The 121,396-nt window shown below is 41.0% G+C and overlaps 9 protein-coding genes across 14 annotated transcripts; 4 read left to right on the forward strand and 5 right to left on the reverse strand.

The window, feature by feature from the left end:
* Positions 1–4,808: 4,808 nt before the first annotated feature.
* LOC115793619 (E3 ubiquitin-protein ligase TRIM8-like) lies at positions 4,809–16,649 on the reverse strand. Of its 2 annotated transcripts, XM_030748662.1 has the most exons (8): positions 16,317–16,649; positions 15,690–15,810; positions 15,222–15,629; positions 10,236–10,331; positions 9,684–9,917; positions 9,368–9,399; positions 7,222–7,337; positions 4,811–7,121 (listed from the first exon to the last, which is right to left on the reverse strand). In XM_030748662.1, the coding sequence occupies exons 2-8, from the start codon at positions 15,789–15,791 to the stop codon at positions 6,463–6,465; spliced, it is 1,647 nt and encodes a 548-aa protein (XP_030604522.1). In that variant the 5' UTR covers positions 15,792–15,810; positions 16,317–16,649; the 3' UTR covers positions 4,811–6,462. The 2 variants fall into 2 exon arrangements, with proteins under 2 accessions (XP_030604523.1, XP_030604522.1); XM_030748663.1 differs by having other exon boundaries at positions 4,809–7,121; positions 15,222–15,810; positions 16,317–16,337.
* A 2,487-nt stretch (positions 16,650–19,136) lies between these two features.
* Positions 19,137–27,135, reverse strand: sufu (suppressor of fused homolog (Drosophila)). 2 transcript variants are annotated; one of them, XM_030748823.1, is made up of 12 exons: positions 26,800–27,135; positions 26,296–26,430; positions 25,930–26,066; positions 23,143–23,285; positions 22,365–22,450; positions 21,966–22,038; positions 21,493–21,646; positions 21,279–21,381; positions 20,765–20,899; positions 19,545–19,683; positions 19,370–19,438; positions 19,137–19,258 (listed from the first exon to the last, which is right to left on the reverse strand). In XM_030748823.1, exons 1-12 carry the CDS (start codon positions 26,946–26,948, stop codon positions 19,169–19,171), a joined length of 1,413 nt encoding a protein of 470 aa, XP_030604683.1. In that variant the 5' UTR covers positions 26,949–27,135; the 3' UTR covers positions 19,137–19,168. The 2 variants fall into 2 exon arrangements, with proteins under 2 accessions (XP_030604683.1, XP_030604682.1); XM_030748822.1 differs by having other exon boundaries at positions 21,493–21,649.
* A 5,771-nt stretch (positions 27,136–32,906) lies between these two features.
* mettl18 (methyltransferase 18, RPL3 N3-histidine) lies at positions 32,907–37,677 on the reverse strand. Of its 2 annotated transcripts, none has more exons than XM_030748136.1 (2): positions 37,523–37,677; positions 32,907–34,080 (listed from the first exon to the last, which is right to left on the reverse strand). In XM_030748136.1, the coding sequence occupies exon 2, from the start codon at positions 33,997–33,999 to the stop codon at positions 33,130–33,132; it is 870 nt and encodes a 289-aa protein (XP_030603996.1). In that variant the 5' UTR covers positions 34,000–34,080; positions 37,523–37,677; the 3' UTR covers positions 32,907–33,129. The 2 variants fall into 2 exon arrangements, with proteins under 2 accessions (XP_030603996.1, XP_030603995.1); XM_030748135.1 differs by lacking the exon at positions 37,523–37,677 and adding an exon at positions 36,143–36,509.
* On the forward strand, positions 36,578–41,444 carry zdhhc16a (zDHHC palmitoyltransferase 16a). The gene is given in 13 exon segments (XM_030748134.1): positions 36,578–36,723; positions 37,118–37,281; positions 37,566–37,823; positions 38,547–38,741; positions 38,846–38,934; positions 39,273–39,301; positions 39,439–39,539; positions 39,541–39,573; positions 39,738–39,821; positions 39,932–40,017; positions 40,489–40,612; positions 40,767–40,837; positions 40,931–41,444. Coding segments are annotated over 12 exon segments (1,245 nt in total). The 5' UTR covers positions 36,578–36,723; positions 37,118–37,209; the 3' UTR covers positions 41,034–41,444.
* Positions 41,445–45,297: 3,853 nt separating this feature from the next.
* Positions 45,298–51,956, forward strand: ubtd1a (ubiquitin domain containing 1a). 2 transcript variants are annotated; one of them, XM_030747958.1, is made up of 5 exons: positions 45,298–45,594; positions 45,936–46,022; positions 50,078–50,305; positions 50,802–50,987; positions 51,107–51,956. In XM_030747958.1, the coding sequence occupies exons 1-5, from the start codon at positions 45,543–45,545 to the stop codon at positions 51,319–51,321; spliced, it is 768 nt and encodes a 255-aa protein (XP_030603818.1). In that variant the 5' UTR covers positions 45,298–45,542; the 3' UTR covers positions 51,322–51,956. The 2 variants fall into 2 exon arrangements, with proteins under 2 accessions (XP_030603818.1, XP_030603819.1); XM_030747959.1 differs by lacking the exons at positions 45,298–45,594; positions 45,936–46,022 and adding an exon at positions 46,995–47,435.
* A 1,423-nt stretch (positions 51,957–53,379) lies between these two features.
* rrp12 (ribosomal RNA processing 12 homolog) lies at positions 53,380–64,233 on the forward strand. The gene is made up of 34 exons (XM_030747920.1): positions 53,380–53,611; positions 54,474–54,697; positions 54,891–54,974; positions 55,896–55,972; positions 56,330–56,435; positions 56,518–56,634; positions 56,777–56,915; positions 56,999–57,126; positions 57,220–57,318; positions 57,414–57,505; positions 57,592–57,703; positions 57,802–57,902; positions 58,012–58,126; positions 58,206–58,348; positions 58,479–58,600; positions 58,690–58,754; positions 58,854–59,016; positions 59,176–59,330; positions 59,966–60,033; positions 60,669–60,762; positions 60,856–61,014; positions 61,122–61,202; positions 61,283–61,388; positions 61,494–61,601; positions 61,693–61,850; positions 61,936–62,027; positions 62,122–62,277; positions 62,389–62,561; positions 62,651–62,761; positions 62,840–62,886; positions 62,978–63,053; positions 63,147–63,214; positions 63,299–63,381; positions 63,477–64,233. The coding sequence occupies exons 1-34, from the start codon at positions 53,473–53,475 to the stop codon at positions 63,577–63,579; spliced, it is 3,864 nt and encodes a 1,287-aa protein (XP_030603780.1). The 5' UTR covers positions 53,380–53,472; the 3' UTR covers positions 63,580–64,233.
* Positions 64,234–66,641: 2,408 nt separating this feature from the next.
* Positions 66,642–88,387, reverse strand: antxr1d (ANTXR cell adhesion molecule 1d). The gene is made up of 18 exons (XM_030748489.1): positions 88,035–88,387; positions 83,789–83,860; positions 83,628–83,699; positions 83,171–83,252; positions 82,680–82,710; positions 82,529–82,602; positions 81,869–81,937; positions 81,699–81,779; positions 81,512–81,572; positions 77,690–77,788; positions 76,502–76,571; positions 73,714–73,792; positions 73,335–73,430; positions 73,155–73,193; positions 72,933–73,031; positions 72,684–72,848; positions 72,180–72,260; positions 66,642–67,810 (listed from the first exon to the last, which is right to left on the reverse strand). The coding sequence occupies exons 1-18, from the start codon at positions 88,187–88,189 to the stop codon at positions 67,517–67,519; spliced, it is 1,719 nt and encodes a 572-aa protein (XP_030604349.1). The 5' UTR covers positions 88,190–88,387; the 3' UTR covers positions 66,642–67,516.
* Positions 88,388–90,019: 1,632 nt separating this feature from the next.
* Positions 90,020–93,244, forward strand: znf488 (zinc finger protein 488). Of its 2 annotated transcripts, none has more exons than XM_030748447.1 (4): positions 90,020–90,133; positions 90,866–91,085; positions 91,448–91,676; positions 91,794–93,244. In XM_030748447.1, the coding sequence occupies exons 1-4, from the start codon at positions 90,123–90,125 to the stop codon at positions 92,870–92,872; spliced, it is 1,539 nt and encodes a 512-aa protein (XP_030604307.1). In that variant the 5' UTR covers positions 90,020–90,122; the 3' UTR covers positions 92,873–93,244. The 2 variants fall into 2 exon arrangements, with proteins under 2 accessions (XP_030604307.1, XP_030604308.1); XM_030748448.1 differs by having other exon boundaries at positions 90,026–90,129.
* Positions 93,245–96,439: 3,195 nt separating this feature from the next.
* Positions 96,440–100,705, reverse strand: gdf10a (growth differentiation factor 10a). The gene is made up of 3 exons (XM_030748257.1): positions 100,248–100,705; positions 97,589–98,742; positions 96,440–97,453 (listed from the first exon to the last, which is right to left on the reverse strand). The coding sequence occupies exons 1-3, from the start codon at positions 100,483–100,485 to the stop codon at positions 97,262–97,264; spliced, it is 1,584 nt and encodes a 527-aa protein (XP_030604117.1). The 5' UTR covers positions 100,486–100,705; the 3' UTR covers positions 96,440–97,261.
* Between the last annotated feature and the right edge of the window lie 20,691 nt (positions 100,706–121,396).

A 121,396-nucleotide genomic window follows, 5' to 3' on the forward strand; every position in this document is an offset into this window, starting at 1 on the left:
CATGGGGTCACCACAGCAGGTAGTTCTGCCTGTTCAATTTGGCAGATTTTTTAAATTTTTATGTCAGACACCCCTCCTGATGCAACCCCAAAGGGATTTGTGTCTCCTCACAAGGATCTTTTGCTTGTTAAATGACTACACTATGTCAAATATATTTTGAATACTTTCAAGACTGAGCAGAGTGTACATGACTGATTTGTAATTATATTCATCATCAGTCACCAGTGAGTGGAAAGTACCGTGAAGTACAGCGAGGATGGTAAGTAACTACAAAAGAATCCAGCTTGATCTTCGTCAAAGCTTAGCTCACCATAAAAATGGCTGATGCTGAGTCACTCATTTCTTTCATTAGTTCACTGAAAGCTAATGAAACAGAAAGCTGTTGTGGATGACATTGGTCCTCGCTGGCAGAACATAGAGCCACTGCAATGTGGTGGGAATGAACAGGTTGAATATGGATTTTGACTAAGTTGAATGAATATGACTTTTGTAGGGAAAATTTAAAAAAAAAAGAAGAATCTGCTGATGTTATTGTGCTGGCATTTACTTCACTAAAATTTGACCTGTATCCATTTTGTGTCACGAGTCAGGTGACGTAGCACTGGAGTTGGAACTGGTGAGCAATGTTCACTGTCAGAATGCCACTGGAGTTCTGTCCTAACGAGCAGCACCGTTTAAAACGCAACTATATGCCACAAGTGTGTAGTTTGGATCACAGCTCTAGACCCTGCTGAATTTGAAGGTCCTGCATGAACCATGAATGACATGCACTGACCGGGAGGGGGGTCATAGTTCAGCTGTGCTGGTGATGACAAAGTGTTGTTTGTCAGCCCACAGCTGTTCACCAGTTCTCTGACCTGATCCTGCACGGACTGGAGGATTGTTAACCCTGTGAAGGCTAATTCATCTTTGGTGATAACCCAGGCCTAATCTGAACCATTTGCTATCAGAAAATGTTATTTATATATATCTATATATATATATATATAGATATATATATAGATACACACACACACACACACAAACTACTTTTTAAACATCACATTACAGAGAAATAAGTAATCTTTCTGCAATGCCAACCTTGACACAAATACCTACTCAGGCTGGTCTGAGTATTGATGAGCTGCTGGGATTTTCCCACACAACCATCTCTAGGGTTTCCAGAGAATGGCCAAAGAGAAAAGAAAACAGTGACTGGCAGTTCTCTGGCTGAAAATACCTTGTTGATGTCAGAGGTCAGAGGAGAATAGCCAGACTGCTTTGAGTTGATAGGAATGAAACCAGCATGGACAGTAAAGTTTGTTTTGTAAGTACTTGGCTGAAAGTCAACATGAAATCCACACAGCTCACATGTAATGCCTCCATTCGCAACAAAAATGTTTATGTATAATCTCAGTACAGTACTTGTTTTAATCATTTCCAATCCACCCTTTAGAGAAAAAAAAGGTAGTTGAATATATCCATTTAAAATGTGCCAGAAAACTGAAATAATAAAAGTAATAATCACTCCAAATTCTTTCTTGTAAGTGTTGTGCATGAGTAAAGGCACTTGAATAGTTTCCACCTCTGACACTTGAATGCGTCACGAGTGTAGCACAAAATTACTATGGCAACAACTGACATCAATTTGTACTGTCTCTAATTAATCCAGCTTCTCTCCATGAAAGATCTCTGAAAGGTACTAAAACACTGATCTAAAATTCCTTCCATATCCACATATACAAACACTGGTTCAGTTTCCCGGCACTTATACATTCTGCTTTGCTCATTTTCACTTACATGCGCTGTATTAATGTTGTCTGTTCCCCGTCAGCTGAAACTTAACAGAGGGCTGGTTTTTGTTAGAATGATTTCCCTGAGCAAAAATAGACTTGCAGATCAATAACCATTGGCTACGGATTTTTGTCTTTGATGTGTGTGTGTGTGTGTGTGTGTGTGTGTGTGTGTGTGTGTGTGTGTGTGTGTGTGTGTCTGTGTGTGTGTGTGTGCTCGCGCACGTACTGCTATCCTGGATTAGAGTTTTGGCACAGATTTCAAAGGCCTTATCAGATGAAGGTTAAAATTCTGCTTGGCTGATGAATAGCTGCTCTGTATGCATTAAGCTGGGTGTGCTCATATTCCTGTCAGTGTTAATGGAAGGAGCGTTAAAGCTGTGTGACCAATACATTTTCCCCATTTTTAAAGGTTAGTACATTATGCATCCATGTCAGCCACCACCAGTATCCACCACTGAACTGGAACTGGCAGGACGGTTACACAAGCTGCAAGCTGTGCAAATGCATTTCTGACTATGTCAATAATATTCATCAAAGGCCTGAGTAACACAACAGAGGAAGTGAAAAACTATCCAGCTGCAAAATTTCACCTGATCAGTTCAGTTTTTGCACGCTTCATTGTGTTCATTGTGAATTTGGAGTTTTCCCTCCCATCAGTCTATTCCCAGTACCCCAGTGATGATAAAGTAAAAACATGCCAGAACATTCTGTAAATCAATTCAAAGCTTCCTACTGAAATCTCTCATTTACAAAAGTCATCAGGACCTTTCCAAATTGTGGTCAGGTGCATCCTGTTTACTTTAGCTGTCCTTGAGCCTGACTGGAGTCCACTCGTGGCAAACTGAAATGACTGGCCACACCTGTGTACATAAAGCTTCCACAATTCACACTGCATTTCAAAGCAAAAGTACACCAGCGTGACTAGAAACTGTCTCGAGGCACTGATTAGGGCAAGGTTCTAAATCAATTTCTAAAGGTTTGTAGGTTTTTTAGGAGATAGTCAGCCAGACAAAGTAGGAGTAAATATTTAATCGGTTTAGGATGTGACCAAGAACCCAGCACTCACTGCAACGAGACTTCAGAAGTTTTCAGCAGAGATGGGAGAACCTGTGTGGAGGCTGACCATCAGCAGACATGAACAAAAACACATGATAAGTCTGCTTGATGTGTGTCAAATCACATTTAAAGAATATTTGAAAAAAAACAAACAAAACTGAGCAAACATCTAGAATCATGTTTGTGGGACAGCAGGCACTGCTGGTGACACCATCGTACTGTGGACGGTTTTCTCAGCAGCAGTGGCAGGAAGGCTGGGCAGAACTGAGGAAAAGGACTGCAGCTAAACACAAGGAGGCCTTGCGAGATAACATCTCCAGAGTGCACACAACTCAAGAGTGGGATTCTTCTTTCAGGATGACCCAGGGTTCAAAAGGTCATCCAACCCCACCCCTCATCATGTACGCTGCCCGATCTTGATGAGGAATAGTCCAAAACAGTCTCCACCTGTGGAATACAATGCTGGACAGGGAAGTCTTAAGCCAGAGGCAGGAAGGTTAGCCATTTTGGAGGATGACTGAAATGCTGTGCCATTTCCTGCATTCAGGACAGTTATACTTTTGTTTCTGGATAACCTTCCTCCCCCGAAGTATCCAGAACTGTCTGTGAAGCTCAGCAAAGACTCTCTGGTCCTGGTTGCGTGAGCTGGCGGTCAAAGTCAGAAACCACAGACACACACACACCCCTATAAATATATACACGTTCAAGGAAGAGTGTCCCCCTTCAAATAAACGAGTGATCAACAGATACATTTTTTCTGAACTGGATTTATTTTTATCACAATCACCCTGTTCTTACCAGACAAACTATGGAGGTTGCAGATCTATAGAATCAGCACCTTAGATTTCATTCACTCATCACCACAGAGGTCACTTCAGTATCCTTTAAACTGACACCTCTATCATACTCAAAAGCAAAGTGGCTTCATAACAAGTCTCAGACTTTAACTTAGAGGAGCAGAATTAAACCCTTTAAAACATCTTTGGCAAGACCTGAACTTGGCAGTTTGTACATGCTTGTTAACCAATTTGACAGAGTTGCCACAGAGAACAAAAGAAACTACCATAACCCAGGTGTGCAAAGGTTGTACACTTATTCTAGAAGACACAAAGCTGTAATTACTGTCAGTGGAGGCTCTACAAAGAACTGAACACTACTTATATGAATGGGATCAGTTTTTTTTTTTTTAAATACACTCACTAACCATTCTGAAATGTTTGCTCTAGTGTAGATTGATGTCAATTTTAGAAGAGGGGTCTGAATACTTTCTAAATCACTGTCATGTACCCTCTTTCGGCTGGGACTGAGTTATTACTGGCATCAGAGGTTTGTCAGAGTATCACGATCACATCAAATATAAATATACTCCGAGGAACAGAATTAATAATAAATGTTAGGAGAGAAAAGGAGACAAACAGTTCCTTCCTTTACTCCAATATCTCTAGTCACTGGCAAAAGCATACAAATAACAGCTGCACAGTTTCCTGCACACTGATCACACGTACTGCAGGCTCATGCCCTGCTGCAGGCAGGGGCGTGTTGTTCTCATGCATATACAGCCCCGACACACCTGCCACAACAGAGCACAGCTGTCAGTGCATCAGCCTTTACCCTATACGTGACCTCACAGAGCTCACACATAAGCCTAATTATGCACACATACGACGCAATGCACTAACTGCCTGATTGTGTGGTGACACCTGAGCACACATTCGCTTAAAAAACAGGATTCGACTCGCCTGCACTCAAGGCAGCGCAAACCAAGCACAAGCATACCGTACACACTTCACTTCCAGCCCAGGGTTTGTACCTATACTTAGGAAAGCAGCAAGACAACACATGAGGAAGCCATTCAACAAAATTTCCAATTATTTTGTAAGAAGTAAAAAATGCAGACTACTTACTCTATAGAATGGAACATTGATATAAACACAGAGCTATAAATAAAATTATATGGATAAAATGCTCCTTTGGAACATCTGCTGTATGTTTTATTAATAACACACATACAGAGAAGGGACAGGGAGCAAGGGGAATGCTAATTGGCTTACACACAAACACATACACATTGTCAGATTGCCACACTGTAACTAATCTCAGGTCCTCCTGCTCCTCTCCCTTGTGTATTTGCTGCTAAAAGGGGACAAGTTATCATGGAAGTGAAAGAAATTTTATAGAAAAACTAAACTAAACTAAAAGCAGACTGGACTAGAGGAGGGAGCAGGAATTTACAACCCATAAATAAGTGATGTGCCTTACCGTTTATTCCATTCCCCTCTCCTCCCTCTCACCCCCTGACTTTGCCCCCCAGCTCATTCCTGCTATCTCACTATCTCTCTGAGGGGGAGGGGAACAATGAAAGGAGTATGAGTGACAGATAAGTAGATCCTCATTAAAACTCTGCGCTTATATCATTCTCTGCTCTAACCTTCCTCTCCTCCTCCTCTGCATCGAGCCCTGGAAAATGATAGAGGAAGGCAGAGAGGAGAGGGGAGAGGGGTGCTGCTCATCAGTTATTCCTGTTCTCTGACCTAACTTGACAACCAGCTCCAATAACGAGACAAAGAGGGATGGCACAGAGATTTTCGCCAGAGACCAGGATGTTGACAAGGAAGTGAACTGTCCTAAATTGGCAGATAATGGGTCTGCTGTGAGCCACTCTGTAACCTCCTCCGCTGTGCTCTGCTGTGAATGCAGTAGATCTCAAACATGTGGCCTTTGTGTCTTTTTTCTCTCTTTCCATTTTACAAGCCTTGCTGGTCAGTCGCACGGTCGGATGTACTGCCTTTTTTTTTTTTTTTTCATCTGTAACCCAGTGAGTCACCCTGTAAAACCTCTTTACCCAAACAAATCACACAATTTGCTTCTCAGTACAAACAGTCCTCAAACGATAATCAGGCACGATGTTTAAAATAACCAACGTGTCACCTGGTTTAAAGTGCACACCAGCATACCCAGAGGGTTACGTTAAAATCTGTAAACCAGTGCTGAAAATACAACGAAAAGTCATTTAATATGCTTGTTTATTTATTCCAAAGATTTTGGTTTATTCATAATCTTCTATAAAAGAAAAAAAACTGAATCTGAAAAAACAAACAAACAACCAAACCAAAAAAACATTTGCAGTCCAGTGTTTTTCTAAAGCCACATGGACTTTGGAGTGCATGGAGAGGCTCCCTGCATGCTTTCAGCTGCAAACAGGAAATAATCAAGAGTTAGGAAATTGCAAGTACAATAAGAGTGTGTTAACAGTCTCTTTAGGCACTGGAGTCTCTGGAGTCCCATGCCAGGACCCCTGAAGGATATGTCATTTCTTAAGTTTGAATGGATTTAAGACTACATTATTCACATTAGCACTTCCAGTTGAACTGAAACACAAAATAAATAATGCTTTCAAATGAGATCATTAGTACTGCCACCATGATTCAGCTACATGAGTTAACAGGGCATGTTCTCCCAAAAATGGTATCAAATAAACGTCAGAGTAATGAAGGTGTGCTGGAGATATAATCTGAGGTCATATCTCTGAATCAAAATGGAAAGGAGCAAAAAAAAAAAAAAAAAGCAAACACGGAACTTCTTGATGCCAAACGTGATCTAATAGAACAGAACGGATGCTGATTCAGGTTTATTATTTGGTCCCATAGTGCTTGGTTGAAGACTGGCCGTATAGCCCATAGAGTTCAGGATGTCTGGCTGTCTGTGACGTTTCCATCAGTCCCCTCATGGGAAAATGCTGCAGCGGTTGACTTGCAGATAGAGGGGCATGTGGGGGAAACTCCTGAGAGGTCATGGAGGGGAAGGAGTCCGACGCTGGGTACGGAGGCCGGGCACAAGCAGCCGGTGACCTGGAGCAGCAGCAATTATTCAAAGTACACATCAGTACTTTTCTCCCTTCATACACGGCTTGTTGTGATGCACTTCCACTTGAGAAGTGGGAGGATGGGAATATGGTTCCTGAGTGGTGGCTAGAGCTGGACCCTAGACCCACCATGTGATGGGCTGAAGTGTCAAGGAGGCGACTATGACCGGGGCCAGTGTGAGGATTCTGGGCAAGGACTTGCGAGGAATATACAGATGAAGCCCGGTGACCCTGGTCAGCCAGGAAGGGTTTTTTGCTGCTGTAGAGCAAAGGCGGAGGATGCTGAGAGTTGGAGGTGTCTGTGTTACTCTCCAGGAAAGCCATGCTGTATTTCCTCTTTTGTATTCCTGAACTAGTCCCCAGCTGGGAGCCAGCAGAGCTGCTGTGAGACTGCACAAGCTCCAGAAGAGGCGCCTCAATGAACGGTTCTGAGAATGACAAGTAGAGGTGGGACATAAGTGCTAATTCTAATGCTGTTATATCCCCAAAACCCTCATCTTTAGTTACTTAGCTATATTTCTATCCTACCTTCCAGCATTTTTCGCAAGTTCTTCTCTCTTGTTGACAGGTCAGCCAGCAAATGACGAGAGTTGAGCTGGCCCACTCTGACCGGAGGGATGATGCTACTCAGATGTGAGTTTGACCTAAGAAACGATACACACCAGTATGAGGTATGAGGACCATGTTTAAATTGTTAGACACACTCTGCACTTTAAAAGTTAAAGGACATAGAAGATATAAAAAGTACAGAAATGTAAGTACTCTGATGCCCATCCTTTTTTTTATGCTGTGACCAAATTTGTTGATAAAGTTATCAACTCCAGCACTACCTTAGCTAGCTCGGTTAGGAAGTTCCATTTGTAACTCACTGTGGTATTAAATAGGATTAAATAGGATGCAAAGTTTGCAACTGGTGAGGTACAGTTGCAAAATTTGCTAGACAAACAAAACTGGTTTTGCAGCAAACTGTAGACATTCTGGTGCAAAAGGCCGGGCATTTTAAAAAACAGCCTCGAGTGGCCATTGTGGGAACTGCAGTTTTTGGCAATATCCACTTAATGGCACTAAACTCAGTTCATTTTATGGACTCGGGTTAATCTGAGTCACTCAGTAATGTGAGCAGATTCATTTGAGTCACTTGAGTTGTCCACCACCATCACCCCACCCCCCCAACATTAGCCTAATTAGGTTACATATCTTTATTTTAATTTAAATAATGGCTGCCAGTGGCACCAAAACAGTCAATAAATTACCATGGGGGAAGGGCTATTATACTCCTTAAGTACTGTCCTAAAGTAGCCTGTAAGCATTTCAATAATAACTATAGTTGATGTTTTCCGTACAAGGAAATATGCTACATTACTAGTCTATACCACTACTACTACTAATACTATTACTACTACTGCTACTATAAAACTAATACATCTACTACTACTACTAATAATAATAATATTAATAATTATAATAATGACAATAGCATGTGCATAAAATCAGCCACATAATGAAAATCCAATATATTCAAGTACTTATTTATTGAAATATTTAACATATTATTTAATTCAATCACTGACTGGAGTGAAGTCAGTGACTCTGTTCATGTTCAGCTGAATCACCTGAGTCAGCAGTGTTTCCGGTAAGGCCGTCAGTCACCCTATTCAGCTGAGTCACTTGAGTCAGCTGTGTTTTCAGAAACTCCATTACTCCGCTGTCTGCTCTCACTCACTCATCTTTTGTACTTAGCAGCAGCAGCTAGTCAGAGGACTCATATGATCTGGGTTAATGGAGACCTTGGACTCGTGATTCATGATTCAGTAAGAAGATTCATCTCATTAAACCAGGTGATTCAGCAACCAACCAGCACTAATCCACTTGTTAAGTCTGAAGTAAAGCCACTTTCAGGTCCAAATGCTCCTTCAGTTCCCAAAGGCAAAGGAGCACTGAGGCACCAGTGAACGTGTTAAATGTTAACATGTTAAATGTTAACTGAAGTTAAAATAAGATAACTAGTGTGGATGTTCTCCCTGTTGCAAGGTCTACCTGAGTTAGAAGTTAATCTGCCTCGAAATGATTTGCAGTGATGTGTCAACCACAGAAAATTTGGCAACTTCAAGTGACTACAGGTGAAAATAACCTTACAGTATAAAGCACCTTGAGGCAACTGTTGTTGTGAATTATATAAATGAACCTGACATGTAATTACCATCTAATGACCTGCTATGGTTAGGCTCACATTAGCACATTAGCACAGGGAACATGTAAGATGAGGGTTAAATTGTTCTGAATAAAAGTATGCCGAGGGTCCCCTGATAGCCAGAGACAAATGTCATTATATGGCAGGAAGAAGACTCTGTAAATGGGCAAAACTTCAGCCAATAAAAAGTCAGAGATGAACCCATCCACAACACGAGATTAGTCATTATGTTGCTGCGTGGTTTGGATTATCTGCTATGCAAAACTCCTGATCCCAAGCTGAATCTCACATTAAAATCTCCAGGATAAGCCTACCTGTAAACACTGCAACAGATAATTTTATGTTCTAGAAGACAATATCTGATAGTTTGGTTGTTTATATCGCAATGACTGCAGATGATGATCAGTGCACCAAAAAAACTGGCATGAAAACATCACTGGGTTAGTCCAAAGAAATGAATAGCTTCTTGGAATAAACGCTTACCTGTCCATTAGCAGCTGATAAGGTTTTGTATTCTGAAATGAAAAAAAAACAACAAGGTGCACAAATCATTCACAAACACATCTGACTTCAAACGTCTCACTAACAGCTCTAATGAGATGAATTAAAGAATACACAAACAGCTTGCTGTAGTCTGTCTGTTACATGCATCAGTGCTTATTACATGTTTTAGTATCACAACTCCTTTTCCCATTCTTTAAAAGTATCATGTCGATGCCAGAACAGTGGAAAAAGGGGTCGTACAGATAAAACTTCATGTTAGATAAACAGAAATAAAGGAAGCGCAGATCTTTCGTACCTTCATGAAGTTCAAACTGCCTGCTTTTCGGAAAAACGTTTGCACTGAGCTCAGGAGTTTTTCTGCTTCCTGGCGCCTCTCGTTGAGCTGCAGCACCTGCTGGGAGTTCTTCCTCACATACGTGCTGTAGGTGCTCTCCAGCATCTGCATGGTTTCAGCCTGGTTTGCTTCTAGCAGCGCATGCATCCGCTGATACTGGACTCGTGCACGCTCCTTCAGTTCAGACACTGCATCCTGAGGAGAAAGGACACAAAAGCAGCTGAATTATTCACGTGCCAATGTTAACAAACCGATACTGCGTTTTTTTTTCATTAACACCACTCAGCAGAAAACAAGTCAAGACACCCAATTTTGTGGGTTCTGTGCTTTTCTTGTTCAATATTAAAGTAGGAAAGTCATTTGTTAAATGCATTTTCACTTCAGTGCACCTGCCAGTCATAGCTAGAGTTAAATTTACATTTTATTTCCAAGAGTGAGAAAAGGTAGAGTAATTTCATTACAGCAGGATAAATGATAGCACAACACCCCCCCCCCCCCCATTCAGAACTGTACCTTCATCAGTGTCTTGTCTGACTCCAGCTTGTTGAGCTGCTCATCGATGTTCTGAACACGACCTTCCAGTCTGTCTTGCTGCCTCATTAGCATGCCCTGTGGAGAAATGACAGATAGGATGGATTAGACAGGTGAACCACAACAAGATGCACTGAAAATTAAAAACAAAAAATACCCACACTCTGAAACTTTCTGAAAACTCGGGCCTCTGCTGTGACCTCAGCAAACTTAGCTGCTTTTCATGAGGCCCTAAGACAGCTTCCTCCGCAGTCAGCTGCCAGCAACATGAACATGTATTTATCCATTCAGAGAGCAACACCAAAGGCAAACAACTGCACAAATCATTCTCTGACGGCTCCAAAACTTTGACGCTGACCCTGCTGCGTCAAATGAGCTCCATTGTTGGGACCAGCTTACTTCCTCTGTGGGTTCATGAGAGCCAAGACCCAGTAAAAAAAAAAAACCACATAAACATAATCCTTCCCCATTTACCGCAGGGGATGGAAATCAATCTGCAGTCACCGGCTGACAACTAACTAGAAACAGGGAAGAGCAGGTACACTTTTTAATGAACTGCTTCTGCATGGGAAAGGCAGCATGTCCAAATAAGAGAAAACTTGCTGTCATGGCAACAAAGTCTTGTGTATGTACTCATATGTGAAATCTAATGTGTATGTAGGGAGCAAAAAAAAAAAAAAAGCGGGGCTGTCTCACTACCCCTTCTGCACGTTCTCGTTTTGCCACATGCATTGCTCCCATTGTTTGCATTAGCCTGTGTGTCAGTGACAGATTGTCATGTCTGTGTGCACAGTGTCGAGGTCTCCTCCCTCCCTCCAAATGAGCGTGCACCCAAGAAAGGGAGCAAGAGGAAAGGCGACGCTTGCACATGCCAAGAACGGATAGAAAGAGAGTGAGAAAGACATACAAAAAGAGAGGGAAACCAAAAAAGAAAGAGAGAAAAAAAAAGTTTCAACCCAAAGAGAGAGATAGGGAGAACGAGGACATTCCTGTGGTCTCGAGTGACCGAGTCTCAGGGTAGTCACACTGTGGTATCACAGCAACAGGCCTCTTCAGCTGCTTACAACACTCATGTTGTGTTGTCTAATGGACATCCACAGGCTGGCCACTATAGTTTACCACAGTCAACACTTTTAACAGCGCATATAGTTTTGACAAAATAACCCAAAAGACTCTAAATGACATAAAATAAGAGACAAAACTACTACAACAACTCACTTATGCTTGTTCTGAAAACAGTTCTTTTAAGTGAAGAAGACCACTGACAGGTTGTCCACCTGGGATATGTTTATCTCCCCTAACTCTCAAAGGAGACAGATTGGATTATGTGATGTGTTTTGGACTGCTGACAGTGAACAGACTGACATGGGAAAAACCCAAACGTGGTATTTGAACTGCTCAAGCATATTTCTGGACTGGCAACAAACGCTGATAAATTTCTATCTAGACACTCATAGTGGGATAGCATAGTAGCCCAGTGGTTAGTACTATTGCTTCACACCAAGAGGGTCCTGGATTTGAACCTGGGGTAGGGCCTTTGTGTGTGGAATTTGCATGTTTTTCCTGCGCTTGCACAACCTTTTCTCTGGAAACTCTAGCTCTGCACCCTAAGCTAATGCTGCTGGTCTTGGCCCAGGACACTCTTGCAAAACATTCTAACTCTCAAGAGTTCATTCTTGGTTAAATCAAAGCTTAAAAATATTACTGTCCACCAATATCTACTGCAGTTTTAGCTCTGTTTTAGTGTACTCCAGCCCCTATTTGTCTTCTAACTGCTCCTTACTGTTAGCTAGTCTCTACCTTTGAAAACTTTCATGTGACTGACTCTGCTAATTGATGCTTGGCAGATACTGCACAGCTGGTTTATAAAAGTTGTCTGATGGTTTCCTGCAGCTGGAAAAGTCATGGATGGGAGTGATCCAAATCAGTAAACTGAAAGATGCTCAAAACTGAAGAAACTGCCACTGACAGTTCTCTCTGGACTTGTTTCTACCAGTGACCCCTCTAACATTACAGTTTGTGATCCATCGTAGTTATAAAAATACTGATGAGGGCAGCTTTAAGTGCCTCGAAGGAAACACTGCATTTCCAGCAGCTTGTTCGTGAATTAACTGCTGCATCACCCAGGAGTGCTGACCATTTTTAAAAAAAAAAAATCGGTCCCACAAGTGAAATTAAGAACACATCGTTATGAGTACAGCTTAATGGGCTGTGATACTGATATGAATCGAGTGTGAGCATAAGAGCTGTGGTTTCTATATCATTCATGGAAAGAGCAACAATAAGCTCAACAAGCACTGCAGCAAACCCAGTACAACACACCTCGAACACTATTCTTTTTAATTCTCCTAATTTTGGGCCCATAAACTTAAGGTCAGTTTTTATTAAGGACTTAACAGTTTAAGCATTATTAGTGCACCGTGTTTGTTCGCGTTCTAAACGACTTGTCAAGGTTGTTATCTTAAGTTTTTGGTGGTTTCAGCATAACCTTATCAAGTTCTGCTTTGTGCACCAATAATGAGGTCACATATACAAACCACAAGCACACTGTGAGGAGTTCAGCTGGTGGATTTCATGAATTCATTAATGATAGAGCAAGAGAAGGAAGTCTTAGCGACGTTTTAATGGTTTTCCTAAGTTGCTTCTACTAGCAGCTAGCACTGCGTGCTAACATTTTTTGTGTAAGTGTAGGTGCTGGCCTGTTCATTTCACCTGAAATCAGCAGGGTAGCCTTTAATCCTGTTTCGCACAGTTGTAACACATCCCACACCTGCACTCCGACTCAACAACACATCTTGCTTACACAAGAAGCAGTTTAGCTAAACGCTCAGCTTCAAACAACCTGATCGTACCCGTAACAGCTGACACTACCCTGCAAACTCATGTAGATCTCAGTTAGCTGCCTGTGTTTCTTCCTTCCTTCACTTTTTCATGTGCCATGTGCGCAGTACCTTTAAACTTCAAAGAGTGCACTGGCATTATTCATCACTTTGGTAACACAGTGTATAAAAGCTGCATGAATGCTGCATTGACAAAACAGGAAAGACCACTTTGTTGGGTTATTAGAATCGTAAATGGTGCGTGAGCTGCTTTATGTGAGTTGGCTTCACATTATGGCAGCAGCTTTTCTGTGTCTTGATGCTTCTGCTCGACAACTGTGTCTTCCTCTTTTTGTCATGTTTCCTCCAATTGCTTTTTTTTTTTTTGTCTTGTGTGTTTGAAATAGCACAGGGGGGCTGGGGCAGCGTAGCAGCATGAAAGCCTACCTTTATCAAGCTTAATGATCACTTTCCCCACTGTCCTATTTAGGCATCCAGACACCCACAGGTTGCCAGGAAGCTCATGTTTAAATGAGGAGCCTCAGGCTCAATGAACAGAGAGCCTCTTTCACAATCAACTGACAACTATTCCCTACTTCTGATGTCAGTGGCCTGCCCTCAGCATTCTGGGGATCTGACTCACTCCAGCCCAGATACGCGAAGCTTCAAACAGTAGAGCTTCCATGAGCGACGGTTTCCTGCTGAGGTGCCTGAGAAAGCCAAGGTGAGGTTGTGTGGGAGGGCTCCTCCTCCGCTTGTCCCAGGGAGAACATTACTATTATATTACGCTTCGTTTCTCATCTTGAAATTACCAGCATGTCTGCGAAAGGTTAATGTAAAAGTCTCCTTTGAGAGTCAAAGATAACTAAAGATATGAACATTGCTAAGTCGGTTTTGCATCTGTGTTTATCCCAAAAGCAACGAGAGTGCTGCCAGGGGAATTTAAAACCAAAATAGAACACAGCTCTGTGAAGGAGAGCGACCTCTCAGCAAATAATGATGAGAAGACACTGTGGCCTCATATTACTTCAACAAATGACCCAGCATAAGAGGAGCCCAACTTTTCACCAATTAGCACCTTTTTGTTTGTTTTTTTTCAATAAATCAGAGTGCATTAAGGTCCAGGCATGGACAGTGTGACTCCACAATAACTCCATTTGCCCCATGAACATTCAGTTGTGAAAGAACAGAAAGATGGCTGGTTGTGTGTACATGTGAGTGTGTAGAGAGAGCAGCTGTGGAAAGGGCTGAACAGACATCTTTTGTCCCAATAATAGCTCTGAACTAGGGTCAACTGATTTAGAACTTACCCTGGAAAGAAATATGTTTAACTTTCCCCACGCGGAAAAACGCTTTCACTAAAAAGTATCAAAAACACGACAAGAGGGGAGATTGTAAAGCAAATCTGCTTCTCGTTGCCTCCAAAGATAGGTAGGAAAAGGGAAGGAATGTGTATAAGGCAGCGTGGGTGGCTGTTTTTACACCTTGCTACTTACATTAGATTCGTGAAAACAGAACAAACAGAAATAAAGCGAGGAAAGCACACAAGTGGTAGGTGCCATGGCAAGCTGGCCTTATTCCTTTATGCATCCTGAGGTCAACGCTGACAAGACAGGTCATTATTCACTTGGTGCCAATTTGTAGCCAAATTGAGATTTATTTTACTCTTGCACTCTTTTCTACCTCTTCCTCCCTGCAAAATAGCCCTAAAATAGCCCTCCAACCCGGCCCTGAAACTGATCAGCTAACATAAACAAACTCCATGCGTATCCGCCCCTCACCGCACAGAGGTCATCGTTTCCGGTGGATGCAGATTGCATCACAGCACTTATCCGAAGGGCACAGCTCTGCTAATGGGAAGGCGTGGCAGTATGGAGGGGGTGGTATGATCAAGGTTAAAAGCAGCGTGTGTGTGTGTGTGTGTGTGTGTGTGAGAAGCATGCATGCATATGTGTGTGTGTCTGTGTGCTATCCCTGTACCCAGAGGGGTGGCTTTCACCTGTCCGGTCCTTTAACGTCAGATTAAAGAGGAGGGAAAGAGAAAAAGGCTTTATAGACTAGTGAACTGAAAGAATGACCCATGAATTGTGTGCACCAAATTAAATCTTTTCATTGCCGTGTAGGAGAGTATGTGGGCACGTATTTGTACCTGCATTTGTATGCGTTGCGTATCAACATCGCGGACTGTGTGTCTTTGGTTAGTGCAGTGAGAGATGCAGCAGAACGGACACAGAGCCACCTGCTCTTCCTCACAGTGGAGCAGCCTGTACTCCTCGTGACTGGGACAGGTCCAAGCGCTCAGCTCCTCAGCATCAACTAACAGGTGTCCCGGCGCCGCACACGGCTGCTGTAGGTGCGTCTGGATATGAGTTTGGCAGCAGGGCTCCTTACAGCGCAGACAGACCTTCCGCACAGGCAGCGGGGGGCCTCGTCTGCAGAGGACACAGTGCAGCACAGTGGGGGCTTTCTCAGTGTTCAAAGCATTGAAGCGCTTCACTATGTTGGCAAGCTTGAAGTTCTTCTCCAGTGTGGGTTTCTGGTCGTAGTCATGGTTGCACTCTGGACAGCGGACCGCAGCGTTGTCTTTGGCCCAAGCCTCAGAGATGCAACCCTTGCAGAAGTTGTGCTTGCATGGCAGCTGGATGGGTTCGTCAAAAACATTCAGGCAGATGGGACACAGAAGCTCCTCTTCGAAGCAGTTTTTCCAGCTTGCTTCCATGACCTCAGCTGAATCCAAACTGATGGGATGCAAATAACATAGCAAAGCAAAGAATTAGTTTAAATGAGCTGCTGCTTTCTAAAATGAGCCTATTACAGTTTAATTTTTACGGCACTTATACGACTGAAATGGCACAGATGGACGTGCGCCAAGCAAGCACGCAGGCCACTGAGTTAAGGGCTTATTAGGAGTGTATTACAGTGACACAACAATTAACAAACGAAGCTTAAAGTAACTGGTAACAACCTGCTCTTGAAACTCGATGCTAAACTACTGTTATATTTAAAAAAAACAATCGCATTTCTTAATATTTCAGTATAATGTTGGGCTTCGCTGGGGAACAGGACGACACAAGCTGTGGCGTTTGAGAGCGAGTGGGAACTTGACACTGAACAACAAATGTGACTCTTGTCAAATAAAATGTTACACTGACATTTTAGTACACGGAGGCACTCCTCGGCTTCTGTCATAGCAATCTACTGAAATATACTAGGTGTATTCTTAAAAGAAAAAACGTAACGTTACCAACTATTTATCTTCCATGTCGTCGGCAGACTCCGGTGCACCTATAATACCGTGGAGCTTGTCATCCAGCCCGCGGTGAGATTCCGGTTCCTCTGCTTGAGATTACAGCCTTCTGTCGGTCGCAACGCTCAAAGCCGGGATTTTATAAGAGTCCCCGCTGGTTTTCTCGTCTGGTTTCGCTTTCCCGTCAACTCTTCTGAGTAATATTTTATGGTAAGTACAGGCAGGATAGTGACTCGTCGGAAGGGAGCGCACTGCTTCCACACCGACAGACTGCCGACCTCCAATAACGTGACCCGTCACGGAGTTGATACACAGGCGGGGAGGAGCCGGGAGTAGGAAGCCGAGGGAACGGCCACAGCAAACTCTACCGGACAGACTGTAAAAGACCAGGAGGCGTCTGTGTGGTTCGTCATGCTTTGAAGCAGAAGAGGAGTCCCTAAGCCTCCCGCCCCACGCCCACACACCAGGGGCCCATGATAGGGCTGGTGCACGTGGGAAGTAAAAGTGGAAAGTATGGTAGGGCCTTACGGAGTAGATTTCAAATTAGTCACACTTTTTAGGCTATTAAAAAATATTTTCAGGCATTTTTTCTTACAGTCTTACAGGATATAGTGATGAATGCTAAAACTATGCAATGACACAGACAGCCTGTAAAAGGGATTACATTGTTGATTATATTGTAGATTAGCGGTTCAAATTTCTACATTTCTAAAGTAATCAAAAAGCCAAACTATTCTATTTTGAATATGGGGCCCTGAGTCTACCAACAAGATTAGACTTCTTAAGATATGGGAGAAGTTTGCATACATTTTAACTATTTGAAACTTCATACGGTAAAGCTTATTTGGAAGTCATCACTACTACTTAAGAAAAGATCAGCTACACCAGGGGTGTCAACTCACCTTAGTTCATGGGCCACATGCAGCCTAATCTGTGCCAAACCAGAAACACCACTGCAATATAGCTCACCTTTCACTTAATATCGAGAAATACAGGTAAAAATTTAATTAACTATCCAATTACAAAACAGATGACAAGCAGCCCAAGGTGCATTTAAAGAATGAGCACAATTTTAACAATAAATCTTACTATATACTGAAATTCAGTGACTTTATGAAAGCACAAAGATGACAATGTTGAAATACTTTCTATAGTTTGTCTTGTGTAGTGATGCTGGCAGCACAACACCAGGAATAACCTTTTAATGAAAGACTAAAGACATGAATTGCTTCCACACTTGTAAAGCCATCCAGTGGGACAGACCGGACCCTTTTAAAGGCTGATTCTGGCCCACAAACCACGCGTTTGACAGCCCTGAATTACAGCACCAGAACTTTTTACTCTTCTTAGCTGCAACTGGAAACTCTAAAGGAGTTGAAAATCTAAACCTCTACAGAATTAATACGTGTTTTAGCTATTACTAACCCTTCAGAAAAAATTGCCTTGCATTTTACAGGAAATTACAATAGGTACACAGAAAATAACACAAAACTCATTAGGAAATAGTGTTCCAGCTTTATTTGCGTAAATACATACATACACTCTTTAATGCACTTGGGATTACAATCAGCCAGTTCAGTCAATAAGACAGTACTTTAAAAAAAAAAAAAATTCAGTATCAATCTCATTCAATGTCAATGTATCAATGTAATTCTGAATAAAAAAAAAGAAAATAACCATGTTTTATAGAGTACATTTTTGTAAGAAAATGCTGCTTTTTGGCATTAATATGGAATGAAATAACAGTATCAGAAAAAGGCAGTGAATGCAGCAGCCTTGATTTAAAATGATGTGTCCTAACAATAACAATCCAGGAGCTTCAGGCAGCACTGACAATCAACGGAAAATATGTTGGGATTTTTCTTCAGCTCAAGGCACTGTGGAATTTTACTCATTTTCAGCAGGTCCACTGATCCAAATCATATTTTACATTTATGTAGGCACTGGAGGCTGCACTTGAGGGGGCATGAACACAGATTCCTATTAACATCTACAACAGCCTTGATTCATTTCATCTTACAACAGTGACACTACACATGGATGTTGTGAGAGAAAACAGAAAACACATTCAACAAACCTACCTCATTACAGGAGTTCTATTCTTGGTGCAGAGGAGTGATTGAGGTGGTTACATCTGTAGCATTTACTAGGTACTTAAGAAGTGAAAGTTAATGATAGCCTATGAGATCATGATTAGTGTTACAGAGACAAACATATGAGACGCAAACAGTACTAACAGAAATGGTTAAAACTTTGGTGTGACCACAAACACATCAGAGAAAAATGTCCAGCATTTGTAAATACTATACACATTAGCTCAATTTAAATCAACACTGATAAAAATGTTTAAAATGTTTGTTTTTTTCTTCCCTTTCAAAAGGCCACTGGAATAAATAGAAGTGTTTTTGAGAACTGCAGCTCAGTTATTGCTTTAGACAGCATGTCAGGTGATCACAGGATGTATGCTCAACACCATTAGTGATGTATATTATGGACTATGGGGAGAACTGACAGCATCCAGTTTGCCCTACAGGATTGTTCTAACAGGTCAACCATCTGGACTGGCTGGTTTGAGGCTGATTTGATAGTCTCAAAAGTCTCATACAGATGTAAACAATGGTGACAGTCTGAGAATGCAGTAACAGTCAGCTATGTTTAGCTCATCCCTCAGATCATCTTCTGGAGTGAGACAGTTGAGGACAGCCACAGTGGGAACAACATATCTACAAGCTCTGCCAGCTCATTGTAGCCAAGAGTCTTGGGAGGTCTCCTGTTTATGATGGTCCACTCTGGAAGGGTGTTAACATGTCTTTTTTGTTGGCATTTTCGAAAGAGCAATTGTCTCAGTCTCACTGCAGCGGGTTATCAAACACAGAGTCTGGTAGAACAGAGATTTTCAGCTTCTTTTCTGGCCAACTGTACTCCTTTGGTAACTTTGTCTATAGAAAGAGAAAACAAATACAACAGGCATGAAGTCAAATAAAACTGAAAGTAAAAGGTAACCTGCAAGGTTTTTTTTTTTTTTGTTTTTTTTTTTTTTTTAAACTTGCCTCATCACGAGTGTTGAGTTCCTGTAAATCCCCAAGCATCTGTTCCACAAACTCTTCAGTCAACAAAATCTAAAGAAGAAGAGGAGAAGTTAGAAAATAAAGTCATTAAACAGGAAAGCACCAGCCAGAATTTAAGAGTTTCTGTGTGTGTGTGTGTGTGTGTGTGTGTACATACCTGAAGCCAGGGGCCATGGGCTGCATAGGGATGCTCTTCAGTAGCAAAAGCACCTTCAACTCCTGTAGACACAAATGTGATGGCCGTGTCGCCATTGATACTTTTATATGTGAAGTGTCTCCCATGGAGCAACCGCCCCCTGTAAAAGATCAAATACAATCCAGTATGAACTAACCGCTTAATTACACTTACAAGTTGTGCTTGTTTTCATTTATGTTTGCCATAACAGAAGATTTCTAATGCCAAAAAATGCCGGTATCGCATAACTGGGACATTACACTGTGTCCTCAACACATTTCTCCTCCTTTTACACAAAGCACTCTGTACAGTAACGCAGTGGTTGTTCTTTCCAAAATAGAGTTTAAAAATAAAGCAGGCTGGTACGGGTGCGAAGGAGCACTTATAACTCCAGAATTCCTATTGGACAGTCTGCTTAGATGGCATTTTGTTTGGTTATACACATTCCTATAAATGTCACCTGTACCAAAAAATGAAAACAAAACAAAAAACAAACAAGTCCAGATAGTAACCAGTCACAGGCATGTAAATTCCACAAGTAACAGTGTCAATCAGAGATCCTGCTGTGTGGAGGTAACTTTAACAGAGTTCATATCTGCCAATCAGTATCACGCATGATCTTTGTCCTAAATCCTCTTCCTGCTGTTTGACACACTTCTTGCTGTGTAGGCGAGCAGACATTGTACACGTGCTGAGTTGACTGCAGTGATTCAATTGCTCTATAAATGTACACTAATAACCTTTGCTGACTTTTCTGTTTAAGTAAAGCAAGGAACAAGATGTAAAAACACCAAGATATGCCAGACAAATACAGAGGATATCCAATAGTCCACTGGTAACAAATAATCAGTTCCTGGCTGTCACTTTTTTCATGTTACAAGTTACATTAATATCAAATTTACACCATTTCACATTTGGCTCACTTGCGAGAACACTGGACCCACTAAAAACTAGCTAACTTGTTATTTTTTTCAGACTTTGAAGTTGCATCAAAGAACATGTGGGAGGAAGTTCAACTGATGTTTGAGGGCACCTTGCAGAAAGCCTCCTCATTCACATCTGAGGAACTAGTGGGCTTATGTGCCACTGCATTCTGCCACACCCATTCAAGACAAATATTTGGGGTATCCTTTCTGTCTCACAAACATTCAAAAAGGGTTAATTTGGCGAGCGGGTGTAGGAGAGGGAGAATGGTGCAGTACCGTAAGCAGAGGGGCAACAGTGTGCCTGACTCTTGGTTGAATTTCAAATGAACACTCTCCAACTGTCGTGTTCGGACTAACTCATGAGGAACAATAGCTGCTGAGCTCTCACTCTCCAAACTGTCCTTCCGACTCCTAAGAAACACAAAAAGAAGGGAAAAAAAAAATCTTAGTGAGGAAGTCGAAAATGGCATCATCACAAATGAGTCTGTCAGAGAACAACTGAGAGGAAAAAGGTCTACAAAAGAAAACGTACACACAGATTTCGCAACGCCTTTCACGAAGCTGTTACCTGATACTGAAGAACACACAAAACTCCACAGAAAAAAAGCAGCAGAATAGCAACACACCAACATAATATCCTGGTAGTTAAGAAACAATGCTGATGATAGTTCAGATGTCACTGGGGTTTTGAGTCACTGCACAAGAGGGAGGGAGTTATCCTGGTGCAACCCTTGTGCTGAGCTGAACTCATGCTAGAGTGAGACTGTTGGAGTGTAGGAGGAACACTTACTGTGGTCTCTCGTGGTTCTGTTTCTGACTGCTGATGGGTGGTAGGGCTGCTTTGGTGTTAAACTCCAATCCTTTTCTCAGGGTCTCCCTGATCTGCTCTGTGTCTGTCAACCCAGACAAAGATGCAAACAAAGCATTATTTCACTTGCTCTGGAATTTTTGAATCTGCTTAGTTTGAGTATCTATCGTGTGTGCTGCTTTGGGAGCTGGCAAACCTTTGTCTGAGAGCCTGCGTGGCTGTGATCCAATGCAGATCGATCGACTGTCCTCCTCATCCTCTGGCGGCCGACTCAGATCATCCCACACACACTTGGCGCTGACCCCACTCAGGTTAGAGCCTTCTGTCTCAATGCCCTGGTCCACTCTCTCCTGCTTAGATAAGCAAGAAATATACACAAATCATCAACACTAGCTCACATAAAACTCCATCAACTTCCAGAAAAGAAGATTCTACATGACAAAAAAAAAAAAAAGCCCTTCGTCTTACCCATAAAGGGTTCCCTTTAAAGTGCTTTGTACAAGTAAAAAACCATTTGCAGTATAAAACAGTAGATTTTGATCATGCTTATATTTCTATGACATTTGCAAAAACAGAACACAAGATAAATGAAGTGATTAAAGATCATAAAACTTCCCTTTATATCATATTGTATAAAAGCAACATAATGCAAAATTCCGTTAAGCTTACTTGTAGTTGTGGATCAATTTCAAAAATAGTCTCTCCTCTCCTCATGTCAGTGATTAGCCAGGGGCCACCAGCCCTGTGCACGGGACAATCATCACCATTAGTTCAGGTGAGCATTAACTTCAAGTTAAACACACCAAGTTAATAAATTAACAAGTCCGCTCTTCACTTGTTGCTCACAATGTATTTTTCAAACTGGACAAGTTCAATGACTGGCCATTTACAGGGAACAGTAAAAACTATCATGTCTGAACAGGTAAGTCATTGGGATTTTATCTGGGGGGAAAAAAAAAATCACGCATAAGTTTGACTATGTACAAATCAAGCTAAGCAAAAAAAAAAAAAAAAAAAACCATGAAGGAAAACTAGCTCTGACCAGATCACCTGCTACGCTCTACTCACACTCTGACTCCACGCATCAGCTCCAGGATACCCTGTCCATTCCACTGTTGGGCCGCCTGCAGTTCCTCTGTACAAACTCCCACAATCTATAAAAGACAGAGTGCTTCCTGCTCATCTCCAAAAATTTATTGGTTTTATACCAACTGTTGTAAAACACATGTCTGTTTTATTATTATTGGCCAACATTACATTATGTTGGATAAATGTCAAAATATGTTCTGTGACAACTCAAGGTGGATTTTCTATATTATGTTCTTCTCCTTATTTGCTACTGCAGACCATCGCCTACATGTTGTAGCTTTTTATTGTCACCAAGGGGCAGTGTCACATTCTGTGGGCTACTCTTCCTTGTAGTGTTGTTGGTCCTTCAGCCGCAGAGAAAAGCAAAGTTATATCAGCTCTTGTAACACAAGAGCTGAAGTGAAACCAAGCACTAAAAATAAAGAAAAGCGTCCACTGTTCCCACTGTCTGCTTCTTTGTTTTTCTGCGCTTCTCCTGTTCGTGCTGAACTCTGCTGCCACTTTTCAATCAATAAGCATTTGACCCAAGCACAGCCTCATCCACGCTGAGCAATGTGCTGTTGGGTTTTCGGAGGACTGCACATGCATGTCTGAAAAGGTTGCACACACCCCCCCGCGTGGGCTCTGCATAGGCAAAAACCTACTTGAACAAACACAAATGCAGTACAATAAAGCCTGCATTATTTGGTTTGACAGATTTGTATGAGCTTACTGCTAAGTTTTTTACATTAGTGTCTAGCATACATTTAAAACTTACCTGGAGAAAGCTCACTGAGCCAAACGGTGTCTGAACTGGTTGCATCTGTGGGTCTTCTGTAAGCAACATATGCTGGATACGAGATTCGCTGTTGTCTAGTGGACTGTGCCACGATACATGGTCACCGCTACAAAATGTGTTTTCTGCATGAGAGAAGGGGGGAAAAAAAGGAACTGTTTTTACATTTTGCATAAGTTGTCTAGCATACACCCTGTCAAGACTGCTCAACCAGTCTTACTTTCCTACATTTCATTATCCGGCTGTACAGAAATTCTAAAGGAAAGTTGCAGTAACAGGAAAAGAGGGGAGGCAGATCAGGAAAAAAGTGAGCATGAGTAAGAGAAAAGCAGTCAAAATTAGACCCAAATATAGAAAGAAAAGCATAAAAACTACATTTCCATCTGACTGCTTGGGAGGTAACATGCGCCCACGCCAGATTTACTTCAGGAGAAAATAGAGGGGGGTAGATGGCCAGGAATCAGCATTCATTTAGCTTAGGGGCCCTAGCCCACCCACACACAAATTGACCCCAGCTGGAAAGCAGAGAAGGGCTGAGATGTGATGAGAGGTGAGTCTGGATTAAAAAGTCTTTTTCTCTTTCTGCATGCCCCCTTATCTATAACATATACATTAAATAAACCAATGACAGATATAAGGAGCTTAACAACAGTGTAGACACCCATTACATGCAGAGTATATATATATATATATATATATATATATATATTCACACTGCAACAACTGTCTTTTTATAACTTTTGTGAAAACAATCCTACTAAAACAGCAAAGATAACAAAAGTGAAATTACATTTCCCTTCAATACCCACAGCTACAACACATGCTAATGATGCCCAGAGCAGGCTCTTCTACTTAAGCTTGTTTATATGCATCATTGGGATTACAAGCCACCTTTACAAAGAGCACATTCTTTGGCATACCACCACGTCTTTGCTTTTGCCAAAAGAGAGCTGTCACATTAAAACTTTGCAGACAAAACATTTGCTAGACTGCTAACAAACTGTGACAAATAAGTACACCAGGTTACAAATTTTTAAGTGAGGCACAACAAATATAGATAGCTGCAAAATGAAAGAAAAAAACAAACAAAAAAAACAACAACATAGAGTGTGCTGGTAAAGTTTGGGGCCACCATGTGCCACCCAACAGCTATTAATGCACCTTGGCATTGATCCTTCAAGTCTCTGGAACTCTACTACAGGGAGGAGATACCTTTCTTTTGAAAAGATAGTCCCTCTTTTGGTGTTTTCATGATAATGATGATAGTGAAGAACACTGACTAAAGCTCTTTTCAATCATGGCATATGTAACATTGTTGGGGTCATCAATTTGTGATGGCATTTTGTTTTTGTGACACAGGAAACCTTTACCGTTCTGTTTTTATAGGTACCGCATCACCAAGGGGAGCCCACCCCCCTTTCTGAGCTGACAGCTGCAAGCACAGAAGTTACTGAGGTATTGTTTAAGAACCATTGCACTAAGTGTGTGAGTGACACTTGGTGCTCTATGGATGGAGAAGACATCCCAAAAGAGAACACCTACATCAGGACAGAAAAATACCATCACAGTACAACTATCCATTGATTTGCAGTGGCCCCTCTCTCTAAAGAAAAACGTTAGTCCCAACCATGCCCCAGACAGACCAACAGAGGCACATGATTCTGTTACTGTAAGAGCCAAGGGTCCTTGTCTTTCCTTTCATTTATCAATCATCTGTATAGTTACAGTTTTGTTTGCCACTTTTTGTTTGGGCTTTTTAAGAAGGTCCTGGGTTCGAATCCAGTCAGAGGCCTTTCTGTGTAGAGTTTGCATGCTCTTCCTGTTCAATCCAGATACTCTACCTTCCTCCCACAGTCCAAAGACATGCATAGGGTTAAGTTAACTGGTGATTCCAAACTGGCTGTAGGTGTGAATGTGAATGGTTGTCTCTTTCTATTAGCTCTGCAGTAGACTGGCAACCTGTCCTCTCACCCTATGATAGCTGGGATAGGCTCCAGTACCCTCACAACCCTGAACTCGATAAGTGGAAGAAAATGGATGGTTGAGCTTTTTAATAAAATGCACAAATTACTAGAGTATTACAAATATACAGTAATCCCTTGCTACTTCGCGGGTTTTCAATCAATATTAGTGTAAAATATTTATTGCAGTATTTTCGCTGTTTTGCAGGTTTTTGCAGTATTCGTTCTGCACATGCGTAGTACGTGTTGTACAGTAATGTATATATTTGGTGTATAAGTGTGTGGGGAGGGTTTATAAAAACTTAAAATAACTTAAAATAGTGTATAGCTACTAAAATAATGTATAAGTGTAAAATAAATATAGCGTCCCTATTTCACGGATTTTCACTTATCCAGGTGGTCCTGGAACGTAACACCCGCGATAAGTGAGGGATTACTGTACTGCAAAACTAGACAACTTGCCTTGACCAATTCCAAATCTGTTGTTTGATGGTGTTTTAATGTGACCTTTATCCGTGCAACATCCATTCAACTTTTTTAAAATTGCAAAACAATACACACACAGTACCAGTTAAAAGTGTGTCCAAACTTTTAACTTTTAAACTTTTAACAGACATAAGACTAGTACACTAAAAAAAGAACACAAAACAAGAAAAAGTTCTATGTCAGTGTGTATGTGATTGTGTGCATAAATATGTACATTTGAATTAAGCAAGTGTGTATTTGTGTGTGCAGATATAGAAGGCCTTATGTAACCTTTCTCCATGCAAGTGTTTCAAAGGTTTCAACCATTGCTTTTCACTCTTACCTGACTGGAAGACATAGCGAGCCAAACCTTGCATGAGCTCAGCTGGCCATGTTGGAGGTGCTGTCTCCCCCACCTCTCGTTTGAGTCTAAAAGTGAGCTCAAAGCCAAACCCACTTGGTCCATCTGGCCCTGTAAATCTGACACACAAACTTAGTGAAAATGTGGACAAATAAAATATAAGCACTTATGGTTATGTGAAAATCCAAATACTTCTTGAGATGAATAAACCAGTCAGGGTTAGTCAGTAGGGGGGTGGGGCGATTGTTAAAGGGCTTTTGATACTGGCAAATATTTTAAATACTGTACATATATCCAATAAGTGGTCGCATAGAAGGTCTTGTATAAACAAAGTCTTGCTTTACTTACTCATGAACACGGTTATCCCCATACAGATCACTCAGTCCAAAGCTGACATAGTGCCAATGCTCCTGGACGTCCTGAGCTGGACAGCCTATATTCCTATACATACTGATGTAGTCTAACGGGTCTGGTCCACCCAGCCTGTGGGAAGCATGAAATGAGAACCATCAGCTCTGTAAAGTTTTGTTATTGTTGTCAGTATATGATATCGCTCTTTAGGACACCTATGTAAAGACAACTGGCTTATAATGGGCGCCATTTCTGCGTATAAACTAGGTGAGATACATTTCAAAAGCTGTATTTAAGCCAGTAGAGTTTAGCAGAGAAATTCTCAAACTCCCCAAACAACAGCAACTCCAGTACGGCTTCTGGATGTTAGGCTGGCTACAATTTTAGCTTGGAAGCTAAGCTAGCACTAGGCTAACGTTTAGCCATCACTACATAAATATAGTCTACAAACTCAATGCCCCCACGTATGTCAGACGAGCAACAGCAGTATGCGTTACTTACCAGTATTTTACAATGGCTGTTACTTGAAGCGGGTTGGCCTGGTCGGGATAAAGTCGCCGACATTCCCCATAAATAGCCTGCAGCCCAGGAGGAAACAGCGGCACCAGCCCGTGGGCTTGTGCACCACTGGTAGGCCGTACCTCATCCATGCCACGACCTCGAATAAACCACGTTATTCTATAGAAACAACGTATATAAAGTTACCTTTGGCAAGTACCACTTGTTCAAAAACAGACTACACTAAACCATAAAGGCTTCACACAAGTACTGCTGTCTAACAGTAAATGGTGAACTCTGTTCTGTTGTGCTACTCTCTGATCGCCTGTTGCTCATCCTTTACAAAGAAACTAGCTTACCATTGGTTGGAGAAAAGCTATTACGTCACTGACTGACGGCATATAGTAGCCAATAAAAATAAAGACAAGGTTTGTGTGAATTTGTGGATGAATATAATTGGCTGAAATACTGCCAATCAAATAGTAGGGGGGATGCATTTTCAGGGTTGGAGCTTCAAAGTTTTTCGTGGCCAAATTATTATGGCTGTGTAGATTAAAAAGGTCCTGTGTGATGAAGTGTATCTACAGAAGTATTACCAGCAAAGCATCCTTCAGTCAGTGTATATATTGTCTGTTTAATGTTATATTGCTTTTTTGTAAAACCTGATGCATTCGTTTTAGGATTTTTTTAAGTTGCAGTTAAATGTGATGGAAATAATTCTAACAGCTTTTTTTTTTTTTTTCACTAAAATGCTAATCTCCAAAGTAATTAGCTTTGTGTGAGCTGAAGTAAGGTAAAACTAACTAAACTAAACTAACTAAGGAACCACTCAAGTTCCTTTAAAATAAACTTACTTATTTAAAGCAGTTACTTCACTTACTTTCCATAACTATCCACCCACTGTTCAGGCAAGATGTATACCTCATCAGTTAGAGTCAAAGATTTCAATCAAAATCAGCCTGAAAAATATCATTATTTTGACGCTGTCTGGCATGAAAGTGCATATCTGTGGTGAATAGTCATTAAAAATTATTCAGTTTTCTTGTATTTTAGCTGCTTGGATTAAGTTATATTTGAACTTCACTGCAGAAGCCTTATTTTATCCCAAATGAGCGAGAACAAGGAGGGAGGACCAAGATTATTTGTTTTCGAAAAAAGAATGACTCATTACATTTCTACTAAGACATTGAACTTACAACATTGCCATCTCTTTCATAATACTGAATATGTGAATGATAACGTGTAGCATTATAGTTTAGTAATACTGCATAAAATCATGATAAACTAAACAATCTAAACTTGCCTCACCAACAAGGGAGTGTTTATCCTGTTTTACACATAATTTTTTTTTTTTTGTGCCTTATCACTTATTTTTGTCTACACATGCAGTGGTACACTAGCGGCCATCTTTTCTGCAGATAGCAACCATATTTTATGCATCAGACTCAACCATAATACAACCTAAAGGACTGTATCCTGTGATGCTGTTTAATCCAAGTGAGATTTGGCACAAATTCAACATGTTCTCTATGATTTCAGTCCCACTCTGACCACTGTGGCACAAGTCCCAGAAAGGAGTATAGCCTGAAGGCTCCACACATTTACACACCCTTCATGGAAGCGTTCTTAGGTGAGGTTGGAAATAATGTATTGTCCTGTCATGGCGCTTCCAGAAATGATCAAATGACTTTGTGTAGTGCGTATGGATTTTTTCCAGAATGAGTTTGAGACACACATCTGGGAGCTGTTTTGAGAGAACGCCTCCATAGCAAATGGCACAAATTAAAACTAAAAGGACACCGCATTAACAAAAGGGGGCATGTTTTATGCGGGGCGCAGATAAGAACAGGAAAAGATAGTTAATAAACTTTCATTATGAATGTTGCTCAGATGTAATGATGTGTCAGCCCTGTGAGCGCTATGATTCACTTGGTATTTATGAGTATCAAACGGATTTTTACAGTTTCAGAGCTCGTTACAAAGACCCACACAATATGTTTTTTAGTAAAAACGGTATTATAGAAATTGCATACTTTTCTCACTCTCCTTCTAAGTTTTACACAGCACTACATTATTTATCTTGAGCTACTGTGTAACGAGTTCTAATGTTCATAACAAAAACGAGTTGTTTTAAACCCGTTCTGGTGTGCTACAACTACAGTACATATAAGTGAGTCTCCGCTTCTGACCATCTGTACAAAAATGTGGTGTTTTGTATTTTATACTTCACATTTTTTGCACTCAAGTCAAAACTTTCATTACTCATTTACAAAGTGTACACTGCCCTTAGTTGACTTGTGTTAAAAAAAAGTTAAAGGTTAAAAGACTTTTTAGTCTTTTAACCTTTTTACGTAAAAAAAGAAGAAGGAAGAAAGCAACCAGGGCTCATTTAGGATGTCTGTGCTTCAGTAACTGAAAATGCAACAATACAACTGAAGATTCCCCTAAATTAAAAAAATATCTAGAAATAAATAATATTGCATAATCTTATAAGAATTATATTGTTTAAACTTGTGTCTTATTGAGGCCCTTTGGTACATCTATAGATTCCGTAGAAATAACACAGAAACACTGCGAGACCTGGAAAAAAACAAGGTCAGCGTTAAAGACGTAGCAGGGCGGCTCTTGAACGCTCTGATTTACATTTCACAATATTTTATGCCTCAAATAAAATCCTATTAATCAATAAAATATACACAAAATTATCCACTTTAGATTGAGTTTATTAACAATATATAATGACACTTCATGACAACGATAAAAACTACATTCGTCATTTCAAAATGTATATTTATTCATAGCAATAAAATGAACTCCTCATTCATAGAAATCATCAACATACATGAACAATTAAAAAAACAAACAAAAGATTTATTTCACATGGTAATAACTTCTGCTCTCTAGTGCTGTGCAGTGTGGTTGACAAACTAGTACCATGCCAGAAGAACTGAGCCCATAGATGACACCTGAAGATGTCACCATCTATGGAATTCAGTTCTCATAGTAGAGTACATTCAAATCTGTTCCCAGGGTGCCTCCGGATCCTCGAACAGCTGAACTGATTGACACAACTCATACTTCATTACTAACTCTTTTTTACATCTCGGGTTACTACCTTATTAAAATAATGACAAAATAAACAAAGCCAACAATAAGCATAATATGAAAAATAAAATAATTTAACTCTAAAAACTTAACTTCAGCCCACTTTTTTTGTTAAGTGACACATGCTGAGCAGCTTGTCGGGGTTAGGTCACCCATCCCAGTTTCTCAAGAAAGGCTGGGTAATGATGAGATGATAACGTCAGCTGTACTTCCAGTGTAATATTGAGCAAGAGGTCATTACTGTGGCAACTAAAGGGATTAGTCATATTTTACACTTGCTTTACACAGTAGCTCATGTAGTCATTCACGAAATGATCATTTGCAACAGTTAAGAGGGTTTTTTTTTTCACATAAGTTAAAAGTTAAAGCAAAGTGGAAGGGAAAAACATTCAAATTCTAAAAGAATTGAAGCAGTTCTGTAGTTAGACACAACATATGGAGAGTTTCAGGATCATTTGAGGAATCCAACTTTTTTTTTTTTTTTTTTTAAGTGTTCCTGGAAATGCTTCAGAACTACTGAAATGAAAGTCTGTCCACTGGAAGCACTGAATCAGATCGTGGTGATAGCACTCTGGTCAAGGCATGAAATGACTCATCAGTTACAGCAGTACACCCCCAGGAAAAGCCCTTTAGGACTGTGTGACTAGTGACATACAGTTAGTCAATGTATCTTTGAACCTTGCAAAGTAAGTTTAATATTAACTGAACTGTGCTGTGGTACATTCTTGTCTTTCATTAAAACAAACAAAAAACCCCGCCTCATTCAAGGTCTGGTGTCAGTATTGACAGTGAGGGTACAGTGAAGAGAATCCCTCAATGTTATCTCAATCACTGCAGTTTATTCATTCTGATGGTGCATTATTTTAAGGTGCAGTACAGCACAATGAACTTTCGAAGGAAGGCCACACCTGACTATGTTCAGGAAACTCATATCTTTCCGGCAGTTGGACTGGGAAACAACCGGTTCTACGGCCTATTACCAGACAGGGCCAATCCCCTATGAGATCATTAACTTTTTCTTAAAATTATCCATCATAAAATCTTCATAGTGTGGCGGCTTTAACAGCCTTCATCTGCTTTTGCTCGTGGAAGTTAGCATTTCTTTAACCTAATTAAAAAAGGTCACAAAACATGCCAGACGTTTGCATTCTGTAATTTTTGCATACACTTTGTGTACACTACAATGTGTTGCATTTGAAAAACGTACACACACAATTTGACCATACTGAGCTTTTTCTTTCAATATGCTTACCTTAGTATTTCAGTGATTTTTCTTTCCTGATCCTGGTTATATAATAAATGAACCTCCTCATAAAGCCCCCCCCCCCCCCCGGACTCTTCCACAGTCAAGCTTTAAAACACACTTCAGCAGTCCCATCTCACCAGACAGAAAGCAGCAAGCTTCTTCAAATTCAGCAAACACACATTCTTCACCAAATCACCTGGACGTTCTGCTCGCTCCCCCCATGTCCTCCAGGTCCCAAGGATGGATCCAGCATACTGTCTGACATTCAGAGCAAGAAGCACTTAATATATGGCCACCTTTCACATCACCCATCAGCCTCCCTCCTCTCTGTTTTTCATACACTCCCTCTGTACGGTAAGCCTGACAGTCACTTCCCAGTAAGAAGGAAGCAGTGGGAGTGTAAAACACGCCCCCTCACAGTGAATCAACACATAATAGTTTCTGAGGAAAACCATCTGACTTACCCTGCCCCCTTGTTCCCATAAAGTAAGCAGGGGAAAGGCTGTCTACTGGAGGGGCCAGGAATTCCCCCACAGGCCCTGAACAGCTGTCGAGATGTGAGACGATGACGAAGCGGACACACTGGAAGTTTGCTGGCCGGTCATATGCAAACAGAAACCAGTGTTTGGTGTATTTTATTTTTCTCTGAGTGAAATAGTGTTTAACACTATGGTATATTTACATAATAAGTAAGACATTGGAAATTCTGTCCACACACTGTGGGTGTTGAAATGCACAGTCATGTTTGAGCGAGTGACATTATGTTTCCTAGAAGTATTTTATCTTTGCTAAATAGTATTCATCAGCAGGGTTCTCTATAGAACTTACATCATGGGTATATTTTGGATGAGATTGATTCTTGAGAATATTTGTGTAGCTTGAGTCATTTATTCAGGTGGGTCTGATAGGAGTGTATTCAAAAACACAGCCTGTTTGCTCTCAGTCATAGTCAAACATGACACACATACAGGTTGTGTTTAGTCACGTGGATGAGACTGGACAGGGTTGGCAGGTTAAAACCACATTTTTTTTTAAATGAAACATCAGACAGTGCTATTCAGTTTCATCGCTGAGTGACCTTGTACAAACCCCGATTTCCTCATCCTCTTACATAGTCACCTCAAATGTGAGAAACTGGTTTGGACTTGAAGCATAATTCCTCAGAAAAAAAGCCCTATTAGAAAAATTAGCTTGATTTCCTTGAGCTGGACAAAAAGGGGATTCCACATGGTGATGGAAAACTTACAGCAAAATTCCCTTTCTTTAACTTGGATGAATATTTGTCCATATTTCCTGTATACATGCATGTCTAGACTTTTTTTTTTTTTTTGTTGCACTGACACCAGATTATGTATTGAACTTAACTAAAAGGAAACCCATAGAATAAGAGATACAGAGATCCCATAGAGTCTCACCACTGATGTTCAGTGACTCCAGAATCCACTTTCAAACTACATCCTTGGGCCGGTGGGATAAGTTGCAATTGACATTTTGCGCTGGACTTCAGAAACAAGCCTGGCTTTCATGCTGGTGTTTGAACACTGGGGAAATCACTCGCAAAGGTCACTGAGCCCATTTCCTTTCTTTCCTCTCCACGCATCTAAAGACCTGTAACAGCCCCTTTCAACTGCACTTCTGTTACTGGCAGACATATTCAAATTTCTATATAGGAAGTGAAAGAATGAGTAGGTAACAAAAGAGCAAATAAGAGCCGAGACAGTATTTTTATTGCAGCTTTTCCTGGTTTTACCAACGCTGTTTCGACATGCCAAAATAAAGACGAAAGTCATACAAATACAGTTGGCCGATACTGAAGGGGGAATATCAGCTGACATAGCAATCTTTTGCTTCCTAAAAATATAAATCAGGACTGGCCACAAAAATCAAGTAACATTCTGTCTCTATTTTTTATTTACTTTAATTCAATTCTCCAGTAATATATCCACTACCAACAGAGGACAGGAGTTTCTCACAGTCCTTATTCAAGTGTCCTTTGGCTTTTTAAAACGCAGTACTACTACATGTCTCTGCAGTCCTTCTTCTCCGTCCCACAGGCGATCCAGAGCGAAAACATGCCTCTGCTCCACAAATGCTTCAAAAAGATGTAATCCACCACCTACACCAAAGTAGTGGGATTTGGTGGCGAGGTAAACCAGACCATCTGGTGCCAGCAGTTTGTGGAGGGTCTCGTGTAGAGCAGGGTAGTACGCAGTGTTGTAGATAGTCTCTGATGTGAATATAATGTCATATTTGGGTGGTGGCTCTGTCTTTAGAACCAAAGCAAGAAATGTGCTCCAGTCACCAGAGAAAAAACGACACCTGGTTAGTAATGGGTGCTGGGCTAAGTCTATGGCTTGTTTCTTAGGAGGCGGGCTCTCCTTCTCCCCTTTTACCTTCTTTTTACAACTGTCTTCCTCCTTCATTTCCCCCTTCCCTTCTTTGTCATCTTCACTGTCTACGTCGTCATCCTCTTGGCAGTTTACCATTACATTTGGCACTGTGAGCTGTTCAATGACTGTACTGTTATAATCTTGGAAGTGGACCTGCCTGGCTCCCCTCTTCAGAGCCAGTATTCCCAACAGCCCTGCGCCACACCCCAAATCCAAAACCGCCTTTCCCCGAAAGGTCTCTCCATCTTTCTCAATCAGTTGCAGAAGGTCATAAGTGCACTCCCACACCTTCAGCCCTCCCTCGTATACACCAGAGATGAGATCATACTTCTGCTCCGCCATGCGTGAAAGAATTTTTTCCTCGTCCTCTCTCTCCGAGGCGGTCTTCTCAAAAACGGTCTCATTGAGGAAGTGCAGAGGAGGAAGAGCTCCAACTGTAACTGTTTCAAAGACAGCATCCATAAGGAGGAACTGTGGATCAGATGGCGGAAAGTGCTCGTTGGCCTCTTTTACTGGTTCTGCTGGTTTGGCACTATCCTCTGTCTGCAAAACATAAAGGAGTATGTATGGTTGATAAATAATAGCACTCCCTCAGCTCCGTATGTGTGTGATGGCTGTATGTGAAAACATGATATCAGACAATAAAGGAACTACATACATAACGTGCTTCACGTTGATAATATCAACACTTTAAATACAATTAAAGTTAGCCATAAAATCTGTCATTTGAGGCAACTACTGGTAGCATTGTTAGATTTAAATGATCATGACACCCTCGGACATTTTACAACTGCATGACTAATAACTATCAGTCTAAAGGGGGTTAAAATAGTCTAAATTAATAAGAATTATGTAGAGAAAATAAGCAAGAGTTTTCTGATGCTGACATTTACATGAGAAAAATTTAACATACTTATATATGGGTTGTCCTATTATAGTTACTGAGTAATACATATTATGGAATGCGGCGCATTAACGGTTTTTGTTTTCTGAAGTGGAACATGGGGGCACAGTGGTGCAGTGGTTAACCTTCTTCCTCTTGCCTCACAGAAAGAAGGTCATGAGTTTGAAACCACCAGCCATCTTTGTGGAGTTGCTTGTTCTCTGTGTGCTCGTGTGGGTTCTCTCTGCATCCTGCGGCATGTATGTTAGGTTAACTGGCAATTCTAAATTGGCCGTAGGTGTGAATGTGTGAATCCCTGTGAAAGCTGGAGTAGGCTCCAGCTCCTCCGCGACCCAGAACTGAGCAGAAGTAAATGGATGGATGAAGTAGGGCATGCATTAAAAAAAGATGCAGACACATCATAAATACTGGTGTTGCAAACACTTTGATAATGACACTGACACTGGATGTTACAGTATAAACCACTAAGATCTGTACATACAATAAATGTTGCAGAATGTGAAAACACCTTCAAAATGCAACAATGTCAGTTTATAAAATAGATCAGTCTGTTATTTAGTTTAATGTTAGTCTAAAATGCAGTGACAACGATCTACCTAATTCTGTATGTATATACTAGTTATATTGTGCTTTTACATCTGTGATTTATTTCCTAGTAATAACGATGTAAAGGTCAACTGACTGATAACTCAAACATGAGACTGTTATGTATCAGCCATGTGAGTCACTGTGACTGAAACAATGTTTGCAGCTCTGAATTGGTAGGTGAAAATGTTCATGTAGTCAGACCCACGGAGGAACAACAGTTTACATAAAAATGTCAGTGCAGTTTGTTGCCTCAAACGTCTGGTGTCAGCCATAACAATAACATCAGTAAGAGTTTGGATGTTTGCCACTTGGACGTGCCTCGTCCTGTAATGTGAAGGCTCACAAGCAGGAAGATTAAGAGCCTACGCTCTCTAGTGGATGCACAGGCAATATAAGATTTTTTTTCTGCTCACTTTGAACTCACACACAGTATGATTTAAACTGAACAGTATGACTATTAGTGAGGTGTATCCCTGAACTTTTTTTGGTGCTCCTGTCATTTTTTTTTTCCCCTTTGGCAGCTTTGGGTCTGGAGGTGAATGGACTGTTTCTTATGTGGTGCTTTTCTACTCTACCTGAACACCCAAAGTGCTTTATACAACATGCCTTCATTCACCCATTCACACAAGCAGTCTATTTACCTCTAACATTCACACTGAACACGCTGGAGAGCAACTTGGGACTCAGTATCTTGCCCAAGCATACTGGAGCAGGGAGGGATTGAACCAGGGTCGCGGGGAGGCTGGAGCCTATCCCAGCTGTCATCGGGCGAGGGGCAGGGTACACCCTGGATAGGTCGCCAGCCTGTCCAGTGACTTTATTACTTTGCTCTCTTTCAATGTTGTCCTCGGTTTATTTGTGATCCTTGGATCTTAAACTGGAATGCAGTGCGGCTGTTAATAAGGTATTCATTACAGACTGGTGCATTTCAGAGGGTTTAAACGTTCACTGCCTCCAGCCATGATTAATGTAATTTCCATATTAAGTCTAAACTTGCTTTACATCAATGTACCTGCAAGCATGCAGGTCGGATCTGCTATTGCTATTACCTGACAGTACTTTAGTAACTTGAGCTGTGGCGCATCATATTTAACTTAAACTAATGTTACTCACACACACAACAGCATGGTCTTTCTTTCCGTGTTGTAGTTCATTTCCATCCACGTCTTCGGGGTTCGTTGTTTGTGCTGGAAGGTCGAAGTTAAAACAAAACGACATGCTGACTGACAACACTGACCACCAAGCTTGAGGCGGCAAAGTTTGTAGGTTTTGCAGTTTCGCACAGCTTCTACCAAAGACTAGCGCCACATGGTATGCGTAGCTAGCATCGCCGCTACTAAAAACTACATATCCCACAATTCTGAAAACTATCGGCGACGACCCCCTCTATTTTAATTATAATGTAGCCAAATCGTTACAAGTCTGTGTAGGTGTAAAAACGCAAAATACAGAAAATTCGTACACACAAATGTCATATTCTGAAGACAAATAAAATGTTGAACTCAATTCCTGACTCAGTCTACCACAATGCCGTTCGGTGGGGTTCTGACGCATGCGCACTAACTCGAGGACTGTCACAGGTCCGTGATCCTGCTCCTCTTCGCTAATATGTGGCTATAATCCTGTTTTTGTCTTCCTTTTGAAAATGTCGACCGGAGGGGTGGTCTTGGTGGGTTTCTCGTCTTCATAAACCAGTGAGTAAACGCTAATGAATACGAAATGTTTTAAAATATCGGTAGAACACGATGCACGGCGCGAGGCCAGTATTTGAATAGGAGCGCAGTGTGTGTCATCCAAACATAAGGGATTTGGGAACGCTGGGACTCAGTGAGACTGTTTACAGCAGTCCTTTTATAAATGTGACAGCTATGGTTGATGGTGGTCTTTGGATGGCCTATCATTACCTGCAGCTGACCTAAGTCAACTCCACAACAAAATTTTCATTATCCGAGTCTCACTTTATCTAGCTTCCAAAAGCCTCCACCTAGACTCCACCCTGTCTGGAATGCAGCACAGCAAGATTGGTAAACGTTAGAAACAGATGTTCGTCTGATTACCTGTGCATTTTATCTTATATGTACCTGCAAGGGCTTTGGCGCTTTCATTCTAGCCTTTAAATTGTAGTCGTATCCAATGAAGACGGACAGACTCTGTTTAAGTGTCAGCGCTCTCAAAATGATATGACGAGTTACCAAAACAACTTAACTGGAAAAAAAAAATCCAAGTTGATTTGCGCTGAAATTCACCTTTTGGTAAGTTTAATGTTGCTCAGCCGAGCTGCTTAAGGCAGACTTTCTTTCAGCTTCTGTTTCTTGAATTGTTATTAACAAACTTATTATTTTCCCAAATTCAATTGACTTCCTTTTTATTATCCCCGTTGTTGCAGATGAAATAAGTGTTAGACATAACAACATACACATTGCTTACTTTTCTTAAGGCTTGCACATGTAAGGTCGGAATAGGCATGGAAGTGAGAGTTTGTGGTTGTCTTACCAGAGCCCATCCTTCATTGTAAATTTGTTTTTGTCCCTTGTAGGTGCTTGCATTTTACAAATGCAGGATGCGATGGTGTTCCAGCTCTGTGTTCCACCTGCTGCGCTGTGTGCGGCTGCGGTCATGTAGCAGGCGGGGACGAAGCAGGCTTCCTTTGTGGATTAGGGAAATAGGGGCTTACATGAGACTGCTGGTGAAATCACTTTACTTTAACTCGCTCACAGACTCAGATGTGGTTTTTGACTCAATCTTTGAACCAGTTTTTCTGACTGTGGATTACATCACCCGCTGGTTTGGACTGGTGAGTGTGCTCGTTTAAACTCTTACAAGAAAGTTATTTTTTTTTTTTCTGTAGACCACTGCAGTGGCAAGAAATAAGAACGCTAGCCTTTTTGGACTTGGCCAAAATATGATCTTCCATATACAGGTCACAACTGTAGATAAACATTATGTATTTACATTTGATTAAAAAAAAAAAAAAAAAAAAACCCTTGGTTTTAATAACTACCTGCCCCCCTAACTTCAAACAAGCATTGGTAGCCGTGTTTGTTTCAGATCAAACCTGCACAACACTCAGGACCAACCTTATTTTCATGAGCCCATAAAATATTTTCCAAGGGTGTTGGCAATGCTCTTTCTTATTGAGATGCAAATTAAGCCTTTAGCCATTACTTTAGGGCTTTTCTGAGGATGCTGCGTTGTGGCCACTTCTATGGAGTGTAGCTACAGACCTAAATATTCTCATTATACATGTATAGAACTACCAGGCATTCATTAAAAAATTTGAGAACATTAATCTGGCGTGTAGACACTCCTGACCTAAATACATGAGGGGGTGGGCACACATAATCTCTTTGATATAAGCCTACACTACAACCTAAACAGAATGCTTTGACAATAATGATAAAACCAAAATGAACTGTTTGCTCTTGAGTTTAACTTTAAATGTAGATCTGATCTGAGTTTCTAGATAAATGCAGATTGTTCCGCTTTCCTTCCCTCATTACATTCTTTTGTCTTTAAGGTGTTTGTTTGTCTCGTGGTGATACTGACCAGCTCCATCGTGGCGATAGCCTATGTGGTCTTGCTGCCTCTGATCTTCAACACCTACTCCCCTGCATGGATTGCTTGGCATGTTTGTTATGGACACTGGAACCTCATCATGATTGCTTTCCATTACTACAAAGCTGCCAACACCTCTCCTGGATATCTCCCTACAGTAAGATATCAGCTTTCTTTCCTGTGTCACAACATTTTGTTTTTCTAATTTGGTAAACTGACAAGTTCTGTAATGGAAAACAAACCCTTTTTCTTTCCTCTTAGAAAAAACACGACGGTCCAGTTGTGTCAGTCTGCAAAAAGTGCATTATTCCTAAACCAGCAAGAACACACCACTGTGGAATCTGTAACAGGTGAGTCTGTTTTCATTGGTTTTATTATATGTTTATGAGTATCAGGTGTTTGAACATCAATGCTACTATATGTTGGTAGATAAAAAGGTCTTTAATTGGCTATCATAAATCTCAACATTCAAAACTCTGCCTTTAAGATATTTTCATTGACACTTCATTTCTTGAATCTTCAGTATATTACTGTCTTCATACCATAAAATCTTGTCATTCTTAAAGTCTTCCCAGAATTTTATGTTGCAGTTAGAGATATGATTACAATACAATTCCCTTTAAAAATAAACAATAAAAAAAATATCAGTAATGACAATCAGACTAATAGTTTTCTTTTTCTTTTGCAGATGCATTTTGAAAATGGACCATCACTGTCGTATCCTTTGTGCTGAACTTATTCCAGCTGATTATTTTAGAAGCATGTCAGAAAAGTTGCATATATTTACTCTACAAAGAGAGTAAATACTTTACAAGCAGACTTGGACATAGTTTTCCTTAATGTCAGCATCTCAGCCTGGTTGAATAACTGCGTGGGGCATTTTAACCACCGTTACTTCTTTTCCTTTTGTCTCTTCATGACCTTGGGCTGTGTCTACTGTAGCATCAGTGGAAGAAAACCTGTTCCTGGATGCATACAATGCACTCGAGGTTAGATAGTTGGGCTGTTGCTGCGTGTAGGTCTGTGTGGTGATTAGCTGTAGTTTGATTTTGTCTTTTAATTCTCCATGTCTGGTATCTTCTCTGTGGGGCTTCACATTTCCTTATTGACCCTGCTTTCTTCCTGTCTTTGGGTTTGTGGGCTCTTCCATTAGCGCTTTAAACATTTGGAACTGGAAAAGCCTGGGATACCAGTAACAGGGATGGGACTGCTTATAGGGCTTCTTCCTTCTGGCCAGGTAGAGCTTCAAGCTTCAAAAAAAAAAAAACACACAACATGATAAAGTGTATATTTTTTTTTTTTTTGGTCAGTTACTTATGTAATATACTCTCTTTTATTTATGTAAAGACCAACTATCAGACCCCTGCACCTCCCTACACATTTAAGGATAAGATGATCCATAAGAGCATCATCTACATGTGGGTCCTCACCAGGTAAAACATCCACTTTATGTTGCTTTCCAGCCAAACACCTGCAGAATTCTTTAAAACTTGTTAAACTGCTCACTGGAAGTAAAACACAGAATAAGAATGGTGTTAATAAACAAACACCATGAGGGGAGTCATTGTTCTGAATACATCATTTTAATAATCCAGTCAAAAATCCTGGTAATTCCAAAGGGCTCACAAACTTTTTGAGCATTAAGTTAATGGATATTCAAAGAAAAATATAAAACATTTCAGAAAGTCTAACTGTCGCCTCAGGGAAAAAGAGAAAGTATTTTTTTTATTTTCAGAAGCAAAAGTGTTATTGCTGGAAGGATTCCAGGTTTGTATTCTGACAACTCTTTTACTTCTCACTAATAGTTCAGAGCTGTAGAGTATTAGGTAGTGTTATAATGGGACAGGATTGCGGTCTGTATCATCCTTGCAGTGGGTAAATTGAATTGTGCTTTGTTGCTACAGCACAGTGGGAGTGGCACTGGGAGCTTTAACCATCTGGCATGCAGTTCTCATCTCCAGAGGAGAGACGAGCATTGAAAGACATATCAACGGCAAAGAAACAAAGCGACTGGCCAAATGGGGAAAGGTAGCCATGATCAATGAAATGGGAAAGCTCTTCACGTTGTGATTGTATATTGTTAGATGTGGGTTTTTTTTTTTGATGAACTCCTTGGTTAAAGCGACTGCTCATTTGTAAAATGTTCCTCCTCTTTTTATCTTTTTGTTTCTTTGTTATACAGGTATACAGAAACCCCTTTAACTATGGCAGGTTGAATAACTGGAAAATCTTCTTAGGTGTGGAGAAGAGAAGGTTTGTTTGTTTTCTGAGAAACAGAAATCTGTTTTGTGACTAATGTTACTTTGTGCTTCCTGTAATTTGTGTTTTTTTTTTTTTTTTTTTTAGTCACTGGGTGACGCGTGTCCTCCTCCCCTCTGCGCACCCCCCGCATGGTGACGGCTTGACGTGGGATGCCTTCCCAGTTAAAAAGAATTTCATACCTGTATGACAGACTCTGCTTAGGCACACTCTATTGTCTAATTTGTCAGTGTTTTCTCTGTCAACCTACGTAATCGGGTTTGCTTTGAGGATTCCTGCTCAGTGGCTCCACTTAAGTGAAGTCATGAATTTATGTCAACCTCCAATACCTCAAAAAAACAAAAACCTGCTGCTGGTGAGACTCTTGCCTCTCCAGCCTGCATTGCTCAGCAAGGCAGTGTGTCATGGTTTGTTCTGTACTGGGTTTTACTTAGTCTTACAAACTGGCTTTACTTGACTCTGAGCATGAGTTGGATATTTTTATAAGCCAAATATACTGACTTTATCTGTTAAATAATTCTTTTTTTTTTTTTTTAATCAACTCATCTCAGCTTCGACCCAAGCTGATTTTTATAAAAAAAAAAAAAAAAAAAAAAAAAAAGAAGTAAAACACTAAAGGTCGAGGTCGGGTTCATCTCAACACCTCCATCACTCATTTGCACACTCCAGTCCAATATTTTCATTTGATTTGAACATTCACAGGGAAACAATTATGTTATTTATCTGAATTTTGTACACATTAAGTTAATAAATCTTTAAAAAAAAAAAAAAAAAAGCTTGCTTTATTAAATAAGTTGTTTTAATCTATTTTATGGGTCACATTACTGTTAAAAACACTATACAAACTTAATTTTATTATAAAATACATTTTCACTGGAAAGTCTAAGCTAGATGCATCTCATTGCAGCAATATGTTTAGAGGGTTTTTTTGTTTTGTTTTTTTTGCTTTAGGGTGACTTCATAACTGCAGCTCCAGGGTTATGTCACAGTGTTATGCAGAGACATGCAGTTTGAAGGGGAGGATTAACTGAGATGCCGACCAGATTTGAGCTGCAGATTCATATGAATATATTACATCACAAATAAGCGCACACTGCAGCTGAGATGCATCAAGATCTGAGCAAATTTAAATTATGAAATATTTTGTGATGGATGTATTTCCTTGGTAAACTGGAAATAGTGCTGTGTTGTCTGTTATGGGGTGGGGGTGGGGTGTGCGTAAAAGAAAGGTTGTCAGATAAAGAGGGGAGAGATTAAGGGATGATAGCAGATTTCATCCTGATTGTAACCCTCTTTGACCCTGCCACTGCGCATCTCACCCACTCACTCTGAAACCGTCTACACACACACACACACACTCCTGTCAATGCTCTCCCAGCAGATGTCAGTGTTTAACATGTCATATATGGTCAGAAGCTGTTCAGGAGATCAGGATAATTGATAGTAAAAAAAAAAGGGGGGGGGGGGGGGGGGGGATTAAAATGATTATTAAAATTTTTATTAATTTCTGTTACATTTGCTAATGTGACTTGCTGTGATGAATTACTGACTGAGAGTTATGATGGCTGTATTTCAGGCTAAGCATTACATGTGTGGTACAAATAAGTTGTGGGCAGTTTTGACAGCCCTATACTGGGGAGTTGGTGAGGTGAGTGACTTACATAATCTTTTAGCTCCCAGAGAACTGGATGTTTAATTTCAGGATCTCACACTTTGGACTTTATTGTTGGGACACTTCTTTTAAAGAAAGCCCCACAATGGTCACGGAAATAACTTGAAACTGATGAGTAATAAATAAAAATTTACTAAATTCTCCAGACTGCGTCTTTCAGCTCCTTCCACAGATGTTTAATAGGAGTTAGATCAGGGTTCCTAGAAGGCCACTTCTTACCCATTCCTGGATGTTTTTAGCTGTGTGTTGTGGGTCATTATCCTGTTGAAGGACCCATGACTTGCAATAGAGACAAAGTTTACTGACACTGGGCAGCACATTTTGCTCCAGAATCCCTCGATAATCTTGAGATTTCATTGTAACTCGCACAGATTCAAGATACTCAGATGCAGCAAAGCAGCCCCAGAACATAACCAAGCCTCCTCCATGTTTCACAATAGATAAAGTGTATAGATGCAATAGATACACTGAGCAGGTGTAATGTGTGAAAGAGCTCCAGTTTTGTCTCATCTGTCCAAAGGACATTTTCCCAGAAGCTTTGTAGCTTGTCAATGTACATTTTGGCAAATTCCAGTCTTGCTTTTTTATGTTATCCTTTCAACAGCGGTGTCCTCCTGAGAATTATGGTGTTGAACCATAATTCAAAAGCAATGTCTGATTTTCATTAGTTAATATTCAGTGAACTTGTATTTATTATCACTTTTGCCAGTTTCAGTGACAATTGTGGGCTTTTCTTTCTTTAACAGAAGGTTACCAACAGTTTTTTTCCACATGTGTAAATGTCATAGCAGAATAGAAGTCTGACCCTTTTCCAACACAAAACACCAATGCGCCTCACCTCATCAGGCACCCGAGGTTATTTATAGTAGGCATTTCTGTATTTACTTTTCCTTGTATAGACTCTAAACGAACCAATGAATAAGCTGTGCTTATTATGTCAAGACTAAACTTGAGAGGATTACCATGTCCCTAGACAAGGATACAGCATAATCAGGGCTGGTTTTTGATATAGGCACACAAGACAGCCGCCTATGGTGCCACCAGCTGGTGAGGGGCCAAAATGGAGTAAAAGCTATTTTTAATTTACTCCTCATCTACTTTTAAAAGCCTACCAATGAAGTCCCAAGAGCCATGTGGCTTATTAAGATCACCACTCACCATGAAATAAACCAATGATGGGAGACTACAAACTGTAGGAACTCCACAGCAGGCGGACATTTTTAAAGCTCCCATGATTTGTTTGGTCACACTGCTGATTAAGAAAAACTGGTTATGGATGTTTCCTGCAAATGTTAGTCCACAACACAATAACTTATAATAAAAATACTCTTCTTTTTTTTTTTTCTTTCAAAAATCTGTTTATTGCTTTTTCATGTTATAAGCCGGGTACAAGAAAAGAAATTCACGGATAACAGTATCAAGCAGGAACTACAATCCAAAAAAGAAAAAGAAAAAAATAAGTAAATAAAACACACAAGAACTTCATAAACCTTCAAGGTGGCAGAAAATGTGTGAACAGTATTGAGACAGGGTATTTTAAATTTGTTATATCAGGGCTGTATGGTAGGCATTAGTCCAAGAGTGTTGGGCATAGTCCATTGAGAATAAAGACAAAAGAAATAAAGACAAAAATCAAAATTAGCCTAATTACATTCCTTCAATCATTATAGTAAAGATACTCTTATACAATTTGTGAGTCTGTTAGTTTAAGCTTGTAAAGAAGAATAATGATCACACCCCAAAACTGAGATAGTGTCACAGGTGCCATTGCATAGCAAATCTAGATATTTTTGACTCTCAGTCTAATTGCTGTAGTCTAAGTCTAGTCAAAATGTAAAATGAATATGCGTAAGTTGCACACACAGACCTGTAAGTGTTTGTTAATTGTCTAAGTTTGACAACATAACAGGAGTTGAAGTTGTGTTTGTTGCTTGCAACAATTCCTCCTTTATCTGAGTGCATTAAAAAATATCGGGCTGCCCATGAGAATCCCCAAAGCTAGAAAGTTACACAGATTTATGCATTAATTAATTAATTATCATTCATTAATTATTCAGAACTACTAATTATACTCAACACAAACACAGAATTAGTCAGGACTTAACATGTTCACAGTTTGTCTGCACCTCGTTCAGATGAGCTGTCTCACACTAATTTAGTGTTTCACACTTCGTCAGGCAGCATCTCTGCTCAGATTAATGCTGAGGAGGGGAGCAAATCCTAATCTTACCTATAGGGCACCAAAATAGCTGGCGCTGTCTGTGCATTTCAGAATCTTTTTTTTTTTTTTAACTTCTGAAATTATCATCTCGAAATGGTACAGATTGTGCACACTGTTGCTTAGTTGAAACTGTAGATGGGCAAGTAAGAAATGCCCAGTGTTTTTCTTTGTGGTGTTTTTTTTATTTTTTTATTTCTTTAGTAAATAGAACTCCAATTGTTTTTAATTGAAATGTCCTATTTTATGAAGACCTCGGCTCTAACGATCATCAATTTAACACAAGCATCGAAATACAGCTTCCGGCTTTCATTTCAGAATAAAACTCCCGTTGCAAAAATATATTGCACAATAACCCACTACCTTCATTTTAAAGTTTTTCTTTTTAGCATGACTTGCTTTTAAAGACATTTTGTTTATTCCAAAATTCTACGTGCCTTTTAAATGACTGGTTAATTACTTCCAAGGAGAAGTAATTAACTCGAAGGAGAGGTTTATCAGTTTCCTGTCTTGTTCTGACGCAAATGCTCTAAGTTACGCATGCGTGCAGACTGATAAAGCTTTAATTCTGGATCAGTGTGGATGGATTGTGCTGGTGGGTTGTGTGCGTTATGATTTGGAGGAAATGTGGATAGTGATCGGATTTTTTTTGGAGAAGCGGCTGAGATCTACTAAAGACTCTGCAAAGCCAACCTAGACACACCACCCCTGCACAGACACACTGCTCCCAGCCTGTGCCTGTCATCCCACTTGGCTTTCACGTCTTCTCCCAGTCGTCGCGTGAGGCTCTAACTTCACCTGGAGTTCGGATGTGGCAGGCGAACTGCAGACGAATGCATAATTTAGCAGACTGGATTTCCGTAGTAAAGCTAATATGTTTTGATTACATTCATTAAAAAAAAAAAAAATGTAATAGTGCTGAAACACATTTCTGACGCGTGCGTGGAAAATCAGCTGGCATTAGGTTCAGGCGCGTGTCGCCGTCAGCTGGCAGTACACGTGACGTAAACAGCAGCTCGCCTGACCTCATAAGAACAAGGAGTGCTGAGCTGTCATTCCCTGATGGTGCTTTTCACATAAGGAACTTAATTTCACATCATTATTAGCAGTTTATTTGCCAGACATTATCGCACTTTCATTTCAAAGCATTTCTATCGAAAATCTGTAAAATATGACAGATTTCTCTTTGATCTGAAATGTAGGGACTGTAATGGGAGGCTGTGTGGGGAGGAGTAGGATGGATGGACAAGGGAGTGCCCGAAGCTCGACAAGGAGCAAAAAACGCGGAGGTAAGAAGCTGAACACTGGCTTCTCAGACGCTGAAATAAGTGCAGCTTCATACTTAGTACATCATGTCCACAAAGCATAAACCAGCAATGAGTTTCTCTACATCTTTGCTGACTTGCAGTTTGTCGTGATACAGCTCTTGAACTTGAGAGAACCTTCCTCCTGGACCAGTACTGGTATATTAAAATATTATTATTTTTAATATTTTCATTTGGTAGGCTTTTTCACTGCTGCTGTGTGGTGATGCTTTAAGCACATCTGTTATACAGTAACATCCATATTGTCATTCAGTTCAACAGTACAGTTTGGCACTTTCTACATACATGTATCCATGCAGCACCTGCTGGATGGGCTGTAAGATAAAGCCTTAGGGTTTTAGGTATTGCATCTTAGCTACAACCTTATTGCACAGGACATAGTCTGAGTCTCAGAGCTTATACTTTCAGGTGTTAAATGTCTCGTGGCTCAGTCATGTGTCTGATCTGGGTTTGAGGACCTGATCTGATAGGATAGATTATATAAACATCGTTCAATCCATTCACAGAGGCTGTGTGCTGTGTGCGGAGCTAGACTTCCATTTATTATGCATTGAACAGCAGCAGGAGCCTCCACAGAGTTTTTCAATCAGAGACTGACCTACTTGGTACATGATGTACTTTATGTGCAAAACACATTTACATGCAGATACTTTACCTGCAAGACAGGCATGACCTCTTAGACCATCTTCGTAAACTCAGACCGGTATGGGGAAATTCAATGAATTTCCTCGCTGTTGCTTGTGAGAACGTAGCCTCTTATTCCTATATTTATCAGAGCATTATTCAAGAAAACAAAACCCCTTTTGGGGACATTTCCTCGAAGCAGACGTAGGCTTCTCTTCCAAACAGACTGTAATTGCCTGACAACGGTTTATTGTGTGTTAATAGGTTTAACACTTTGCCTCTGAGTATTTTTTTATCCTGTCTCTAAATAGAGCTGATAGGATTAGGCCTCTTGTGTAAAGAAGCTACCTTCTGCCAAGGACACTCGACTTACTCTCCTCGTATATTCCACTTGTTTCCATGAATTGATTCTAAGTTATTTTGAAGCTGTGTGTTGTTTGTTAGTAGAAGAGATAAAAGTGGTGGGAGTGCAGTCATTTTTAAGCAACTGGGGAAGTGTAACAATGATTAACAGAGCAGCGAATATTAGTCTGCGCAGCGTGGTGAACTAGATCGGGTGTTTGTTTCTTCAAGCTGGTCGGACCGAGCAGAGACTTCTCTTCCTCAGGGTCCTTCTCTGTATTATGGGCTTTTGATGTACGGAAGTTTGACACACATCAAACCTTAGAGACAGAAGAGCAATGGGAGTACCTAACTCAAGGGAATACAATTACTATCAGGTCCCAAATTCCCCTTTGAAGATTTTGCTTAAAAGTAAGTATAGATTTTTTTTTTTTTTTTGTCTGGGTGGGAAAAAAAAAATGCTTTCATGTTTCCTGCTTTGATGCTTGTGCAACTCACTGTGAGTGCAATAAAATGCCCCAGAGGGTTATGTGTTATTGTCTTTACTAATGTTTGTACTGTTCTTGTGCTATTATGCACTGTTAGTTGATTAATAATTTGCTTTTGTAGTACAGCTACAAAACATTGACATACAATAACAAATTGTATCTTCAATGCTGCCTTTGACTTAAATACTTCCATGATGATTCATTAAATCCTGCTTTAATAGATATATATATATATTTTTTAAGTTTAAGGGCCAAAAGCTGCAAAGCTATCACTTCATTGATAAATCTTTGTGTATTGTCTATTACTAAAGTTATTATGAACTGACTATTACATGCACAATTTACAGTAGTGAAACTACTCTGCACTACTACACTGACCACAACTCCTGCTTGTAGTGGTTGCTTAAAATGATATATAAAATTATGCAGTAATAGGAGTAGGTCCAAATCAGCTGTGTTCCTGTTTTTATTTTACTTCCACCTGCACATTTTTTTTTGCTCAAGAATCTCAAACATGTTTACTGACTTCAAGTTAAAGTGCTAATCTTTCCAGGTAGCTAGGCTTACAGCCAAAGGACACGCTGTCAAATCTGATCTCCCGGTATGCAACCACTAAGATGCACTGATTTACTACAGAAATGAGGTGGCTTGAAAGATTTTTATATACTGCTGTTGCTGTTGTCATCACTAAGTACCGATTGCATCCACCTCATTCTAGGAAGCACAACCAAAGTGAAAATGATATGTTATGTAACAGTATGTACAACCAGGAAAAAAAATTTGGCATATTTTGTCTAGTGAGCTTGTTGCTTGTTCATTCCTAAAGTTTTAGATCTGCACAATCGGGAAACTATCTCTGCGTCCTTTCCCATGTCTGCCGGGGAGGCCACTTGTTAGGATTCCACACAAACAATCTAATTTGCATTTGTTTGGCTGGCAAGTTAATTCAGTTTTGCATGTGTGCCTTGCTGCATGAACAAGATTAGACATGCAGACTAAAAATATGTGTTTTTATAAGAGAAGCAAAAACAAAGAATATTTTTTATAATAATAAAGTTGCAGACACTGGAACAGGGTAGCATCATTTTATATAGCGGGCTCCAGATTTTTGCTGCATTGTGTTCATGGTTTTATAAGTGTGGAGCTACTCCTTTGAACTTTATTACTAATGCATAAAGTGTAAATTATAAATCATGCAAATTTCATACTTCTGTGTGGAAGCTCGACCTGAAAGTCAGGTCATTACCTCATGTCCAGAAGTTTGTTAAATTAAATTTAACATAACCGTGCATGCTCACTTTCTTATTTGTCTTTAGGATTAAGGCATCAGTGTACAAGTTTAATTCAACTAGACAATTTGTGGGAGAATTCATCGACTACAAGTACCATATTTTTCATATAACGCAAAAGCATAATTTTACATTTGAATTTAGTGACACTGCATTTAGGCTTTGTTGCTATATACTGTAATGCTCACTGTTATAAGATTCCAGCTGGATTCTAATTCAGAGCCACGGAAGATGTCTTTAGTATCAATGGCAATGAGTTTGTGTTACATAGCTAAATGTTATGCAAGATTTTATCTTTCCCAGATCTTGTTGGAAAATCAGACTTGAAGGGGGCCTAACTCTGCTTTGCAGCAGTTTTTATGTTTGTAAACACTCTGTAATTCAATAAGGTGACGTTGTAATTGAATTGTAGTGGATTTGTGCTTGTATGTGCTTGCTGTGGTAGACCTGTGTCTGGTCGCTGCCTTTCATTGGCTAAAGGGTTGTCATCTTTCCATCCAATGCCTTAAGGGATAGACACAGATAAATCCTATTATGTGGGACCTGCTTACTGCCGATAATCCACTGCTGTTTGCTTGTGAGTGAGTGCCTGTCAGTGCGCATGTATGTATTACTAGCCGCTGCAGTAATCCACAGCACTATAAATAATCACTTTGATTTTCCTCCCTCTGTGAAACAAATTGACTTTTTGGTAGACCGACACAGCAGCTATACCCCAAAGGCTAGCGCAGAAACACCTGCAGTAGGTGTATGAAATAATGCTGCTGGAGTTCTGATTTAAAAAAAAACAAACAAATAAAAAAACAAAACATGCATATTAGTTACTGGATTTAGTCGGCCTCTGTTCAATATCACAGATAGTGATTGTGATGATAGATGTCACAAAGAAGTGTGTCTGTGCAGATATACTTCAGTATCAGTGATTTAAGATGTTTTTGTAAAAGAAATATATTTCCTGACCTTTACTGCCTGATGTAATATTACAGAGATTATGCATTTTTGGAGCAGTCATGACCTTGGCCAGTGTGACAAACATCTGCATACTAAGCAGTTTACTACCAGATACCTGGATTTATACCATCTGATCCCTTTATTATGTAATTACAATAAATTAACAACAAAATTTACATTTTTAACCTTTTAGAAACTAAATGTATTTTTTTCTAAAGTGTAGTCCTGATTATTTCTAAATTACACTCTTAGTAATTTCTTTAATCTCTCTTTGAATCAGATTAAACACCTCTTCCACCCCCCCACCCCCACCCCTTTTTTTTAGGACGTAATGAGCCTCTGAAGAAAGAGCGTCCAAAATGGAAGAGTGAGTACCCGATGACGGAGGGCCAGCTGAGGAGTAAGAGGGATGAATTTTGGGATACAGCACCGGCCTTTGATGGACGCAAGGAAATCTGGGATGCGCTCAGAGCAGCAGCCCTGGCAGCAGAGTGCAATGACCTGGAGCTGGCACAGGCTATAGTTGATGGTGCCTGCATTACACTTCCACATGGTATGGAAACCCACACATGCACGCACGCGCATTCACAAGATCCCCCTTGAGATATGAAAACTTTATTTGGCTATAAATTATAAGCTGTAAATATACTGGCCCTCCCAGTGAGAATGCAGAACTCCCTGCAATCATTTCTAAAATGTCAAAGAACAGTTCGCAGAATCCCATCCATCAACTGTGCAGAGATTATCGCTGTAGTAGTTACATAATAGTCGCAGTACTGCGTGACCGCTATGAGTGGTCTGATGCACTGAAAGCCCCGATGGCTTTAGCTGGCAAAAAACACAGTCCTCTCATAGTAATCTTCTCACATGAAGGATTCTGCTTTTACCTGCTACTATTCAAAGGACATGGATGCTCAGACTCTTGTTTATTAACAATGGTAATGAGTGGGCATGTGTAGATCAAGGTTAAAGTGGATTGTGGAGAGTGATAATAAGATTTCTTTTTTTTTGGAAAATGGTTGTTTATCTGGGTTATTTCTCATCCGCAGGCTCTCTCACAGAATGCTATGACGAACTGGGCAACCGCTACCAGCTCCCAGCGTACACTTTAGCCCCGCCTGTCAACCTCATCACTGAAACATCCAGTGAGAGCAAAGTTTCTGAATTGATGCAAAAACAGTCTCAGCCCTCTCCAAGCAGAGAAGAATTCCAGCTGCGGGTGCGATTATCAACAGGTAACACAATTATATATCTGTATATCTAAAAAAAAAAACACATTACGCATGGATGTGACATTATCTTCTCATGTTCAGAGATCTGTGCCAACTCTACTTGTGCCTTGTTGCTCTCTTAGGAAAGGATGTGCGTCTCACAGCCAGCATGGCGGACACCATCGCTGAGCTAAAGAAATTATTAGAAGAAGAGGAAGAAATTGATGTGTCCCGCCAGAGGTGGTTCTTTTCCGGGAAGCTTCTGACTGACAAGACTCGTCTGCAAGATACTAAAATCCAAAAGGACTTCGTTGTCCAAGTGATTGTCAATGTGAATCCCTCAGTCATAACTAACTGACGAGCGAGGCAAAGGGGATGAGGTGAAGATAAGATCATGAATGTGCCAGAGGTGGGCTGCTGGAACAGGAGAAATTCTTGACATTACTGTCCAGTTGATTCTGCAGTGAAATTTTGTGTACATTTTTATATAAGAATTTATTGCTTTTTGTATTGCTCCTTTTTCTATTTTTCCTTTTTCCAAATAAGAAAGCACTGAAACACTTTAGGTCAAAAGTAGAGCCCTAACATGCACATCCCAGTGTCTATTTGTAAAGCCATGAACTCACAGCTTTGTTGTTTACATGGGTTTCCCTCCTTGTCATGTCTGTTTGTTCTGGTGCTTATGAATAAATTAAATATGGTTCACCTCAGAATCTAAAAAAATTCTTTCTTTCTTTCTTACAATCATGCGTTTTAGTAGAAACATTCACTGTATGTTGTTTGCTCATGTGCGCACTGTTTTCATTTCACTACTGTATATTCATGGTAAAGACAGGGAATGTAGTGAAGGCACCTTTCTAAAAGGGAATAATAAGAGATGACCAGATTTACTTTCTTTTTTTATTTTTATCACTCTGAACAAGATACTGTAGTTTGATGTACAATGTGATGCTCACTGTACTTGAATAACTTAATAAATATTATAAATTTAAACTTGTTCTTTTTATTTATTTATTGGCACCAAGATCCTAAATTTTAACGTGATGTTCCCAATAAGGAAATCTCAGTATACAGTTATTAGTGACTCTCATATTAAAATGATAAAATACCAATACTGCTTTAATTCTCAGTGGCACAGATTCAGCAAAGTGCTGGAAAACAGTCCTCAGAGATTTTGATCCGTACTGACATGACAGCATCACACAGTTGCTGCAGATCTATTGGCTGCGCATCCATGATGTGAATCTCGTGTTCCACCACATCCTAATGGTGCTCTGTTGGATTGAGATCTGGTGACTGTGGAAGCCATGTGAATACAGTGAACTCACTGTCACGTTCAAGAAGCCAGTCTGAGATGATTTGAGCTTTGTGATATGGCAGATTGTCACGCTGGAAGCAGCCATCAGAAGATGGGTACGTCATAAAGGGATGGACATGATCAGCAACAATATTCAGGTTGGCTGTGATGCTTGAACGATGCTCAGTTGGTACTAAGCAGCCTGAACCACTGATACAAGGCAAGATTGATCAATGCTTTCATGTTATTTATGGCAAACTCTGACCCTACCATCTGAATGCTGCAGCAGAAATTGAGACTCATCAAACCAGAGAACATTTTTCCAATCTTCTATTGTCCAATTTTGGAGAGCCAGTGTGAATTGTAGCCTCAGTCTCCTGTTCTTAGCTGAAAGGCGTGGCACCCAGTGCGGTCTTCTGGTGCTTTAGCTCATCTGCTTTAAGCTTTGATGTGTCGTGCCTTCAGAGATGCTGTTCTGTACACCTTGTTTGTTACTGTTCCTTTCTTATAAGCTTGAAGTAGTCTGGCAATTCTCCTCGTACATCAACAAGGCATTTTCACCTAAAGAACTTCTGGTTACTTAGATCAAGATCAGCAGAACAGCCTGTCTCACAACAACAACCACATTCAAAGACTCTGAAATCACCTTTCTTCTCCATTCTGCACCTGTTTGAACATTAGCAGGTCATCTTGACCATGTCTACATGCCTAAATGCACTGAAATGCTGGCATATGATTGGCTGATTAGTTATTTGCTAAAGCAGTTGAACAGGTGAATTTTGGTGGCATTGTTTAGCTTTGTACAGTTATATTATATTATCTTTCCTCTCACTAATTCAATTGTCAAACTGACAAAGCAATACTCAAATTAAAGTCATGGGCTTTCTACTGTGCTAGGGTCTTCACTTTCACTTTGCTTAGTTTTACTGCGTCTATCTGTTGTTGACGCTGCTTTTTTATATTATGTACCCAGCAGTCCCAGTATAAGGTCCATTATCTGCAGAAAAGGTCATAGTCCTCTTTAGATAATGGCAGTCACAGTAGCTGTATCCATGCTAGTGTTATTTATGCTGCCTGTGGTGGACAGCGCCATCTTCGGGCAACATAACTTCAAGGCCGGGTCAGACACGTGAGCAAACCTGTGACGTAGTTTGGTAGGCGACAGAGTCAAAGATAGTTGGTGGTGTGACTTGATTATTTTCTCTCCCGAAAATGGTTAAATCGGGGAAACTTCGCTCTGGGACGGGGTCGAAGCTCAAGCGGTGGAAGAAGGGACACAGCAGCGACTCAAACCCGCAGTCGAGTCGTTTTCGGCAGGCTGCTAAGAGCCGCTTCTTCAGCCGACCCACTGGTAAGCTTTCCTTCTACACGTGGGTCTCAGGCTAGTGTTAGCCATTTAATCCTTTTATTTTGTGCCATAGTCAGCAGACGCATTAAATTCACAACATTCATTTCATATTTCCCTGTGTGTATCGTTGTGTCAGGTTAAATAACTCGTTTGTCATTTTAATTTTAGCTTATGAGCAACAACTGCTGTGTATTTGGAGCTCAAGGACTCAAAGACACCATGTTTTAACTGTGTAAAAGTAACTGGCCTGCAACTACTAACCCTGAAAACGATATACTTTACAATAAGAGTGCAAAGAGTGTAAATAATTAGACACAAAGGTGGTTATTTTGGCTCTGCAGCCAGCTGATTGTACGTGGAGTGTGCTCATGATTAACAGCATGTGTAACAACATTGAGGGGATTTACATCCTGCACATCGGGTGAACAGAGCGCAAGTTACGGTCCTTTACATGTCTGGTCTGCAAAGTTATGATGACCCAAAATAACTGAAGAATAATGTAATAAAAGTAAGGCTGGCTGGTGGTAAGATTTTATCAGTGGTGTTATTGATTTGCTTAGCTCAGACTCTGCCAATTCCCTTATTGATTCCTGATCGATCTTTTGCTAAGTCAAAAAGGTAGGCCTGTTCAGGGAGCTCATAGTTTTTTTTTTTTTTTTTTTCCAAGTAAAATCTTTTGCAAGTCAAGCGCATGCTTAGTCAGATGATGTTAGTGTTTAGTGTAGTAAAGTTCTGAAATTCACAGAACAAAATAACACAATGGTGATCATAATACTGAAGGGGAAACTGATGTCCTAGAAACTTCCAGGAAAGTCAGATTTGTGTGTGTTTGTGTTTTATTTTATCTTTTTCTTTCCCTGAACAGGAAAAAGTGATCTAACAGTTGATGCTCTCAAGCTTCATAATGAGCTGCAGGCCGGTCCGCTGGAGCTCAACAGCCGTAAAGATGCTGCAATGGAAGAGGAGCCAGAAGAGACTGTATCACAAAGGAGCTCCGGCACCTTCCTCAGTGGCCTGTCGGACTGCTCTAACCTCACCTTTAGAAAGGTGCAGCGCTTCTGGGAGTCTAATTCAGCTGCACACAAAGAGGTAAGTGTTACGTTTATAGTGGTTATGTGTGGTATGTTTATAGCTGTATGTCTGCAGTTTAAGCAAAGCTGGAAAATTTAGGGTAGCGCTGAAAAGTTGAACATGACCTAGGATAATGATATAGGCCATAATATAAATATATTGTAAATCCAAGATAGTACTTGTACAGTAGCTCGAACATTGTATTTTACAGATCTGTGCAGTGTTGGCAGCTGTTACTGAAGTGATCCGTAGTCAAGGAGGGAAGGAGACTGAAACAGAGTACTTCGCTGCCTTGGTGAGTTTATTGTTTTATTTTTAAGTGGGAGGATATTGTCATCATACTGTTCATCTCTCTGTGGGGTTTTACCTTTCCGGTCTTGACTCCAAAACCACAAGGAGTTGTGCCATGAAATTTGGCGCATGTGTTCTTTACTCTTCAAAGATGTGCAGCACGATATTCAAATTCCTGGATGTTTAGTACTCTTTGTACACTTTAGCTGTATTTATCCAGGGTTCTAGCCAGGAAAAAAAAAAAAAAAAACATCCTTGTGGTTTCCGGGGAACGAACGATAGCGAACCGGTAACATTTTCAGCCCGGCGCAACGATGCCTCAGTTGGGCGATCAACCACTGCTAGAACCCTGTTATCTGAAGTGGAGAGTAAACATGGAGGATTTTAGGCTGCTTATGCTGTGATAATATATGCTAATGATATACTGCCTCTATTGCTCAGAAATATTGCTCATCTGTAAACAACATGGTTGCCTTATGATTATAGTGATATGTATAATGCTTTGATATCAACAGATTATGGTGTATGGGGGCATTATGTAGTCATTTTTGTACACACATGGATGTAATGTGATGTGATATACGTTGTAATTCTTTTTTGTTCTCGGATGTGGATACCAAAAGGTGTTTATAGAAATGTTAAAGAATATCAATCTCTTCCAAATTAGGGCAGAATGTGATCAGATGCCTGCTGGAGGGTATTCTGTTATCAAATGGGGCTGTAATGTTATCCTGACTTCTAAATTAATTTTAGATTTTCATTAATCGTAGGAGGATAACCCCATCAGTGATTGGTCTTGTTCTGATATTCTTTTAGATCTTATCAAACAGCTTGTGGTTTTTTTTTAAAGTCAAAGTAAATCATGGTTTTGCTTCTGAAAATGCATTGTATCTGTCTTTTGTTTGTTTGTTTTTTTTTTCCTTAGATGACCACGCTGGAGGTTGTGGATACAGCAGAATCCCAGGCTGCAGTGGCATACCTCCTCAACCTTGTCATGAAACGGTACGGCTTACACACGTAAATAATACTAAATAGCTTTGTGGCCTCACTGCAAGAAGGCTCCTGGTTAGAACCCCAGCTTGAGACTTTCTTTGCGGAGTTTGCGTGCTCTTGCACATTCTTTGTGCCAGCGTGAGTTTTCTTTGTGCCAGCTTGGATTTACTCCAGCTTCCTCCCGCTTTCCAGAGACATGCATGTTGGGTTAACAGGTGATTCTGAACTGGCCATAAATGAGAGTCCTTAAAGTGTTTAGAATAAAGCACTGAATGAATGTTTTGGTAAATGTGGCTTGTAGTCCTCACATTAAATTCCACAAGTGTGTTGCATTTTTCCATCTGCTTGATGTGTTGCATTCCTTAGGGTTCCTGCTCCGGTGCTCAGGTCGAAGTTTTCCGACACCACCAAGGCTCTGATGGATGTCATGTCCAAGCAGGCCACGTCTGATGCCACCTCAGCACTCAGATGGGTAGGTGGATTTGTCTCTCCTTCTGTTTGGGTCTTGTTTTGAAAATTACAGCTATAATTAGTTTTATTTATTTCATTTGCAGATACTGTCATGTCTGGCCACTCTGTTGAGGAAGCAGGATGCATCTGTGTGGACTTACCCATCTACTCTTCAGGCTTACCATGGCCTTCTCAGCTTCACAGTGCACAGCAAGCCTAAGGCAAGTCCCACTTGCTAAGAACTCCTCAGCCAGACTGAACAGATGCTTTGAGTCTCTTTTAGATTTACTACTTGCATGGCATTAAAACTTTAGTGAGATACTAAAAGTGAGAACATTTGCACCATTACATTTTTCCTTTCAGGTCCGTAAAGCGGCACAGCAAGGTGTGTGCTCCATTCTTAGAGGCAGTGACTTCCTGTTTACAGATGATGCTCCAGCCAATCATCCTGCTGCAGTGACCACAGCCAAGTTCTGCATAAAAGAAATGGAACAAGCAGGAGGTAAGACGTCACATTTGTTAGGAAGGTTTGTATGACTCTGGTTGTCCACCAGGTTGTGGTAATGTTTGTGTTTTTCCCCATAGGCAGCAAAGAGGACACAACCACACTCCATGTGCTTGGCCTTTTGAAGGAGTTGATGGGGACATTTCCTCTGGGAGCTGTCAAGTCCTGTTGTGAGACTCTGCTGCGAGTGATGACACTCAGCCATGTGGTGAGAACACAAAAATATTCATAGGTGCAGCCAGATCCCCCTCATTCACAAACACGGACACTCAGATGTAGTTGTTAATGTCTTTAACTACAGCTGGTGACAGCCAGCGCCATGCAGGCCTTTCATATGCTGTTCAGTGGGAAGCCAAATGCTTCAGCGCTTTCACCAGAGCTCAACGCACAGATCATCACAGTGAGTGAATACAAATCAAGCGAGTGTGATTTTTTTTTTTTTAGTTATAATGCAAAGCTTGGTGTAAAAACTCAGTTCTCATGTCTAATCTCCAGGCTCTGTATGATTACCTGCCCAGTGAGAATGATTTACAGCCTCTGCTGGCTTGGCTTGCTGTCATGGAGAAGGCGCACATTCACCTGGCCAGGTATTACATTTAAAAAAGTACAAGAGATGTTTGTAATTGTGCATTTTCCAGTCCGATTGTTGGTCCACAGCCTCTGTGTCCTCTAGTTTGCAGAGTTCTCTGAGTTTGGGTCACCTCCCTCGGCTCTTCTCTGCTGCCATGTCCTGCCTGTTGTCACCTCACACTCAGGTGGTTTCTGCAGCCACCAACACACTAAAGGTAAGGGCCACTGAAGATGGGTAACGTGAACATGTGAAGGTGTTGAATTCTTGAGTGCAGGCTCCCAATGAATATTTATTTCTGATTATCTCTTCCAGACTTTGTTGACTGAATGTGTTGCCCCTCATATGGAGGAAATGGGCACGGTCACCGGGACAGCATCTTCAGGGAACCCCTCCTACATCTGCAAAATGTTTCGGTAAGACCCCTATGTGTTAAGCCCTGTAGTCTCTTTTTTTCCCTTTTCTTCTCAGAAACTACTTGTAAATGCTCAACATCACAATTGTGTCTGTGCATGTGTGTTCCAGTATTGTAGAAGAAGGATTGTCCTATCGCTTTCATGCCTCCTGGCCGTTTGTGCTGCAGATCCTTGGTTGCTTCTATCGAGTTGCAGGCAAACAGTCTCACCCCATCATGATCAAGGTATTAACACCAAACAATGATCGCTAAGTAACTGAAGTAAGATAAGTTTGCTTAATTCTGTGTTTTGTGTCCTGGGCAGTCTCTGCAATCTCTGGCAGACCTGCGCTCCACTCCTCACTTCACCTTCAGTGGTGAGTTGGACCTGGCTGTAGGAGGAGCTGTAGAGAGTATGGGGCCTGAAGTGGTGCTGGGTGCTGTGCCTCTCAACATCACTGGTTATGAGTAAGGACACAAACACTGTGGAGCAGCGTTCTTGTTTTTTTTTTTTTTTTTTTTGTTTTTTTTGTTTTTTTTGGTTGCTTAGCAAATTAACAAATTGTACATGATGTGTTTTGTTTTTTGTTTTTTTCAGTGACGACTTGGAGTTCCCACGCAGCTGGCTGGTCCCGGTCATACGGGATCATGTTAAGAACACTCATCTTAGTTTTTTCACTTCTTATTTTCTCCCATTGGCCTCTACACTTAAACAAAGAGGTAAACCAAGTGTGAGATGCTCCTCTTAAGGGTTTGGGACATTTTCTGGATTGTGTGTAGTGATTGCTGGATCTTTGATTGTGTTGCAGCTGTAGAGTTGGAGCAGGCAGGGCAAAAACTGGAGGCCAAAGTGTACGACACCTTGCAGCTTCAGGTACCTTTACTGACTCCATTTAAATAAGTAAGCAGAAACACTTAATGAATCATTAATATTCTTCTACATATGCTTTTTTTTTTTTATATATATATTAAGATTTGGACCATGCTTCCTGGCTTCTGTACATGTCCTGTGGACCTGCTGACATCTTTTAAAGGCATCGCCCGCACTCTTGGTATGGCTATTAATGAACGGCCAGACCTGAGACTCACAGTGTGCCAGGCACTACGCACCATCATCAACAAGAGCTGCTCAACAGGTAGGAAGACTCATGTTCGCAGAGTAAGAAAACAGTAGAATGTTTAGTGTATTGGTGGGGAAGAAAAAAAAAACATATTACTCAGCACTTGAATTTCCTAAATCAGTTTATTTTTTATTTATTTAATTTTTAAATGTTTTGTCTGCTCTATCTCTGCAGAGGAAGAAAAGGCTGAAGTGGGCCGCTTCTCTAAGAATTTCCTGCCAATCCTTTTCAATGTGTATAGCCAGCAGCCTGCAGATGGAGAATCTGGAACCTACAGGATGGCTGTGCTGGACACCATCAAAGTCTATTTAAGTACCACTGAAATGCAGGTAAGCACTTTTTTTTCTTCTTCTTGTATTGTGTTGCACAGTGTTTTCATGAAGTTACATGCCATTGCTGCCATACCGAACACTTTGAAGTTCTTCAGCCACTGAGAGCTCAACATGCACTATATGGACAGAAGTACTGGACCACCTACACATTATACCTGCAGGATCTGCTTGGCCATGGAAATCCATGTCATGAAGCTCCTGGCATACAGTTTTTATGCTGATGTTAATGTCAGAGGCAGTTTGGAACCCTGCAATTATTGAGGCAGCACAGCATTGGCAACCTCTGTGCACTATATGCCTCAGCACTCAGCGAACCCCCCCCGCCCATGCAACTTTACATGATCTTCCATGACTGACTTGCTTTGGTTCCTAAACTCTTCCACTTTGCATTAATGCCACTTACAGCTGCTCGTCAAATATCTAGGAGAGAATAAATTTAATGAATTGACTTGTTGCAGTGTTGCTTATTTGAATTCATTGAGCTCCTTCTAACAACCCATTCTTTCACAAATGTTTGTAAAGGCAGACTGCACTTGATTTTTATGCACCTGTGGCTATGAGACTGAAAACTCCTAAATTAAAAGATTAAAGTCTTATGCTTGTATATCACTAATAAAAATTTGAATCCTCAGATGATCTGCACGTTCCTGCAAAAAGCCACCGAGAGGCTGACCAGCACAGAATCCAATGAGTTCACACGGTAGGTCATAAATAGGGATATATTGCTATAACATCCTATCTTTTCTTAATCAGTGACTTAAATACACTAATGAGCCACAGTATTAAAAAGTGGGTGACATTGCACATCTTCTGAAAATGTGCAATCATCTGTTTGGGGAAACCTTGGGTCTTGCCATTCATGTGGATATCATGCAACACGCACGTAAACAGGGTTGAAAAATACCCAGTGCACCCCTGATTTCACCCCCTAAAATTTCAGCAGGTTCCTCCAGCATAAAAGTGCACCCTGCCTTACACAGAAACTGCTCATGAACAGCTTGAAGAATATGCCTGAGACCTAGCCTCCCAACACTCCCATCTCCCATGGAATACTCCATGGCACGCACCAGTAAAAAGTCCAATTCCACTCCCTGAAGGCCCCATCCTGCAACCCACACCCACTGTCATCCCCCGTGACACCCCCAGAATTCCTGTGTCCATGCCCAAATGATCGCATTTATTTGGTCTTACAAGGGTGACCTTAACAGAATTTGAGGCTCATTTTTAGTGTTGTGGTCAATCAGTATACTTTACAAAAGGGCAAATATATCAGTATGCTTACTTTCCCAGTCTAATAGCTTTTTTTGTTTTGTTTTGGCTTCATTTATGTCTTAGGCTGTCTGTGATGGACCTTGTCGTTGCTATGGCTCCGTTTGTCGACGAGGTCACCATGACTAAAACCTTTGAGCTGATTAGGCCATATTTGGAGGTGAGGGCACTTGTAGTTTCAAATTTAAACCCATTAAACTTAAGTATATTTCTTGTTAACTGTGTCTGTTGCATTTTTTTTTTTTTTCTTCAGACAAAAGAGCCAAGCATGCAGAAGAAGGCATACCGTGTGCTAGAAGAGATGTGCGGAGGAGAGAGAGATGCATGTAAATTGTTTGTCGTGTCTAATCTGGAAACACTCAAAGTTGTGCTGCTTGAGACTCTGAAAAATGCCTCTTCACCAGCAAAAAGGGTGAGTGTGCTGTTTAAAGAGAAACAAAGTAAACAAGACATCCAATGGGACTGTATATCTTAGTATAAAGTGCTGTCTGATTTTTATCTTCCTGTTTGTTTCCTCAGCCAAGACTTAAGTGTTTGAGCCACATCGTAAGAAGGTTAAATGAAGAACACAAAGACTTTATCACTGCCCTGCTGCCAGAGGTACCAACACAAATAAGTGCTGGCAAAAGCACACACAGATGGAGAGAGAGAGAGATATATAAGGATGTTCTGTCTTTCAGGTGATCATATGTACGAAGGAGGTGTCCGTTGGGGCTCGTAAGAGTGCCTACAATCTGCTGGTGGAAATGGGACAGGCTTTTGTCCGCTTCTGTGGAAATAGTAAAGGTAACACACGTATTATTTCTGTTAAATTTGCATGTTCACAAATTTCTCTTTAGACAGGGTGATTGTAAAAGTTTAGTATTAATTGAGGATCTATCTGTGATGCAGATGCCATGGAGCAGTATTTGGTGTTGGTGTATGCAGGACTCACAGGCTCAGTCACCATGATCACTTGCACAGTGTTGGCACTCACACGCTTAGTGTTTGAGTACAAAGGTAGGCCTACTGACGATCTGCAAGTTACTGGTGTTGATTTCAAAGATTTGAGTTTTGGACTGGATTTAGTGCACTGCCTTTTCTTTCCCAGACTCTATAGAGGTGACCACCATGGAGCAGCTGCTGCACAACATTTGTCTGCTGCTGACATCTCATACCAGAGAGGTAGTCAAGGCTGCTTTAGGCTTCATCAAGGTCATCCTCTTCATCATGGACCCCAAGACACTGGCCTCGCATGTCACTGTCATGGTACGCACTGTACATAGTAGTTAATGGGAGCTGCATTTTGAAGTGATTTGTGCTTTGATTTAAAGATTTTGCTCTTTACCTTCAGATGGAAGGCATTGGAAACATCAGGGATGATTTGAGAAGACACTTCAGAACAAAACTGAAGAACATCTTCACTAAATTCATCAGAAAATTTGGGTAAGGGTGCCACATTCTTAGCGATATCACCTGGGCACTGGCAGCTAGCTCGAGGCTCTAATTGTGTGATTGTTTTTTCTTTCTATGTTCTCAGTTTTGAGCTGGTGAAGAGCATGCTGCCCGCAGAGCACCACAAGGTGCTGACAAACATCCGCAAGGCTGAGGCTCGCAACAAAAGGCGGAAACAGGCCACAGAGGAGCAGGGCGACTCTGAAAGCGAGCAGGAGGCACCTAAAGCAAAAAGCGAAAGGTAGGCCACTGTTTCCAAAATAAAACCCTGCCTTTCATTACACATTTACCCACGTCCTCCTTTTAAAAAAAAAAAACAAAAAACAAAAACCTTCTGCCCTCTCTTTTTAAGCATCGAGGACATTCTTGCTGAGTCTGACAGTGATTTGTCAGAGGATGAAGGAAAACCTCATGCTGCTCAGAAGAAAGCAGGCAAACAGCGGAAAGGACGGGCATGGCTCAAAGAGGGAGAGGAAGATGACCCACTTAACTTCCTTGATCCCAAGGTTTCCCAGAGGGTGCTAGGTAAGACCATCTGTGTGTTGTTTTTGATGGGTGCTTTCTGCCTGCGGTTAAATTTCTGAACAAAAGTATACTGTTTTGTTGTTTTTCAGCCACAAACCCGGAGCTGAAAAAGAGTGCCAAGGCTGACCACGGCTTTAAAGTGACCTCAGACGGACGGCTGATCATTAGAGAAGATGACGAGGAGGATGCAAAGGACAAAGGTAAGTGGGATCTGGTACTGTTTCATACATTGCTTAATGTATGACCAGACAGCGACGATAACTGTACACTCCTCCCAGATGGAGGCGAGATGGAAGATATCCTTGAAGAGGCTGGAGTCAAAAGTGTGAGTACTTAAAGTTTAACCTACCAAGTTTGTCTTTTTTGGGACATTTCAGCACTGTTTTATTTACTCTGTCCTTTCAAAACACCCTCAGAAAAAGTCACAGAAGAGGAAGTTTGAAGATGACAACTTTGATCACATGGACATTGAACCCCAGTTAAAATATAAAGGTCACCTAAATTGAATTTTTTTTAAAAAAGGCAACAGTTTAAGCAACTTAAAACATGTCATACTGATTATACTTATCTTCTGTTGTTACTCAGCTGGAGGCTCAGGTATCCACAGAGCCCTGGGACATGACCAAAAATTTGGAGCTGATTACAAATCAAAGGTGAGCTTGACAGCAGTAACTGGACTGTGATGTGGTCCTAGTTGGAAACTGTAGATCTGAGTGGTTTTATCTTAAATTCCTCAGAAAGGAAAAGGAGATGTAAAGAAAAAAGGGAAGCTTGATCCCTACGCGTATATCCCTCTGAAGAAAGCCCAGCTGAATCGCAGGTATGAGCATCACTTTTTACTGTGTAGACCCATAAACCTCTAAAAATTTGGTTGCTCACTTTTTTTTGGGGGGGGGATTTATTCTCTGTTCAAAGGAAACGTGCCAAACTGCAGGGCCAGTTCAAGGGCATGATGAGAGGAGCCCAGAAGGGGGCGCTGTCTGGAAAGAAAATGCAGAAGAAAAAGAGGAAAGCCTGAAAAAAAACATCAAATATATTTCTCACTGGACTCTAAATGCATTGTGTGCAATGGTGTGTTCATAAACATACCAAAAGGTTGACTTAAACTTTGGATGTGTGTGTATGTTTGTGTGTGTTTCTGACAGTGAAAGGTGAAAGCAGTTTATTTTTAAACTGTGACATCTTTGTGTTCCCAAACAGCTTTCACAACAGCAGATGCATTAAAGGCTCTGCCTTTGTGGATTTTGTTATCATTTGGCTGTACATCAGATAAATATTTCTCAACATAAATGTATTTGTGTTGAAATATACAAACATTACAGCTGTAAATGGAAGACTGATGTGTGCCCTGTTTTGTTTTTTTTTTATTTTATTTTATTTTTTTTGGTCCCTTGAGGGTGCTGAAATATAGTTGAAAAGCAGTATTCGTGGAGCTTTTACATAAAATGTACCATTAAGGTTGTTGCACTGAAACATAAAATACATATTTTACCACTTTGGGTTATGAAAAATGTTACTTCCAGCATGACACTGAAAAGATGTAGGTGGCTTGTGCTGTGGGGGATTAACATACAGTTCCACTCATATGATTCATTTCCCCTGATGAGTTGCGTCAGAATGAGTCAGATAATAGCAGACTGATGTTGATCGTCTTGTCTAAACTCTGTGTCATTGTTTCTGAGGTGTTGAGCTGAACTTGTGGACTGATTCAAGACATTCTCAGACCAATCATCATCTACATCTGTGGGCAGTCTTTGTCCATTAGGCTAGGGTTCCTTGCCAGAGGCCTGCAAGCTTGAGGGTTCTGCACAGTATCTTAGCTGTTCCTATGAGTGTGCTCTTCTGGACACAGATCTTGGCTGTTGTTCCACAGGGACCACTGTTGCCTTCACCTTCCACATCCTCTCTAGCTCTTTTCTCACCCCTTGGCATTTCTCAAGCTTATTGTGTTCCGTCTTGATGTTACTGTTGCTTGGTATTGCTACATGTATGACTGTGGCTTTCTTCCTCTGCTTGTCCGCCACTACTATGGTTAGCCATCACCAGTTTTTCTGTCTTTATCTGGAAGTCTCACAGGATTTTAGCTCGGTCACGCTCAGCCACCCTTGGGGGCGTATCCCATTCTGACCTTTGGACCTCTAGGCCATACTTGACACAGATCTTCCTGTATACTGTGCCAACCACTTGGTTACGGTGTTCCATGTATTCCCTGCCTGTTAGCATCTTGCACCCTGCTGTTCTGTGCTGAATTGTTTCAGGGGCATCTCTGCACACCCTGCACCTGGGGCCTTACCGGATGTGGTAGACCCCAGCCTCTATTGACCTTGTTCTTAGAGCTTGTTCCTGTGCTGCTATGATTAGTACCTCTGTGCCTCTGTCAGTCCAGCTTTGTCCAGCCATTGGTAGGATTTCTCTATCAGGCACTTCTTCTGTCTGCTGGTGGCACATTCCAAGGTACTTGAAGCTGTCCTCAGTGTTTGCAATGTTGCCTTTTGGTAATGCAGTCCCCTCAGTTCTGACTACCTTTCCCTCTCTGTTACCATACGAATACACTTCTTGAGTCCAAATGAGATTCCGATGTTGCTGTAGATTGTAGTGGTGTGGATCAGTGAATCTGTCTCATGTACTCCTGGCATAAAGCTCGATGTCATCCATGTCCGTAGTCAGTCTTGTTAATGATCTGGCTGAGGGGGTTCAGGCCTATGCAGAACAGCAGTGGGGACAGAGCATCTCCTTGGTAAAGCTCACACTTGATAGTGACTTGGCAATTGGCTTGAAATTGGCCTCTAGTGTTGTTCTCCATATCCCCAATGAGGGGCAGCATAGTGCTGCATTCACATCATCTTCTAGTAGACTTTCAGAAGGTATTTTGTGTAGGTCTTGGTAAGCGGCCACGGAGGATCCAGATGTCCAGCTTAGGTCTTCTCTTTCAGGTCAGCTGCTCTGGCATTCAGTGGTTCTTGGGGCTTGGCACCCAATCTCCGTGTATGGGGATGATATCTCGCCCCTGACCTGATGTCCTGGCAAGGTCCCACATCCTCTTCATGTGTAGTAGCATTCTCTCTACCACTTCTGCCAACTAAGAACAGGAAACTGAGGCTACAGTTTGCACATACTCACCAAAATTGGACAGTAGCAAACTGGAAAAACGTTGCCTTGTTTGATAAATTTTGATTTCTACTGCAACATTCAGATGGTAGGGTCAGAATTTGGTGTAAACATGAAAGCATGGATCCATCCTGCCTTGTATCATTGATTCAGGCTGCTGGTGGTATAATGATGTGGGGGGATCCTTTAATAATACTCAGGAAGGCCATAGTGCTTAATGACCATCCCTTTATACACTGGGGTGTGTATTGTATTGTATTGTTATCCAGGTGGAAGCAGCTATGTCACAAAGCTCAAATCATCTCAAACTTGGTTCTTGAACATGAAAATTAGTTCACTGTACTCAAATGGTCTCCACAGTCACCAGATCTCAATCTAATAGAGCACCTTTTGGGATGTGGTGGATCAGGAGATTCTCATCATGGATGTGCTGCGTCACACAGTTGCAGATTTATCTTGTCAATATGGGCCAAACTCTCTGAGGAAAGTTTCCAGAACCTTGAGTCTATGCCATGAAGAATTAATGCAGTTCTGAGGGTCCAACCTGGTAATAGCATGGTGTACCTTTATACAAAGCACCCATATGAGTCCGAGTGCTTTGTATCAGGTGATCTAACATACATTTCAAAAAAGTTTTTGTTAGCACCTTTAAGAAGAATTAAGGCAGAAGGGTGTTAACCTGGTAGTTGCAGGGTATACCTAATAAAGTGACCACTGAGTGTATGTCATGGACAGCTTATTAATGTCTGGAGAGCAGCACAAGTGTAATTAGTTTAAGAGCTGCTTAAAGAGAAATGCATTACATCACCAAATATTGCAGCAGGCAATAATCCAATTAACTAATAAATATGTCATAAGGTCTGTGTTGCGCTGATCCCGACGAGTTTGTAAGCTGATTTATAATACGAGTGCAGAAACTTTCTTGAAATATACCATACTTTTAATTACTATGAAAGAATTTGCTGCCAGGAAGGAGCTAAAAAAACATTTTTATTAAAGACAGACATTCAATTTGTTAATAATGAAATAATGCAAATGATCATTTCAGTCCATAAATGCAGTATACAAGAGAACCCTGAAGATACAAGTTTTCAGTGGTGCTGATAAGACAAATACATCAGATGCTATGCCACAATACTTCCTCATGTCCCCTCCCTCAAAGATTTGAAAACCCAGAAAGCTATCTGATACTAAAGAGAGCGTATGCAGACAGGGCCTGTATTCTAATAAATAAAATGCGGTGTAACTGCGCTGCAGTTTCAAAAAGATTACTGAACTTTAACACTAAATTTTATGAAAGAGCTTCTTTGGTTGAAAAGGTAAAATTAGACACTGAAATTAAAAAAAAAAAAAAATAGCCAACATAACTGACATCACTGATCTTTTACTACATGCTAGTTTTCAGACCACTTCCTCAGCATTAATTCCCTCTACTAAAATCAGACAGTTGTATTTATTGCCACATTTTCATACACAAACTGTCACAAACTATCTTTCAACCACGCACAAAAACATTTTTGTTAGATTGCACTTACTCTAACCATTTAGTTAAACATTACATCTAACACTGCACCTACAGACTTAATCTTTAACTACATGCTTTTTTTTTCTATCTTTTTTTTTTTTTTAAATAAAAAAACAAACTTGAAACTCAGTAGCTGAATTTGAAATCAGATAAATACTTTTTGCTGTCCAGCAACAAAGCACAGAGCTTCAAGTTTGAGCTCCTGGCCTGTAAGATTTTAAGCCTTTCTGCTGCCTATGAATCACCGGGGTGAGAAGAGGACATGTTTTTCTGTGGAATTGGTTGACCTATCAGCTGTTTATTGTAGGATCTCTATTTATCATTAGAGCCTGGGTGGGGGTCGAGATGGCGGGGGTCCTGGGGGCCCCGGGGGTGTACGAGTTGGGGGAGGACATGGAGGTGGTCGTACCATGGAAGGGGGTGCCCGCGGAGGTGGCGTGGTGCGAGGCCCTCTTGATGGAGGCTTTGTACGGGGAACAGAGTAGGAGACCAGAGGTTGCTGTTCAACAGGCGGAGGAGCAGGTGGGGCCGAGGGAGAGGGATGTGTGCGAGGAGGAGCCCGATTGTTTGGGGTGGACTCTCCATCTTTGACCCGCTGAAAGCGAATACAGCGACCCTGCATGACAAACAGAGAGAGATGATGGTTAATAAAACAACTGTGCATTATAATTTCAAAGCCGAATGCAGATTAAAATACAGTGCGGCTTTGTGCACAGGCGTTAAGCCACCAGCCAAAATGGGTTGCGTGAGACTTCTCTGAGCCTTACTAACACAAGGATGTGTGTTTGAGGGCCTGGAGGGCACACAGAGCTGCTTCTGTCTTCTGTCCACACCTGCACTACAATAGCTGTGATTTTTAGCAAAGACGCCAAGTTATCACACAGGCAAGTACACACACACACACACACACACACACACACACACACACACACACACACACACACACACACACACACACACACACACACACACACACACACACACACACACGGCTTTTGCAGTCTGCAGCTTTTTCTGTTTCCCCTCCTCTTCTCTTGGAGCCTCTGCAGTGACTAGTCCTTTCTTGGTGTAGAACAGAAAGTGGTTTATGCCTCTTATGTGCTCGACTTGAAGGAATGTAAAGGAGGGATTTCAATATCACCACAATAGTTAACAGAAACCATTTAGCATTTAACATAATTTACAAGTCAGGAAGAATGGAACGCTTCTCTTATTGTCCTCATTGATGGTTTTCCTCTCTGTTCCCTGCATAGCATCCCTCTGTAGACACACACGCATGCTTGTCTTGCTCAGTCAGTGTGTGAAGGATGGAGAGTAGGTCTCTGTGTCACAGACCCTTGGTGGTCTGATTATAACACCTTATTAAACAGAGAGGCCCTAAAGTCACACAGGGGCCATTAAGAGGGCCCCAGCAGCAGTAGCTTTGTAACTGCGGGGGCCATTGTGTAGTTATATGTGTGTGTATGAAGGGTGCGTAATTGATTGGGGGCAGCCTGCTCGGGGGAGTGGGGGGGGTGACTGCTTTGGTCTTGTCGCCGGGCTGCTGTGAAAAGGCCAGTTTGGGAGCAGCAGAGCAGCAGCACAACACCAGAGAGAGCATATGGACACAATGAGAGCACAAGCTCATGAATATATGTGTGTGTGTGTGTGTGTGTGTGTGACTGTAAGCATGCCTCCACCAGAACATATGGCCTGAATGAAACCTCTGGTTCATGAATAACAGAGGGAGGGGAACAAAGGTTAAGGGGCTGGCTGCAAGAGTGCAACCAAAAAAAAAAAAAAAAAGCATAAGCTGAGTGCTAAAGAGAACATTTTTCCACCTAAAAGAAGATAATATGGACATATATGAGTTGTATAAAAGGTCAACAATAAGTCACTTGTGATGGTCAGTCTCCCTGTCTGCCCCTGTGGCTGTAATATCTGTCACTGCTTTATTTCCCCTCATGGCATTTGTTTACTTCTGAGCTTGAACTCCTTTTCAGGAGAAAAACAAAACCCTGAAACACCTCCAGCATCCCTGTTTGCACCGCTCTTCTGTCTAGTCTCTGTTTCCCCTTCTAAGCCCCAAGAGTGTGCCCTGCCATCACAAACACACGCACACATAAAGCAGATTGTTTTGTATGCTTAGAGGGAACCCTCACTCTCTCTCACACTCACACACACACACACACACACACACACACACACACACACACACACACACTGGCCACCATTATAGTAAAGAAAATAGGAAAAAGAAGAGCGTAGACACACATCTGACCTGACAGCTCTGCCTGTCACCTCGCATGACATTACAGCAATTCACTCACATGAGGAAAATGCTTTATGTGTACTCACAAGAGTTACATGAAAGCATTTTATAGAGAGTTTAGGGTTGATACTGTGCATTTTTTTAAATGTCAGATTTTGAGATTTCTTCTTCCATATAAATGAAGGTACAAGGTGACAGTGCATTTAAATTACACCTACAAAATATATTTTTGAAGAATCAATGGCTTGGTTTGTTTTGAATTAGTATTTCCCAACAGCCCTATCATTTAATTTCAGGTACCCTTCCTCTGAGGGACTACTTTCTCTGGAAGAAGTAGTTCCTACGCAAACAGCTGACAGCCTTTTCTGTTGATTACTGAGAATACCATCTATCCTCTTCAGCTTATCCATGACAAAATGGTTTGTTCACCTTCACTCTTCTATGTGGTGGAAGAAACTTAAGACATGCACAGATGGGTGACAAATTAATGAAGAACCCAAAACTCTTGACCTTCACACTGAGGGATGGAGTGGCTTTATTATGCATTGGGAAGCATTTCACTCAGACTGTTTCTGTCCACTTGTCCCTTTGGAGGAAAGGATCACTGCAAAGTGACTGAGTGATCACCTTTGTTTTAAGAGGGAACATTTTTATCCTGATGGGAGCGGCCTCTTACTGGATGATTTGTGATTAGGATGAAAATTATGCGCATCGTGCAATATGGCCTTCGTCAACATAGCTGAATGCCTATGGGAGATTTGTAGTGATGTGTTAGATTCTCCACCACCTTCATCAAAACATCAAATATGAAAATATCTTTTGGAAGAAAGGCGTTCCATGCTGGAGATGTAGAGAACCAATGCCAAGGCACAATGAAGTTGCTCTGGCAGCATATAGAGGCCTGCAATTCTTACTAAGATGCTTTATATTGGAGATTCATTTAATCCATCGCCTGCAATCATCTCAAAATACAGAAAATATTAAAACATTTCAAATTTGGAATGAAACGATACTTTTAACAAAGTGACGGGAGGTAAAGGAGAAAGGGGTAGAAGTGGAAGTGTTCATTTGTGCAGTCTGTGCATGAGGACGGAGAGCTGGTGACCGCCCTCTGGTCTGGCCTGTACTGTGTGACAAGAGCCATCAGCGCCATCAGCTCCGGGGACAAAAGAAGGGAATCTCGTCTGTCACAATATGGCTCGTGGCCTTTCAACTCCCCATCTGTTTGTGTGACGCTTGCTCAGGAGAACTGACACGCACATTACAGTGACACACACACACACACACACACACACACGGGAATGCACACACCCATGGCAGAAAAAGAGATGAAATGCAAACTGGGAGCGTGGCAGAAACTGGCAGGCTGCTGATGGCTGTTTGCAGAGGCAGTGAGGTAGGAGTAACGCGGGGAGAAAGCAGGGCAAGCTCCTCCCGAGCTGCTGGTTAACAAGCTGGACTGGGAGGAGTGATCATTGCTAGTTAGTGCTGTACTTTTTGCCACCATGCTGGGCTCCTTGATATTCAACTGCACTGAGGTTTCTTGCTTTTGCAGAGATGTTTCTCATCATTACTGTGTGGAATGGCCTCAGATTCAAGCCTGGTGAGCAGGATGAGCAATCATTGTCGTCTTATGTGTTTGATATGGCTATCAGCTCTCATTCGCTCTCCCTTGCAACAAAAGTGGAGTTTTTTTTTTCTCCCCCTCATTTTTTTTTTTACCAGGAGAGAAGTAGCGTTTTTATTTTTCTCAGTTAATGGCGCGTGAAGGGAGCTGTGGGGGTCATTGTTGGGTGTCTGTGAACCACAGCCCCACAGAAAGTGTCTAACAAAGACCCTAGAAACTTCTGCCACGACAGAGATTAACTGTTCTGCATAGCGGAAAAAAGTGCAAGATGGAAAGAACCAGCGATGGTGACCACTTTTACAGACTTCAGACGCTGCAGACACACACAATCACACTGTTGCACAGTAAAGATGAATCGTGTCATTCAAGAGCACAAATCAATAAATTTTACAGTGATGAGGCATGAGAAGCGACAATGACACCATTTACAACGGAGCAGATGTTTCACCATGACAACCACTGTGATGATGAAAACATGTCTTTGGAGTTATGAGATGCCAGACGCGGAGTCAAGGTTAGATAAGAGGAACCGCTCTGCTCTCTCTTGTTCTCTAGTGATGTCATGATTTAGGACTTTTCAGCAGTGGCAGTAATGACCCGTAATAGTACATTTTTTTTTTTTTGTAGTTTTTCTCATAAAACATTGCACTTGAAACAAAGTATGACACATTTTATATATATGTTTTACTATAATCATGACTTAACAGTAGAGGGTGAGGGTGCAACATGCTATTTGAAAACAGAAACCTAGTCATTTCCTGGGAAAAACACAGAACAGCACAGTGCGTCTTGTGGGTGAACAATTGCAGCTTTGACAAAGAGAGTCCTATCAGCACCTCACTGACTCGCTGTGTATGTTTGTCAGTGTGTGTGTTGAGAACTGTGGTGCTGTATTAAAGATTTTCATATGTCTTTGTGCTGCATGACAGAAGAAAGATGCAGATGCTCAGCAGAAAGACAGAAAACCTGCCGTTTAAAGGCAATCCGCCGAATTACGCATAAACAGCAAATTATAGCTTTCTGTCAGCCATTAAGCATCTTTGTGGTGTCTTAAATTGTAGCAACATATGACAACGAAAGGTTACTGCAGTTAAGAAGCAGCCTCACCTCATCTCCAGGCTGCGGTCTCATCAGAGATACCTGGTCATAGCCTCGCCTGAACAGAGCCCAAAGAGCATCCAGTTTCCCCTGGACAGCCAGGAAAGAAGACGTGAATTAAAAATGGAAGATTTCCAACAGAAAAAATTCATATCTATACAGAATGATCAAAAAAAAGTAAATGTAGGTCTTTAAAAAGACCTTAACATAGCAGTTTCTACAATATTTTAAAGATCGAATATCCTTCTTTTTTTTTTTACTAGATACTGAAATATATATTCAACTGTCCATATGTTTTTATTTTTTTTGTAACACAATCAAACTTTTTTGGGGGGGTTCGGTTCTGTAGGGAGTCTTAAAGTTTTGTTGTTGTTGTGCATATAAAGGCATTTAGGGATGACTCCCACTAAGTCATTTTAGCCATTCTTCCTCTCCTGCATTGTAGTCTCCATTATGCATTCAACCTCAAACATAGACTGAACATTTAAAGAACATTTCTATGAAAAAAATTACCTGAATAGGGGTGTACCACCTCCTCTGCTGTGGGGGGCGACGGGGAGGCTTTCGGGGCTTGGGCTCGTAGGGTTCAAATTCCTGCTCCGGCATCTTCACAACGGCATTTTTAGGTTTGTCCAGCTTCGCACCTTCCTCAGTGGATCCTTTCTCCCCCCATCGTACCTTATAAAGTAAGAAAAAAAACTTGAAGATTCTTTCTCTTTTTATGTTTTGCAAATGCTGAGAGCCAAGAGTGTGTGAGTGTACCTCCATGCGTTTGATGCCACCTACTCCTCTTCCTCCATAATATGAAGCATCCACTGTGGGCCACTTCTTCTTGGGCAAACCATCATCATCATCAGACTCCTGTGAGCAAGTCTTCCATTAGAATGCAGCTCATATTCTTAAACACACTATTATTACTATTGCTTGTGCAAACAGAATGAACGACGGGGGAAAAAAAATCAGGTTCATGCAGCAGTGACTTACTGGCTCTGGAGGAGGAGGTGGCGGCGGTTCTTTGATCACCTGAAGAAGAGAAAAATGGATTAAAAATACGGTGTAAATGATTTTTTAAAAATAATTTACAAGCTGAATAATTCAGTGTAGTTGCTTTCCTGAAACAAATGAGTCATTCAGTCTCTCAGGCTGAAACACTGATACACTTACCACAGTGCAGCAGAGAGGCCAGAACCACCACATCAGCAGCAGAGCCAACAGCAGGAACACCACGAGCAAGGATATCAACACGATGGTGCCGTCAAACTGTATGCATGCAGAACGGCAGGATAAAGGTTAAACGGGAATAAAACACGATAGATGTGAAAACAATGGGAAAATGAAAAGCAGAAGTACTCACAGCCTCCTCTGATGACAGACACAACAGAGGAGAACTCAGAAGGAAGGAAGAGACAAAGATAAAAGAACCAAGAGAGAAATAAGACAGTTGGAAGAAAGTTTATTTAAAAAAAAAAAAAAAGGCAGCATGCCAGAGAGAAATATTATCATCTAATGTTGTGACAGTGTAGGCTACACCAGATGCACTTACACATTCAGTAGTAGTGATGTGAACAGAGCTGGTGATGTAGGAAAGGCCTTCATTCATGCTCACCTGCAGGTAGATCACCCTGAAAAAAACACACACACACACACCCACTGCTTGTGATTTGACACAGAAATGCTGACACATAACATCTGCTTGCATAAACACACTGCAGTGTCAGCTACTGTAAAAGCTTGCCCAGGTGCCAAATACATTCCTGCTTTGTCCGTACTTGCTGCATTATAAGCACACAAAATATGCTGACAAAGGCACGGAGCTAAAGTGTTCGAAGAGGTCAGCGAGGTCTCCCACCCACAGGAGGAATCTCTTCTGCTTGGATTAGACACAGATCTCTAATGTGGAAACCACAGACATCTAATTTTACAGCATTCAGTCCCGATATGTGTAGCTATAGTGAAACAAATGCAGGAAGGCCGGACACAAAGGTGGGAAATTTTAGCTGGGAAGATGACAGGATGGAAATGTTGACGGAAATAAAGCTGTAAATAAAATGAACAAAAACCAAGACATTTTAGCCACACAGGCTGGCAGGCGAGTAAACAGCAGACTGCTGGAGTGTAGTTATAGGTTAGAAGAAGAATGGAAAATGACTTCTTGTGCTGTTCTAATGGTTTAGGGCGATGGAGACAAGGGGGTATTGAGCTTTGGGTTAAGTTTGAGGAGGGGGCGGGAAGGCGGAGCTCACTGCAGGGTGGTGGGATGGCTGAGAAGAGGAAACAGAGGTGGGGGGATGGGAGAAGGAAAGCCTTTCCTGTTCCACATCCCTTCAGCACTCCATGCCACCGTAGCTCGTCTCATAACTCATGCTGACACTGACTTGGGAACAGGAAATTGGTGGTGCAGGTGCCACTAATCTTTTCTTCTGCATCTTCCCTCCCTTTTTTTTTCTGTCTCCCCTTCCCCATCCTGTGGTCAGCCCTCCTTTCAGGCAGGGGACAGGGTGCTATCAGCTCCACGCTGACAGAGAGATCTCAGCCCCTATCAATCATCAATCTGCCCACTATATATGTCTTTGCCCTGTGTGTGTATATGTGTGTGCGTGCTCAGGAGGGGGAGCTGCATCCGGAAGGTTCCCAGTCAACACAGATTTGTGTGACAGGACCACCAGTGACTTCATTATAACCGACAATGCGACTTGGGTGAAACAGGAGGAGAGTGAGGGTCTTTGGGGTTTGGGTGAAGAGGTGATGCTGGGAGCTGGAGTCCTTAAGATCTCATGTATAGAATTAAGAACCCCTCAACGGCAGACAGTTCACATATAACATGATCTGACATGTAAAGGTGATTTTAGGGATGCAACTAATAATTACTTTCATCACTGATTCTGTCTGCTCTGAGTGGAAATGCATCTTTGTCTTCTGTTTTAAGAGGCACTTTATATATTTTAGTGTAAATCCACTGACCTCAAGAAGTGTGGAGCTTTTTTTTCATGCTACACAGTTTGTTGTATGTCCGTGAATACAAATCTGAAGATCATTTAATTTATTTGACCACTGAATGACATAATGTAACTATTTTTGTTACTAACTGAAACGTGGAGGATACTAAAAACAGTACAATACAGGAGAAGAAACTAGTGCATAAAAAAGTGTGTAACACCTGTCCAACCTGAATAGTGTCACACTTGCCTCATTCTATATTTCCACTTCTATTGCATTGTACCCCAGAGCTCATCAGCCAGCTGTTGGCCTTCTCCTTGGGCCCGTCAGCCACCCACAGCTGACTTGCTCTTTAGTATCACTCAGGGTTTTAGGCAGTGCTGACTCTGTTCTAATGGGCCTCCGTTACATGGAAGGACGCTTCCTTCAGGCATCACTGCAGAGTGTAACGATGTTGCCTGTTTTGCTCTGCTCTCAGGAGGCGCAGCTCCACCTGCTACAACAGCACGCTGGCAACAAAGATCAGACAATAAAGCAGATAGAAGGACCGAGTATTTGCTGGACTTTACAACTTGAGCCACGTGTCTCTTATATTCTGTCATGTCAAACTCTAAACAGTTATATGCCAGTTATGCGCTACTTTTGTTATTCAGTGTAAAATATGGTGTGTCAGGTTCTTTAGTTCTCTGGAGAAAAAAGATTTCTTCCTAATCTCTGAGCAGTGGTTCCCCACCAAAGCAATACTTTTCACTGGCGGACAAGAAAAGCTCAAATCATGCTAAAAATCTGAGTGACAGAAACAAGACAGATGATGACTGGGAGGTGTCTGAGGCCACAGGCCTGAGTGTATAATTATGCACAAGACTGTAGGCAGAGGGGATGGAAGGGCTACTGGGCCTTTATCCTCTCCAAGCTCAGCCCAGAGCATCGCTCTGTCTTACCTGCAAGGAAATTCTGCTTTGAATTACCAAGGGCAGAGCTGGAAGCCCTCAGAGGAAACTTTACACTGCCCTGCTGACTCCACTCACACTTTCTCTCTGCCAAACTGCCCGACAGAGATTGGGAACATCACACACAAACACATAGGCAGTTGTGAGGTCCTCTCAAGCAGGCTCTCATTAAGTCATGTTCCTGGGCTCTACTCCTGTTGTCCCCTTGTGATTGGTGTCTGGCTTCGTTAGCTGTGACAAACATTGATTGATCACAGACACACAATGACTTTGGCCCTAATTTGTTCAAGGACAGCAGTCTTCTGTGTCCACACCAAACTTGAGAGCAGCTGGCAAATGTCCGCATTACAGCTGTATGAGGATAGTTCAGAGACTGGAGTCACAGCTGAGAAACGATCTGAGGTAAATAACGATGGAAAACGAGACAAGAGATCTGCTACCTACCTCCCCACTTCCTCTACGACAGGAGCAGGGCACAGCAGAAAGGTATCCTCTATTCCAGCTGGTCTCTCGTCTACATGGGAAAAAACAAAAGTCACTTTATGTAGTAAAATTTTAAAATACACAAATGCAAAGACCAAACCACAATCCCGTGATGCATGCACTGAGGATAAATTTCAGTTTGAAAGTATAATAATCTCTGAATATGAGCACTAATATGATATGAACAAAATATGAACCTAACCAGGCTCTCTTGTTCTATTAGGATAAGCCTCCTTATTTAGTATTGTTCCAAGACTTTTTTTCCAAATAAATGCATAACATTTATTGTAAGCATGGTTAATTTAACAGGAAAAAATGTAAAAATAAGAGATGACCACAATATAGAATATTTGGGATTTAAGCATTTTTGCCTCCTTAGAATCCAACCATCAGAAAGTTATAAAAAGGCCATTTCAGAGCCCACTGGATGGATTATAGCTGAAACCATTAGGATGGAAATAGAGTTTTCAGTAGAATTTGGTTGTTAGCATACTTAGAAGGTGAAAAGGTTCTGAATACAATCCTCAGGGAAGATTCTGGGTGGAGCCATTATATAATTGAAGGGTTCTCTGGAGATCCTCTTGCAGGGGTTCTTGCTGGAATCTTTCACAAATGGCTCCAAGTATAACCTTTATGTTTGGTTTGAGATAGAATCCCCTTAAAGGGTATGTGAGGTATTTCTATTAAAATATCCTGAGAACTCTGGGGGAGAACATTTGGTGGAAACAACCTTGAACTGCCATTGTGTGCCAGCATACGGCAAATTGAAAATGCTTTTTTTTTTTTTTTGACCAATGCAATCTTCGGTAACCACCTAACCCCACTTGCCAGATTTGGCTTCTTACAACTTTTCCCCCTTTTCCCCAGAAATTAAATTCAGGTTGAATAAATAACCATTGTGTGTGCATAAGTGTAAGTGGTCAAAATGGGTCTTCCAGTGATCTGAAAATAGCAGCAGCACTGGGAGTGCCTCAGAGCAACCCAGGAAGAAAGATAGACGATGAAAGATCTGCTTTGTGATCATACTAATAAAAGGTTCTACCTGGAGACAGGCAGTATTCTTCTCGGTAACAAACCAGAGAACCCTATAAACTTCTGTTCAGCACATGCATTTATTACAGTGTGCTTGTGTACATTTGCAGAACTTACCTACAGTATGTGTATCATTTAATTTGAAGCTGCAGAGGACCTGGTCGATGTTTCTTGCATGGAGAAAGCCATTACCTCTCACAACCACCTGGAAACTCTCTGAGACAAAAGAAAAAGGGTGCAGGCACCATCATAAGTGATTAGTAATATAACCACAATGGTAATACATATATTTTGAGCTGCACAAGAGTCATAAAAGCTCAAATTAATTTTGATGGACTGCAGAAGTAGATTTCTGGTATACAATCACAGTGAGTCCCGACAGCCGGTCCCTTTCTCTGTTGTGTTCAACTTGAGCATGCCTCATTACTGCTTGTTTATATGTGTGTGCTTGTGCGTGTATGTGCGGAAAGGCCATAATATGCTCCAGTGGTGCTAATGCTAAAAGTGTTGCTATTCAGAAATAGCTCAAGACTATGCAATAGCCAGAAGGTGTGTGCGAATGTGTGTTTGTGTGTGTGTGTCTTTGACCTTTAATTTCCCCTGGGCACTGTTAAAGTGCACTGACAGAGGCTTGCCAGCATATGCTGGAGTGTCTATGTGGCTGCTTCCCAGCATATGTTAAAGAGCGGGGAAAAAAACACTTGCTTAAAAACATGCCTGCTGGGCTGACAACAGCACAGTACTGTCAAAGTAGGTCTGACCTTACCTATGGCACCATCGCGCGGTGTTAGCACTTGTGGGTGCCTGTATGCAGATGTGTGTATGTGTGTGAGGATAGTGCGTGTGTGCACAGTAATTCTGCTTCTCTGTGGAATGTGCAGGCATTTGCATGTGTTCAGTATGTGCATGAATGAAAGCGTGCAGGCAAGTGAACTGAGGTTTCCTTTAGCATTATCCTGGCTAACAGAACATTTGCCAGCCACATCTTTAACATTTAAAGCTCCAGCGTGAAGATCACTGGATAAAAACATCACAGGTTGCGGGGTGTATATGTGACAGTATTTCTTTAAAGGTCAGACAAGCTGCTATGAAAGCCACGAATACAGATACAAACACAGAGAAAGAGCTGAGAAGAGAAAACAAACACCAATTTAGGCAGATGTTTATATATTTACAGCTGCTGGAAAAATGCTGAGTGCAGATTTGAGTTTGGAGGCAATCCAGTGGTGTTTTACATCACTAAAGTACATCAAAATTAAACTCTCAGTTGTACATATAGCACATGTGATGCAGGTATAAAAAATGTATGTCACTATACACACAGCACCTAGGTTTGTATAGATGGTGCAGCTGTTCAGTTTCATTTAGATAAAACCTTCCATGAGTTTGATTTCTAGTATCCTACAGTTACGTAAACAACTGACCTCATACAGCCATGTCTGTGGTCATTTAGAGATTCAATTAATCTTTATTTATATAGCACCAAATCACAACAGACACTTTACATAGCAGGGCAAAGACCCTAAAACTCAGTCATCAACCAATCATATATAAGCAAGGATTTGCCTACAGTGGTGACATAATAAAATGTAATATAATATAATATAATATAATATAATATAATATAATATAATATAATATAATATAATATAATATAATATAATATAATATAATATAATATAATATAATATAATATAATATAATATAATATAATAAGTTGTGGTCTATGTGGTTTGTAGTCACAACATGCAATTTAACAGTGATATGTCCCAGTGCTCAATGCTTTTTCTGTTTTTGCATTTATTCTTTTTATGCATAATCTTACAATGAAAAAGCTGCACCGTGGTATAGCTCACACACAAAAACCCACAACCTATGGCACTGTATATTGGAGAATTACTACAATGGCATGGACAGCTTTTGTCTTACTCTCGGAAAAGTGAACAATAACAATAAATTTTACATTTATTATTTATGTTTTTTTGTCAAAAAAAAGGTAAATATGTGAAGTCTATAATATTTCCAAACCACAGATATTTAGAAATAAGCATTTTCAATTGTCCTTGTTTGACTGATCTCCAAAAACCATAAAAAAAACCCAATAGTGGCAAAATAGTGGCATTTCCTTAACTAAAATGATCTCAATCACAAAATCTATTATATACACAACACTCGGCTTGATGTGCTAAAAGGTCATTCTTGTCAGACACATGGTGGGCAAGGACTGGTGGTGCCCTGCAAACACGTCCGACACTTATGCTGCTGCCCTCTCCTGTCTGCTTTCTGACCTTCCTGCGTGGCAACGTGTCCATTTACATCTACACCTGAATGGCTGACAGGGATTTCATTTGTATGAATGTATGACCATACACATGAACATACATGTGCACTGTGTGTTTGTGCATATGTGTAGTGAAAAGGGGGTACAGCTTGTCCCAACAGTAGGTCTTCAATCACGTTAGTGCGAAAGGACAGTGAAGGACAGGGAGGGGCAAAGGAGGAAGGGACGACAGGGAGAAAAGGGTCAGACGTTAATGAAAGCAGCAATCTCTCCTGTCATGTTAGATCTAAGGCCGCACTCTCACTGTCCTCAATGTGTGCTTGTGTGTACGTGCGCTGGGAATCAGTGCTGTCATGTCTTATAGTGCGGCCCAATGTTCACTGTCCAGTCTGATGGCCTGTTTGCAGGCAGCTCGATCTGGTCACTTCACATCAATGTGAGGGACGTGTGTACATGTGTGCGTGAAGATGTGTGTGCGCTAGCTGACTAAAGACCATTTAAATGTGTGTGTTGGAGTAAAGCATGTACGATATGTTATGTGACCACATGTGGGCTGAGAAAAATAACAGTGAAAGAGACTGTCACTATATAAATGCAGGGTGTCAGCATGTATTCACACTTAAATGCATGGTCTTGCTGTTCAAATTAAAACAAATTCTAGCTAAATGATAACAAGTGCTTGGCAAATGAATTATTTTCTCCACAAAGCAAAGCCTTTCCTGGCATAATAACGAAGCACCGGGGAAGTCTAAGATAAGGCTTTCATTGTTTTCATGCACATTGAGTCACAACAAAGGCAGACAAAGTGCACCATAAGCATGAGAGCATATTACAACTTCATTAATTAGGCCTCGGTTAAAGTGGGTCCTTGTTTTCTTAGTTCACTGACCATTAGGCTGCTCATCAATCGAATAATAAATGAGGCTGTTGAAGGATATTTGGGCACACGTCGAGTGACACAAAGTCTCTTGCAGGGCAACAGAAACTGTAATTATCATGTGAGTACAACTTCTCCTTTTGTCCTTTTACGGCAACATTATGAATCTTCTCTCATCTCCTCTCTCCACATCCTCTCCTGTCCTTCATATCTCGTAATGGATGTTAATCTCCATTGGTTGTCCTGGTAGCAGGGCTGCAAATGCACTCCCTTAAGTGAGTCCTAATAAGGTCATGTCAAAGCTCATCCATCCTGCTGGCTACCCATAAAAGCTCTCTCTTAATGCCTCTTCTCCTGCCTCTTACTTGCTCAAACTGCTGTCTAGGAGCAAGAAGTGCTGGGCAGGGGAAGTGAGGGAGAGGACGGGTTTAAGCAAACCCAAATGGCCATTTAGCATATTCGATGTGGCAAACTAGGCCAGAGATGCAGCCATGCTTGAAGATTCACGGCTAATTCCTCTAACCAACACCCGTACCCCCCCACCCTCTGTTTTTTTTTTTTTTTTGCACACATGCTGTGCTGAAGCGGCTATGCTAATTTCCCCCGGCCGTGAATGACAATACGCTCTCTGTCACTCTGCGGTCATAAGCGTCCATGCGATTACTCAACCTCATGTTTCACTCCAGAGGCTTTGGATGACTGTCATCTGACACAATCACACACCGTGACTGCCCACTCGGTTAACAAGAAAGGGAAAACCCCGGCTCCTCACGCCTCTTACCTCCTGCACACACGCTGGACGGCTCTGCTGCTAGAATCTCAATGCAAGACTTTTTGATGATCTGAGAGAGAGGGAATGGATAAAAAAAATGTTATGCGATACATCAGTAATGTAATATGATGTAATATGATTTTTTGTGTGTGTGTGAGTGTTTATATGGTATATGTGTGGTATTTGTGTCCCTTACTGAGTCAATGATTCCCCTGAGGGCTTGGAAACCTCCCCATACAGGAAACACATGTTCCACAGTGTCTGCAATAGTTGCAAGCTAGAAAAACATGGAGACACAGAAAGAAAATAAGCCATTTGCAATTTTATGTATTTGCAATATTGTTGATATCTGTCAGTGGATCCTACCTGGGTCTGGTTGAATTCTTTGACTCCTACGCAATAAACAATAGCTCCCATAGATCTGGCCCTCTGTGCCTGCAAAGAAAAATAAGAACAATTGCAAAGAGATTCTTGTGGTCGCATGAAGCCACTGAAATGTCCCAAAAACCACTTTCTCAGATTTTCTCAGTCCACACAGTAAAAAGTTTTTGACTGGAGGTGCACAGCATGATGCATTCTCCAGAAAAAATGGGCCTTAGCTTCAACACAGCCTGATTATTAATCACTTCTAAATACTTTTATGTATTTATCATCTGTATTCAGGACAAATGTAACAATAACCACTTAAAAAAAAAGTCCCAGAAACTGGTGAGCTTTCAGTTAACTCGCCAAAGTGAACAATGAAGTATTGAATGTGAAATCTTTAAGTAATCCATGGAGCACCCAAGAGGGCAGGACTTTTGCATCCAAATTACAGATGCACTAATCAAAGCTGGGTAAATATTAAAGCGGTTTAAAACATGAAAACCATAATGAGGGCCACCAAAGGAGAACAGCAGTAATAATGTAACAGGCATACAGACTACAGTAACAATGCCCAGCCTTTACTGGAATGCTTTCTCAAATGTTTGTAATATTTTTCTCTACTTCTCCCTCCAAAGATTTCTACATTATAACGTGTCTTACCTCTCTCTGTGCTGTGTCAAACTGCCACTCATTCAGCTCTCCATCAGTCAAGGCGATGATGACGCTGGCAGTCCCTGCAGAACACACAACTTTCACATTTCACGTTTTAACAATGTACTGGAATGTATGAAGCATGTGACATGAAGCTTACCGTGTTTCTCTTGATAGATCTGTGCATTAGCCTACAATTAAAAAGAAGGAATTATTCTGAGTTCCACAATAACTGGCACAGTTTCAGATCGTGTAAGTGGCACCGCAGATGATCATAAATTCTAACATCTTGATATTGATGCAAAGCCAAACCGCAAATCCCACTTTGAACAGCATGGTCTGGCAAAGATGGGGGACTATGTTTTGCATGTTTTGCTATTAAAGCATATTCCTGTTTTCATAAAAACAGAAAGACAAATGGAAGAGTAAATATTTTAGAATTCCTCGCTTAAATACTTAGCTCTGCACTTTCAGGAAGCAGCAAGTAATTCATGATTTGAGCCGCACCTCATACTTATCTAATTGCTCCTGGTTCCAGCTGCCAGGCAAAATTAATGCTCAGTGGCTATTTTCTGGAAATTTTATGAAGACCCAGCTAGCATGATTTAGGCTGACTTTATCAATGTACTGTGCGCTTAAACCCAGCCTTACCATCTCCAGGCCTAAGTTCATATATGTGTCTCCACCAGGGATAACCTTCCTCAGAGCCATTAAGCCTCCAGTGATCTCCTCCCTGTGGAATAAACAAGCAACCTTATAAAACATCCTAAAAGAAAGTTGCTTCTAAGAAAAGAGATTGAATAAAAGGGAAAGTAAAGATTCATTTGAGTCGGAAAGTAACTTTTTGGCTCAAGTTTTACCCGAGGTTAGTGCACAGCCAAAACTGCATTCAGTACACTGAAGTTCCTAGTTGTATTTGTAAGGTTGCATGAAGCTGGATGAAATCAGTTTGTGATTATACAGTATCTGTTCAGATGATCTGGATTTTCGAAAGGTTACAGAATTAGTTTTACAGATAAACACAAGAAGAGAGAGCAACCCTGAATGGTACTGACACACAAACATACAGACATGAGGGATAAATCAGTTACTGATATTTGGACTTTACCTGTTCTCAGTCAGTTTCATGATGATTTTTCCTTGTGTGGAGAAGACTATGAAGGACATTCTCAACATGGGGCTGTAAACACAAAGTGCTTTTATGTTAACACTGAGGAAAGAAGAACACAAAACATCCAAAACACATCAGTGACTGAATCCTGCTGGTACCTAATAAACTTTTCTGCCAGCTGCTCCACGAAGGAGTAGATCTCTATCCAGTGATGCTTCACACTCCCAGACCTGAAAAATAGCACAAACACAACCTTGTGTGATGTGATGTTGTAACAGATTACTCCAGCTAAAAAACAACACATTTTTTTTCCCCAATTCTTGTTGAAAATTCAAACCCATATCTGAATAATAGGGCTTTATTGTCATGCTGTGATTCAAAGGTAGTGTGCGTATGAAAACTTAGGATTTAATGGCCGTGGCATGTTTTTTTTTAAGGAAACAGTTTATTTATTACACAGCAAGGACCTTCTTCTGGTCATCTAGTCACATTCCCTTGCTTTGGACTGTAACCTGTCGGCTGTGAGCTGCTGGTTAGCCTGCTTCATGTTGCTGTGTACATGACAGTCTCCTTAATGAAATCGAGTCCCATGGGGCTGCTAATGGGGGCTAATTGCTGCTGGGCCAGAGGGTTGAGGTTAGACAGGGACAGATGTAGCAGTCTGCCTCTAGCAGAGACCATGAAGCAGGCAGCTGGCCTTGTGTGTGTATAGTGGATGTGTATGTGTATGCGTGAGAGTGCAAGTGTGTGTGTTTGACTGTGAGGGGGAACAGATGGTCCCACTGAGTGCAGCCAGCCCAACAACAGGTTGGGGATGCACGGAGTAAAAAGGCTGTGACATGAACAACAGAGGGACCCAGAAGTAACACTCAGCAGGGGGTAAACGTGCGAGTGTGTGTGAAGGATGCAACATCAACTAAACCAAACTCTGCAAAGGGCCAAACTCTGTGTGTATGTATAGCAGGGTCATGAGCAAAGTGAAAGTCTGAGCTGGTTAAATTTATCATGGTGTGTTTTATTTAACCCCTAACTTGCTCAGTGTTGGCATAATAAAGATGCTGGTTCAGGAGTTTAGTGGGAAAAAAACCCGTCTTAATCTTTTCTTAACCTCCTGAGACCAGAACTCCTATTTGGGAGCTATTTGGGTTTACTTGAAGCTGACTAAGTATAAAAACTAAGCTTCATCTTTGAAGAGGAAGTCATTACTTCATTACAGAGTTACATACTTTTTTTTTTTTAAGTGTGTCCTCATATGGAGTCAGTGGGTTTATTTTACAGCCTAATGCAATAAAGTCAGCAACGTTTAACAAATTATAAAATACTTTATTGAGCAGAGTGAAGTAGAAGTTGCAGAAAAACCCAAATGTAATTATGAGGAGGCAGGGTACTTTTTGATACACATACACAACTGAAGCTCAGGTTCAGTCCAGGACAGGAAGCGATTTAACACACTGCCAAAAGTAAAAACTGTGCTTCTTGTGTACTATTCATTAAACTAAGACTAAATCAAAGGGTTCCTTTGTCAGACTACCTCAGTACCTTGTAGTTTACCTTTGTTAACTACAATGAATGAGAAGATGATTCGGCCTCATTCGTATTATTAGTCCTTTTCTATACACAGAATCGTTTGGTTTATCAATTATTTTTATTTAGTTTTTTGTCATGATGAAACCATCTGCCAGATCTCCCCAAATCTTTTTAGACAAAGCAGCGTCTGACATTTGATTTGGAAACATTGTTGAGCTAGCTGCGAGTGGATTTAACTGCTTTTAAACACGGCAGTTCCCATCCTCAGAAAAAGCACGAAACATTCAAACTCGTTTCCTGTACTGAAAATCAAAGCAATCTTTCTACAATTTTAGCAATTAGCCTCCAGTCTTCTACCTGCATTCCTAAGCTATGAGATGCAGAATCTCTTTTCTGAAGCCAGTCCAAAGCACTCGGATCGGTCAACACAAAACTCTGTTCAGAGCCCTGCCATAAAACACAACACCTATTATTCCATTTGTGGGCAACCAGATAGAGAGAAAAAAATGCAGACTGGTATTCAGTGTGGCTCAGACATGGAGTGCAGGAATGTAGGGAGCTGATGGTCGATTTTCTAATGTTCATTCTGTGTATCCTGAGATGCTTCCAGTGGAGTGCACACACAATCCCCCGTCAGCATGTCTCATAACCTTCTGTAGAGTGCAGCCAAAGCAAAACATGCAAGTATGACAAGGATTGATGAGGTGAAGTCTAGTGCAGACATGATTTTGCTCTATTCTCTATCACTGAAATAGTAGATTGAGTCACTATGTGGCATTTGATATCAGCCAAGATGTCAGGAGTATCTCAGGAGAAAGATCAACAGCTTCCTGAAGGCCCGCTGGAGCTTGCAGGTCCAGACAGTCAAACAAACAAGAGGCGTATCAGAGGTTTGGCCATGCATGACATGCCGCACTCCCCAGGCTCCTCCTAAACTTTTTGAAGCAAAGGGTAAAGAGAGAAGCGAGAGGCTGACAGATGTTGCCGTGAACATTAGAAAGATCATCAAAAGTGTTGAAACCAAAGTAAAATGTCACTCAGCGCGTCTACCTCGCAGCTCATAGCTGGCGGCGGTGCACACGGGTCAGTCAAGGACATACGGAAAGCTTTTTTGTTTTAACCATTACCTCAGAGTATTTTCAAATGTTATACCCCACAGTGTTTAGCTGCTTCACCACAAAATCACATCGCTGCTTCAGTCGAGAACATAATTATTCTGCTGAAATTATAACCTGCCATTCTTTTACACGGGGAGGTCACAAATTCAGCCATACGTTATGGTTTTGTTGTCATTATCTTGTCTTATCTCTGTCTACGTTGCATGTTTCGACACGCTACTGTTCCATGACCATATGCACAATCTCACCTCGCAGCTTACGAGAAAATAACAGAAACATGCCAATTACAATGTCTGAAACTGCATGAGCTGCAGCAGTGCAAAATCATAAGGTTTACACAAGCCAGAACAGTGGCAAAAACATCCTCAGTGACCATGTGTCCTGAAAAATGTTGTGTCACTAAGTTCATTCTATTTATTTTCAGATCCATCTTCTTCCACTTATCAGGGTCGGGTGGTGGGCAACACAGAGAGACAGGCAGCTATGGGCAATTTAGAATCATCAATTAAACTAACCCCACTAAAGGTATGCCTTTAGAGTACTCAGAGAGAGCCCACGCAGACACCTGGAGGACATGCAAACTCCACACATCGAGATTTGATCTTCGTGATGTGAGGCAACCGTACTAACCACTGCATCACTGTGATAAAAGGATTCAAAGACCACGTCTGAGACATAATACTGATGTCAGAAATAGGCAGTGTTTGAGGATTAAATTCAGACTGGGGACCTTTGTTTGACATTCCCGCTGTCTCAAACTTCATTTCCTGTCCACCCACCAGACTCCTATGAATTGAAAAAAAGAAGCAGGAAATACTTGGGAAAAAGAAATAATCATTTAGGATTTCTCTCAGACCATTTTTAAAGATGCAGTAGTACCACTGTATTTAAAGAGCAAAGTTTTTGCAGCATACTTTCAACTGGAATTGTAACTAAATACAGGTAATGACAAAACACAATCAGCTGGAGGATGCAACATATGCAAGATATTTCACAACTTGCCTCCAAAGTTGTGCTTATTGCTGATAGCGTCAAGAAATCTTGTATTAACCAGTAATATAACAATCAGCTACAACCAAAATCCAGCATAAAAAAGTGTATTAGAAAGTGGGGTCAGTATACATCTTTTTGTGTGTGCTTTTGTTCAGTGCAAACACCACCCTAATTCATGACAGAAAGCAGAAATCAGTGGCTGCTGCTTCTCTTTATGGTAGAGGGAGCCAGGAATAGTTAGAGCTCACCGGGCCACACAGCACCGCTATGGGGCAGCTCCAGCAGCTGTGTCCGCAGGCGTCATCAGCCTGAAACTCTATCCATCCTGCTCGCCCTGCCCACATCCCGTCGGTAAAGCTCAGTCTGTTTGTCTCACCACTTTAAACCGAACGAAAAGAAAAGCATGCCCCAATGTCCAGAATATTCTTCCAGCTTAAAATGAAATGTGAATACCTGTACCTTAAAGACATAAACCACTGAGAGTTCAAATGATTGTGGGTGTGTTTTTTTTTTGTTGTTTTTTTTTAAGTGTAGTGATTCCATTACACAGATTTAAGATTGAATCGTGTGATGGGTGCAAAAGGCAGTTTGATTAAAATAAAAGTTAGAGTTGCGAATTTACACGCTCACTGGTTTGCTTTTCTCGGACGCCGTTACATCAGGATGCCCGGCTGATGCGCTCCGCGTTTCCAAACAACTAGGCGGTTGCATGGCAATGCGCAGCGACCAGAAACTAACAAAGCAATAAATAATATCCGAGACTCACTTGTCCAGAACAAAATAGAGGTCGAAGGCGCCCTGGCAGGACCTCTCCTCCTCCTCCTGTTGCTCCCCCTGCAGCTCTCCTCTGACCGAGACATCGAAACAGAAAATTCCAACTACAGCCAAGACGACGAACATGCGAGCCCGTGTCCTCGCCATCTTTCCCGGTTACTGTTGACTACTCCAGCACTGCAAGAACTTAAGAGCTTCACATCTCCCTCTATCATCTGTTTCCAGATTCTCTGTGCATATACCGCCGTGTTTCCTGGTATTCTTTCTCGTTATGTTGAGTGCATTCAGTCAATAAGAGTTTTGCTCAGACCGAACCGGCCTCTCCGAGTCTTCTTCTTGGATTGAAAAAAAAAAAAAAAAAAAACTCTAAAGCTGGGCAGGATGAAGGAGAGGAGCGACACCCGAGGAGACATACAAAACTCCACTTTATTTTCCTCAAAAAAACTTCTGTGTGTGTGTGTGTGTGGGGGGGGGGGGGGGGGGGGGGGGGGGGACCTTTTACTTCATGTTTTTGGGATACTCTTTTTGGCTCGAGTTTATCAAAAATAAACTTTCTGAGGAGGGAAAAAGTGTCATGTCCAACTAGTCTGCCTTGAGCCTTGATTTTCTTTTTTTTTTTTCATAGTTGGAAACATCAAAAGGCTATGAATCAGACGTATTACACATGGATAATTAAAATTCTGTCCACGTCTTTTCTAATATCCCAGTAATCAAAGGTGTAAAATCAAAGAAATCCTGATTTAGCGCAGTCAGTGAATGCCATGATGTCCATGAGTTTGTAACTTGTTCTAACTTGTGTCTTAGAATTTGGGTGTTTTACGAGTTTCATTAACCCACTCGCTTCAATATTTCGCCCCCAAAAGAAATACAAAGACCTGCTCAGTTACATTCCGACTCCGTCATATCCACAGGATATGCTGCTGCTGAAAGCTTTCCCAAGTGCTCCTGTTATTGTCATCATTCCTGTGATTGTAATGTGATTAAGCTACCACAAACAGGATAAATTGTGATTTTAATCTAAAGTAAAATAGTATTTTTAGTCTATAGTGTAATTGTACTTTGACCAGACAGTTGGAGCGCGCCCAAAAAGTCCTCCTCCGGGGCTTTTGCATTCCCACTTTCTCATTACAGAAAGTTGGCACGGGGAACTAGCAGGACATTTACTCAAAAAACCAAAGCTTTGATGCAGAATAATCATTAAATGCTCATTAGACAGAAACATTTAGTTTATGAATAATGCATTTGCCTGGTGGCAAACCCAGACCACCCTGCACCATGTCATGTAACAGCGGCCAGTTTTACAATTTCCCATCTTCTACATCAGACAGTTTCCACCAATTTCTTGTAGCTAGACATGATGTCTCCAGAAACGTGACCAAAACCTCTCTGTTCAATCCCGCATAGCGTGCATATGCTGGTGTAGTCTCGATATCTGTTAGAAGTAGAACTTGTGTTTCTTTTTCTTTTAAACCATGACATGACAGAGTACCACAAACACAACACAAAAACAAAAAACATTATAATTTTATTTCTATATGATTAATTGCAGGCTGGCAAAAGAGAGGTCTGTTCCAACGTGCTCCGTCCTCCAGTCTGTGGTTTTAGTAATACTATGAAAAATAAAATACTCTTCAGAGATTTGATTTGAAACATTTTATTTATTTATTTATTTTTTACTTTTGTCCATCTGCAGTGTGCAGAGTGTTCACACCAGCTGGCGGTATGCTGTATACGGGGCCATTAATGTGCATTATCACAGTGATCACAGTTCTGTCCAAACAAACACCCACATCTCCCCTCTCCACTGAAGGGACTGTAAATCAGACAAAGGAAAATTTACTAATAAAAGACTAATTTGAAGGCGTGTGTGCGCGAGCGTGCGTGAGCGCGCACGCGTTCGCATCAATGCGCCACGCTTCAGTGCGCTCTCCGAAGGGGATAAGTGGGAATGGGAGAGGAGAGAGACGACAGTGCGGAGGAAGATTCAGTCGGATAAGTAACTCGCGGAGACTTCGTTACCGAGGTCCGCTGCACCTGCTGCAACTTCCTTGGCTCCCAAACGGCATTAACATCGTCTTCCATGTCCGGTGGGTAAGTTGGCATGCCGTACCGGAGATTTTACTCTTAAATATAAAACAAAACAAAACAAAAAAACTAAAACTAAAAAACAGCCATTTTTTAGCCAGATCATTCTGTCACGATGCTGCGCGGTTCAGCTGTCAATATTTTAAAACCGTCAACCCAAAAGATCGGGTACTTTTACTTGATCGGAGAGAGGGAAATCAACAGTCACGTAACTGAAGAGCGTTAATGTTGTTTATAAATTATGAAAAACATACTGAACTTATCCTGCTCGCTGAGGAGGCAGCTGGACTCCGCGGCAGATGTGGAGACAAAAGGAGTAACCGAGTGAAAAACTGAGACAAAGGATGTTGGAAATCATTTTGCCTCAACACTGGCTGCGCTTGCTTCGCAGTGGGACCCTCAATTTCACTAGAAAAGAAAAAATAAAATACAGATGCACTGATATATATTTTTTCAGTAGGATATTGGAATTCTGCGTAGGCTTAGAGCAGATCCAAACCGGCTGACTGCACATCACGCATATCAAATCTTTATTGTATTTTATATATAACCCAATTATTTGCACAATTTTTTTTATGACAAACCATAAATAAAATTTATATTCTTGGCTAATTTTAACAATAACTATAGATTGTTCTGCGCTAGCGATAATTCTGACCCTGGTTATCCTGCTATTGTGTTAAATAACATGAAACGACTTATTGTTCACCTTTACTAATAATAACTATTCTATTGCAGTTTAACGATGGATCATACTTTTCTGCCTCGGTCCATCTGGACCGGTGACAGTAAGTTCCTCCAGCATCCATCAGATCTCTACACCAGTGTGGTCGTTACGCGCAGCATCCCTGCAGGCACGTGCTTTGGTCCATGCGTGCTCCAGAACACTTTCTACGACTCCATCGCTTTTATAGCGCAGAAATCCTGTGACAGGAGAGCGAAAGCCTGTGTGTTCAGGGTGCGTACGCAACAACTTTGAAATCAAGTCTTGTAACTATACTTTGTGGTATCTTGACTTAGTTGCTATATAACTCAACGGGAACATGATTTCAAAATTAGTGTACTTTCCACACAAAGATTTATTTTTATTTCACACTAAAGGCATCCTATTTTCGTATTATGTCTTTTTTTTTGACAATCTGGGGTTTGTGTCACTAAACTGCTGTGTTAAAAATGTCACTGGTCACCTGCCATCTATTAACTTAAATCACAAAAATCTACATTTATGATTCACAAGCCTGTTAGAAAGACAGCTTAAAAATAAAATAAAATCCGGTAATTCGGGAACTCGAGTAAAATATCAGTGGTTTCTATCAACAGGTCGACCCTGAGGCAATGCGTAATTCTGCCTTGGTGCTGTCCTGGTTGAGGCTTGTGCAAGCTGCGCGCAACGGGGAGGAGCAGAACACAGAAGCCTTTTTGAAAGCGGGTCAGCTGTACGTGCGGACTACTCGGGACATACGGCAGGAAGAAGAGCTGCTGATATGGTATGACCGTGAGCTGTCTCATCTGCTGGGCTTCACAGATATAACAAAAGGATCAAAAGAAGGTGAGGCTTTGATTTTTAATGCGTGTGCAAGCTTAAATCAAATTTTATGTCACTCCCAAATTATTGATATGAAAGTAAATAATCACATCATATAATTTTCTTTTGTCTCTCTTTCAGAATTAAAATGTGGACGGTGTAACCAGGTCTTCGGACATGAGTACCCTTTCCTGGCTCACTGCCGATTCTTATGTGCTCACGTAAAGACTGACAACTGGAGCCGTGAGCTTTACGAGCACAAGCACGTGGAAATTAAGAAGCAACACCGAGTCACAGATTTCCATAACATTGCCAGAGATTTGGAACACAAAAGAACTGGAAACACCGACGACGCAGAGACTTCACCGAAGAGGAGGAAATACGAGGAAACTCTTTATCCCAAATGGCGAAAAACTGTTCTGTTAGAGAAAACAAATATTTCAAATGATGACAATATTGCACCGTCGACCAAGAGTTACGACCAGGTAGCAGGAGACGCCTCTTCCTCTGAGGGGAAACTGAAACCGGATCTTTTGGAACGTAAACGTGAGGAGTTTGCTCAAGGTGGAGAATCCAAGGCGACTTTTACGCACGACAGAGAGGTGGATGCGCGGCCGGTGACAGGAGAGGGCTCTAGCGTGCATTTAAGCACCAACAGTGCGTTTTCTCTGGTGATATCTAATAGCCAGGGCGAACAGAAAAGCGCATTTTGTAAACCGAGTAAAAGAAGTTCTCCCGTTGACCCCCAAGCGCACCTCAGCAGAGCTTCAACAGCCCCCTCTAGCCGACTGGAGGAGATGACTGATGCGTTTACTTCCAGGACCGCTGTGGGATACAATAATCTTGTGGGATCCAGCATCCTAAGCAGTGACTTACATACTGTACCCTCTCCAGTTGCATTAAACAGTGGTTTCCATTACGCGCCGGAGCACTGGTCTAGAAACATAGGCGCTCAATTGCAAACCACATCATCTCTCACCATCCTTCCTCCGACTTTTACCACATTGGGCGTGTCGGTGCAGAACTGGTGCGCCAAATGCAATCTGTCCTTCCGCATGACCTCAGACCTCGTTTTCCACATGCGCTCTCACCACAAAAAAGAGTTCGCGGCGGAATCTCAGGTGAGAAGAAGGAGGGAGGAGAAACTTACCTGCCCGATCTGCCACGAATACTTCCGAGAGCGGCACCACCTGTCAAGACATATGACCTCCCATAACTGAGAGAAAACCGGGGACGGGGGCACTCTTTATTTATTACCTAAATGATACTCATATTTAACAAGCTTAGACTCCGATTCAAGCCGAGACTTGAGTGTATAACTTTGAATGTAGGTAGCTGTATAATAACAAAAAGGACACATGTCCATCGCAACTTGTCCACTAGATGACGATAGAGGTACGTGTAAAGTGATCTCAGTACAGTTTGTCCTTTCAGTTCTCTGTGTTAAGTTGATTATTTTGTGCCTTACGGAACTCAGGAGGGACGGAGAGGTTTCAAGGACAGCTCATGATTGTCATAAATATCTCAAAGCAATTCTCTTATTTAGGCTATCTACTGTTCCCCTGATTTAAATTGTACAGGAGGTATGGGTTGAGTGTGTTTGCACATTCGTTTTAAAATCTAAAATTATAAAGAAAAAAAAAAAAACCTCCAAAACGTGTGGTGTATTTTGTTCCATTATCATGTTGGTTAAAATCAGAAAGACTGTCAGTTTTTCCAGTTCCAGTAGGCGGTGACTGAGACCACAGTTTCCCTTGTATTGAGCATTCAGTGTATTGAATATATATCAGATATGTTTTCTTTTTTGTTTAGGCTGTCAGAAATGATATGAGAATTGTGTAATTTATAGAAAAATTAAGATAATTTTGTTCTCACTCTGCTGTCATGCTCTGCTTGACAATATGAGTATGCATCTGTATAATATCCCTGTGGCATCTGAGATTCGTACCCAACATTTCAGCACGCTATTTGAACAAATGAGCCGAAATAAGGTCAAATTAAGCAGCTCATTTACATGCTGCCCGCCCAAAAAAAAAGAAATCAATTATTAATTTTGTAAATTTCTGAGTTATCATTCATCTGCAGACTTGGATGGAGGCCATGTAGACCACACCACTTTGAACTTGTGATTTTATGTTTATCCACCAATCATGTGCTGCTTACTTTCCATTGGGGTTAAGCTGTGGACAGATGGACATAAATAGTTCTCTGTTGCAGGTAAATGAGCCGGGAAGAAGGCATGGAGTTCGTGGAAAAGTCAAGCGTAGACCTTGTTCTGTCAGTCTGTAACATAAGCAGGGATGTAATCCCCACATGCATTGTCATCTACCTTATTTGATTAAGACAGTTAAACTTCCCAGGAAACAGATTTATATTATGCTTTTTATTTGTGATCAGTTGAAGAGCATCATCTAAAGGTTTTATAACTAGGACTGACACAAAAACTGCTCAATATCCTCACATATTATTATTTCTATAAATATGTATTGAGTTTTAAACAAGCACTTACCTTTAGGTAGCTCAAATATTAAAATCCCTACTAAAATCTTGGCTGAATAAGTGTCCCAAAAGTTTGAATCTAGAGACTTTATATTCTTTTTTGAAGAGCGGTTTTACAGTTTCTAAAAGGAAATTAGATTTATTAATAAAAAGAAACCTGCTCTACACGATTAAATGGGCAATTAAGATACACAGTATCACTCTATTAATGCCATGTTCTAATAAACAGCACTATTACTTCTCTGAACTCAGTAACCATGTGAGGAAAGAGCTATTTCAGCCCAGACACAGAAAATCCTCTGTTGTCTAATAATGGCCGTATTGCTCTCCTTTAATTGAACAGTCATCATATGGAAAAACAAATATTGTTCTTGGTTCCCCGTTTGCCTCGTTTCATTTAGGCTTTTAGGCATTTTGGGCTCTGAAAGTGAGCCTAGACTACTGTGGTTTTCTTGGTTGGAAATGACCATTGTAAGTACTCTCCTGTGACCATGATTGCGGTTGACATGGGGTTCACTTTCTAATAGCAGAGTGCAGGTCCAGACCATAAATGGGATCAGTTAAGAAATTGAGAGGGAGAGAAAAAAAAAGGTTTGGATGTGTTCGTTACATTTGAGCCAGCCTACTTTAAAGCTACAACTTCTGTTAATGTAAACATGATTTATATAAACCCTAATTACAGCCATCATCCTAATTTAAAAGGAGGTTAGGCGCTGTAAATCGTAACATGATTTGCAGTTACTGAATATTTCCACTTGTGTGGAATGGAGAAAACTGAATCACACTTTTGTATGTCAGGCATCGCTCTTTCCCCTCCTCTGTCACTCGCCACCATCTTCAAATGTGGATTTAAAGATCATCTTTTTTACATTGTTTTTGGTCATCTCCTCTTTATGAGTTGCAGTAAAACAGAGCTGCACTGTCAAAAATTTTCAAGTTTCGTTGTTTCTCTGAGTCCTCCCCTTTTTTTTACTGGCTAAAAGAAAAAGTTCAGTTTAATTTTTCTTTTAGAGTGTAAGTGTAAGAAGATTTCTACAAAGTGATCTAGATGAATTAAATAAAATCATTAAATGCAAATTAGTAAAAATATTCACAATCTTTGACAAAAGACATAAATTACAGTAAAAAGTGTATGTGCAGAAAGTGGAAGTCGCTTAAAATTTGGAGTAAAAATAATCTGCATTTCTGCTTTGGCCCTGGCAGAAATGAAAAAATTAATAAAGAAAGTAAAGCAGAAATGTAGATTATTTTCACTCCAAACTTTAAGTGACTTCAACTTTCTTCACACATACTTTTTAGAGTGCATCACTGTCTGGTACTTCTGCTGGCTGGTCCAGATTTTGATGATATCAGTTTTTACCATTAAATGATCTTATATGCTCAAAAAAGCCACATGAACTTGTTCTGATTCATTGCTTTAAGACAATAATACAATGGGTGAATAGTCTTGGATGGAAAAGCTTACGATGGAAAAAGCCATACTGAGAGGAGTGGCAGCACACTTATCATAGCCCCAGCTACACGCAGCTTCGGTCTTGAATCCCCTTTCCTCAAAATTTCTCTGCCCCTCAGAGAAAATTGCCGTCCAGTCGTAGCAAACTTCAAAGCGGTCAGTGGTTGCGAGCAGATGTAGAGCTGCCAACTTTTGAGACTCAAGGCAATACAGCCACAGAGTAATGAGCTAATAATTAAATGGTTCCCTCTGTCATTTCAGTGTCAGTTTGACACACTGTTTTGGCACCACACGGGTCAGCTTCCCCCTCCAGCGAATAAAAGTGACATGCAGTTTAGTTGAAGTGGCTGAGATTGTCTATCTGTGACCATCTGTTCAAAAAAAAAAAAAAAAAAAAGCTACAGAAAAGAAAACCATTTACTTGGAAATGTTCTGCTTTTGAATCGTGGGGAACATGGATAGAAAAAAGTAAGTGCATCAGGTTTTCGAGTGGCTGACATCCTAAAATGCGCTCGCCTGCTTCCTCCATCAACCATTAATCCACGGTGGACACATCCGTCACATTATTTGCCTTTGGTGAGGTGTAATAATGGGTTCAAGGGGCTCTTGGGGAATGTTGGCTATCTTTGAGTGGAACCTTCCTGCTTTTGTACTAAGCTATTTTGGAACAGCGGTGCACTTTTAGGATTGTTTTGACACAAAAGTTCACCATGACAAATCAAGCGTTACACACACTAATATCCAAGAATAACAAACTCTGTGAAACAATAATGTTCCAGCAAGCAAGCACATTGGATTAAATTATGTATTTATTCTAACTTATAGAATGCTACCTTTTTATAATTTAAACAATACACATGTACAAAACAAAGTCTCACCTAAAACATACATATAATCTAACCATGACAATTTTTTTTTAACCAAGTTTCACATTCAAAATAGAAAAATATTTCTGGTTTCATTATAACATTCCTGAAGTGTTATGAGGGGGTTTGTGGGTGTAAATGAATTCCAGATGCTCTCTACAGTTCATTGGATACTTCCTTTTTAAGATAGAAAAGAGCAATAAAGTACAATATCTTGCAGTGTCGCAGGTATGTACAATGTGGGGTAGGATTCATTTAAAAGCAAGAACAGCTATACAGAGTATGTAAAAATGCATACGTTTTTCATAATCTCTATTGTTTGTATGTTTTTGCATAAGCTGCCCGATGACACATTAACAGTCTTTTACTTAAAGTCTTTGTATCCAAAGAAAACATGAACACAAACTCACTGTGAGCTGTTTGAAAAATAAGTACATTCTGCCATTAAAAAAATGAAAACATCCCTTAAATATTTTTGTCCATGAAACATCAAAATGATTTCAAACAGAATAAAAACTACTGGGCTTGTTTTTTTTTTTTGTTTTTTTTTAACACATGTGGATCATCGACTTTACATGTGTAACTCTCTTGCTAACACAGATGCCAGACAATGTGTCTCTTCAAGTCTGCTGCCCAAGGACAGAAGAGATGGAAGTGTTTCACTATAGCCTATGTTCCTCGAGGAATAACAACAGCCAAAGTGACTCTGTTTCTCAGTATCAGGAAACTGCTTAACAGAGGTATGGTTTTAACCATATTAGTCCTGTTTTCTGCTTCTCTCCACTCTGTTTCTATCTGCAGGAGCAGGACTGGACAGTCATATTAGGATAAACCTTGAGCACTGGGTTCCTGGATTCATCCTGGTAGAGCACAGCCAGAGGGCTCATATTTTCTGGTACGCAGCAGGGTTCAGGAACCCCAGGGATAATCCCAACAGCTCGGACTATGCTCTGAATGGTAGCGTGGTTAGTTGGCTTCACCACCTGGAAGAGTTTGAGCGAAGGGGAAACATGCAAATGAGAAATATAAGAGATTAGAATAGCACAATATGGTTATCAATATAACACAAGTGAACCAAATCAGCAAATATAACATGGCTTAGATGACTGTGCTCCTACCTTGGGCATAGGAAAGCCACACGTGCCAGCACAATAGTAAGCATCAAAGGCCTTGGGTGCTATGACCCACTCATTCCAGCCAATATCTGCAAAATCCACTCTGAGGTTCCTTCTGGAGCAGCCTTTGTGCTGGGTGTTACTCCACTGCCGCCTCCTGGCTTTACGCATTGTTTGTTCATCAAATCTCAGAACAGGTGACTGTGTATCAGTGCTTCCCTTGTGCTTCTTTCCACCCTTTCCCTCATTTCTCCTCTCATGCTTTTGGCCATCACTGACAGTCAATTTGTGGCTATCTTTGAGATTTTTCATAGTTAAATCATTGGTTTTGATCCCCTGTGACGTTCTTTCGCTGTCTTTCAAAACCCGTGGTTCATGCACTCTTCTATCTTGCTCCATGTCTTTTTCCTCCTGGCTCTTCCTCTTCTTTTCCTTCCTTCCTGGTTTAGTCTTGTGTTTGACTGTGAGGTACCATGTGCTCTTCCAAAGGTCATCTTTCCTGTATGAATCAGGTCTGTAGTCAACCTCGGGCAGCTCATTGTTCTGGATGGGTTCAGAGGGCAGATTTGCTTCCCTTCTCTCGCGTCCTTTCACCTCTGGTGAGGAGTTAGGTCTGTGCAGGAGCTGAGAGGAATATGAGGGCTCCCCTCCCTCGTTAAATGGGTCGTATCTCTGTAGGCTTGCAGCCACGCTATTGGGCTCATCTAAAGCTTGGTCGTTTGCGTACAGTAACAGGTAGGGCATACTGCCAGCAGAGAGCATCTCCTCTGGCTTCATCCTGTACTGTTGCCCTAACTCCAATTCAATTGACACAAACAGATGACCCCTGTCCCGTGCCTCTTTAATGACCTGGGTCACATCTTTCATCTGCCATACCCCTCTCCTGTGGGGGTGGAAGGTCACATTGCCTAGAAATGACCCCACTGACCCAGATCTGACCTCTGACCCAGAGGAGAAGGAATAAAGGAGCAAGTTGATAGACACAGAAGGGTGGACGGCTGAGGAACGACAGGTTGGGCTCTTGAAGCGTTTGCAGAACCAGGGTTTTTGATGTGGGTGCCTGTTCAGCAGGAAGTGGAATGTGGCAGAGAGGATGACCTCTGAGTCCTGGAGGGTTGTAAAGTTTAGTCGGTACATCATCCTGTGGTCAGCAGAACCTGCAAAAAGTAATCGATCAACCAGTCAGTGTCAGGCAGGCAGGCAGGCAGGTGAACAGCACTCTGCAGACTTTCCATTACAGTGTTTTAAAAACCAAACTTCTTGTTGGAGGTTTACGCAGAAACTGTGTTGCAGTTTTTTTTTTTTTAAAAACCACTCATTTGCTTTTGTGTGCTGGTTTTGAAGTTAGCCCAAATCAGTCTGTCTTTCTGGTTGTTTGACTTTTGCGACAAAACATTTGCTGTGACTAGAAAACAGAAACATCTGCCAGTGCAGGCACTGGTAACAGGAACTGAACCTTGTTTGAACTCAGGCATTTGAGCTTTCGGTGATAATCTAGATAAAATAAGATTGACTCAAATAGAAACAAACATTAACGAATTCCAACATGAGAAGGAAAGGCATTTGGGAAAAGGTTAACATATTGCAGCGAACGCACCCATCTGTGGTAAAATCTAAAAATGTGGGACAATTAAACACCTCTGCTTAAACTACATGACTGAGCTCTGTGTCTGGTGCACAACTTCATGCCTTGGTAGGATTTCAGAAGGTGCCCTTAAGAGGAACCAGACTCCAGGGATCTGCCTGGCAGAGGTGGAGGGAGGGAGGGTGAACAGAGAGCTACATATTCATGATGAACATTTACTTCAACAGCAGAGTTATTGTTCATTGTGTAAGAGTTCAGCGGAAGTATAGACTGACTCAAAAGATATACATTACCCTGGAATCGCCTGCATATGGAAATGCTTACCTCAGTTTCTCTTAAAGCTTCCCCTTAAGCTTAATACGGCCGGGACTGTCTGCCCAGACACCAAGACATAATCAACTGTTTTAACAGATATTACAATACTATATTAGTGTTGTAAAAACTCTCCTACATCTATGATTGGGTTATGCCAAGCCTTTGCAGTAAAAATACACTAGTGTTATGATATGTTATCTGAGAACTATGTAGGATACACATGCCTATGAATTGTGTTTATAAAAACAGGAGACAGAGAGAGGCGACTGTGCTTTAATCCTCTTGACTCCAGGACCCGGAGTCACTCTCGTCCTGTATTAACAACAGAGCGTGATTGTTGCTGAGGGTTCGCTGTGATATATTTTACTGGGCAATGCTCGCAGGGAATCGCATGCATTCTTGCGCGTCTGTCTGCGGTAATTGATCAGACTGTGCGCACAAGGGGCACAGCTGCTACCACAAACACAGTGTGCCCACAGCGTCCCAAAATCATTTAAATGCATTCTTAGACTGTTCCAAAAACAATCGTACCTATTTAAAGCATCTGGACGAGACATGCAGCCCCAGAGTGCTTGCACTTCTAATAACCCTCCATGGTGAGAATCAGGTGACTCTTCTGACAACACATTTATGTCTTTGCGTCGGATTACAGTTGGACTAATAATCTAGAAATTTTATTTTTGTTTCTATAATGAAATCTGAATTAATGCTTTGGAGCACTTTTGATTTAGCTATCGATTGGGTGCCGTTATATTCACACACCTTGGCTTGCTCTGAAACTCCTAACGGTGTTTCCTTCTTTGAGGCGGTTTTCCTTGTTGTATTTCTCATACAACCTGTACATGTGCTGAAAAACCGCGTCCTCCTCCAGGTCATCTGAGAACTGATTCAACGAGGGCTGGAGGAAATTGCCGTCTTCGGTCCTTAACGATGCTGCGCTCAGGAAATAGTTAAACATCACCAGGAACAGGTGCGAGGAAATAATGCCGAGAACTGCCATTTCAGTGCTGAAATGAACATAAAATCAAAATCCAAGAGGCAAACTGCGGAGTCCAAAACTATCCAAAGACGCGCCAAAACAATCCAGACTAGAAAAGCAGTGCGCAAATGTTACACCTCTCTCACTTTCTCTCGGTGCAGCGTGTCTCTCTTCTCTGTCAGCTGTGTGGGACCTGGATGCTGAATGTTTTAGCAACAGTTGGAGCTCCTACTTTTACACTTGAGTCTGTGTGACCGCCAGAGGCTCGAGGGGGTTATAGCGGAGCGGCGAGAGGCGCTGACGTATACTTATGTCAGCCAACGAGTAAACGGCAGAGAACACAGCCAAAAGTGGAGGTCATGATGATCCCCCCCCAAAACACACACACACACACACACACACACACACACACACACACACACACACACACACACACACACACACACACACACACACACACACACACACACACTCTGAGGCTGATGATGTTATTGTTGATGATGTCGTCCTTATGTTGGTGGAATGCAAAAACTGATCAAGTTTCAGGAGAAAACTTGAACTCATTTGTTTAGCACTGGCCAGACAACTCAACAACTGTGCTTTTTATATTTATGGGCAAAGTAATTCCACCTCACAATTTCCAGCTCACCACATTATTTCCAGTAACTGCTTTTGACACGCTCTCAGTCACACATAATTAGCACAGAAACACCTACAATAATAGTCTGACCAACCACCCAAGGGCTATTGTTAGGACAGAGATCCACATTTTATGCTCTTGGTTATTTTTCTCTGGGTGTGAGAGAGAGAGTGTAGTGAAAGGCTGTGCTGTCGCTGTGAGATGAGACTCTTTTGAAGGACTTACTGTGATTTTATTCATGGCAAACAGAACATGGCCTCCGCCGGGGCTGACGGATCCAAACTCGCCACAGTTCTCTCTCTGCTGTGTATGTATTTTTTTGTGTGCATGTGTGCATACAAGCTATTTCCAGTGTGTGTCTCTGCTGTCTGGAGTTCTGTACCAACAATGCTTGTTTTGTGGAAGTGGTGGTCTCCAGCAGAGAGGCTGTAACTAGCTGGGCCTCTCGGGTCATTCTCCACACACACACACACACACAAACACACAGAAGCACACACACACACACACACACACACACACACACACACACACACACACACACACACACACACACACACACACACACACACACACACACATGCGCACACAAGCGTGCAAGACAACACATAGAGAAAGCTACTTAGTACCTTTCTGGCCCCCAAGGGCCCCACAGAATTCTCCTTCTCACTATGTTACACAAGCAACAGGTTTTAAAGTTTTGTGTGTGTGTGTGTGTGTGTGTGTGTGTGTGTACATTCATACATAATAGTGTGATAGCAGTGGAGTATTTTCTTGGATGTGGCATGCCTTAGACTTTTGTCATAGCACACAGACACATGAATTTGATAAATGGCCATGGTTATTTATTTGATTGCATGCAATCCCATTTTCCGCTCGGTTAAGTGCCATCTTTGAAAAAGAACTGTGAGAAATCCAGTGAGGATTTAAAACAACATTTCAGAATGACCACGCTGTAAATCAAAACTGGTGGCTATGCAAACAAACTGAACAATATGCTGTTGCTTCTTTGGAAGCTACAACATTCAAAAAACAAAAAAAAAAGAAAAAGAAAAAGAAAAAAGAAAGTTGCCCAACTGTGAGCTGTTATTCCCTGTTATTAACAAGTCATTAAAACACTTCTTTCATTATGACAAAATGGGAGTTTCTTGTTGCTATAATTTAAAGTAGCACATGGAAATAAACGAGGAGATCTTTGCATTTAAGACAGTGTGAGTAGCTTGAGACAAAATACAGTTATTCATACTGAAACACCACAACATTTTAAACATTTTGAAAATAACAGTGAGAGAGGGAAAAGTGATAAGTGAAACCAGAGCATTAGGGTCAAAATAAATGATCCTGTGGAAGAGAAACAGCCCGATCCAAGTTTAAGCATGAGGAAGACAACATGAAATGGTGCTGACCTGTCAGCCTGAGTATGTAGGGCAGTATGAGATTAATGTTGGGCATTACAATAATGCTCCTCTCCATCATGAATGCAGTGATGTAACATTAAAACCACAAAAAACAATAAAAATGCAAGTAAAACTGCAGCAACCATAATACACAACATGCATGACTGTACCATAGAGCTGACAGAGATAGACAGGGTCACGACAGAGTGAAGATGCCCCCACAATGCTCATTACCGATTATTTTGTTGCATTTTATATGGTATTCAAAAAGATGTAAACAGTATTCTAAATTACTAAATACTATGGGTCTAATGTAATTAGTACATGCACAGATTCAAAGCTCCTAGAACACAATAGGATTTTTTATTAAAAGGCTTGAAGAATTGTTTTTTAAAATCTTGGTCTCAAGAGAAAGTTGTTACTGCCTACTGATCTCTGCAGCAGCACTGAACTGTGAAGCCCCACTCAGGCTGTGTTACAGGGCCACGGTGTGTGATAGTTTGTTCAACATGGAGGTCCGCTCGTAGGGCCGTCCAAACCAAACAGAACTTGTGCTCTACTCTCTGTGGGGGTATGGAGGAGTGTGAGGAATTAACATGCCTGTGTGTGTGTCTGAGTCTGTGTGTGGCGCAAGGACTGGGGTATCTGGAAAGGCTTGTAGTTTAACACCTTTTGGGTGAGAGTTTGTGGTTCCAGAGAATAGCAGAGGGGGTCTAATAGATGTTTGTGCATCAGCATGTGGAATTTGTTAGGGATCAACTACAGGCTAGTTATCTTTTAGTGGGTGATGTTATTATGGTTTCTCCAAAAAAAAAGACAAAGTGATGTGCATAAATTGTAGATGGGGTCAATTCAATTCAATTCAATTCAATTCAATTCAATTCAATTCAATTCAATTCAATTCAATTCAATTCAATTTTATTTATATAGCACCAAATCACAACAAGTCACCTCAAGGTGCTTTATATCATAAGGTAAAGACCCTACAATAATACAGAGAAAATCCCAATCTGACAACCCCCTTGTGAACAAGCACTTGGCGACAATGGGAAGGAAAAACTCCCTTTTAACAGGACAAAACCTCCAGCAGAACCAGGCTCAGGGAGGGGCAGTCATCTGCTGCGACCGGTTAGGGGTGAGGGGAGGGAGACAATGGCACTATCTTTATGGCCAATGTTTTCATGTTGTGCTATTATTAGGGCTGACATGGTATTGGTATCCCAATCTGAATGTTTTAAAGAAAACAAATTTCTGAAGAATGTTAAATAATTTTGTTTAAATCATTCAGTATCTACCCTTGTAAGTAGCTTTGGTTTTATTATCCCTGTGCTATTATATTTCTAAATTGTGTGCTTGTCCATCCCTCCTATTCTCATGAACAGAATAAGAGGAATTTTTTTCAAGCATTAATTCTTTAATGCATTCAGACTAATAGGGTAAAAGTAATGACATTTTATTTCTAAAAGGTCACATGGTCACTCAGTATCACAGTGACACTTTTCTGGTCAGAAACAGAAGTTTACATTCGGTCACACATCAAGTGTTCCATTACTGACCAACCCCAAATAGAGAGCCATAACCACACAATGATCACAACAAGTGTGGCGCACCGCCACACAGTTATTGCCATCTCTCGGCCAGCAACTTTCACAAATGATCCACCAGAAGTTGCCCAGTATCTCCACAACACAAAAGGTCACATCGCTAAACACTCACCTCATTAGGCATTGATAAACACTGATGTAAGTTTACACACTGGGCATGTCCAGACAAAGTTTTAGCACTATATGGTAATCCAACTAAGGGCCTAAATACACAAGACCACGAGCATTGGTCTTGTGTCTTATAACACTCCTGCAAAACTCCAAAGCATACACAGGCCCAGGATAGCCACCAAGCACGATAAACTAAAACAACAAAACAAAATGCTTCAATGGAAGGGCAGCACAGCAACCAAGCTGAAATGCAGTAATTAAAGAGAAAAAAAAAATACAAAAAAACTGATGTTTAGTCTTCATAAAAGAGTCCAAAATATCCTGGATGAGCCCCGTATACATTTTAATCAAGCTCAAAAGCTGCAACATAAAGTGGAGACAGACACCAGACTTTGCAGAAACATTTGTTCTATTTTAATGAGCTAAAAAATGACAGCCAAGAGAACGTGATGAAATCTGGCAAGAAGAGGTGTCTCCCCTTCAAGCCGACCTCTGGCATGCGTTTATCCACACCTCATCAGGTGTAGACAATCAGCAATTAAGTCCAGGCAAAATCCCAAACTTTTGCACAGCATAGAGAGCAGGGGTTGCAATGGAGCATAACACTACATTTCCAATTTAGTCACATACTAAATTGACACTAATTAGTGCCTACTTTGATGATGGTGTAATTGCATAGTTCTTCTGTGCTGCTGGATGTATGTGAATTTGACTTTCAGCTCTATTGTCCAGCCACGTCTGTATGAATACAACATAAAGAAACATTAATAGATTATCCAGTGTGATCATTACTTTAATTAATACATGTTTGAGAGTGACAATGAACATGAGTGTGTAATGTATGAGTGTGGCTATGGAGACTGTAGTTATTCTACAGGGTGTACCTCTGTGACCCATTCATATGGTTAATAAAACATTCATAGAAGCAGAGGAATGTTATGGTTTTTCTCTGTGTGTGTGTACATGCATGTGCAGGCAATCGTGTGTATGTCCTTGTGCCTGTGATGTTGGGCCTCCTGCAGTGACCCCATGGAGTGCACCATTCTGTCTGCAAACAAAGAGCCGGCTGTTTCCCCCGACTTCAACTGCGGACTGTCCCAGCACCACTGAGTGTTTGCCGCCGAGCTAACCAAATATTTCCCTTTCTGCTCTGAATTTGTCTCAATAAATAGATTTGTGCTTTGAGATTTTCTTTCTCCTCTGGCTTTTTGCTTTTGATACAAGACTCCTGAACTCACAGGTGGCCACATATATTCAGAGAGCAAAGTGGGACATCTTGTTTTACCCCAGGATAAAAACCGGAGGACAGCACATCACTTCTCATACTTTCGCCTCATTTGGGATATTGACAGTGTATGGAAAAAATGAATCTACAGTACACCAGACCTCTCTGGGAATATTTCTTCATGTTTAATTGACATGTCTCAAATTCACTTTGGTTCACTCCTGTCTTCACAGCCTGTGGCATAGAGAGACGTATTGTGTTTAAGATCTCACCGACTGACTATTTTCTCAGAGCCTGACTCTAACTGCTTGACAGGAGGGCTGATCGGTGATTAAGGAAAATAAATGGAAATGTGTGTGTGGTGTGTTTTAAACACTTGCAGGATTAATGTCCTTTCCCAGGTCTGACATACAGCCGTTGTTCTGTCTCTTTCCACTTCTCAATGCCCACATTATTCACCGGTAGAAACATTAATGCCTGCAATGTACCTATCTAATAGCTTGTTATTGTTTGTGGTCTGCATTCATGTTGTCAGTGTGTGTTTGTGTGCAAATATCAATTACCCACTCACCAGTAATTGCTTCCATTTTTTTTTTTTCTGATGCCATAAAAATGTTCGCCGGCTATTGCTTATCCATTCAGACAATCTAAACTCCGGTTATTTTTACACACTGTGACAAGGAAGCAGCTCTGTATTCAGACACAGAGTGTGCAAAATATTCTAGAAAGAGTGTGATTTAAGCTGCGACTGGTGGTGTTGTGTTTACTCTGACGCCCATGATATTCATTACAGGCTGCGCTGTGAGCGGCTACTTCCTGAACACGTCCCATAGGTCCATGACCTTGACCCCTACAGGCTGCCTTGAAACCCCATTGGGCTGTAGCCAGGATGGAGGAAACTGCACTGTGAGATTGATTAGCTAAATCCTTTTACTATTCAGATTTCACAATGGGGACTGAGTGACTGCACCTTTGGTAGGTGACTGCGTCAAACAAAGAGGGGAATGTCCGTCTTCTTTGGCAGACTCCACTGTGTTGTTGTTACTTTAGTCTGAATGTCCAGTGATGTTTAGGGTTTAAGTCGATGTGTGGGAATTACAGAATGTTTCTTAATGTTACAGAGGTGTGATTTTTGGAAATGAGTTTGGGTATTTTTACTGTAAAACAAATCAAAAAGCACACCTTTTTTTTCACTGTTCTTACATCATTCAGTCATACTCTATGTAAGTGTAAAAAAGAAAAAGCCGACTGGGTCCAGTTGATCCTGATTTCATATGAAGATAGTAGGACCTTCTGTCAGAAAGATTGTTCAGCTGTTTATTGTTTCATTTGTAACAGAGACAACATCTGCACTTAGATCTAAGGGAAATAGGGAATAGGCTAGTGATCTGAATAGGCCCAAGGCACAATGGTACAGTCATTAGCACTGTTACCTCACAGCAAGAAAGTTCAACTCCATCCCTGGCAAATTCACTGGCCAGCTGTGTGGAGTGTGCATGTTTTCCCCATGCTTGCATGTGTTCTCTCCAGGTGCTGTGTCTTCCTCCCACAGCACATAGACATGCAGGTTAGGTTAACTGGCAGTTCTAAACTGGCTGTGAATGTGAGCTTGAATGGTTGTCTGTCTCTCTGTGTTAGCCATGCACCCATGCAACCCCTGGACAAGCTGAAGAAAAACGATGGATGGATGGATGGATGGATGGATGGATGGATGGATGGATGGACCATCATATTCATGACATGTGTTTGGGAACGTGTGTGTTCCCAGACAATATTTTTATCTGTAGTGAGAGTAGGGGGTAAATGGATGAGAGCCTGGAGAGGTGGAGTTATGCTCTGGAGAGAAGAGGAATGAAAGTCAAAAGAAACAAGACAGAATATGTGTGTGTGAGAGAGAGAGGTGGAAAGTTGATGCAAAAATGCAAAAAGTAGAGGTAGTGAAAGTAGATAAGTTTAAATACCAGGGTTCAACCATTCAAAGCAACGGACAGTCCACAGGCGTGAAGGAGGACATACAGAGGGTTGGTGTGACAGAAGAGGATGCAAGGGACAGGGTGAGATGGAGGCAGATGATCCATTGTGGTGACCCCTAATGTAAGCAACTAAATGAAGAAGTCTGAGTATATGTCTGGTGAACATCTACGGAATACTTGACCCTTAGTGGGAAAGGAATCAAATCACTACAACATGTTCTCAAACATTCCTTTTAAGCTATGATGAAACATTACTGGCCTTAAAGACATTTTACGTCAGAAACTACTTTAATTTGTTTCCAGTATAGATTGCTTTCCTTGACTTCTGAGACAAGAACATGTGTTTCTTTAGTATGATGAGATGGTCTTGCACACCAGAATGTGATATGGCGCACGCATTCAGTATAATATCCTGCTGATATTTACAAAACATTTTTGCACAGTTGCTATTGGGCTGATTTCTGCCCAGTGGTCCCAAAGTTCCTTAAAAAGCATGCTGTCCTGAAGCTCCAGCCCTCTAAAGGAAGCAGCTATGTAATACATACTGGAAATATGATGGCAGGGACTTTCTATAGCTTGATGGATCTGTCAGATTGATTCATGCTCTAATTTGCTTCTGTCACCATCATTTAGTGAGACGAAGTCTGACACTTCCCAATAAACTTCTTGCAGAGCAATTACCCTGGTATCTATTTTCCATTAGTGGGGTTTGCAGTAAGAGCCTGGAGCACAACAGGCACAACATGACCGTTGCTCTAGTGATGTCATATCGGTAGGTTTTAGGAAGTGAAAAGGCTCCTGGTTGCAAGAGACTGACTGCTGGAAGTGAAAAAGTTGAGATTTTAAGGAAAAGAAATCTGTTTTTCTATTTCCAAGTCATGCTGAATCAGTTTGAGATTTCATGATTCTGGCACTTGTCGACACAAGACCAAACATTTCATCCACTGGGATCTTTTGTCTCCAGTGGTCTTACAGGTAGGGAAGCCAACAGACTAAACATACAGTGTGAGCGAGCAAGTTTCATGTACACTGACGTTCTTTGAAAGCCCGCTGCAAAGTCAAGGCCAGACTAGTGGTGGCCAATCTGAACGAAACACAGAGAAGGCCTTTTGTTGTACTTCAAGGTTTTAAACAACCTTCAAGTTTCACCACATCGTTGCTTACATTCTGGCATCAGATTACAGGGAAACATTTTAATTGAAATGTATAACTGCCACCACAACCTATAAGATGTTTTAGGAAGAGTGCTGCACAGATGCTGTTAAACAAACCAAATCTCCCTTTTGTTTGTTCAAACATGCTAGTCTCAATCACAAAATCAACCAAAGGAAAACAGGATATCACTGCATTATTTAGCTGTCAGCAAATTATTAATATCGCTTTCCCTTCACTTTTTTCCCTTCTATAATCCCTGTTTATCTTTATTTTGATTTTGCTCCCCTTTTCTTTGTTGGTCTCTGGTTCAGACACACTTTTTTTTCAAACATATATTGTATTGCACTTAGAAAAGAAGGAATCCCACAGTAATCACCCCTGTTTGACTTTACTGTGTGTTTCTCTGTGTGTTTGTTTAGATATGTGTGTGTGTGTGTGTGTGTGCGCGTGTGTGTGTTTGCGTTCATATACAACATAAATCTTAGTGATAGATTGCTTCTGGATGAAGCTTAAGTTTTAGTTTGTGAACAGGAAATGCTAAAATGGCAGCGGTAACTGATATGTCTGCTAGTTATATGATTGCTATTTAGTGGTAGAGAACCAAAAGCTGAAATGCTTCATGTTGTTTTGAATAAAATACGGGCAGCTTCAGTTCCAGATGCTTAAAAACTGCATGGTTAAAAGTTACAATTCATGTCACTTTACGCTTGCTGTTTGGTGCAGCCTACATCACTTCATGATTAATTGTACACATCCATCTTATCTTAACTTAAATATTATATATATATATATTATTTATGAATGGTTTTGGATGTGGTAGACACAAGCCGTTAACAGTGAGTCTCCCAGTAAACTGAAACCTCAGCCTTGGTTTAGAGTCGCGCTGATTCACACGGCATTTTTCTGAAATGAATAGACTTCCCCTCCTGACACGGTGGGAGCAGCAGGGAAGCGGAGTCAGATGTTACACTGCATGTGTATATACTGATCTTGTGCATGCACCCTTGTGTGTGTGTGGGTGTCTGTATGTACTTGTATTACACTCGTTATTCCTTCCAATTCCTTGGCCATAGACCATGAAGTCTTCACATTATGTCTCTTGTTTAACCTCTCACACCATCACAGACTGGCTCCACAATCCTCCCATTTAGACCAAAAGTATCCAAACCACGGGATTTTGAAGGAAAAGCTCCTATCAGGCCTCATGAGCTTCAGACTCTACCATGAAACTTTGCATGCCTGAATAAAACTCACATACAGTCATGTGAAACAGAAAGTTTTCAAATTAAATCATGTTAAAAACTAAGTGAACCCTTGCTGCTTCCATAGAATAGGGCCAATAGCAGCCAGGTGCTGCTAATCTAATGCACTTGATTAATTGATTATCAGCAGAAAGCAAAGGTTTTATCAGTTTGTCAGCATTTGACACAATGTCAAGGAGGAAAAACATTAGCAATGATCTTAGAGAAGCAGTTACTGCTGCCCATCAGTCTGGGAATGGTTATAAGGCTGTTTCCAAACAATTTGAAGTCCATCAATTTACAGTGAGAAAGTGGAAAACATTCAAGGCAGATGCCAATCTTTCCAGGAGCGGATGTCCCAGAAAATTCACCCCAAGAGCCTCAGACCATGCAATGCTCGGAGAAACTGTAAAATAAAATTAAGTGCTACATCTCAGACTCTACAGGCCTCAGCTGGTATTTGAAATGTCAAAGTTCATGACAGTAAAATTAGAAAAAGACAGAACAAGTATGGCTTGTTTGGAAGGGTAGTCAGAAGAAAATGTCCTTTCTTGAAAAAGAACATGCGAAATTGCATCTGAACAAAGCACAAGATTTCTGGAACAATGTCCTATGGACAGATGAAACCAAATTAGAGATCATTGGCTATAATGCACAGCACCACATTTGGTGAAACACCACATACCAGCTATCAGAATGATGGTGGAGGGGTGGTTTTTGCAGCAACAGGACATGGGCACCTTGCAGTCACTGAGTCGATGATGAACTCTGGTATATACCAAAGTATTCTAGAGTCGAATGTGAGGCCAAGCAGGGCTGAACAGAGTCGTGTGAAAACAATCTTTTTTCACATGCCCACTCCTCCTCCTCCACTCCCCTCTACCTCTTGTAACTCAGACATGAGGTAAAGACAGATGAGAGATTTGAACAGGAGATGTCTGATGTCATGCTTGGCAGCAAATAAACTTGGAGCAGGAACAACATTCTGCCAGTACAGTGATCCTAATGGAATGGGAAATAAGCTAATATTTTTGGAAGTGAAAACACTCTGGATATGTATGGTTTACCTTCTGAATGCATTGTGTACAAATGCATGCCTCACTATTTGTATGAATTTTGTCCTGGAAAACTCGTAAAATATCAATTAAATCATAGTTAAACAGTCATGTGTAAGTGTCAGCAGTAGCTATGATCTCACCAACACATCCATTTTACAAGCATGATAGAGGTGTGGGGCCATATTTGGGAGATAAAGCTGTAAGGGGAGTGCAGATTGGTTCATGACAGTGTCAGTGGTGAGACATGTGGCACACACCAGAGTATGTCTCCTAACACCCAGACGTCTGCTGTACCACATAGAGCCGATTGTTCTACAGCCATGGGCCCTTCCATTCAGCGCTTCTCCAGTCCATCCCAAGCTCAGAGAGGACTCCCCTATCCTGGGGTGACTAATGCTGAATGACAGGCAGGCAGTGATCAAAGCTGCTCCTGGAAGCCCTCCTGTCACAGTTCAGAGGGGGCAGAGAGGAGACGATAAGTGAAGAGACAGGAGCAGTATGCCTGATCTGGAGCTGGGCCAAGAATCAAGGATCAGACAGCATGGTTGGACTTTATTAGCTTCATCAGAGACAATACACTCTCCACAGTGGACCTCCACCATGGCCAGATTATCTCATCTCTCTTTATAGCTCAGTGGCTCACAGCCACATCACGCTGGAGTCCTGTAGCCATGAGGTGAAGAGATGACTGGTTAATAGATGTAGAGCCTGGCCTTTGCAGTTTTGTTGGTTATCATCTTCTTACAATGTTACTAATACAGAGAGTCATACCAGAGGAGAATAATCCAGAATGAGATTTCTTTTTCATTCTTTGTAAAATATCCATTGTGAAGAGCATAAAACAGCAGGGTCTTCAGCAGGTGAGCAAATAATTAATAGATTATGTTCTTTTGGATTTGTTAGCCTGTGCGTATGCATTGCCCCTGTACGTCTTTTAATGTCAAAATTAACTACTGAGCAGTGGATGAAGTAAACTCTGTCTTCCATCTCCCTTAAAAATGTTTATATTTGTATTATAAAGTACATGTCACAGTATATCCTGGGTCCTTTCATCCAGGGTACCCGTTCAAACCGGAGCCAACAAAAACACTTTGCTTGGCTCTGACCTGCTCTTTACTGTTTCCCCTGTTAGTACACTTGGTGAAAAGCTGAGGCAAAAGTCTTCTTTTCCAGACAGGAAACATATTGCCAGCCTTTCGCTGATCTGTTTTGCAAAATGTTTCTGGTCAAAAAACTTTGCGTGTGTCTATTTGAAAGAATAAAGTCAGGATTTGTCATAAACCCAGAACATTTTTGGGTGAACTTCTTCCCACCTCTGCTGATGGCACTAGGAATTTCTCTGTTGTATGAAGGAAATTAAAGCTTTTGTGCAATCATGGCCTGAATGATGTATTCCATCAGGAGAAAACTGCTTGAGGAGTTTCTCAAGTTTCATATTGCACTGACACTACTTGCTGGCTGTTGTTTTCACTACAAGGGTAAGGTTAAGATTTAGGAAGTTCTTTGTGACCTCTATGGTCTGTGCGTCAAGGCAGCGTTTACACTGAGCAGCACCCAGTGCTATAGCTCAGGGGCATTAATTGCTTGTAGGAGCTCTGCATTGAGAAAGCCCTTGATATGATGGATGAATGAAGGGCACAGAACAGCACTCTGGGCCCGATTGTGTTTCTCTTCAGTCACCACATTGCCAATACAAACCTGGACAAGCAAAGACAAACAGGAGAAAGGCCAATAACACTCTCCAACTGTCAAAAGAAGGGAAGGTGGTTACTAGCAATTGCATGTAGCTTGTTAGGCCATGGAGGGAGACAAATTACAATAATAAAGTACTAATAAATATTATTTAAAATTGTCAGTGGCAAAGCAAACCCACTTGGATCACCCTTTTTGTGCATATATGAAATTGTGGTTGAGCTTCTGTGTCTCTTGTTTGCCGCTTCATATAATGAAGGTAAAAGAATATCATTCTGCTTTGCGTCTCTCATCATATCTCAGTATATCATTAAGATTGTTTATGTTTGTGTAATTATTTCCTTTTTGTGGAGCCAGAGGGATACTTTAGTGTTTTAATATTGCATTTGATCTGGGGATCTTCAAACATGTTCCCATGAATCCTGAAATGCAAATCACAGACCCGGAGGATTGCTGTGGTGCCTTGAGGTCTGAGTGCAGTTTTGATGGGGTGAAATTCAAAAGAATAATCATGGTTTTGGGGAATGAAAACTGAAACTGTAGCCAAGCAGGATCCTCTCTGAAGTGCTTCCGCATGCCTCCAGAGTCAAAAGGCCTATTTCATTGTTGAGCCAGTCGGGTTCTGAATTCATATCATTCCTATTATTATCCATCCAAATCCACCTCATTAACTCAGCCTCTCCCTATTTCACTGAAATAATTTCAGTGAAGCTCAAAAGTGGCTTGTTTAATTTCAAGCTCAATCCACAACAATAAAACACTGTTGCTGCGGCCTCCAGGCCTGCTCCTAAAATAGTACTCCAAGTGTCTGCTTTAATAGCAGAGCTCAGTGGAAGAGTCTTTGAAAATGGATCCGGCTTTTCAGTTTGGCCGACCACAACAACCAGCTTGAACAGAATGTGGTGGTTGATCCAAATGGAACCAAAATGTGTTTTAGAACATTTACTCTGCTGATGTCTGGTTATGATATGCAAAGATACAGTATGCAACATTTTGCTCTATTTTTGCTAATTTTCCTCCAATTTTAGAGAATTTGGCCACCAAAATCACAAATGGGGGAAAAAAAACACATACCTACACTAAGTTCTCACTTAATCTATTTGTAATCTTGCTGTGCTGATAGTTTGTAGTTTGTTTGCCCATGTTTTAAAATATCTGTCACTGCAACCATAACAGTATGTTCATTGGATTGTGCAGAGTAAGGCACTGGTTCTGGAAGATGTTGTACTATTAAATCTTATTTCTTTATTGCCTTGTGCATCAAATCAAATTAAATTTATCTCCAACATACTGTATAGGACATATACACAGGACAGTTGACACAAACTACACACAATGCAAAACAAATAAACCAAAAAATTAAACTGTCAGGAAAATGTGGTTAGACTCTTTACTAGTGAAAATAATAAATGGGGATTATTATCCTCAAGATAATCATGGTGGAAACTGTACAAAGAGAAGACTGCAGATCACTCACAAGCACAAGGGGTGATGTTATAGTTCTGTGGATTTTCCTTCTCAGAAAACAAACAGCAATGACAAAATCCAAAACAAAACAAAAAACTCATTTAAATTTGCCGCACCAACCCAATTTTAGCTCATCACTCCCTCACTTGTCAGATATGGCTCCCTGTGACTCCCCAAAAGGAAATTCATATTGAGGGGTTGCAGTTTTAACACAGTGGCTCACATCCAGTACAAATGGTCAGAAGTGGACTTCCAGGGAGCATCTAAAAATGACTGCTGAAAATGAGGACAGCAAAACAAACTTAAAGAACAGTTGTGCCAAATTTAAATCATGGATTAATCTTAAGAAGAGAGGGTGTCTGTCTCCCAAATCCAAACTGGGAGCTGGTTCCACAGAAGAGGGGCCTGAAAGCTGAAGACTTTGCTTCCCACCCTACTCTTAAGTATCCCAGGAACCACAAGTAAGCCAGCACTCTGAGAGCAAAGTGCTCTACTGGGGTAATGTGGTACTACGAGGTCTTTAAGATAAGATAGGGCCTGATTATTCAAGACCTTGTATGAAAGAAGAAGAATTTTAAATTTGATTCTGGATTTTACAGGGGGCCAATGAAGAGAAGCTAATATGTGAGAAATCTGCTCTCTTTTTCTAGTCCCTGTCAGTATTCTAGCTGCAGCATTTTGGTTCAGCTGAAGGCTTTTCAGGGAGCTTTTAGGACAGCCTGATAGTAATGAATTACAATATTCCAGCCTAGAAGTAATAAATGCATGAACTAGTTTTTCAGCATCACTCTGAGACAGGATGTTGCTTATTTTAGAGATATTGTGCAAATGCAAGAAAACAGTCCTACACATTTGTTTAATATGTACATTTAAGGACATATCTTGGCCAAAAATGACTCCAATTCCTCACAGTGTTACTGGAGGCCAAGTTAATGTCATACAGAGTAAGTATCTGGTTTGACACCATGTTTCTAAGATTTGTAGGGATGAGTACAATAACCTAAACAATGAATTATTTTAGAAGCAGAAAATTAGAGGTCATCCAGGCCTGCAGTTTAACTAATTGATGTGTGTAATCTGGCTTCATGGATAGATAAAACTGGATATCATCTGTAGTGCAATGAAAATACATTCTACTGTATGCCTTCTAACAATACTGCCTAAGGGGAGCATATATAATGTAAATTGAATTGGTCCTAGCACAGAACCCTGTGGAACTCCATAATTAACTTAATTAACATATAATTAATAATTAACATAATTAAGAAGACTCCCCATTTACGTTAACAAATTGTAGATATGATTCAAACCACTGCAGCCCAGTACCTTTAAAACCTTTGGCATGCTCTAATCTCTGTAATAAAAGCAACAGTATCAAAAGCTGCACTGAGGTCCAACGGAACAAACACAGAGATGAGTCCACTGTAAGAAGATTATTTGTAACCTTCATTAATGCTTTTTCTGTCTGTGATGAATTCTAAATCCTGACTGAAACTCTTCAAATAAACCGTTCCTCTGCAGATGATCAGTTAGCTGTTTCACAACTCTTTCAAGATTTTTTTGAGAGAAAAGGAAGGTTGGAGATTGGCCTATAATTAGCTAAGACAGCTTGGTTGAGTGATGCTTTTTTTTAAAAGTAATGGTTAAATTACAGCCACCTCAAAGGCCTGTGGTACATAGCAAACTAATAAATACAGATTGATCATATTTAAGATTGAAGCATCAGTTATGGTAGGACTTCTTTAAACAATCTTGTAGGAATGGGATCTAATAAACACGAGGATGGTTTGGAGGAAGTAACTATTGAAGTTAACTCAGAAAGATCATTTGGAGAGAAAGAGTCTACCAGCCTACAACTGTTAAATGTTCAGTTTCTATGCCACATATCAGTAGTACTGAAAGTAGCTGTACATAAGGATACATCTGTGAGATGGGTATGAATAATTTCTTCTATAATTAAAATTTTATTTGTGAAAAAATTCATAAAGTCATTACTAGTTAACGTTAAAGGAATACTTGGCTCAACAGAGCTCAGCCTGGCTACAGTGCTGAAAAGAAACCTGGGGTTTTTCTTATTTTATTTCTGTCAGTGATGAATAATAAGAGATTTACTAGCTTTACGGAGGGCTTTTTTTTCTAATATAGAGCAACAAACTCTTTTTCCAGGCTAAATGAAGAGCTTCTAAATTAGTGAGACACCATTTCCTCTCCAGCTTATGGCTTATCTGCTTTAAGCTGTGCGTTTGTGAATTATACCAGGGAGTCCAGCAATGAGGTTTTACTTTTCAGAGGAACCACAAATATCCAGTGAGGATGTAAAACTATTAACAAGATAATCAGCCTCTGTCAGAGCAGAGTTTAGGTAGCTGCTCTGCACTGTGTTGGCACATGGCATCAAGAAAGAAGGACAACAATGGAGGAATTATGTCCTAAAACTTAGTTACAGCACTTTGAGAAATACATTGCATTCAATTTTGAGAGAAGTCAACTGAGTCTAATAATAGATGAAATGTAGTGTTGAGGTTCCCATTTTCAGCGTTAACATTGATGTTAATGTTATCTGAACTGAGCACTACATCAGATAAAAAGTCTGAGAAATCATATAGAAACACTGAGTAAGGGCCAGGTGGACGATAGATAACAACAAATAAAACAGGTTATTGAGTTTTCCAGTTAGGGTGGACAAGGCTAAGAGTCAGGGTTTCAAATGAATTAAAACTTTGTCTGGGTTAATTAATAAGCTGGAGTGGAATATTGCTGCTACTCCTCCTCCTCAGCCTGTGCTTTGAGCATTCTGAAAGTTAGTGTGACTCCGGGGTGTTGATTATTTAAACTAACATATCATCACCTTCCTGAAATAATGGCCTGTCACTTTTTTCAGGTTTTTCAGAAAACACAAAAAACTAAACCATCCATCCATCCATCCATCCATCCATCCATCCATCCATCCATCCATCCATCCATCCATCCATCCTTTTCAGGGTTACCGGGAGGCTGGAGCCTATCCCAGCTGTCATAGATATTGAAAACATGGTGATTTAGGCAAAAATAAAATTTTCATAAAAAATGACTTAGACATTATTTTAGGCGGGTGACTATATTAATCCTGCTGTAACAGGTGCAGGTGGTGGGAGACAGAAGGACTCTGACCAAAATAACATCACTGATGGACAAGGTCTCCCATCCCATGCATGAAACTGTTGCTGAGCTGGAGAGCTCCTTCAGTGACAGACTGCTGCATCCTAAATGCACAAAGGAGCGTTACCGCAGATCCTTCCTCCCAGCAGCTGTAAGACTTTATAACCATCACTGCTCCCAACAAAAACCACAATAGCCTACACAATGTAGGATAATATATAATATACTGTAAATAGTCCGGCCTGTTAAGGTTCAACACACAGGCACATCATGTACATTGTATATAGTGTTATTATTAGTAGTAGTATTAAGGTTAATATTGTTTGTTGATTTTATATATATTCTTTTCTTAATAGTGTGAATTATTATATCTTTATTTATATTTATAATAACTGCGGCTGCTGTTACACCCAAATTTCCCCTCTGTGGGACAATAAAGGCTGTTTCTTCTTCTTCTAACCAGGTATCTGTTAGGCAGAATAATTATTAAATCATTTACTAATAGGGACGTAAAAGAGAAAGACCATTTACTCTTTGGTGCAGTTAAGAATGCTATATTGTTCTTTTATCTCACTAATTTTAGGGTTCCGTTTGTGTAAACATGATATAAACAAAGTAAATATTTGATAAAAAGAAAACTATTTAGAGATCAGACAGCTATCACTATAGGGTGTTTAGTAACAGAATTTGGTAAAAGGCCAAAGGACTTTATAAACTCATATGGCACATGACCAGCGGTTTTTGACAGCTGTGAAAGAAATCAGTTGATCGTTTTTTGGACACAGTCGCTCTAAAATATTTGTCTCTTGCTGTCAGTCTGGCCAAAGCCACATCTCAAGCAGCTTTCAGCAGCATTGCAGTACTATTGTAAATAATCAGAGGGGTGTATGATGAGCACCAAAATGTCTTTCTTCTAAAACCTGGCTGCTACATGATGCTTGGGAAAAAGGAAGTAGACTTTAAGGGAGATGACAGCTGACAGATGCATCGCTCTTGGTGGCTACTAGTGCTGTTTGGGGACTTGGATTGGATCAGTGGTTGATACTCAGCAACCACTTGTCATTGTCTCCCTCACGAAATAGAGCTGAACAAGGTCCAGAGGGTCTGTAGTGCCCAGTCATGTGGCCTCAAGAAGATGAGAAAGTTTGTCCTTCATTTTCAAACTCCCACATCTTTTATCTTAATTCTGCTCTTCTGCTTGAGAATTTGCAACTTTCTCTAAAGGCTTTCATGGCGGGTGGGTCATCGGGACTATGTGAGTTCCCATGAGAATGGTTGATCTACCCACTGCTCCAGAAAGGTGATGTAGTTCAGCTGTTTTGTTTTCTTGCTTTACTGCAGCAAGCCTCTCACATGACATGACCCACAGTTAATTTGGATTCCTGAAACCCCAAAGCCAGCACTTTATTCTTTCTTTGTGTTTTATGTCCTTTTTTCTTCTGTGGAGCTGCTTCGTGGTGGAGGAGCTTTATCAGCCTTACTTGCCTGCTGAGATGATAAAACCCCGTGGTGCCGAGTCTAATGAGTCCAGCTTGTTGATTTATTCCTGCATTTAGACCCGTATGTCTCTCTCCAAATCAGTGTTTTCATTCTTTTCATCTTTGGTTAGGTCAGTGGCACAGGGAGGAGTGGATAAAGTTGTTGTGTTTTTTCTAGCACAGACATTTTGTATTTCACTCAAAACACTCATACAACCTTAGTTTGCCCACTCTCACGAGCTGGCAGCCTCAGACTGTGGAAGAAGAGGGCTTTGTGATTGAGGGCGGCCTGCTGAGCATGCTCTAAACACACCCATGGTGCTTCAGGGGAGAGGAGCTGGGAAAGGAGAGGCCTAAGAGAACACAGAGGCCTCAAAGCAGCAACTAGTGACCCGGCCTGCTGCTAACACTTTACATTACTCCCCCAACACATTACAATACACAAGTGCAACCTACTGTAAAAACAATAATTAAATAAGAGTTATAAGTGTTAAAGTATGCGGCAAACTGGCTGCTGCAGGAATACATCCCGCTGCACAAAGTCAGCTAAAGAAGGAGAGACAGAAAGAAAGAAGGCAGAAGTTTGAGGCTTAACAGACTTCCATAATGTGTGGGGCACCTCGACATTTAAAAGCATAGCCAAATAAACTGAGTGCCAGCTCCAAATGTAGAACTGGATCTCAAAAAGTCTGCAAGCATTATTCAAAGATAAAAGAGCACATAACATGTGAGAGGAGATAGAATAATAAACTCTCTGCAGGAGGAGGCCTGAGTTGAGTGGAGAAAGGCCTGTCAATCGCTTTGTGTATGTGTTGGTGTGTGTATTTGTTCAGAGACAGAATAAGATTGATGAGGTTGTCGTCTTTGGTGGTATCATGGCATCCTGGTATCATAGTAACAGTGTAACAGTGTAATGGGGCGGAGATTTGAACTAGGGCGTGATGGCTCTCACATGTGTTTGTGTGTGTGTGTGTGTGTGTGTGTGGGGGGGGGGGGGGGGGGGGGGGCAACATTCACCAGGTGTGCCCTGCTTGTCTTCACATATTCTTTGTTTTCAAATTCATTAGTACTCTGTTCAAAACTGTTAGAAACCATATTGACCACTTGATATGGAAATTGAGACAGCAATCTTACTAAAGTGCTGCAAAACCCAGAAATATTCTGTCTGTGCCTGAACTATGTTAAATCTTTGTAAAACCTTGATGTGCGGCTGCCTGGGGTGAAATCAGCGCACATGCTACTCATCAGTTGTACTCATCAGTTGACAGGGAGTGTGGGTTTCATGGCCAGGCAATATAGTGAGGGTTTCATACATAGAAAACATCTGTCATTTGCAGCTGGAATGACGAGGTGAAAGTGAGCAAAAACAGCCAACGGATTTTAAAACAATGAAAAGAAAGATGCAAAAATATGGAGCTGAAGGGAACTGCATTTGAGTTTGGTGATGACCTCTTTCTCAAATTCATCCAAATCAAAAGTGATAAAAAAAAACAAAAAAAAAAAAACAAGTTGCCTTTTAACCATGACATCAGCTGCCAAATGGTCCATGATATTCCATGACACAGTTCATTCGGCCAGTCTGCACCAGACAGTGTACTTTCTGCATGTGTGACATTATGGAAAATATTAGCGTTGAGATGTTTCACTTCAGCTTCAATATATTCCAGTCCAAAAGTTGTCCTTTATGAGCAGGTAGTGCCAGTTTTTGTTTATCTAAAAACCCAGTGCTAGGAATCACCAAATCAATGAAAATCTCACCCGTTTTCATTTGTCACTCTCCCACAACCTTACAAGTGTTACTATATCTATTAGTTTCCACATGCACTCTTTACGGCCATATTTCTGCCTTGATATGTATTCACATTGAAAAGGTCCCTTTTCCCCAATTCACTTGTTAAATGTTATGTTTCCAGCCTTTGGGCTCTCTGGAGTCTTTACCTGGTAAACAGCAGAAACACCTAAAATCATTGGAAAATATGCCTCATGGAATTGGGGAGCACCCCTTCCCTTTTCCCAGCAATTCTGCTAAGGTATAAAGCACTACAGCCAGATGGAAACTATAAACTAAATAACAAAATTCAAATAAAGTCAAGTATTGTAAAAATAAGGATCTAATGAAAAGCAAGGAGGAACATTAGTAGTATGAACTTTTCATCACACCCTGGGCTGTCAGCAGGGATCCACAGACTGTAGGAGGTCCTCAAAGATACTCTTGGGGGGGATTTCCTAATTTGTTTATTGTAAATTTTTGTATTTGTGTATTTGCTTTTGTGTCTTCCACCCCAGACACATCTGGCCAACAAGTGGACCAAGCATTCTCACGTGGTTTGTAGTGACGCATTTTAGTTCGTTTAGTTTAGAGTTTTTTTCTGTGTAAATAAAAACCAAACCACAGGAAAAAGCTACAAACTTATAAACTCATCAACTGATTCAGACCAGAGTAAATGAACTAAAAGTGTGAAACAGCCCTAGACTAAGATTAAAAAAGTGCTTGATTTACAGACCTCCAGGACTTGAGAGGGTTCAAAAATGTCATTTAATTATTAATTGTACTAAATCTGTTACAAATACAAAAGTGTGACATCCAGTAAGAAGGTAAATTTATAGATGGCACTATAGGCCACCACATGTGTTATTGTAGGCCCAATTTACTATGCAAACAAGGAGCCAGATTTACCAGTACTGAAATGTACTTTGAAAAACTATAGCATGAGATGAGCTAATCACCTTTAGGTGTCCGGTATTGCACTCACTTG

The sequence above is a fragment of the Archocentrus centrarchus genome, chromosome 15, assembly GCF_007364275.1.
Source record: "Archocentrus centrarchus isolate MPI-CPG fArcCen1 chromosome 15, fArcCen1, whole genome shotgun sequence".
NCBI classification, from domain to species: domain Eukaryota; kingdom Metazoa; phylum Chordata; class Actinopteri; order Cichliformes; family Cichlidae; genus Archocentrus; species Archocentrus centrarchus.

Excerpts from the sequence above, each read along its gene's own strand:
- LOC115793619 (XM_030748663.1), bottom strand. The coding sequence starts at position 15,791 with ATGGAAGCAAGCTGGAAAAACTGCTTCGAAGAGGAGCTTCTGTGTCCC. Across the intron at positions 10,332-15,221 it reads CGCAACGCATACAAATGCAG|GGCATGCTAATGAGGCAGCA; the intron begins GTACAAATACGT and ends ATTTCTCCACAG. Across the intron at positions 9,918-10,235 it reads CAGACAAGACACTGATGAAG|GATGCAGTGTCTGAACTGAA; the intron begins GTACAGTTCTGA and ends CTTTCTCCTCAG.
- sufu (XM_030748822.1), bottom strand. The coding sequence starts at position 26,948 with ATGGATGAGGTACGGCCTACCAGTGGTGCACAAGCCCACGGGCTGGTG. Across the intron at positions 22,451-23,142 it reads GCTCAGTGAGCTTTCTCCAG|ATTGTGGGAGTTTGTACAGA; the intron begins GTAAGTTTTAAA and ends TGTCTTTTATAG. Across the intron at positions 19,684-20,764 it reads CTGTTGCCCCTCTGCTTACG|GGGGCGGTTGCTCCATGGGA; the intron begins GTACTGCACCAT and ends GATCTTTTACAG.
- mettl18 (XM_030748135.1), bottom strand. The coding sequence starts at position 36,247 with ATGTCGTTTTGTTTTAACTTCGACCTTCCAGCACAAACAACGAACCCC. Across the intron at positions 34,081-36,142 it reads AAGACCATGCTGTTGTGTGT|ACAGAGGATAGTGCCAAACC; the intron begins GTGAGTAACATT and ends TATGTTTTGCAG.
- ubtd1a (XM_030747958.1), top strand. The coding sequence starts at position 45,543 with ATGTGGCAGGCGAACTGCAGACGAATGCATAATTTAGCAGACTGGATT. Across the intron at positions 45,595-45,935 it reads TTTAGCAGACTGGATTTCCG|GGACTGTAATGGGAGGCTGT; the intron begins TAGTAAAGCTAA and ends TCTGAAATGTAG. Across the intron at positions 50,306-50,801 it reads CTGCATTACACTTCCACATG|GCTCTCTCACAGAATGCTAT; the intron begins GTATGGAAACCC and ends TCTCATCCGCAG.
- rrp12 (XM_030747920.1), top strand. The coding sequence starts at position 53,473 with ATGGTTAAATCGGGGAAACTTCGCTCTGGGACGGGGTCGAAGCTCAAG. Across the intron at positions 57,127-57,219 it reads TGATGACACTCAGCCATGTG|CTGGTGACAGCCAGCGCCAT; the intron begins GTGAGAACACAA and ends CTTTAACTACAG. Across the intron at positions 61,602-61,692 it reads CTTAGTGTTTGAGTACAAAG|ACTCTATAGAGGTGACCACC; the intron begins GTAGGCCTACTG and ends TTTCTTTCCCAG.
- antxr1d (XM_030748489.1), bottom strand. The coding sequence starts at position 88,189 with ATGGCGAGGACACGGGCTCGCATGTTCGTCGTCTTGGCTGTAGTTGGA. Across the intron at positions 81,573-81,698 it reads TCAGGGGAATCATTGACTCA|ATCATCAAAAAGTCTTGCAT; the intron begins GTAAGGGACACA and ends CCTCTCTCTCAG. Across the intron at positions 72,849-72,932 it reads GTGGCATCAAACGCATGGAG|GTACGATGGGGGGAGAAAGG; the intron begins GTACACTCACAC and ends TTACTTTATAAG.
- znf488 (XM_030748447.1), top strand. Across the intron at positions 91,086-91,447 it reads CGAAAGCCTGTGTGTTCAGG|GTCGACCCTGAGGCAATGCG; the intron begins GTGCGTACGCAA and ends TTCTATCAACAG. Across the intron at positions 91,677-91,793 it reads AACAAAAGGATCAAAAGAAG|AATTAAAATGTGGACGGTGT; the intron begins GTGAGGCTTTGA and ends TCTCTCTTTCAG.
- gdf10a (XM_030748257.1), bottom strand. The coding sequence starts at position 100,485 with ATGGCAGTTCTCGGCATTATTTCCTCGCACCTGTTCCTGGTGATGTTT. Across the intron at positions 98,743-100,247 it reads GAGTTTCAGAGCAAGCCAAG|GTTCTGCTGACCACAGGATG; the intron begins GTGTGTGAATAT and ends TACTTTTTGCAG. Across the intron at positions 97,454-97,588 it reads GTGGCTTTCCTATGCCCAAG|GTGGTGAAGCCAACTAACCA; the intron begins GTAGGAGCACAG and ends AAACTCTTCCAG.